The 119747-nt window shown below is 44.0% G+C and overlaps 1 protein-coding gene and 2 gene segments (V, D, J or C); 1 reads left to right on the top strand and 2 right to left on the bottom strand.

The window, feature by feature from the left end:
* Positions 1-1763: 1763 nt before the first annotated feature.
* On the bottom strand, positions 1764-2584 carry LOC105740054. The segment is given in 2 exon segments: positions 1764-2173; positions 2536-2584. Coding segments are annotated over 2 exon segments (459 nt in total).
* Positions 2585-20309: 17725 nt separating this feature from the next.
* GAB4 (GRB2 associated binding protein family member 4) lies at positions 20310-71814 on the bottom strand. 2 transcript variants are annotated; one of them, XM_012508027.2, is made up of 10 exons: positions 71534-71814; positions 45508-45814; positions 41634-41841; positions 28234-28484; positions 26583-26668; positions 24460-24724; positions 23539-23629; positions 23127-23223; positions 22087-22191; positions 20310-21238 (listed from the first exon to the last, which is right to left on the bottom strand). In XM_012508027.2, exons 1-10 carry the CDS (start codon positions 71603-71605, stop codon positions 21095-21097), a joined length of 1626 nt encoding a protein of 541 aa, XP_012363481.1. In that variant the 5' UTR covers positions 71606-71814; the 3' UTR covers positions 20310-21094. The 2 variants fall into 2 exon arrangements, with proteins under 2 accessions (XP_012363481.1, XP_030664259.1); XM_030808399.1 differs by lacking the exons at positions 28234-28484; positions 41634-41841.
* Positions 71815-102098: 30284 nt separating this feature from the next.
* LOC115833680 lies at positions 102099-102712 on the top strand. The segment is given in 2 exon segments: positions 102099-102144; positions 102354-102712. Coding segments are annotated over 2 exon segments (405 nt in total).
* The last annotated feature ends 17035 nt before the right edge of the window (positions 102713-119747 follow it).

The raw sequence follows: 119747 nt of genomic DNA, 5'->3' as shown, positions 1-119747 counted from the left end.
TATATCTAACCATCTTGAATGGGTTGGGACTAAGCTTGTGTCTCATGGCAAAGCAGAAATTCAAGGTCACTAGATGCTGTCAATCACATAAGGGCTGAAGATGATGAAAGCATTGCTTAGTTCTGGGTCATACTACTTACAATTTGTGTGCGTGCGTGTGTGTGTGTGTGTGTGTTTTTAACAGAGTCTCACTCTGTTGACCAGGCTGGAGTGAAGTGGCATGATCTCAGCTCACTGCAACCTCTGCCTCCCGGGTTCAAGTGATTCTCCTCCCTCAGCCTCCCGAGGAGCTGGAATTACAGGCGCATACCACCACGCCTGGCTAATTTTTGTATTTTTAGTAAAGACAGAGTTTCACCTTGTTGACCAGGCTGGTCCTAAACTCCCGACTTCAGCGGATTCACCTGCCTCGGCCTCTCAAAGTGCTGGGATTACAGGCACAAGCCACTGCACCCCGCCACACTTTGTGTTCCTTAACTGCATTCTGCATAATGCCTTTTAAGCTCAATGATGCATTTATCAGTATTTTTAAAAACATATTGTGTCACTTTTTTTCATCTGAGGGTGCCACTGTGATTGATATCTATAAAAACTTTGCCATACAATTTTTCAACCTAACAGAAATGGAACTTTGTAATTTTAATTGCACTTATGATGGAATCTGATATCTTGGAATAAACAATCTTCCCAAGTGTACTTTATACCCTTAGCCTGAGCGGATCTTCTTCTGTTGATTCTGTCATTATTTTGTGTTTATCACACGGTGTTATGCCATGTAGCTCACATGACTCATTATAGGATTCAATATCATTTAGAACACTAAGTTTAATAAAATCTATGAAAAGCATAGATGCTCCGTGCATTTACAACTGAAACATAGAATTCAGATTCATTTTCAGGTAATGATGTAATCACATGAAAAGAATGCATTTCTGTATTCTTTGAAATCTTTTCTTATGAAAACACAGTAATAAATTTCTATTCTAAAGTAGAACTTAGCCTAAATACCTTCAAAACTTTTAGAATTTGGAAGAGAAATAAAAAATCTCACATAATTCTATGTTTCCTTTGTACCTGAAATAAACTCTATATATTTTATCTTTGACTTTATGCAGTTATTTCTAAAGGACAGTTTTGGAATTGTGAAAATTTGCTTTTCACTTGCCAAATAGTAATTAAGACTAATCAATTTTTGACATTAGGATCTCACACCTGCCATGAGTTTACAAAGTCTATTTGAATAATCCAACATCAAACATTTCTACTCAGTGTCCTTAGCCATAGTTCCCTGCACACAGCTTGTGTAGAATGCTTTCTCCTGTAAGACACTGGAGAGGAGGGTTTAGTGGGAGTCAGAGAGCAGAATTAGGGAGACGGGAGACTATGAGTTTCCCAGTATGACTAAGTGCCATCGTGTGTGAAATAAACCCCAAGCTGGTCATTTCCCATGTGTGTTCTACTTGTGTTGTCACTAAACTGCATCCATGGTCTGGTTATTCTGACAGTTGCATGAACTTGACAAATGTGGGCAAGACAGGGAGGGTGAGGATGTGAGCTTTCATTCCCTCTCCCTTCATTATAGCCAGTTGCTCCCAGGGCATGTGGCCCCCATGGATTCTCTTCCTTCTGAGGCCCTCCCCAGGCTGTGGCAGCTGGTGGGGCCTTAACATGTGCGATCTGAGGTGCTGCTGAGGCTCTCATGGAGCAGCGTCCTCAGCAGCAAACGCCGCCTGACGTCTCCAACAGCCTTCTCTTCTGCAGGCTCAGAGACTCTGCTCAGCTGCTCCCCAGACAAGCAGCACATGTGGGCAGCTGGGCCAACCCAGCACGGAGGTTTCTGTTCGAGGATGTAGCACTGTGGGAGGAGCTTGTAGAGCTTGCATGCAGTAATAAACCCCAACATCCTCAGCCTCCACTCTGCTGATTTTCAGCGTGAAATCAGTGCCTGACCCGCTGCCACTGAACCTGTCTGGGACTCCAGAGGCCCGATAGGAAACCGCATAGATCAGGAGCTGTGGAGACTGCCCTGGCTTCTGCAAGTACCAAGCTAAATAGGTGTATCCATCACTATGCAGGAGGCTCTGACTAGACCTGCAGGAGATGGAGGTCGGCTCTCCAGGAGTGACGGGCAGGGAGAGTGGAGTCTGGGTCATCACAATATCCCCACTTGTCCCTGAACAAATAACAGAGTAGTGCAAGTTTATATAGATACATTATGAGTAACTTTCATAATTTCTCTTGTGATACTGATTTACAGTTACATTTTAAAAAGTTTTGATTTACATCATGAAAAGAAGACTTTCTAAAATAGACCCATTATTATTAGCCACAAGGGAACTCTTTATTTTCAAGTTCTTAATCAGTCATCATTCCCTGGAGGTGAATCCTGATTATTCATAAGACAAACATGAATTCCATTCCCTGGAGCATAGACCACGTGACTCTGTCACATTACTGGAATAAACATGGGAAGCTGTGGAGCCCACAGAGCTCACCTCCCACCCAATTCTCCTCCCTTTATCCTTCTGTCCTTACCAGGGAGCCAGAGCATTAGCAGCCCCAGGAGCTGAGCAGGGAACCTCATTGTGAGAAGGTGAACTGAGGAGTCCTGATCAGTCAAGGCAAGGTTGGAACTGAGCTTTTATCTCAGACTCACAATGGAAGGTCCTCCCTAGGGGACAATATGCAAATCACCCGGTGGGTGCAGTGGGGTGGAAAAGGTTGATGGGGCAGGGGGAATGTCTCTTCTGTGAACAATGTGATATAAATCCTCCCTCGGAACAAAACAAAAATAGATTCAGCCAAGTTTGCCCACAATCAAGGGAATAAGGATCTGAAGGTGAAAGTTCGGACCTTTTGTAGGGACACACTGAGTAGGGCATGACTGTGAGAAAGCACCAAAACCCTGACAATGTGGAAATGTGTGTCTAGGATGCATCTCTGGGAGGTGAATGCCATCTGGCTTGAATCCCTCTCAGTCAATCTAGAGAATGAAACAGGCCCATCCCCACAAGCACTGCTGGACTGAGAGCCTGCAAATAAAAAGTGGCCTGGAGCCAGTTCAAGGGCTTTCTGGTATCAGCTGTTTCCAGGATAACTGTTCAAGAATGTTCAGCTCAAATATTAGAATCCACCCTGCCCTGGCACCTGGTGAGTGAACCACACAAGAGCTCTCTGTCCAAGCGCCTCACAGGGAGAATGATGTGAGTCTCTACATTTACAACCAAGAGCCCAGTGTAAGAAAAAGGAAAGAGAGACAAAATTTTGTGCCTCAGGCAGTTAATATAAAATTCCTGGTGACCAGTTGTTCAATCTGGGATCCATCTCATCATAATCATCTCACAGATACAAGGTTAACCGGAGGGCCTTTTTTTTTTTTTTTTTTTTTCAGTAGAGATGGGGTTTCACCATGTTGTCCAGGCTTATCTTGAACTCCTGACCTCAGGAGATCTGCCTGCCTTGGCCTCCTAAAGTGCTGGGATTACAGGTGTGAGCCATTGTGCCTGGCCCAGAGGACTATCCTAAGTGAAGAATCTTCTAGGTTAATGACACAGAACAAATAAGAAATAACTTTGCATGATGTTTTTTCAAGTGGTGATTAGAGAAGCTTTTCCCACGCAGTCTCCCTGGTCATGTGGAATGAGGTCCTGTCAGGGCTTCAAGGTTCTTGTCAACTCTGAGTGAGATGTGAGTCTCCCCGAGCCTGGATGTGGTGCAGCCACAGCCACGAGTCCACAGATCCAAAGGAAACTCTCTATGTATAAAGAGCAAGAACTGCATCCACAGTTGTATCTCTCTGGGTAACCTGTACCTGGAACTGATGTTTTCTTGACTTTATGTAAAAATGCTCACAGCAGGTCTCAGTTCACTCCTGTATATACATCACACTCTCTCTGTCTCTGTCTCTGTCTCTCTCTCTCTCTCTCCCCCCACACATACCCCAGCTTCCTCCTTTTCTCAATGTCATAAATCTCTTCACTTCCTTAAGTGTGTCCAGTGACACCTATAAACAAATAAGTCCCTGAGAAAAGTCTCAATCAATTTAGAAATTTATTTGGTCACAGTTAAAGACATATCAGTGAAACAGCCTCAGGAGGTCTTGAGAACGTATGCCCAAGGTGGTCAGGCTACAGGTTGGTTTTACACGTTTCAGGGAGACATAAGATATCAATCAATATGTGTAAGCTGTACATTGCTTTGATATGGAAAGGCAGGACAGCCCGAAGGAGGGGGGATGTTGGGGACTTCCAGGTCATGGTGGATTCAAAGATTCCATAAGGGGTTGAAAGAGTTTATCTAATGACCTGTAATCAACACAAGGGAGTTTCTGGGTTTAGAAAAAGGGTTTTGGAGCCAAGGTTGCATCATGCAGATGAAGCCTCCAGGTAGCAGGCTTCAGAGAGAATAGACTGTAATTGCTTCTTAGCTGACTTAAAAGGTGCCAAACTCTTAGTTAAATCTCTCTGGGTCAGGAAAGAGACTTAAAAAGGGGTAGGAATCTCTACAGAATGTAGATTTTCCCACAAGAACCAGCTTTGCAGAGGCATTTTCAAGTACATTAAATAACAATATCTTGGAGAAAATACTTTGATTTCTCTTAGGACATGGTATCTGTCACGTTGGTATCTTATTGCCATAAAGAGTTTGCTTTGTCAGTCTCAAGGTGTCTGTCTTCATATTAAAAGCTGGTCAGTTTTGCCTGAATTTTAAAGGGAAGAGGGTAAGTTAAGGCATATGCAATCATCCTTTCTGATCATGGACTGCATTGTATTTCAGGTTGATTTTGGTGTGTCCTTGGCTGAGAGGAGGAGTTCATTCAGTTGGTTTGGGAGCTTAGAGTTTCATTTTTGGTTTACACACCTTTGTCCAGGTAAGAAGGCCCCACACAGGAGGGCTTGCTCAGAACCTGGGTTGCAGGGCTGCTTACAGACCTTCTATGTCTCCTGTTGTCATGCACAAGGAAGGACACAGCCAATGACAACCCTCAGCCATCTGGGGAGAAGCTGTGTCTGCAGAGGACAGTCATGAGCTGTGAGTCTAGAGACCTGTGATTGTCTTCAGGGGACTTGGTCCTTAGCTTTCATGGGAATTGCGCGGGCACTGGCTCAAAGTGGATCCACCAGGATTCTAATCAGAATCTCTCATTCACAGAAGGCAGTGGGTTGTCGCCCACTGCCAACACAGAGGGACTCCGTGGGGCCAGCTGCATGGAGCACTCTGGGAGAGTCACTGGCACTCATGCTAGACAGAGCTTCATGCAACTTCTGGAGCACACGGATTTAGATCTCTACATCATTTTGAAAGACCATTTATCATTCTGAAGGAAATCACTGTAATTAACTAAGGTAACATCTTTAATACGTAGAAAGTAAAAAGTGATTATTTTATTGCCAAGATGATTACAAGAAAAGAAACAAACAAAAATAGCATGAAGGAAAGAGCAACACTAGACTGAGGGCTTTGGGTTAGAGGTTGGGACTCAGTAGTGAATCCCCTGGGCCATCCTCTGTCAAAAGGGAGGGACAATCAGGGAAGGGAAATGTGCAGTAGAGGGAAAATCTTGGTTAGTAAAAGAATCCTAAGAGAAAACAAGAAGCCTCCTTCCTGAGCATCATGTTGGTGTCGGGAAGATGCACATAATCCCCCCATTCCATGTCTTACACTTTTCAGCAATTAGGGCTCAGCATGAATTTAGAAGACACCATTCACTTCACAGCAGATGGGGACACAGTCCAGGCAGCGGTGAGAGGCAAGGCTGGGCTTTCAGTCTCAGAGCACAGAGCAGGTTCCCCACTACTCCGCAGCCTGGTGTCTCCTCCCAGATGTTCCAGATGTTCCACCTCATTCTTGCCTTAAGGGCTCCAAGTTGTTAATGAGACGGTGGCCCTCTTCCTTTCCCAGGATTTATAAGAACTTGGCTCTTTTGTGTATTGTGGGGTTTGTTTGCCATCTAGAGGCAGGTTTTTGGCATAGCAACTTACAGGCTTTTTCTACTTGTAATAGCAAAGATAAATACATAAATAAATTCATTATAAATAATTAATTGACTTAATGCATTGAATCTGTAAAAAAAAAAAAATAAGGTCAGCCTGAGGGTTTACAAAGAGCCTGATGAGGTTAAAAAGACAAATTACTTTTAGTAAAGACACTTGGAGCAATACATGATTCTTTCTTTAATCGATGACGTTTTAGGAGTAATTATCAAACGGTAAATAAAACTTGAAATAAGCTGATAAAATATAACTTTATATGCAAAAAAATACTTCCAAGAAACATACACATACATTTTCAGATTAAAACAAACAAAAAATGTGAGTTTATCATCAGATCCGCTAAATGGAAGATTTCTCAAATGTGTTCTTCAAGCAAAAATACCATTTATCCCTATTTGAAAGTTCAAGATTTTTTATCTTTGGAAGAAAACAGCTTTCCCTTCACTCTGTTCCACTCATGCTTCTGAGGATGGCTGTGGGGGCTGTGACTGTGAGGAAGAAGGAAAGCTGTGCACTAAGGGTGATCGTGCCTCCTGTGCACCTGAGTGACCTCATGGAACAGAGCCAACGACACCACCAAGGCCACCCACCTGCCTCTCCACTGCCATGGCACAGACACAGAAACCTCCTCACATTTAGTCAAGTGCAAGTAGAAGCTTCTTTGTACCAGCCACTTTTGATTCTGCTTGTATCTTCTCTCAGGTTCAGGGAATCGTTTACCTTTCACCATTTTGTTTTGAGAGTGTAGCCCTTTGTTACATCAGCATTATATAAGTTGTTTGTTTGTTTAAGATATCTAACCATCTTGAATGGGTTGGGACTAATCTCATGTCTCACAGCAAAGCAGAAATTCAAGGTCGTTAGAGGCAGAGGGAGCCAAGATGGCCAAATAGGAACAGCTCCCGTCTACAGCTCCCAGCATGAGCAACGCAGAATACGGGTGATTTCTGCATTTCCATCTGAGGTACTGGGTTCATCTCACTAGGGAGTGCCAGACAGTGGGTGCAGGACAGTGGGTACAGTGAAACGTGCACAAGCCAAAGCAGGGCGAGGCATTGCCTCACCCAGGAAGTGCAAGGGGTCAGGGAGTTCCCTTTCCTAGTCAAAGAAAGGGGTGACAGACGGCACCTGGAAAATCAGGTCACTCCCACTCTAATACTGCGCTTTTCTGACGGGCTTAAAAAACAGCACACCAGGAGATTATATTCCGCACCTGGCTCGGAGGGTCCTACACCCACTGAGTCTCGCTGATTGCTAGCACAGCAGCCTGAGATCAAACTGCAAGGCAGCAGCGAGGCTGGAGGAGGGGCGCCCGCCATTGCCCAGGCTTGCTTAGGTAAACAAAGCAGCTGGGAAGCTTGAACTGCGTGGAGCCCACCACAGCTCAAAGAGGCCTGCCTGCCTCTGTAGGCTCCACCTCTGGGGGCAGGGCACAGACAAACAAAAAGACAGCAGTAACCTCTGCAGACTTAAATGTCCCTGTCTGACAGCTTTGAAGAGAGTAGTCGTTATCCCAGCACGCAGCTGGAGATCTGAGAACAGGTAGACTGCCTCCTCGATTGGGTCCCTGACCCCTGAACCCTGAGCAGCCTAACTGGGAGGCACACCCAAGTAGGGGCAGACTGACACCTCACATGACTGGGTACTCCTCTGAGACAAAACTTTCAGAGGAATGACCAGGCAGCAGCATTCGCGGTTCACGAAAATCTGCTGTTCTACAGCCTCCACTGCTGATACCCAGGCAAAGAGGGTCTGGAGTGGACCTCTAGCAAACTCCAACAGACTTGCAGCTGAGGGTCCTGTCTGTTAGAAGGAAAACTAACAGACAGAAAGGATATCCACACCAAAAACCCGTCTGTACATCACCATCATCAAAGACCAAAAGTAGATAAAACCACAAAGATGGGGAAAAAGCAGAGCAGAAAAACTGGAAATTCTAAAAAGCAGAGTGCCTCTCCTCCTGCAAAGGAATGCAGTTCCTTACCAGCAACAGAACAAAGCTGGATGGAGAATGAGTTTGACGGGTTGAGAGAAGAAGTCTTCAGACGATCAAACTACTCTGAGCTACAGGAGGAAATTCAAACCAAAGGCAAAGAAGTTAAAAGTTTGAAAAAAATTTAGATGAATGGATAACTAGAATAACCAATACAGAGAAGTGCTTAAAGGAACTGATGGAGCTCAAAGCCAAGGCTCGAGAACTACATGAAGAATGCAGAAGCCTCAGGAACCGATGCGATCGACTGGAAGAAAGGGTGTCAGATCAGTGATGGAAGATGAAATGAATGAAATGAAGTGAGAAGGGAAGTTTAGAGAAAAAAGAATAAAAAGAAATGAACAAAGCCTCCAAGAAATATGGGACTATGTGAAAAGACCAAACCTACGTCTGATTGGTGTACCTGAAAGTGACGGGGAGAATGGAACCAAGTTGGAAAACACTCTGCAAGATATTATCCAGGAGAACTTCCCCAATCTAGCAAGGCAGGCCAACATTCAGATTCAGAAAATACAGAGAATGCCACAAAGATACTCCTCAAGAAGAGCAACTCCAAGACACATAATTGTCAGATTCACCAAAGTTGAAATGAAGGAAAAAACGTTAAGAGCAGCCAGAGAGAAAGGTCGGGTTACCCACAAAGGGAAGCCCATCAGACTAACAGCGGATCTCTTGGCAGAAACTCTACAAGCCAGAAGAGAGTGGGGGCCAATATTCAACATTCTTAAAGAAAAGAATTTTGAACCCACAATTTCATATCCAGCCAAACTAAACTTCATAAGTGAAGGAGAAATAAAATACTTTACAGACAAGCAAATGCTGAGAGATTTTGTCAGCACCAGGCCTGCCCTAAAAGAGCCCCTGAAGGAAGCACTAAACATGGAAAGGAACAACTGGTACTAGCCACCGCAAAATCATGCCAAAATGTAAAGATCATTGAGGCTAGGAAGAAACTGCATCAACTAACGAGCAAAATAACCAGCTAACATCATAATGACAGGATCAAATTCACACATAACAATATTAACTTTAAATGTAAATGGACTAAATGCTCCAATTAAAAGACACAGACTGGCAAATTGGATAAAGAGTCAAGACCCATCAGTGTGCTGTATTCAGGAAACCCATGTCACGTGCAGAGGCACACATAGGCTCAAAATAAAAGGACGGAGGAAGATCTACCAAGCAAATGGAAAACAAAAAAAGGCAGGGGTTGCAATCCTAGTCTCTGATAAAACAGACTTTAAACCAACAAAGATCAAAAGAGACAAACAAGGCCATTACATAATGGTAAAGGGATCAATTCAACAAGAAGAGCTAACTATCCTAAATATATATGCACCCAACACAGGAGCACACAGATTCATAAAGCAAGTCCTGAGTGACCTACAAAGAGACTTAGACTCCCACACAATAATAATGGGAGAATATAACACCCCACTGTCAACATTAGACAGATCAACGAGACAGAAAGTTAACAAGGATACCCAGGAATTGAACTCACCTCTGCACCAACCGGACCTAATAGACATCTACAGAACTCTCCACCCCAAATCAACAGCATATACATTTTTTTTCAGCACCACACCACACCTATTCCAAAATTGGCCACATAGTTGGAAGTAAAGTTCTCCTCAGCAAATGTAAAAGAACAGAAATTATAACAAACTGTCTCTCAGACCACAGTGCAATCAAACTAGAACTCAGGATTAAGAAACTCACTCAAAAGTGCTCAACTACATGGAAACTGAACAACCTGCTCCTGAATGACTACTGGGTACATAATGAAATGAAGGCAGAAATAAAGATGTTCTTTGAAACCAACGAGAACAAAGACACAACATACCAGAATCTCTGGGACACATTCAAAGCAGTGTGTACAGGGAAATTTACAGCACTAAATGCCCACAAGAGAAAGCAGGAAAGATCCAAAATTGACACCCTAACATCACAATTAAAAGAACTAGAAAAGCAAGAGCAAACACATTCCAAAGCTAGCAGAAGGCAAGAAATAACTAAGATCAGAGCAGAACTGAAGGAAATAGACACAAAAGACCCTTCAAAAAATTAATGAATCCAGGAACTGGTTTTTCGAAAAGATCGACAAAATTGATAGACTGCTAGCAAGACTAATAAAGAAAAGAGAGAAGAATCAAATAGACGCAATAAAAAATGATAAAGGGGATATCACCACCGATCCCCCAGAAATGCGAACTACCATCAGAAAATACTACAAACACCTCTACACAAATAAACTAGAAAATCTGGAAGAAATGGATAAATTCCTGGACACATACACCCTCCCAAGACTAAACCAGGGAGAAGTTGAATCTCTGAATAGACAAATAACAGGCTCTGAAATTGTGGCAATAATCAATAGCTTACCAACCAAAAAGAGTCCAGGACCAGATGGATTCAAAGCCGAATTCTAACAGAGGTACAAGGAGGAACTGGTACCATTCCTTCTGAAACTATTCCAATCAATAGAAAAAGAGGGAATCCTCCCTAAATCATTTTATGAGGCCAGCATCATCCTGATACCAAAGCCAGGCAGAGACACAACCAAAAAAGAGAATTTTAGACCAATATCCTTGATGAATATTGATGCAAAAATCCTCAATAAAATACTGGCAAACCAAATCCAGCAGCACATCAAAAAGTTTATCCACCATGATCAAGTGGGCTTCATCCCTGGGATGCAAGGCTGGTTCAACATACACAAATCAATAAATGTAATCCAGCATATGAACAGAACCAAAGACAAAAACCACGATTATCTCAATAGATGCCGAAAAGGCCTTTGACAAAATTCAACAACGCTTCACGCTAAAAACTCTCAATAAATTAGGTATTGATGGGACGTATCTCAAAATAATAAGAGCTATCTATGACAAACCCACAGCCAATATCATACTCAATGGGCAAAAACTGGAAGCATTCCCTTTGAAAACTGGCACAAGACAGGGACGCCCTCTCTCACCAATCCTATTCAACATACTGTTGGAAGTTCTGTCCAGGGCAATCAGGAAGGAGAAGGAAATAAAGGGCATTCAATTAGGAAAAGAGGAAGTCAAATTGTCCCTGTTTGCAGATGACATGATTGTATATCTAGAAAACCCCATTGTCTCAGCCTCAAATCTCCTTAAGCTGATAAGTAACTTCAGCAAAGTCACCGGACACAAAATCAATGTACAAAACACAAGCATTCTTATACACCAATAACAGACAAACAGAGCCAAATCATGAGTGAACTCCCATTCACAATTGCTTCAAAGAGAACAAAATACCTAGGAATCCAACTTACAAGGGATGGGAAGGACCTCTTCAAGGAGAACTACAAACCACTGCTCAATGAAATAAAAGAGGATACAAACAAATGGAAGAACATTCCACGCTCATGGATAGGAAGAATCAATATCGTGAAAATGACCATACTGCCCAAGGTAATTGATAGATTCAATGCCATCCCCATCCAGCTACCAATGACTTTCTTCACAGAATTGGAAAAAACTACTTTAAAGTTCATATGGAACCAAAAAAGAGCCCGCATCGCCAAGTCAATCCTAAGCCAAAAGAACAAAGCTGGAGGCATCACACTACCTGACTTCAAACTATACTACAAGGCTACAGTAACCAAAACAGCATGGTACTGATATCAAAACAGAGATATAGATCAATGGAACAGAACAGAGCCCTCAGAAATAATGCCACATATCTACAACTATCTGATCTTTGACAAACCTGACAAAAACAAGAAATGAGGAAAGGATTCCCTATTTAATAAACGGTGCTGGGAAAACTGGCTAGCCATATGTAGAAAGCTGAAACTGGATCCCTTCCTTACACCTTATACAAAAATTAATTCAAGATGGATTAAAGACTTAAATGTTAGACCTAAAACCATAAAAACCCTAGAAGAAAATCTAGGCAATACCATTCAGGACATAGGCGTGGGCAAGGACTTCATGTCTAAAACACCAAAAGCAATGGCAACAAAAGCCAATATTGACAAATGGGATCTAATTAAACTAAAGAGCTTCTGCACAGCAAAAGAAACTACCATCAGAGTGAACAGGCAACCTACAGAATGGGAGAACATTTGTGCAACCTACTCATCTGACAAAGGGCTGATATCCAGAATCTACAATGAACTCAAACAAATTTACAAGAAAAAAACAAACAACCCCATCAACAACTGGGCAAAGGATATGAACAGACACTTCTCAAAAGAAGACATTTATGCAGCCAATAAACACATGAAAAAATGCTCATCATCACTGGCCATCAGAGAAATGAAAATCAAAACCACAATGAGATACCATCTCACACCAGTTAGAATGGCCATCATTAAAAAGTCAGGAAACAACAGGTGCTGGAGAGGATGTGGAGAAATAGGAACACTTTTACACTGTTGGTGGGACTGTAAACTAGTTCAACCATTGTGGAAGTCAGTGTGGCGATTCCTCAGGGATCTAGAACTAGAAATACCATTTGACCCAGCCATCCCATTACTGGGTATATACCCAAAGGATTATAAATCATGCTGCTATAAAGACACATGCACACGTATGTTTATTGTGGCACTATTCACAATAGCAAAGAGTTGGAACCAACCCAAATGTCCAACAACGATAGACTGGATTAAGAAAATGTGGCACATATACACCATGGAATACTATGCAGCCATAAAAAATGATGAGTTCATGTCCTTTGTAGGGACATGGATGAAACTGGAAATCATCATTCTCAGTAAACTCTCGCAAGGACAAAAAACCAAACACCGCATGTTCTCACTCATAGGTGGGAATTGAACAATAAGAACACATGGACACAGGAAGGGGAACATCACACTCCGGGGACTGTTGTGTGGTAGGGGGAGGGAGGAGGGATAGCATTAGGAGATATACCTAATGCTAAATGACGAGTTAATGGGTGCAGCACACCAACATGGCACATGTATACATATGTAACAAACCTGCACATTGTGCACATGTACCCTAAAACTTAAAGTATAGTAATAATAATAATAATAAAAGACTAATTGTGAAATATTTGGATGTAAGTTGATTTGGATGTCCCTGATTACATAGCATCAGCATGTAAGATAATACACTACTTTCAATTATGATTTTGTCAAGTTCTCAAAATACAGGATTGACTTTTAACTGAAACTATTTCTGTGTGCTGGCATAATACCATTTGTGCTATTTTCTTATATTTATTCTGTATATTAAAAAGGGATATTAATTAACTAAAAAAAATTAATCGATTAGTTCTCCACTGAAAACTCAAAAAGCCAAAATGGTTTCTGTCTGCCAAATGACTACATCACCTCTCCATCAAGTGTTCACATCCAGGCTGAACCCTGGACATGGAATGAACCCAGGTGCCCATCAATTATGGGTAGAGTAAATAAAACGTGGCACATATACTTTAAGTTTTAGGGTACATGTGCACAATGTGCAGGTTAGTTACATATGTATACATGTGCCATGTTGGTGTGCCATGTTGGCGTGCGGAGCGATAGCATTTGGAGATATACCTAATGTTAGATTCAATGCTTTACAGGTTTGTAAATGCTTCCTCCATTTCTTGCCTTGCATTGCCTTGGAGCAGCTAAGTGGCCCACACTTTGAGAAGTGATATTCTATGCAGTGGGCTGTTTGGAGAAATGCATGACTGATCTTTCCAGGTTGTCTAGTCAGAAGAGAAACAAAGCTGGGATCTGGAAATCAGCTTGTTCCAGGGAATATGCACATGAAGGGGATCTCCTTCCTGTCTGTCATAGGGCCACACCTCTGCCATCAGGAGCCAGTCTACACCACCATGTCCTCTTCTGTCAGCATAATTCTCATACTGATGCCTGCCTTTCTCATTTGAAGGCAGGGGGATAACTTTGGGTGACTCTAGGGCCAGGGTGCTGAGCAGGGGCTGCAGGAGGGAACTGGGGCCAGAGTTGGAGCCAGATGCACTGCTCTGCATAGGTCTGAATGCCCTGTCCCGGGAAAGCGGGGAGAAAGTGTTGTGGGTGGAATAACTCATGGTGGCTCTAGGGCCAGGCCCCTGAACAGGGGCTGCAGCAGTGAACTGGGACAGAGGTGGGGCTTGCTGCTTTGCAGGGGTCTGTATGTTCTTTCCTGGGGAACCATGGAGAAAGGGGTGTGGGGGCTGCTGTGGTTGGGATGATGTTGACATGAACTCTGTGGCAGACCAGAACCCCAGCCTTAGAACCCTGGCATCACAAGACCTTAGGACACACTAATCTTTGGCTCCTGGGGCTATGGGATGTCAGAGCTAGAAGGGACTTCAGGGGTTACCTTGCTAATACTGCTTATTTTCCAAACCAAGGTCATTGCTGTGTTTCTGATCCCAAACACTCTGGGCCAAGTGTTCACCTTCTCTTCCTCCAGGTCCCATGCCTCCAGCCTCACCTGGAACTAGAAATGCCTGTTCTGTCTTCGGCCTGGAGGCCATGGGTGAGGAGAGGCTCCTTCGGGGCCTTTGCTTACCCTGGGCACTCCTGCTTTTTTGTGAAGCTTCAAACACTCTTGGCTTCATTTGAGAGCAACTCACAGCCTTTTATTTCCAGGCTGCAGTGGCTCTTTGCCTTCCTGGATCACAGCCAAGTGTGTGCAGGGGGAGGAGTGGGTGGAAAGGAAGCTCTGGTCAGGCCTCCACAGTGACACCCTCCCTGCCCCAGGACCTACCTGCATCTGACTACAAGAGCCTACTTCATGGAAGAAGCTATTGAGCCCTTGTCCATGCTAGCACAGGTTCATGATGGAGCCTGTGGGGCCACGGCAGGGCTCCCTCGAGCCCCATTCTGTACTGCTGCCCACATCTCTCTCTCCAGTGATTCCACCTACTGCATTAAATCTGGGGCCTTCATGTGCTGTAAGTATCATTCATCTGTGAACTCTGAGCACCCACATTGCCAGGCATCCCTGGGCTGTTGAGGGTACAGAGGTGAATGAAGAAGGTGAACAAGAAGGGGGAGAATGGCCTGGGACCTGGGACCCCCAGGGACCACTACCCTCTCTGTGAAGGCGCTGTGTTGACTTGAACCTGGTCAACTACTTCCTGTTCCCTCAGGCTGACAGCAGAGAACCGCTGCTCCAGTGAGGTGGGTGCTGTCCTGAAGGGTGTTGAACAGGCAGGGGCCTGAGCCAGGGGCCACACTACCTCATCCAGAGGTTGCTGTGCTTCCCCTTCAATGCGGGAACTGCAAGATCCTGGGTGACATCACTGCCCCACTTGCTGGTGCCAGGCCAGGACTGTGGACTAGCACTGAACCAGCACTCTCTGGAGTGTCCCGGGAGAGCCGTCCCAACCACTGCTAAGCCCGCAAGGGTGCTGCCGCCCAGCCCCTATGGGAACTGCCCACACAGGTGGCCTTCTCCTGCTGTCTGTCTGCAATGTCCCCTCCCTTTTACCCAAGGAAGGTCTGTGTGCTCTTTTACCAGCAGTGGTCCGGGGACGGGCCAAGGGCTGAGCCGGGCTCTCCCAGAGTCTGGACCATGTCCACCCTCCACAGGGCTGAATGGAAGCCATTTCCAAGGACAGCACATCCTCACCTGTGGGGGAGCAGACCCCCCAGGATCCTGGATTTGATCTCCTGGGTGGAGATGCATCCAGTCCCAGCCAAGCACTGGTTCAATACATTATTTCCCGTCTAGTCTTTTAAAAAAATCCATCCATCCATTCGTTTGTTCATTGCTCAGTGCTCGGAATATATTGGTGGCCCAAACACTTAACCCCTTACTTCAGAGGAACAGACATTGAATAATCAATTATGCAGTTGTTTAGTAAGTGTGCTGTTCTACGAGTGTGAATGGCCAAGTGTCAGTGGGAGGTTAGTTCTACCTCCTAACTGTGCCTGTGACTCCACCCTTTAGAGTTAATGGTGGTATCAAAATATTTAACAACTGGAACAGCAAAGGCGTTGGCCAGCAGGATGAGTTTCAGCCATGGACAACCAGAGCAGTACCTGAGGGCTGAGCAGGGGCAGTCCAGTGACCTTCTTGTGCCTCGACCCTGCTATAGCCTCTTTTCTATGAAGAGAAAGACCCTGGTTCTCAAACAGTATGAAACCAGCCTCTCTGAAGCCTTGGAAAGCTGTTGCTCTTCCTGTATGCTGTACCCTCGATTTCCTCACTGCATCTGGGCAGCATGATAGGGACCCATGCTCCTCCTTGGTAAGGAGAGGACATACCCGTCCCCATCACTTGAGATACAGCATGGAGTGACAGCCCTGTTTGCTGAAGGACTTGCCTAGTTCTGAGGCTGGGAGGACCTAGAGGATGGAATGGAAGAGGGAGGAAGGGTGCACAGGATGGGGGGTCCCAGTGGAATACTGTGGAGGGGACTCACCTCTCAGGTGCACTTGAAACCCAAATAAATAACTGGAGATGTTTCAAACCCAAGAATTCTGGACTGCCCACAAACACCTGTTGCAGATGCCACGTTCCTCTTTCCTTGCATCTGAGAAGCTGGGGAGGTTGAGAGGGGGTTGTTGCATCTCCAGAGCCAGACTTGGCACGGGTCAGGGCTAGCTGGGAGGCAGCCCCCCGTTTCTCCAGAACTCGAACCCATCTCCTTCCCATGGACACCATCCCATCCAGGAGCTGGAGGGGAGAACATGAGCAGCCACACTGGCAGGGCCCAGGACCAGCTGTCACCACAGGACCATGGTGAACCTACCATGCCTACACCTAGCTCCTTACCACAGGCACCGTCCCATCCTGGAGCTAGAGAAACGCAGGAGCAGCCACACTTGCAGAGCCCAGGATCAGCCCTCACCACAGCTCTCCCACTCCAGAGCCCGCACCTGGCTCCTTTCCTGGGCCCCAGCCCATCCTGGAGTTGAAGCAGAGAAGTGGGGCAGGTACAGGGCCTGGGAGCAGCCCTTACCACAGGGTCCGCAAGCACCATGTCTACAGTGCCATTTGGGAGAACATGGAAGGTAAAAAGGCACCAGGGACCTCAAGGGCTGTCCCACTTGTGCAGTGAGTGGAGCGGTGGAGGGGAATTGTGAGAGGTCAGACCTCAGAGACCTGTTGCCAGCGGCCCAGTGGACACAGACACAGATGAAGCCCTCTCAGAACCCACCTCTAGACTCCCTTCTAAGAAAGACGGATTGGCAGGTGCTAGCACAATGTCCAGTTTACAGATTAGGAAAATAGATACTGTGATAAAGAGAATTTATTTTCTCTCTGAGCCAGGAAAAGTACCTATTTCCTATTTAAGATAAAGTGAACAGACTGGCACAGTGGCCTTCCTGGGTCATTGGAGAAATGATTCTGAAATGGTTTTCTTGTTGACAGTGTGTGTCTGTGCCTGCCCAGGGCAGCCAGGTGCTCAGGCTCACCCCAAGGTGGGACTTGAGTGAGTGTGGGCTCCACACCCAGAGAGACCCAAGCAGGCCACCCTGGGCTGTATTCTTCATGCACTTCACTACTGTCCTGCTCCAGTGCCTCAGTACAAAGGAGCCTGCCAGCAGGAGGCCTGCCCAGCGGCCACAGCAGAAACAGTAGCCACTTGAGCACACTCCTGTCACCCCCAGGTCTGCTCACAGGGTAAATACACATAACAAAAGTTTTAAAAGAAAACGGAATAACTTCAGTGATTAGGCACCAACAGTGATTTGAAAAATGAAATGTCAATTTTAAATGGTACCAAGACAAAAACTTAAGACTGGGCTTCTTGCCCATTTTCTCTTAATGAGAAACCAAACATTCTGTACAAAATGATTCTAAACAGCAAGATACAAGTAGCCAACAAATACACAAGGACACACACCGCCAGACCAAACATGCCAGCCTGACTCTGCAGTGGGCTCTCAGCAGGCAGACGGCCATCGTCCCGGGCCTCAGGGGCCTGGTGTGTCCCAGAATGATGCTCTTAGTGCTCTGCAGGTCAGCCTCCCCTCCCCCACACTTCCCAGATCAAGGCCCAGGCCCAGAACGGAAGTGCTCACTTCCCTGTCCTGCATCTCCCTGGGGGTCACAGTCATGTGGGTGATGCTGTGCCAGGGCCTGGGACCGAGATGACAGCCTCACAGCATGTTGAAGGACCACAAGGCAGACTGCAGCTGAGCCAATGTTCCCATAACCAGAATGGTTGTGCTTCTGCCGTAGGAATGTGGTCTATTTTAATAGTTTGAAATGAAGAATTTGTCCATATCAAGCCAGGAAGGGACTAATTGGCCAAAGCTCTTGTGCTGCTCATCCCTTATGATGCAGAGCCTCCACAGAGAAGTAACAGAGCAAGGAGCTCCCTGAGACCAGCAGAGCCTCAGCCTAGGAAGGGGCCAGAAAACGTCGAATCCAACCACCCACTCCACAGATGGGAAAGCAAGGTCCTGGGGAGATGTCCTTGCCAGTTTCTCATTGTTCCCACCTGACTGCTCTCTAACTTTGCAGGTGGTGGGGGTGGGTGAAGACGGCTCCCCTGGAGAGCCCAGCAGGACAAGCCCCCATGTGAGCTGTATTGGTTGAGGTGTCCCTTTTTGGGGTCTCAGTCCTGGCCAGGCCACCAGGGGAGGTGGACTTTAACCTCAAGATAGGTCCAAGGACCCCTGTATTAAGCTGAGTTGACTTTTCCTTCTGGGATGGTGGGTGGAGGGGTGGATACATGCTAGACATGGCTGGAGTCCAGGCTTGGGAGTAGAGCTCTGCTTCCAACAGGCCAGTGTCCTCTTCTCTTGTCCTTCTTTCCATCTCCACCCCTACTTTCACCCTCAGGGTTTTGGTGGTCACGGGAACCAAGAGCTGGAAGGAACCCCTCTGGAGATGGGACTTGAACACCTCAGTCTCTGAAGCCTCCACCAGGTTCATGCACACCACGCACACTCAGAACATGCAGCACTTTCTTAGCAGCCTGGGATCAACAGGGAAGGTGGCTGGGCTGGGAGCTGAGATCAATACTGGGCCCCACTGTAGTCAGCTGGAGACAGGGGATGGCAGTTAAGAGCTGTGCTGTATGGAACCCCTTGTAGAGGACCCTACAGGGACACAGGGCTGGGCCAGTGAGGAAGCAGCCTGCACGCTCTGCCCAGTGTGGCCACACGGCCATCACCATTCCACCTGTGGGAGCACAAAGGCCTGGCCCCTGCAGTTCTGAGCAGCTGGACCTGCCCTCCAAAGCTCCTGTGGCCCCTCAGCCCAAGGCTTTTCCAGTCTGTCGTTCCTTCTTCCTCCACTGCACCCTGGCCCTGCCCTCCTTCCCTGCAAAAATCTGACCTAACCTCTCAAGCCTAATTCAGGCACCCCTTGTCCTAAAAACCATCTTCTCTGCCTCCAATCCCTGGGTTTTCACTTCCTGTGCACCCCATCAGCATCTTCAGCCCACTGTCTGTGTCCTTGTCATTTCCCTCACTGATGTGACCTTGTCAAGTCTGGGAAAAGGTCTGATAGATTCCCCGTGTCCTCAGTGCCTAAGCCCGGGGCCTTGCCACCTGAGCCTTTAAGCTGCCAGGGGAGAGGGCTCCTGCTGAGAGATGGGTCCCCAGAAGCCAGCCAGGCCCCTGGTCTGGTGAAGTGTGGCGCTCACAGGTGCTGACAGGGTGTGGAGGCCGCCTCCATCAAACCCTGTGGGCAGTCAGTTTTTGGAGGAGGAAAAGTCTATTCACCCCAAGGCAGGATGAAGTGTCTGCTCTGCCCTGTTCATTCTGAAACTCTTGGAAATTTTGGTCAAAAACTTTCAACAAAAAATTCAGATCCCTACCTGAACTTTGGCACAAGAAGCCCTGGGTGAGGCCCTACCTTCTGAACCTGCGATCTGAGAATCTCTCAAGTCACAGGAGGAGGAGACTGTCTTCTCCTGTCCCCATAGCCAAGTTTGAGCCCAATGTGGCACTGGAACGCCAAGAAAGAGGGCGAAGTCAGAGGGAAACACTGGGCCTGGCACAGCCCCAGCCCCACCCCAGGCCGTCCTCCATGCAGGCTCTACCCAGGTCCCAGACGCCCCTCCAGCTGGCCTCCCACACTGCTCCCATGCACAGCGGACCCCCCTTCACCTTCTGCTCCTGTATTCCTTTCACCACTTCTGGCATGCCCCCAGGGCCCCTGGCCACATTTCCCCACTTCTCCCTGGCTGTCTCCCCGGCCTTGCCTCCCATGGGTTCCCTCTGTGCCTTCCCCACTGCTCTGCCCCTTCACAGAAGGTCACGTGCTGCACCACCTGCACTGCAGAGTCCTGGGCCCTGCCTGTCCCAGGACCCCCTCAGCCCTGAGCCATCTCCATCTGCACATGCTCCCTCCCTCCCTCGCTCCCTCCCCCATCCCACCCCTCACCCGGCAGATATTTCCCCCATCAGTCGCTGCTTTGCCCAGCTTGGATCAAGCCTTCTTAGGCAGGCAAGGGCCCCCCAAGGGGCATCAGCAGAGAGCAGCAGAGCCAGCCTGCAGCTCCAGATTTCTGGGGCCCTGACCCTGCTCCTTGTCACCCCAGTCTCTGGAGCTCCAGCTCTGCTTCTTGTGGCTTTCAGCTGTTCATCTTCATGTTTTCCCTTCCTTTTGCCCTTCCCTCTCTGCCTCTCCCACCCGGGAGCAGCTGCCATACTCTGGGCTCATTCTGAAAGTGGGAGCCCCTGCAGGTATCAGCTGCCCTGCTGGGTCTAAGGATCTAATTCCTTTACTTCTCAAGACCACCTTTAACCTTCCTTCTCAACTATTCCAATGTTTGATGGCCTTGCCTCTCCCCTGACCAAAAAATGCCAGGGCTGAAAAGATCCATGTCCACGGGCCTTGGGTCCCAGGATCAGCAAGGTAGCTCATGTTCCAGGATTGAGGGGAACAGCCCAGAGGCTAGAGGGAAGAGGCTGAGGACCATGAGCGAGTGTGAGGGTGGAAATCTGTTGGGAGCCCGGGTCTGAGGGGCAGGAAGAGACTGAGGATGCTTGCTGGCAACTGCTCCTAGCAAGGGGCTAAAGGTGGGGACTGTGGCCAGCCAAAGGCCCAGGTGGGCCCCAAGCAGGCAAAGGATGTATACTGATCCGGCCTCTGCTCTCTGGGTAGGGGATGCAGTCCCTCATATTACAGAGCTTTAGCGTGTGGAGGAGCAGCTCTGAGGCACTGTCCTGGCCCCACTCTGGTTTTGGTGGCCCAAGTCACAGCTTGGCGCCCCTGGGAGGCTCCGAGGACTGCCGCAGGCACATCTGTTCATGCATGGTCTTCTGTAGGGCCTGGGTCTTCTCCAGATCCACCTGGACATAGTCCACCTTCTTGCCGGACGTGACAGAGCCTATGGATGGCTGAGGGACAGAGGGTGGAAGTGGGAGTGGGAGTGTCTGTGAGTTCCTGGTGAGGAAGGGCAGGCCGAGGAGTGGCCTCTCCCAAACTTTCTCAGGGGGAAAGGAACTTCTGCCTCCTGCTCTCAGCAGCCTGGGGGGCCTGGGCTTTAAAGCCTCAGCTCCAGGCTAACCTCTCCTCCTGCTGCATGCCATAGCCCTGGCCAGCACTGCTCATCTCCCGCCTCGCAGGAAGAGCCAGGCCCTTCTCTGGCCCAAGGATTGGCCAAGGCCTTCCCCTCTAAACACTCATCCATGGCAGGAAATTTCCCAGGTGTCAACAAGCACCAGCCTAGGCCTTTCCAGGAGTGCCCTCGGTGAGCCCTATCTCCCCGAGGGGGGCAATGCACAGAGATGGGGCTCTCCACCCTGCTGTCTAGACAGGCTGGCTACATGTGCTTTCTCGGGAGGTTTTCCTGGGCCCAGAAGTTCCTTCTGAGGCCCCCCGCATCAATGGCCGGGCTCTGGAACCCTCCCACACAGTGAGTTCTCCTCACAGAAGAGTATGGCCTGGAGCCAGGTTGCCAGTCCTGGGTCTCTCCTGATTTATTCCACAACCTCTACAGATCAGGTCTCCACACAGTCATCTCGCTCTACAGGGAGTCGGGGCAGGCTGATGAAGGCACCATGCTGAGAGGGAAGGAACAGGAGCCCCGAGATCCAGATCAGAGCACCACTGAGCATAAGAGCCAGGCACCGGGCTGGGAGTGGCGGCCCAGCAGCCCCATGCTGCTGGTGCTGAAGGGCCTGGCCCCACAGTCTCTCCCCCAGGGCCCAAGGGATCTGCCCAACCCCAGCTCCACCCCAGGCACCTTGCTCGGCTGGAAGTCCAGGGCCACATAGTGGATGTTATCAGTGCTCCTCGGCAGGGCTGAACTGCTGGTGCCACCGGAAACAGGAAATGCAGATGCCAGGTTCTGCTGTCACAAGGAGAAAAATCCTGCAAATGAGTTTAGGACACAGACAGACCCAGCACCCAGTGGAACACACCTGTGGGCGTAGCTACGAGCCCACTGGGTCCTACTCTGAGCCATGCACTGGGGCACTCTCTGCTCATTCAAACCCTCTCAGCAGTCCTGTGAGCCAGGTGTTACTACTGTGCCTCTCCTTCACACACTGGACGCTGCACCCAGTCAGTCATCTGAAACTCCCACCCATGGCCCAGAGTGGGCACATCCTATGAAGCAGCTGCCTCCCCCTCCAGCTCCCAGAGATCGGCAGTGCCCATGGCACTGCATGGAGCCTGCTCCCTTGGCAGCTCTCCGGGAGACACGCGGGGTCCCGCAGCCTCCTCTCTAGAAGGCTGCCACCTTGCTGGGACATTCCTGAAGTCTGGCTCTGGTGAGAAAAGAGGCCCCCCTGGGCTCTGGGTTTTTGCTGCTTTGCTGGCTCATCCTTCCGGTATCTATGCAGCAACTATCAAGTGCTGGTCACGATGCCCTCTTCAGTGCCAATCTAAGGGGTATCCTGTGTTCCACCTGCATCTCCACGTCTCTCACAGCCCTCACCAGGGTGAGGCATGTACATGTGTGTCTCCCCATGGCCAAGCAGACACCTCCAACTCTGCCTCTTCCAGGGCAGGGCACCACCTACCTGTATCACCGTCATGAGGGCGAAGTGGGCTGCCTCTGCTCTTCAAGTTCCAGACTTCCTTGAGGGGAGACCATCATCTTCCTAACCCTAATGATTGCCTGATACACCTGTGCTCAAGAAGCACTTGCAACAGGAGACCAAATCACACCTGACTGGGCTGGGGTGAGTCAGCTGAGGTAGCTAAGCTGGGAAGCGGGGACATGAGTGTGGGTCCCAGGGGACTCTGATAGGAGCCTTACAGTGACCCCCAAGGACTCACCAGGAAAATATGCCTCTCTCCACTGTCTTCTGAGTCTGTGTTGGTGATGCTCTGTGTGGAGATGGGGTGTTGGGAGGAGCTGGAGTCAAAGGTGTGGCTGTGGTGGGAAGAAGGCAAGGAGTACATCCTGAGTGGGGCTCAGGGCTGCTGTCAGGGCTCCAGCCTCCAGCTGGGCCCTGACTTCAAGCATCCAGGCCTCACACTGTTACCACATCAAGCACTGATAGGGGCAGGGATCATTATTCCCCCTTTACAGATGAGAAGGCCTTCACGCCTCCTGAGATGGAGACAGGATCAGCTATGTCCACATCAACATCAGCATCCAGTTATCCTGACCACAAGCCAATGACCATCCCACTCACTCCTCCACCGGCCCGGTCCCAAGCTCCTGTTTCCACTGACAGACACTCACCTGGTCCCAGACCAGGGCTCTGTGACAGGCGGCTTGAAGGAGAGCTCATTGATGACCCTGTTGTTTCTCAGGTTGGGCAGTGTTGGGTTTGCTGGAGCAGGAAAAGAACCTTCAGTCATCAGCCAGTGATGACACCACACCCATGTCCACTTTGCTACAAGGCCCAGGTGTGCTTAGAAAGGCCCACCCCGTCCACCCAGTCCACCCAGCTGTGTGCGGGGGACTGAGGCTTGGCAAGGCTCTATCAGCTGGGTCATGCTGAAGGGCCTTAGAGTTCTGTTCTCAGATTCCAGATCATATGCTCCTCCCACTGTATCTATGGCCACTGTATTTTCAGAATCCAAAATGGGGACTCATAGTCTAATAGATTTTTCTGCCTAAATTTGACTTGATATAAAAAACAGACACAATGTTTGAAATGGATTTAGTCCCCATGCCTGTCCCTCCTTGCCTTGGACAGGGCTGTGTAGCCCACCGTGGAAGCAGGTAGACACCATGAGGTGCTGAGGCTCCAGCGCCACTCGCTGGGTCTGGTTCCCTGTGGCCAGACCCACAGGACTGATCCCCACCCAGTTATCCCACTCCTTCCTTGAACCCCGTGCTGGGCCAAGGCCCCAAGGTGAGGTCATGGCAGCCTGGAACCTGAACTCTAGCTCTTCTTCCTGGTCTACACGTAGAGGGCACAGACCAAACTTCACTGGACACCTGCTGTGAGCCAGGGCCACTGTCCCAGACACTCTCCTTCCAAACAAACCCGGGAAGTAGGAGTTACTATCACCATTTCACAGAGAAGAAAACTGAGGCTCAGAGAATTCACATGACTTGCCAAAGTCAGACGTTCCACATTCAGGATCCACCTGACCCCTAAGCGAATGCAGAGTCCCTGGACATTGTCAAGAGACAGAATGGGGAAAAACTTACCTTTCTGGTTAGGCCTGAGGCTGCGGTTGACAGGGGGCAGCTGGACCTCATGTCCCTGGCTGAGGTCTTGGTGCATAGAAAGCTCTGTGAGTGGGGAGCCGAGCAGGTCAAAGCGAACAAGACATGAGCCCACGGGGATGCAGACACCCTGGGAATCATCACCTGCTCGCTCCACAGCCAGCAGGGCAGGGGAGCCTGGGTCCATAGGCACACAGCTGTCCTCAGAAGCAATGCTGTCTGATAGGCCCACAAGCGTTTTTCCTGGCTAGGAAGGGGAAAGTGAAAGAAACACAGCTATCACCAGCAAGAACAAGACAGGAATAAGAATTTCTAGACAAGGCCAAAAAGAGTCATGACTGGGTGTTTTGAAGGAAACTCTTGATCACCTTGGCTGGGGGCTGCTGTCTTCAGCAGCCACCACTGGCCCAGATAGAAGTGCTCCAGCCAGGAACCCCATGCATGGGGCCCCTCTGGGTAGCCTCAGGGGTCAGACTTTGGAGCAGCTTCCATGACACAGTCACATGTAAAAGTGGAAGGGTTTTCAGTTCTTACAGGTCCTGGGAGGTCAAGGAGCACAGGCAAAGAAAGCAAGAGGAGAGAGGGTGGCAACTGGTAGTGCATCTTGTGGAATGGGGTGTGGATCAATTAAGGTCGGAGTAAATGCCTGGATGGTCCATTTAAAGGGAGCAGCAAGAAAGTGGTGAGCCCAGTCTGCTGGCTGGGGGAGGTGAGTCTAGGTTCCTATTTCTGGCCACTGACTGAAGCCGCATGGGTGTGGTGTAGAACTGGAAACTATCAGGGTGACTAAGTCCTCTGCCTCTGGTCTGAGAAAGCTAAACCTCCATTCAATGTGGATGCCAAGGCAGCATACAATTATAAGCCTTCACTACATGGGGAGGGCTACGCTTTGAAGCTATCAGAGTGACCTTGGAAAGACTCTGAAATCAAAGTAGAGGCAAGAAAAAATGAGATGTCTGGGCCCTTCTAGCTCTCAGGATCCCTTGGGATCCGACTACAATTTGTGACAAATCTATGGGATAAAATATCTTTAGTGGCTGGGTCCACTCTGGTTTCTGGATGCTGGACCCAGGCAGAAGGCAGCACAGGCCGTGCACCACGCAGGTGTGGCTCAGCACCCAATGTCCACTTGGGTTTCCGGATACCAGACCCAGGCAGAAGGCAGCACAGGCCGTGCACCATGCAGGTGTGGCCTCAAGACCCACCATCGACCTCAAGTCCTGACTTGGCACTGGCAGGTCAGCATCTCAGGCCCTGATCAAGGCAAGGATCATATCAGATGTCTTAGCCCTGGAAGGTGAGGTATAGGGCGAGGTGCACTTCCCCAGACAAGGAGATTCCTCTCCCCCGATGGCTGTGATTAGCAGACAAGGTATCAGGGAGGTATAGGGAGCCTGGGGCTCACTCGGGCTCCTGGGTGACCACCAAGCTGCAGGCAGAGCTGCCACAGAGTTGTGCAATGCAGCAGACCTAGGTACAGCCTTCCTCCAGCTCCTGCCCCATCTGCCCTCTGCCGTGGTTACCTAATTCCCACCATCTTTGTAAGGAGCCTGATGCCAGGCCTTGTTGCTTATCTGACACCTTGGAGAACTGTGGTTACCTCTTCCAGGTGGCAGCCTGGAATCCATCCACCTCACCTGACTCTGAGTACTACCCTTGCCTTGAGGCTCACACAGAAGCACCCTGCTCCAGAGGGTCTCCTGGATAAGGTTGCTGAATCAGATCACCCACCACCCCAGCAGCCTGTCTCCTCTGTCTACCCATACCAAAGGCTCACAGAGAAGCACTCCTGCTCCAGGGAACCTCATGGGTTAGAGCATCTGCTTAGAGCACCCAGAACCCCAGCATTCTGCACCCTCTGCTACCCACAGGGCTGGTAAGCCTTGTGATCCCATCTACTTAAGTACTCACTTTCTTCCAGACCTGGATACCTGTATCTCACTTATCCAAAAACTGAACCTATGGTTCTGAACTGAGGCAAGAACCTAGGCAGGCTCCTAGGAAGGAGATGCTGTCACCCTTTGGGGGATGTGCTTTTAGTTCCATGGAGTGTAACCTTTACCTCCCTGAGCCAGTCTGGGGACCCCTGGTTAAGCCATACTCACCAGGAAAGAACTGACTCCCTCATGCGCGGACTCAGCAGGCTGGCTGGCATTCCCTCCACCATGCTGGGGGTACTTGCTGGAGGAAGCTATGACAGAAAAAGGAGATCCACATGTATCACAGCTGATCCGTGTGTTGATGCCTCCCACGCCCTCCCCAGTGCTGCTCAGGGTCTCACTGATGCTCCAGAGGACACGACTCTGAACCCCAAATGACAAGGCGTTACCTCTAACGCATCCCTGCTCCCTACCACAACTCCTCCTGGGCTTCCAGTTCCAGCTCCAGTGTCACCCACAGAGTGTCCCTCCTGGACGCCTGCCCTCAGGACACACCTCTCCTTCAACTCCTACAGCACCTACCACCCATCCCTTTCACCCACCTGCCACCTCCGGGAATAGTAAAGAGTGCTTGTACTGACTTCTGCATGTCAGTTTCATTTTATTTTATATATAAATGTGGGCTCTGAACAGCAAACATGTTTTATATATACCTCTATCATTTCAATTTCACAGCACAAGAGCCTTGCTCAAATTGCTGAAACACTGAAAAGACTGCAAAGAACTGTAACCCAGGATCCAGGACCTCAGGGTGAGGCTCATCTTTGCCACTTACGACTTTCAACCCTGAATGAGCCTAAGTACCGTGGGCCTCATATAAAATGGAGAAAACAAGGCTTTGCCCCACCAGACTCTCTCATAACAGGAAGAATAAACAAATGCTTTGCAAGGTATAAGAATGGATGCAAAAGGAAAGGAGTTACTATTGATCAATTTTTTTTTCATTGAGGAGAGGAGGTTATATGCAGATATAAAATACTCTCAGTGGGAAACAAATGACAAAAGAATCTAGGTATTTCAAATACAAGTTTAGACTTCAAACAAAAAGATCCAAGTATAGGCTGGAAAATATTTTGAAGATCTCACTTTGTTTCAACAGTCTGTTAGTCCACACTGGTTTGGCTCTAGTTTTGGACTGATCTCCTAAATTTCTGTTTTAAGTTTTTACTTGGATTTAAACATACATACATTACGATGATTTAGAATTCCAAACCCATAATGTGCTGTACTGTAACTAAGAATGTTCTGTCTCCCTTAGTGGAGGCTGAGTCTGCCACAGTCTTGCCGCTGGGTGTCTATTAACAGCCTCCAGTGCTGGGGAACCCAGCGGTCAAGGTCCAGGCAGGAGATGAACTTGACTATCAGTGACCTGAGTGGCTCCCAAGTCTCCCTTGGCCATGGGAGACCAAGGCCAACTGGTCTAACCACTGAGAACTCGGTGCCACCTCCCCTCTCCCTCTGGGTCTCAGTGAGGGCTCGTACTGACCTGGGCGACATCGGCTGTTGTCTATTGCAGGAAGGGTATTCCGCCTGGGGATGGCAGCGGCAACAGACCACCCACTACTTTCACTGACTGAAGGTCTCTGCTGAGGGCTGCCCCACTGACGTGCTTCTGCCTGACTTGCCTTGGGCAGGGGAAGGGAGGCTATGGGCCCAGGAGTGGCCACTGCCGTGGCACAGAGGTTCTTGTCTAACGTGACTGTCCTAGGAATCTGGTGCACTGAGAGTGGGGTAGCTGGAACACCACTATTGTTCACCAGGTGGCCCCCAAACTCATGGCACAGGGTGCTTCTGGGTACCTTGAAGGGGTACACACCCTCATTATCCGCCTCAGAGCCTGTGAAGCTGCCTCTGGTGTGGCCATGGGAGGCCAGGCTCCAGGGGATTCTGTGGGTGCTGCCTTTGAATTCTGTATTGTGCTGGCTCAGCTTGGAAAGGCTATGGAAGCCATGGATGTGACCGCTGACCCCATCAACACTGTATCCACTGTGCTGGGCAAGATTTTGCACGGCTGTGCTTCTCCTCATGAGGAATGGGGCCCCAGAATCCTGGGAGAAGCTGGCACTCCTAAGAGAGAGAAAGAAAGGAAGGGGCAGGGATGAGAGGAGGCCAGGACTGCCCCAGGGCGGCAGGCGGGGAAGTTCACAGCCCCATGTAGTGAGATGATATGGAGAAAACACAGGAAGAGGAATTGGGCAGACCTGAGGTTTGTCTAGTTTGGGAGTTTACTACCTTGTGGCCTTGAGCATTTTCCCTTTCTGAATTAGTTTCTCCATCTGTAAAATGGTGATTAAAAACTCATTTTGCAGGTTGCTTAGAAATCAGACTCTAGTATATCTAGAGTCTAATTCAATCAAGGCAACACCTTATTCCTCTCCCCCAATGGCTGTGATTAGCAGGGTGGTCAGTTTCACACCCACAAAACAGACAGCAGCAACCCAGGTACACTGGCTACTGGTTCCCTGCTGTGAGCATCACAGAATGTGCATATCTGAATGCCCAGGCTGAGAGACAGTGGGGAGAGCTTTGAAGTGGGTGGCAGGAAGCAGCAAGCAAGTCACCTCACCTCTGAGTCTCAGTGTTCCCCTGTAAAGTAAACCAGCTCATGGGTGTCAATGGGTAAGTTATAAAGTACTATTCAGACATAAGCAACAGATCCATCTTCTACCAGGTTTTATGGTGCTTAGAGAGGCAATTTGCGGGAAAAGTTTCTCTCCCCAGAAACCTAAACATCTATAGAAAAAACGGTTTCCTGTTTGGCAACTCTATTTGGGATAGAAAAAGGTTTGAAGCCAGGCATGGTGGCTCACACCTGTATTCTCAGCACCCTAGGAAGCCCAGACAGGCAGATGGCTTGAGCTCAAGAGTTCGAGACCAGCCTGGACAACATGGTGAAAACCTGTCTCTTCAAAAAAAAAAAAAAAATTAGCCAGGCATTGTAATGTAGTCCCAGTTACTTGGTTGGGAGGCTGAGGTGGGAGGATGGCTTGAGCCCAGGAGGCCAAGGCTGCAGTGAGCTGAGATCATGCTATTGTACTCCAACTTGGGCAACAGAGCCAGACCCCACCTCAGAAAAAGAAAAAAGAAAAAGTTTTGAATTATTAAAATGTAGGTTTTGGGAGATAAGGCAAGTAGTAAAAAGAGAATCAATGAATGAGGAGGGAGCTGTGTCACATTCCAGCGCTGCCACTGATAAGCTCTGCATGCCTTCCTGATCGCCCCAGACATGACCCAGTGTCACAGTGATTTCCAAGGGTCCATCTGGCTCTGCAGCTCTACAGCCTTCAGCTTTATGAGAGTGGTTTTGGAACTGGGTTCTACGTTCTGTGTGGGTGCTCTGGGAAACTGCAGGATGTAGTTCTGAGCAAGTATGGATCTAGGTATTCTTCCTTATCTTTTATATTATTATTCCTCCTAGGATTTAATGTGGGGAAAAAAGTAAGACTGGATCCTTATAGCAGTGGTTCTCAGCCTCTTGACGGCCACAGGCATCTTTGAAAAGCTGAGCAAAAGCTCTTGGGGTGTCTCCCCAGAATGAGGCATGTCTCACACACATGCACATTTGCATGCGGTTTCTAGGGGTCACAGCCCTCTGAGACCAATCCATGGAACTGCCTCACTGGTGTGCTCTCAGCCTATGGGGAGCTGTTCCTTGGGGACGTGGCCCAGAAGCTTAGAAAAATGAAGGGAAACAGGTGTGCAGGCCAGGCTACCTCCTCTGCCAACATGGGCCACCGAGCTTCACAGTCTTCCTCCCTGGGCCTCTGCATTCCTTCCCTCTTTCTATTCCTCTCCACACACAAGACCAAGCCAACAGCATGGGCCTCCATAACTGAACACATGTCTCTAGAGCATGCTGTGCTTCACCAGCAGACAGGAGAGCAGGGGAAGATGCAGGATACTCGTGTTCATATTTGTCTTTGGTGCCTTTCACTTGGTCTTTTGGAGTTTCCAGCTCTCTGGTGGATATGCCACCTGGATTTGCTCCTGTGATGTTTGCTAATGCCCCACTTTCCATCTGGGCCAGGCACAGTGGACACAGATGCCACCTGCCCTGCAGGACAGGCATCACAGCAGTGGAGGTGTCATGAAAGCACACCACCACAATCAGGTGGGATGAGCACACGGCTGCAGACAGATCTGGATGAGCCCTCCCTGGTGGTGGTCGAGAGTGCCACGAAAGCCTTCTGCAAAGCCTTCCATCTGAGTGAGCCTGGAAGGATCTGCAGCAGCTGGCCAGACAAAAGTTGAGACAAGGGAAAAGCTGTTCCACTTGGAAACAGCAAGATGCAGAACACAGCCTGGCAGTTCAAGGGGCTGCAAGCTGCTCAGGCTGAGAGATGACAGTGGAGGGGCCAGGCCAGCACTGAAGGGATCAAGAGCTTCGGTAGGACGTCAAGGTGGGGATGGGGTGGGGGAAAGCACCTCAGGTGTCCTGTGGTAATCTCACGCATATTCAGAATATGCCCATCATCTTCCTCCTGAAATCTACTTCTCCTGACTGTTCTGTCTTGGGATTGGCACCAGCCTCTCAAGCCCAAAACACTGGAGTTACCCACACTCTCACTCACTCACCAGTCAGCCTTAGTGAGCCCACCCTACTCATTTCCTCCTGATCCTTCCTCTGGACCACAAAAGGTCTCATAACAAGTCTTCCTCACATCTTCCCAGGGCCTCTCCAGCTCTCTCCATCCTATTTACCTTCCCAACCTCCCAGCTTAAACATCTCCACCACTGTCACAGTGCCTTTAGGATGAAAACCCCCCAGCTTTATTCCATCCCATCTCTCCAGTCTTTTCTTCCTAGTTACCCTTCCCACCTAGGATCCACTCAAACCAGACGTCACTGTGTCCCCGGCGTGCTCCTCTCAGTGACACTTCTGGGCTTTGTCCTATTGTCAGCTGTCCCTGGATGGCTTCTGAGGTCCCTCTGGCAAGCTCTTACTACATTTATCCTTCAAACTCAGCTCAAAAGGGACATTTTTAAAAGCCTCTCTTAGATCCTCTACCTCCAAGCGTAACCAATCACCTGCGTAACTGTTCTTGGAGCAGCAGCAAATTGCTATCTGAGTCGCACTCCATTGTTACTTATTTCCTCAACCATACTATGGTTTCCCTGAGAAAGGAAACCCTGTCTTATTCATCTTTCTTTCCTCAGCACCAAGTTTAGTGCTTGTCACATAGTAAATAATGAATAAATGTTTGCCAAAGGAACAAGCAAATGAATGAAAAAGTAAATAAAGAAAAGTGGGGGGTGGAGCCAAGATGGCCGAATAGGAACAGCTCTGGTCTACAGCTCCCAGCCTGAGTGACGCAGAAGACGGGTGATTTCTGCATTTCCATCTGAGGTACCGGGTTCATCTCACTAGGGAGTGCCAGACAGTGGGTGCAGGACAGTCAGTGCAGCGCACCGTGAGCGAGCCAAAGCAGGGCGAGGTATTGCCTCACTCGGGAAGCACAAGGGGCCAGGGAGTTCCCTTTCCTAGTCAAAGAAAGGGGTAACAGACAGCACCTGGAAAATCGGGTCAGTCCCACCCTAATACTGCGCTTTTCCAACGGGCCTGGAAAACGACACACTAGGAGATTGTGTCCCGCACCTGGCTCGGAGGGTCCTATGCCCACGGAGTCTCGCTGATTGCTAGCACAGCAGTCTGAGATCAAACTGCAAGGCGGCAGCGAGGCTGGGGGAGGGGCGCCCGCCATTGCCCAGGCTTGCTTAGGTAAACAAAGCAGCCAGGAAGCTCGAACTGGGTGGAGCCCACCACAGCTCGAGGGGGCCTGCCTGCCTCTGTAGGCTCCACCTCTGGGGGCAGGGCACAGACAAACAAAAAGACACCAGGAACCTCTGCAGACTTAAATGCCCCTGTCTGACAGCTTTGAAGAGATTAGTGGTTCTCCCAGCACGCAGCTAGAGATCTCAGAACGGGCAGACTGCCTCCTAAAGTGGGTCCCTGACCCCTGAGCAGCCTAACTGGGAGGCACCCTCCAGTAGGGACAGACTGACACCACACTCGGCCAGGTACTCCTCTGAGACAAAACTTCCAGAGGAACGATCAGACAGCTGAATTTGCGGTCTCAGGAAAATCCACTGTTCTGAAGCCACGGCTGCTGACACCCAGCAAAACAGGGTCTGGAGTGGACCTCTGGCAAACTCCAACAGACCTGCTGCTGAGGGTCCTGTCTGTTAGAAGGAAAACTAACAAACAGAAAGGACACCCACACCAAAAATCCATCTGTACATCACCATCATCAAAAACCAAAAGTAGAAAAACCTACAAAGATTGGGAGAAAACAGAGCAGAAAAACTGGAAACTCTAAAAAGCAGAGCACCTCTCCTCCTCCAAAGGAACGCAGTTCCTCACCAGCAACGGAACAAAGCTGGACGGAGAATGACTTTGACGAGTTGAGGGAAGAAGTCTTCAGATGATCAAACTACTCCGAGCTACGGGAGGAAATTCAAACCAATGGCAAAGAAGTTAAAAACTTTGAAAAAAAAAATAGATGAATGTATAACTAAGATAACCAATGCAGAGAAGGGCTTAAAGGAGCTGATGGAGCTGAAAGCCAAGTTTCGAGAACTACATGAAGATTGCAGAAGCCTCGGTAGCCGATGCAATCAACTGGAAGAAAGGGTATCAGTGATGGCAGATGAAATGAATGAAATGAAGCGAGAAGGGAAGTTCAGAGAAAAAAGAATAAAAAGAAATGAACAAAGCCTCCAAGAAATATGGGACTATGTGAAAAGACCAAACTTATGTCTGATTGGTGTACCTGAAAGTGACGGGGAGAATGGAACCAAGTTGGAAAACACTCTGCAAGGTATTATCCAGGAGAACTTCCCCAATCTAGCGAGGCAGGCCAACATTCAGATTCAGAAAATACAGAGAACACCACAAAGATACTCCTCAAGAAGAGCAACTCCAAGACACATAATTGTCAGATTCACCAAAGTTGAAATGAAGGAAAAAATGTTAAGGGGGGCCAGAGAGAAAGGTCGGGTTACCCACAAAGGGAAGCCCATCAGACTAACAGCTGATCTCTCCACAGAAACTCTACAAGCCAGAAGAGAGTGGGGGCCGATATTCAACATTCTTAAAGAAAAGAATTTTGAACACAGAATTTCATATCCAGCCAAACTAAGCTTTGTAAGTGAAGGAGAAATAAAATACTTTACAGACAAGCAAATGCTGAGTGATTTTGTCACCACCAGGCATGCCCTAAAAGATCTCCTGAAGGAAGCACTAAACATGGAAAGGAACAAGCGGTACCAGCCACCGCAAAAACATGCCAAATTGTAAAGACCATCGAGGCTAGGAAGAAACTGCATCAACTAACAAGCAAAATAACCAACTAACATCATAATGACAGGAGCAAATTCACACATAACAATATTAACTTTAAATGTAAATGGGCTAAATGCTCCAATTAAAAGACACAGACTGGCAAATTGGATAAGGAGTCAGGACCCATCAGTGTGCTGTATTCAGGAAACCCATCTCACATGCAGAGACACACATAGACTCAAAATAAAGGGATGGAGGAAGATATACCAAGCAAATGGAAAACAAAAAAAGGCAGGGGTTGCAGTCCTAGTCTCTGATAAAATACACTTTAAACCAACAAAGATCAAAAGAGACAAAGAAGGCCATTACATAATGGTAAAGGGATCAATTCAACAAGAAGAGCTAACTATCCTAAATATATATGCACCCAACATAGGAGCACCCAGATTCATAAAGCAAGTCCGGAGTGACCTACAAAGGGACTTAAACTCCCACACAATAATAATGGGAGATTTCAACACCCCACTGTCAACATTAGACAGATCAACGAGACAGAAAGTTAACAAGGATATCCAGGAATTGAACTCAGCTCTGCACCAACTGGACCTAATAGACATCTACAGAACTCTCCACCCCAAATCAACAGAATATACATTTTTTTCAGCACCACACCACACCCATTCCAAAATTGACCACATAGTTGGAAGTAAAGCTCTCCTCAGCAAATGTAAAAGAACAGAAATTATAACAAACTGTCTCTCAGACCACAGTGCAATCAAACTAGAACTCAGGATTAAGAAACTCACTCAAAACCACTCAACTACATGGAAACTGAACAACCTGCTCCTGAATGACTACTGGGTACATAATGAAATGAAGGCAGAAATAAAGATGTTCTTTGAAACCAACGAGAACAAAGACACAACATACCAGAATCTCTGGGACACATTCAAAGCAGTGTGTACAGGGAAATTTATAGCACTAAATGCCCACAAGAGAAAGCAGGAAAGATCCAAAATTGACCCCCTAACTTCACAATTAAAAGAACTAGAAAAGCAAGAGCAAACACATTCAAAAGCTAGCAGAAGGCAAGAAATAACTAAAATCAGAGAAGAACTGAGGGAAATAGAGACACAAAAAACCCTTCAAAAAATTAATGAATCCAGGAGCTGGTTTTTTGAAAAGATCAACAAAATTGATAGACCGCTAGCAAGACTAATAAAGAAGAAAAGAGAGAAGAATCAAATAGATGCAATGAAAAATGATAAGAGGGATATCACCACTGATCCCATAGAAATACAATCTACCGTCAGAGAATACTACAAATACCTCTATGCAAATAAACTAGAAAATCTAGAAGAAATGGATAAATTCCTCGACAAATACACCCTCCCAAGACTAAACCAGGAAGAAGTTGAATCTCTGAATAGACCAATAACAGGCTCTGAAATTGTGGCAATAATCAATTGCTTACCAACTAAAAAGAGTCCAGGACCTGATGGATTCACAGCCAAATTCTTTCAGAGGTACAAGGAGGAACTGGTACCATTCTTTCTGAAACTATTCCAATCAATAGAAAAAGAGGGAATCCTCCCTAAATCATTTTATGAGGCCAGCATCATCCTGATACCAAAGCCTGGCAGAGACACAACCAAAACACAGAATTTCAGACCAATATCCTTGATGAACATTGATGCAAAAATCCTCAATAAAATACTGGCAAACCAAATCCAGCAGCACATCAAAAAGCTTATCCACCATGATCAAAGTGGGCTTCATCCCTGGGATGCAAGGCTGGTTCAACATATGCAAATCAATAAGTGTAATCCAGCATATAAACAGAATCAAAGACAAAAACCACATGATTATCTCAATAGATGCAGGAAAGGCCTTTGACAAAATTCCACAACCCTTCATGCTAAAAACTCTCAATAAATTAGGTATTGATGGGACATATCTCAAAATCATAAGAGCTATCTATGACAAACCCACAGCCAATATCATACTCAATGGGCAAAAACTAGAAGCATTCCCTTTGAAAACTGGCACAAGACAGGGATGCCCTCTCTCACCACTCCTATTCAACATAGTGCTGGAAGTTCTGGCCAGGGCAATCAGGCAGAAGAAGGAAATAAAGGGTATTCAATTAGGAAAAGAGGAAGTCAAATTGTCCCTGTTCGCAGATGACATGATTGTATATCTAGAAAATCCCATTGTCTCAGCCCAAAATCTCCTTAAGCTGATAAGCAACTTCAGCAAAGTCTCAGGATACAAAATCAATGTACAAAAATCACAAGCATTCTTGTACACCAATAACAGACAAACAGAGAGCCAAATCATGAGTGAACTCCCATTCACAATTGCTTCAAAGAGAATAAAATACCTAGGAATCCAACTTACAAGGGATGGGAAGGACCTCTTCAAGGAGAACTACAAACCACTGCTCAATAAAATAAAAGAGGATACAAACAATTAGAATAACATTCCATGCTCATGGGTAGGAAGAATCAATATCGTGAAAATGGCCATACTGCCCAAGGTAATTTATAGATTCAATGCCATCCCCATCAAGCTACCAATGACTTTCTTCACAGAATTGGAAAAAACTACTTTAAAGTTCATATGGAACCAAAAAAGAGCCCGCATCGCTAAGTCAATCCTAAGTCAAAAGAACAAAGCTAGAGGTATCATGCTACCTGACTTCAAACTATACTACAAGGCTACAGTAACCAAAACAGCGTGGTACTGGTACCAAAACAGACATATAGACCAATGGAACAGAACAGAGCCCTCAGAAATAATGCCGCATATCTACAACTATCTGATCTTTGACAAACCTGACAAAAACAAGGAATGGGGAAAGGATTCCCTATTTAACAAATGGTGCTGGGAAAACTGGCTAGCCATATATAAAAAGCTGAAACTGGATCCCTTCCTTACACCTTATACAAAAATTAATTCAAGATGGATTAAAGACTTACATGTTAGACCTAAAACCATAAAAACCCTAGAAGAAAACCTAGGCAATACCATTCAGGACATAGGCATGGGCAAGGACTTCATGTCTAAAACACCAAGAGCCATGGCAACAAAAGCCAAAATTGACAAATGGGATCTAATTAAACTAAAGAGCTTCTACACAGCAAAAGAAACTACCATCAGAGTGAACAGGCAACCTACAGAATGGGAGAACATTTGTGCAACCTACTCATCTGACAAAGGGCTAATATCCAGAATCTACAATGAACTCCAACAAATTTACAAGAAAAAAACAACCCCATCAACAAGTGGGTGAAGGACATGAACAGACACTTCTCAAAAGAAAACATTTATGCAGTCTAAAAACACATGAAAAAATGCTCATCATCACTGGCCATCAGAGAAATGCAAATCAAAACCACAATGAGATACCATCTCACACCAGTTAGAATGGCCATCATTAAAAAGTCAGGAAACAACAGGTGCTGGAGAGGATGTGGAGAAATAGGAACATTTTTACACTGTTGGTGGGACTGTAAACTAGTTCAACCATTGTGGAAGTCAGTGTGGCGATTCCTCAGGGTTCTAGGACTAGAAATACCATTTGACCCAGCCATCCTATTACTGGGTATATACCCAAAGGATTATAAATCATGCTGCTATAAAGAAACATGCACACGTATGTTTATTGGGGCACTATTCACAATAGCAAAGACTTGGAACCAACCTAAATGTCCAACAACGATTGACTGGATTAAGAAAATGTGGCACATATACACCATGGAATACTATGCAGCCATAAAAAATGATGAGTTCATGTCCTTTGTAGGAACATGGATGATGCTGGAAACCATCATTCTCAGCAAACTATTGCAAGGACAAAAAACCAAACACCACATGTTCTCACTCATAGGTGGGAATTGAACATTGAGAACACATGGACACAGGAAGGGGAACATCACACACCATGGACTGTTGTGGGGTGGGGGGAGCGGGGAGGGATAGCATTAGGAGATATACCTCATGCTAAATGACGAGTTAATGGGTGCCGCACACCAACATGGCACATGTATACATATGTAACAAACCTGCACATTATGCACATGTACCCTAAAACTTAAAGTATAATAATAATAAAATTTTAAAAAAAGAAGACATCCAAATGGCCAACTGGTAAATGAAAAAATTATCAACATCACTAGTCATTAGGAAAATGCAAACCAAAACCACAATGAGATATCATCTCCCCCAGTTAAAATGGCTATTATCAGAAAGATAATAACAAATGCTGGCATGGGCATGGAGAAATGGGAACGCTCTATATACTCTTCGTAGGAATGTAAATTAGCACAGCCACTATGGAAAACAGTATGGAGGTTCCTCAAAAAACTAAAACTAGAACTACCATATGATCCAGCAATCTCACTGTTGAGTATATAGCCAACATCTGTATTATCTTGAGGTTCACATCTGTGTCTTCCAATTAGAACTTGTTAAATTCTGCTGGTTCTCCGTAAGCTGAGAAAATGTGAATTGCTTCCTGAATGTTGTGCATGTTGTGTTTTGTGTAGACTGTGGGTTGCCATAATTGGGAGAATGTTGATGTTTTGGTTTCTGCAGGAAATCAAGCTGGTTAGGTTGAGACTGCAAGTTCCATCTCTCCTATGTGTGGCAGTTTCAAGCTGTGCTCAGTTCATATAGCTCTGTTACACTCGTTTGGGACTTTCCACACACGTGTAGCTCAAGGTGAGCATAAGACTTGGGTGGTTTCATGCTCAGAATTAGCAGATCCCTTCTCCAGCTCACTCTGCTCTAGAATCCTTTCCAGCTCCATTGGGCTCTTTTCTGGTTCCTCTACCTAGAAAGATGGAGTTTCCAGGAAAGTTTTAACCACTGGCCCCACTGTGCTGCCTTGTGTGGGCGCACCCTGGAGGCAAATCCATGGAAGACAGCAAATTGACCTCTGTGTATTTGCTGCTCCAAGTTTTTCTCCAGTCCACACCCTGCCTCCTTTCATTTACTTCCCAGGGTCTTTGAGTAATTATACTTTGTATGTGTCCAGAGTTTTACACTGTGATCTGGGAATGATATCCTGCAGTGGGTCTGCCACCACAGTAGAGCTGGAACTCCTAAGTCCTTTTCCAGAGTCCCTGTATCTCTCCCAAAATCCATCATCTCTTCACCCATTACATACATTTTTTGCCCATAGATTTAAAAAGTTAACATAACTTATTTCAAAGTCTTTGTAGGCTAGCTCCAAAATCTGGGTCTATTCTGGTCTGTTTCTATGTACTGAGTTCTCTAAACTGTGGGTCAACTTTTACCATTTACTCATACGGCTAGTAATTTTTCATCAGACACTGAATATCTGGGATCTGTTCTAGGAAAAGCCACAGAAATTGAATCTCAGTTCTTTCAAGAGTCAAAACTGTTCCAGAGTTTTGATTGTTTCTCAGTGCCTTCAAACAGTTGTTTTCTAATGTCTCAGTTTCTAACTCTTCAGTAGGTTTAGTATGATGCAAGCTATACCACTGCCATCAGAAACAATATCATCTTTCAGGACTTAAGAAAGCTTCCTTCCTATTCTCCATCTCCCCTTGGAATTTGGCAAACAGTGTCTGAACTTTTCTGTAGAAACTACCCTGAGATATTGCTCATTGTCTTCTCACTCCCTCATCCCCATAAGCGAAAACAAAGAGGACAGCACAGCCTGGCCAAAGGCCCGTGGCAGTGCTGTTCCCAAGCTGTAGACAGTTCTTTCTCCTCAACTGTGCCATCTCACTACAGCACACGACCATCAAACACTGATCATGTACTGATGCAGACGTACCATATGCCCTGCCTTGTGTCCTCAGAGCATTTTAAGACGGAAATCTGTAACACGACCCTCCATAACATCCAGAACATCTTAACACAGAAATCCATTAACATGAGGCAGACAGCCCCAAATGCTAGGAGAGAGAACATAAAAAACTGCTGTGTGATTCAAAGAAACCAACTCCTGCTGATAAGACTAACAGGAATTTCACAGAGGAGGAAGGAATGCAGAAAGTGGACCCTCACTGCTCATGCAGGCAGACACACTTACGTGTCTGTCTCCTTTTGCTTCAGCTGTGTCATGGGAGTGCAGGTGGTGGTGGCTGTTAGTATACCAAGCCTTCTACATAAAGTGTGTCCTGTAGATGAGCTGCACTGGTATCCTCAGTCTGTGTCAGCAAGGCAGGACTGTAGGACCCACCCCAGGTTCACTGATGAAAACAAGCATCTCAGCAAGATCCCCAGGTATTCCACATGCATGTGAAAGTGTGAAGGGCACCAACACGAAGCACTGTGTCTTTTACAAGAACGACGACTGTAAGACCTCAGTTCTCTCTGTCCAGGTATTCATACATGCAGCAGAGGGAAAGGGGCACAGGGAGAACCACAGGTAACATGGACTGGGCATCTGCCACTGTGCACTTCATGTGTGTTCCATCACCTTACACCCATCAGCCTTTGAGTTAGTCGTTTCCATTCTGAAGATAAGGAAGTTGAAGGTCAAAGAGGTTAAATAAGTGGCCTAAGATTCCAAGAAAAGTGGCAGAACCTGAATTTGAAACCGTATCTGGCTGATTCCAAGCCTGTGCCATGCTTTCCATTGCACTATACTGCCTATCCCTGGTCTGGGACTCGGGAGAGGCAGGGACTGGTGTGGTTCTGCCACTAACTGGTTTAGTGATCTTCGTTAATTCGTTCTATCTTTCTAGAACACAGATCTTCACGTATCAGTTGATGAAGGTGGAACTGCTGAAAGTTCACAAACGAAGGAATTGCATTGCTTCAGGAAAATGGGTGATGGAACTAGCCTTCAGATTGAATGCCGGAGCCCCTGCTGTGTTACAGAAAAAGGATTAGAAAACCAGGAGTGCAGCAAAGTGTGGGGCAAAGAGTTCAGGAGAGATGTGAGGACACCGGGGTTCTAGGCCTGCCTCTACCATTTGATAGCTGTGAGCCTCAGGTGAGGCTGTGAGCTTCACCTATAAAATGGAGATAAATGATCTTTCTAACTATCTCTCATATGTTTGACTGGTTCAAGTGAGATTATGTATGAAAATACTCTCACATACGTCATGAAGTCATCTATTAACACAGACATTTATCTGTCTGCCTTCATTTTCACAGCATGATTTAGGTATTTCTAAACTAACAAACCAAGGAATGTGACTGTGATCTGTGTGCCACAGTAGCAACTAAGCACCAGCTCTGGCCAAGCCCATCCCTTCTGCACATTTGCCTGACCTTACACTGGGAATAACAGGTGATAAAACTGGTGCAGGCCCTGCCCCTGTGAGAGAGCCAGTGGTGTCAGAGAAGCAGAAGTCATGGTTCCAGAGCAAGGAGCCCCTTGTGAAACCATCTGTGGTGATGGACATGCTGCCTATCTTTGCTAGTCACTTTGGTGGCTACTGAGCATTTGACTTGTGGCTACTATAACTGAGAAACTGAACTTGAAATTTAATTTAATTTTAATTGGCTTAAATTTAAATAGCCATGACTGCAGCTACTGTGGAGCAGCACAGCTTAGAATTCAACTGAGCTACGGATCTGGTCATCAATCTTAAGGTTTCATAGCTGTCCTCTTAAGGCCAACACATAAACCGACTTTGTTATTTGCAGTTCTGAAACTCTAGCCTCTAATGCTTTTTTCCCCAAAATCAAACAAAATTTTCATGGCATGGTTTTTTCATAATGGTAGGTTTCTTAGGAATCCAATTATCACTTTGTAGCAACACAAATAAAACCAATAAAATGTGAAGGCTACATAAACAAAAAATTAAATTTTGTTATATATGTTTGCTTACCTGGAAAGACACAATATTTTATGTCCTTCTCTTTGAAATTTAAAAAAATCAGGGACTGAATAGGACAAGACCTTGTGGGGGTCACTGCCCCTACTGGCCGTGCTGGCCCCCTACCTTGCATGTTCTGCTCTCTGGCTGGCGTGCTGGTGCGAGCAGAGACACCCCCGAGGTGCAGGGATGGGCCAGGTGGGCGGCACATGGTGAGACACCAGGGGCTCAGATGTGGGTTCTCGTTCTTGGGGGAGGTGCTGATGGGAGTGGCTGGGCTCAGCTGGAGAAGAGCAGGGGCCGTGACTGGCTGAGGAAATGTTTCCCAGGGAGCCTGTGAATGAAACAGGAAGGAAGGGCATCTTTGTCCTAAAGTGGGCTGCTAGAGGCAGAAACACATGAAGACAGTGGCACTAATCCAGCACCAGCACTCTTCCTCTCACATGCCTGCCCCCTCTGTCCTCCCACAGGAGGGCTGGGGCCTCCTGGCTATCCTGGCTGAGGAGCAGATGCTCTGCCTCTTTCCTACCCTGGAGCAGCCTGGAGGCCTCATAGTGCCCTGGGCCCTGACTGCTCCACTCCCAGACGGTGTGGCTCCCCACAGTCCAGGAGTGTGGTCCTGGCCCCCAGGCAAGACAGCCTCTGCAGTGGTGAGTGCCGCCACCTCCCTCCTCCATGGTGGCTCCTCTGTCATGGCCTCCCTCAAAGCTAAGGCTGTCTGGGTGAAGCAAGGCTTGCCAACTGAAGCCGCATTCTTGGAAACCCAGCTTTCCTGCCTGTCCTTCCATGGCATCTCAGACTCTCCTGTGGTGTTGGCAAGGAAGAGAGGTATCATGGACAGGTGGTACTTTGCTGAACCCCAAGCCCAGCACACTGTTCATCTGGCTTGCTCTCCAGGACCCGTCCACACTCCTCAACAGAACCTACAAGGCCTTTCACAGTCCGACCTGTTTCCTGCTTTCCTATACCCACAACCAAGGTATATGGCAGCATCAGCCATCCTGCACACACCGGCCTTTTTCAGGCTTCTTTGCTTTGGCTTATGCTGTTCCTTCTGCCTGGATTTCACTTCTACTCAAACTCACATGTAGACTTTAAGACCCTGCTCAAATATCATATTCTCTCTGAAACTTCCTGGACCGGCTTTCTTCTGGGTGTACAGCACTTGGCCCATGTTCCCGTTATATGCATGATCCTATCATAAGCACTTCCTTGCCCAGTCCATGGGTTTTTGAGAACTGCTACTGATGTTGTTACCTCCACGGCCCAAGCATTTACCCAACAGAAGCCAGGTACATAGATAGTTTTTAGTTTGTGTTTGCAGAATAAATAAAAACATACTTTCAGCAATCAAAAACCCCAACAGCAAAACTTCTTTTTCAAAAGAAATGAAGGTCTACAGGTGTGATTTCAAATGATGTGATCGCTAAGTGGGGTTATGTTTGGGTGGTGTTGATGGTGGCTTTCTAAGGGTTCTTCAAGTCATATCAGAGGGGGCAGAGTTCTCTTTCTGCCCCCTGATATCTGGCCTATTTCTGGCTGTGCCACCTCATGGCCTGAGGCAGGAACCCTAGCTGGCTAATGCTCCTGAGTGTCTGCTCCTCTCCAGCTGTTTCCGATGCTGGGCAAGACAAGTTCTGCCAGTGAGCAACAGAAACATCTGGCAGGGCTCTGGGAAAGATGGCTCCACTTACAGCTATGTGCACTCCAAGATGAGCTCCCATGCAGGTCTCCTGGTGGGTGGGATGTGTGCCAAAAGAATCAATGGCCTTGTAGCTCCAAAAGACCTGCAAGATGAATGCTCTACCAGTGGAGGAGCAAGGGTCTATGCTAGGGGGCCAAGCAACCACGGTACCAAGGATGAACACAGCTGCTGCCCAGGGAGGGTGCAGCGGGAAGCTCTGCTGAGCCTCTGCTCCTGCCATCTTGTTGGATCTGCTTCCTCTGCCTTCAATGGAGCTATTCTTCCGGGTTCTGCTCTAGACCCTCCTCAGCCTCACCCTGACTCCGGATACTGCAGGGTGATCCTGTCCTCCCACAGCCCCCAGGACCGCCTAAGTGATGGCAACTCTAAAATCTGAACCTACAGCTCAGGCCTTTCTGGGGCTCCCTGCCGCAAGGCAGACACCCCAGAAGCAGGTGTCCCCGATGCTCCAAGTGAACCCCTCGCATGCCTGTGTTCCCTCTCGGTAAGGCACATCAGCATGACTGTCCACTCCACTCTCCAAGCCAGAGCTCAGGCATCACTGTGACTCTTCACTCTTTCTCACCAACCATGTCCTGTCCTTACAGCATTGCTCATGGGAAGCTCTTCCACAGTGCCCTGCATCCTTAAGATGACTCACAAAGCACTCTCTCTCTTTCTAAAACCATATTTCTGTTTATTTTTTCAACCAGTTTCTTGCCAGTAATTCCTCGTGTTTCAAATGGAATTCTCGTAAAATACCAACCTCTCTCTCATCACCCCATACATTCAGCTCAAAACTCAGCGAGGGCAGAGATTTCACCTCTTTTGAAATGGTTTTGTTCTCAGAATCAAGCCCAGTGTGTAACACAAGTATGTGTTGATCAAACAAAGGATGTAGCATAGTAAGGAACTACTCCCCTGGTGACAGTCACTGCTCCTCATCACCCTCCCAATAAAGTCCAGGCTCCTCAGTCTGGTAGGAAAGGCCACTTTTCCACAACCCACTAACCCTGTCCTGTCACCCCATGCATCCTTCATGCCCCCAGTTGTATGTGTGGGCTGTGAGGATGAAAGAGTGACCCACCCTCACCTCCACAGCCCCTGTCTAGCATTCGGGCAATAGAGTCCTATCCATGACCCAGAGTCCATTTATATGCAGACCTGGGGGTGTATCAGCACCAAGCCATGGCTATAAAACCGGTCAGCTCTCTCAAATGGGCTATAGCTCCAGAAACATCCTTTCAAAGCAGTTCTGGCAATAAACGTTGCCTGGAGAGTTCTTAAAATTTCTGATTCAGTAAGTCTGGAGTGGGGTGCAGACTGACTTACAAGAATGAATTACTTACTGACATTCTTACAAGAATGTGCAGGTCTAACAAGTTCCCAGGTGATGATGATGCTGATGAGCTAAGAATTGTTTTTACATTTTCAAAGGATTGTAACATTTAAAAAAATAGGAATATAAAATAGAGACTATATGTGGCCTTCAAAATCTAAAATATTTACAGGAAGTATCTGCTGAGCCCTGGACCCTTGCTACTCAAAATGAAGCTTTGCTTTTCAATTTTATCCTCCCAAAAAAAGTGGGAAAGAGTGGAGCTTCCAAAAGACACTAATGCCTGGGTCCGCCACTCAAGAGATTCCTAGGTGACTCACTTGGCACAGGTCCTTGGCATCAACATTTTTAAAATGTCCCTCCTTAATTCTGATGTGCAACCAGGTTCAAGAATGGCCAATTTAGACCATACACCTGCCTCAGAAAAAAAAAAAAAGCCTGCTCCTCAACCTTCCTGGTGAGTAGAGGATGAGCCTGAACAAATGTGAAGGAGCATTTCTGCAACTTAAAACTCATTGTAAAAAGCTGAACTACTCTTTTGTGAAGGTTATTAAGACCCAAGCATAAGTCTGTATTTGCTCCTCTCACCTGTCCCCTCCTAAGTGATTATAAATCAGTAAGAATCACAAAGCACCCCCAAGCAAACCCACCAAGGGTCAAGTGCAACTGTGCCAGGCAGTCTGAAGTAGGTGGGCCAGAACAGCCAGAGATGGGTCAGTAGAGGGTGAAGAAGAGGTCTTCCCTACAGGTGGCTGAGAGGTGACAGGGCAAAGGTGCAGAGAGCTCAGGGAAGGGGGAGAGGTGGAGGACTGAGGATGGTAGTGGTATCGAGGTGTCTGAAGAAACACCAAAAATGCCTTTAGCTTCATCACGAGCCACTTCTTAGCAGTGTTGGCAGCTAGAGCTGCCTGCCTTGCTGGAGATCGGAGGGCCTCATCTCAGCCCCTCCTGAGACAGGGCTGTGTGTGCTCCCATACCTGTGCTTTCCTCAACCTGCCTGAAGCCGCAGATCTGACAGATGCTCTGGACCCACTTGTTCATGTCCTCCCTGGTCTCAGCCACCAGGTAAAAGGTACGCTCACTGGTCTTGATGTCAAACATATAGCCCTTCTGAATCTCCTTCTTGTTGAAGTTCAGAGTCACACCAACATCCAGCTGCTCACAGAGGTTCAGGTTGATGGTGCGCAGGGGCTTCTTGGAGCCATCATTCTTGTAGTATTCCAGAACATCTGGGTCACTCCTAGTCTGGCCCCTCCGCAGGATAAACCAGCGTTTCCTCCAGGCCTAAGGAAGGAGTAAGAAGAGGGGAAACTTTCATTTGTTATTACAAAACTTTTAACAGGTCTGAGACATCACTAAGTTAAGGATGGGACTTGGACACGCACTCAGCCTATGTCTCCCTTTTGGATTTCCCCAGAGTTTCAAAGGTGGAGAGTGACTTTGAATGCATTTTACTGCAGCATCTCACTATGTCAGCAGTCTCATCACTACAAAATAAGATGTGCATTTCCACACTTTAGAGCAGGAGGTTGGGTGAGGACACTTTATAGCAACAATTTCATTAGGCTAGAACACTGACCTCAATGCATAGCACTTTTAGACAAAGTAGAACTCTCAAAGCCACAACACCTTAGTTTACAGATGGGGACCTCCACTAAGCATGGTGAGTTGAAGCAACAATGTCAGAAGCAGAAGTAGTAGCAGTAAACAAGTAGCAGAAAAACATGTTTCCCAACTTTTAGTAAAATGTGCTTTTTACCATATCATGATGCTTTAGAAGATTCACAGAGAAACCCTTCTAAAACTTCTCTGAAGCACAGGACTTCAGGATGCTTCTTTTTTAAGGGACACAATCTTACTCTGTCACTCAGGCTGGAGTGTAGTGGTGGCACAGTCACAGCTCACTGCAGCCTCTAATTCCTGAGCTTAGGTAATCCTCCCACTTCAGCCTCCTAAGTAGCTGGGACTAGAGCACGCATCACCATACCTAGCTAATTCTTTAATACATTTTTTGGAGAGATGGGGTCTCACTATGTTGCCTAGGCTCATCTTGAACTCCTGGCCTCATGTGATCCTCCTGCTTCCACCTCCCAAAGCACTGAGAGACCTTTTTTCTATCTTGTTCACTGCTATATCCCTAGTACTTATAATAGTATTACTGATCAGATAAACTCCTTATACTACTCCATCCCATAGAATTGAATGCATTATTATATTTTCTCTTAGGCTGTCTTCTACCTTCCATCTCTTCAACAAGACTGAGTGATCCATGAGCAGACACCACACACAGGGATAAAAGACTACCCATGGTAGAGAACTGTGGATGAGTCTATGCTTCTCCACTGGATCCAGGTGTGACTTTCCAGTAAGCCATTTACCTCTTTGGAGCTTGTCTTGGCTATTGGAATCACCACCACCACCACCACCTGCCCTAAGTACCTCATAGTTTTATTACACAAACAAACCCAAACAACTTGGCGTACAACCCTGAAGGACTACAGATGCCAAGCATTGGGTTATTATCACAACTCTTTAGAATCCAGGAGACCTACACTCTAGGACTCCTACCACCTTTTCCCACTCACCTTTTATCCCTGTTATTTTCCCCCTTATTAAACTTCCTTTCCATGGCTCTATTATAACCATACCCTTGCTTCTTTCTCCATTCCTCTTATTTATCTGGCAAAACCACAGCCCCTGGCTAAGCCTGATGCTTTGCCTACTCCACCTGTTCCCATTCAGCTGTGAACAGCTGGAGAGAATTACATAACCATGCTGCCTGGTCTCACTTTAACTTCAAGGGGCCCTCATGTGGCCCAATGTCCTACCATATTTACCTAGTTCATGGTTTTCTCCTACTGTTTTGCAACAATTTCTCAACTTCTTTCCCTCTAAACCTCCAACACCCCTATTTCTTTGTTTCTTATTCCATGAGAAAATATAAGCAATGCAAAGAGAATCTGCACCTGATCCGCCTCCACACCCACCAGCCTGCCTGTGCCTACAGCCCTGGACCTTGTCACTGGGGAGCACAGAGAGTTCATCCATTCTAAGGCCAACCTTCTTGCATTTGTGAACACCTTCTTGCTCACAAATGGACATCACTTCAACAGTTCTCCACCTCTACTAGGATCATTTCCATCAAGACACAAATTTCTCCCATCTTAGAAAAAAAAATTAAAAGTTTGGTTTCAGCCCGCATTCTCTTCCAACTCTTTACCTTAAAACTGAAGAGTTTCCTCACTGCTAATCTTTATTTCCTCCTCTCCTGTTTTGTGAAATCACTCTAATCAGGCTGTTCCCCTTCTGCACCACTAAAATGACTCATGGAAGGTCCCAAAGACTTCATTGCTGCTATATCAACTCCTGGGCCTCACTTAATCTCCCAGCATAACCCGTACCCAATAAGCCTTGGATTGAAAAAGATTGAAGATTGAGGCATAGCCAGACAGGATAGAGCTGAGGAACATAAAAATAAGTGCTTATTTACAGTCACCTGAAGTCTTGCAGAGGCTGCTGCCTTCACAATTCTGTGTGTGCGTGGTGCAGGTGTTATGTATATACATGTAGTGTGAGCAAAGCAGGTGTACTGTTACTACTCTAGCTGGTGTTTACTCTCATATATTGTAAGGGTTTTTATGCTACTGCATTATTTCAATTTTGTGTAAATTATGCAGCTGTATTTCCATATATTAAGTTTATATGTCCACCTTAAATTCTGTGATCTTGCTATATTCACCTAATTCTGGCAGGGTTTTTTGAAGTAGATTTCTTAGAAGTTCCTTTATATCCAATCATGTCTTTTGAGAATAAAGACAATTTTACTTCATCTTTTACAATCTGTATGACTTTCATTTCTTTTTAATGCTTGTTACACTGACTAGACCCTTTGGTACAACACTGCATAAAAGTCATACGCACAGACATCCTTGCTTTGTTCATGATCTTAGGGTAAAACGTTCAGTATTTTATGATTGAGAATGTTGTTAGCTGTAGGTTTTTCATAGATACAACTAATTTTCTATGGTTTGTTGAAATTTGGTCAAATACTTTTTTGCATCTATTCAGATGATCAGGTGATTTTTCTTCTTTATTCTCTTAATGTGATGAATTGCACTGGCCTGTTTTTAAATGTTAAGCCAACTTTGCATTCATCCTATAAACGCCTTGGTCATAAAGTGGCAGAGCAAGACTTCAAGCCCAGCAGCCTGGTTTCACGGGCTCTGCTTGTTCTCTCACCAATATTGCTTTACGTGTAGAATTTGGGCTGAGGGTAGAGGAGAGGGAACAGTGATGAGGATGGCTCTGCAAAGATAGTTGGGCGGATAATGGAATACGGTTTCCCAAATCTGTAAGCAGATCCTTGAAAGCTGTGGATTGTTCAGCTCCAGTCTTCATCCTCCCAACACTTTCTTCCAGTGCCTGTAATTTACTGGAAATCCTTCTGAATCCATGTTGTGTATCAATATCATTACACTCCCTAGAAGCGTACTGCTGAAGTAATTCTTTTAGCATTTCTCATATTGTGGGTTGTCTGGTAACATATTGTCTTTGTTGTGTTGTTGTTGTTTTCTATCTGATGCTCTGACAGTGTGTTTCTTTGGCCTTCATATTTTAAAACAGAATTTTCCACTGGACAGAGAATCTAGGAATGATGGCACCACAGACTGTGTCATGGCCTGTGTTCTCCATGTCTTCATTTCCTCACCTAAGAAATGAGGACAATACTGTGCCTATGCTATCAGGCTGTTCTAAGGATATGAAGTGACTCAGATAAAAGCCTTAGTACTGTGCCTCACACCCAGCAAGTATGCAATGAACACTTAAAGAAACACAAATGCGGCCGGGCGCAGTGGCTCACGCTTGTAATCCCAGCACTTTGGGAGGCCGAGGCGGGCGGATCACGAGGTCAGGAGATGGAGACCACGGTGAAACCCCGTCTCTACTAAAAATACAAAAAATTAGACGGGCGTGGTGGCGGGCACCTGTAGTCCCAGCTACTCGGAGAGGCTGAGGCAGGAGAATGGCGTGAACCCGGGAGGTGGAGCTTGCAGTGAGCCGAGATTGCGCCACTGCACTCCAGCCTGGGTGACAGAGCGAGACTCCATCTCAAAAAAAAAAAAAAAGAAACACAAATGCATGCCTACAGTGATCAGATTCTGTTAGGCAGACTATACACAGGATAAAAGCCACAGCTCATGGTTTCCAGGAGCCTGAAATATTTCTTTTAGCATTTCTTATATTGCATGCTTTCTGATAACACCCTTCTTAGCTTTTTAAAAAATGTGACAATGTTTTTATAGTGTCTTCACTTAAAAAGAAAATTGCACTGGGTGTAGAATCTCAGATGACGGTTTTCTTCCTCCAGGGCTGTTGACACGTCAGTGCACTGTCTTCTGGCCTCCACTGTTTCTGATAAAAGCTGGCTGTCATTCTGGTACAGTGTGTATTACCCCTTTGGCTGCTTTTTTTATCTTTAGACAGAGTCTTGCTCTGTTGCCCAGGCGGGAGTGCAGTGGTGCAATCTTGGCTCACTGCAACCTCCACCTCCCAGGCTCAAGCAATTCTCCTGCCTTGTTTTCCTTATCTTTGTCTTTAGCGATTTGATCATGATGAGCTTAGGTACATTCTCCTTTGTGTTTATCCTGCTTGGAATTAGCTGAACTTCTAGGAGCTGTGGACTACTGTTTATGACAAAATTTGGCAAAACTTCAGCTAAAATTTCTTCAAGTATTTTTTCTCTCCTCTCCCTCATCCTCTTTCTGGAACTTCACTTATACATATGTTCAGTTTCATGATACCATCTCACAAAGTACCTATTCATCTTTCAATTCATTTTTTTCAAGCAGGATAAATAGCATGAAATAAGATAACAGAAATATACCGAAGAATGTCAGTAATTACATATCCAAATATGACAGTAATCACAGCAGTTTGGGGGAGACTGCTAGATGACCTGGGCAAGGAAGGTCTCTCCGAAGTAGTGACATTTTATAATAGCAATCACTTCTACAGAGCCTTACTACACACTGAGCACCATTCTAAATGCTAAATATGTGTGTGTATGTACACATATTATGAATTTATTTAATCCTCACAACAACCTAGTCAAATAGATATTACAACTCCAATGAACAGTGTAAGAATTGGGATGCGGAGGGGGTGGAGCCAAGATGTCCACATAAGAACAGCTCCGGACTACAGTTCCCAGCCTGAGCGACACAGAAGACGGGTGATTTCTGCATTTCTGTTTGAGGTACCGATTTCATCTCACTAGGGAGTGCCAAACAGTGGGTGCAGGACAGGTGGTGAAGCGCACTGTGCGCGAGCCAAAGTAGGGCGAGGTATTGCCTCACTCGGGAAGCGCAAGGGGTCAGGGAGTTCCCTTTCCTAGTCAAAGAAAGGGGTAACAGACGGCACCTGGAAAATCGGGTCAGTCCCACCCTAATACTGCGCTTTTCCAACGGGCCTGGAAAACGACACACTAGGAGATTGTGTCCCACACCTGGCTCGGAGGGTCCTATGCCCACAGAGTCTCGCTGATTGCTAGCACAGCAGTCTGAGATCAAACTGCAAGGTGGCAGCGAGGCTGGGGGAGGGGCACCCGCCATTGACCAGGCTTGCTTAGGTAAACAAAGCAGCCAGGAAGCTCGAACTGGGTGGAGCCCACCACAGCTCAAGGAGGCCTGCCTGCCTCTGTAGGCTCCACCTCTGGGGGCAGGGCACAGACAAACAAAAATTCAGCAGGAACTTCTGCAGACTTAAATGTCCCTGTCTGACTGGCAGATTTGAAGAGAGCAGTGGTTCTTCCAGCATGCAGCTGGAGATCTGAGAACGGACAGACTGCCTCCTAAAGTGAGTCCCTCACCCCCGAGCAGCCTAACTGGGAGGTACCCCCCAGTAGGGACAGACTGACACCTCACTCAGCCAGGTACTCCTCTGAAACAAAATTCCAGAGGAACTATCAGACAGCTGAATTTGTGGTCTCACGAAATCCGTTGTTCTGCAGCCACCACTGCTGACACCCAGCCAAACAGGGTCTGGAGTGGACCTCTAGTAAACTCCAACAGACCTGCAGCTGAGGGTCCTGTCTGGTAGAAGGAAAACTAACAAACAGAAAGGACATCCACACCAAAATCCCATCTGTACATCACCATCATCAAAGACCAAAAGTAGATAAAACCACAAAGATGGGGAAAAAACAGAGCAGAAAAACTGGAAACTCTAAAAAGCAGAGCACCTCTCCTCCTCCAAAGGAACGCAGTTCCTCACCAGCAATGGAAAAAAGCTGGACGGAGGATGACTTTGACAAGTTGAGAGAAGGCGGCTTCAGATGATCAAACTACTCCGAGCTATGGGAGGAAATTCAAAACAATAGCAAAGAAGTTAAAAACTTTGAAAAAAAATTAGACAAATGGATAACTAGAATAAACAATGGAGAGAAGGGCTTAAAGGAGCTGATGGAGCTGAAAGCCAAGTATCGAGAACTACGCGAAGATGGCAGAAGCCTCGGTAGCAGATGCGATCAACTGGAAGAAAGGGTATCAGCGATGGAAGATGAAATGAATGAAATGAAGCGAGAAGGGAAGTTTAGAGAAAAAAGAATAACAAGAAATGAACAAAGCCTCCAAGAAATTTGGGACTATGTGAAAAGACCAAACCTACATCTGATTGGTGTACCTGAAAATGAGGGGGAGAATGGAACGAAGTTGGAAAACACTCTGCAAGATATTATCCAGGAGAACTTCCCCAATCTAGCAAGGCAGGCCAACATTCAGATTCAGGAAATACAGAGAACACCACAAAGATACTCCTAGAGAAGAGCAACTCCAAGAAACATAATTGTCAGATTCACCAAGTTGAAATGAAGGAAAAAATGTTAAGGGCAGCCAGAGAGAAAGGTCGGGTTACCCACAAAGGGAAGCCCATCAGACTAACAGCTGATCTCTCTGCAGAAACTCTACAAGCCAGAAGAGAGTGGGGGCCGATATTCAACATTCTTAAAGAAAAGAATTTTGAACACAGAATTTCATATCCAGCCAAACTAAGCTTCATAAGTGAAGGAGAAATAAAATACTTTACAGACAAGCAAACGCTGAGTGATTTTGTCACCACCAGGCCTGCCCTAAAAGAGCCCCTGAAGGAAGCACTAAACATGGAAAGTAACAACCGGTACCAGCCCCTGCAAAAACATGCCAAATTGTAAAGACCATCGAGGCTAGGAAGAAACTGCATCAACTAATGAGCAAACTAACCAACTAACATCATAATGACAGGATCAGATTCACACATAAAAATATTAACTTTAAATGTAAATGGGCTAAATGCTCCAATTAAAAGACACAGACTGGCAAACTGGATAAGGAGTCAGGACCCATCAGTGTGCTGTATTCAGGAAACCCATCTCACGTGCAGAGACACACATAGAATCAAAATAAAGGGATGGAGGAAGATCTGTCAAGCAAATGGAAAACAAAAAAAGGCAGGGGTTGCAAACCTAGTCTCTGATAAAATAGACTTTAAACCAACAAAGATCAAAAGAGACAAAAGGCCATTACATAATGGTAAAGGGATCAATTCAACAAGAAGAGCTAACTATCCTAAATATATATGCACCCAACACAGGAGCACCCAGATTCATAAAGCAAGTCTTGAGTGACCTACAAAGGGACTTAAACTCCCACACAATAATAATGGGAGATTTTAACACCCCACTGTCAACATTAGACAGATCAACGAGACAGAAAGTTAACAAGGATATCCAGGAATTGAACTCAGCTCTGCACCAAGCGGATCTAATAGACATCTACAGAACTCTCCACCCCAAATCAACAGAATATACATTTTTTTGAGCACCACACCACACCTATTCCAAAATTGGCCACATAGTTGGAAGTAAAGCTCTCCTCAGCAAATGTAAAAGAACAGAAATTGTAACAAACTGTCTCTCAGACCACAGTGCAATCAAACTAGAACTCAGGATTAAGAAACTCACTAAAAACTGCTCAACTACATGGAAACTGAACAACCTGCTCCTGAATGACTACTGGGTACATAATGAAATGAAGGCAGAAATAAAGATGTTCTTTGAAACCAATGAGAACAAAGACACAACATACCAGAATCTCTGGGACACGTTCAAAGCAGTGTGTACAGGGAAATTTATAGCACTAAATGCCCACAAGGGAAAGCAGGAAAGATCCAAAATGGACACCCTAACATCACAATTAAAAGAACTAGAAAAGCAAGAGCAAACACATTCAAAAGCTAGCAGAGGACTAGAAATAACTAAAATCAGAGCAGAACTGAAGGAAATAGAGACACAAAAAACCCTTCAAAAAATTAATGAATCCAGGAGCTGGTTTTTTGAAAAGATCAACAAAATTGATAGACTGCTAGCAAGACTAATAAAGAAGAAAAGAGAGAAGAATCAAATAGATGCAATAAAAAATGAAAAAGGGGATATCACCACCGATCCCACAGAAATACAATCTACCATCAGAGAATACTACAAACACCTCTATGCAAATAAACTAGAAAATCTAGAAGAAATGGATAAATTCCTCGACAAATACACCCTCCCAAGACTAAACCAGGAAGAAGTTGAATCTCTGAATAGACCAATAACAGGATCTGAAATTGTGGCAATAATCAATAGCTTACCAACTAAAAAGAGTCCAAGACCTGATGGATTCACAGCCGAATTCTACCAAAGGTACAAGGAGGAACTGGTACCATTCCTTCTGAAACTATTCCAATCGATAGAAAAAGAGGGAATCCTCCCTAACACATTTTATGAAGCCAGCATCGTCCTGATACCAAAGCCTGGCAGAGACATAACCAAAAAAGAGAATTTCAGACCAATATCCTTGATGAACATTGATGCAAAAATCCTCAATAAAATACTGGCAAACCGAATCCAGCAGCACATCAAAAAGCTTATACACCATGATCAAGTGAGCTTCATCCCTGGGATGCAAGGCTGGTTCAACATACGCAAATCAATAAATGTAATCCAGCATATAAACAGAACCAAAGACAAAAACCACATGATTATCTCAATAGATGCAGAAAAGGCCTTTGACAAAATTCAACAACGCTTCATGCTAAAAACTCTCAATAAATTAGGTATTGATGGGACGTATCTCAAAATAATAATATCTATGACAAACCCACAGCCAATATCATACTGAATGGGCAAAAACTGGAAGCATTCCCTTTGAAAACTGGCACAAGACAGGGATGCCCTCTCTCACCACTCCTATTCAACATAGTGCTGGAAGTTCTGGCCAGAGCAATCAGGCAGGAGAAGGAAATAAAGGGTATTCAATTAGGAAAAGAGGAAGTCAAATTGTCCCTGTTTGCAGATGACATGATTCTATATCTAGAAAACCCCATTGTCTCAGCCCAAAATCTCCTTAAGCTGATTAGCAACTTCAGCAAAGTCTCAGGATACAAAATCAATGTACAAAAATTGCAAGCATTCTTGTACACCAATCACAGACAAACAGAGAGCCAAATCATGAGTGAACTCCCATTCACAATTGCTTCAAATAGAATAAAATACCTAGGAATCCAACTTACAAGGGATGTGAAGGATCTCTTCAAGGACCACTACAAAACACTGCTCAATGAAATAAAAGAGGGTACAAACAAATGGAAGAACATTCCATGCTGATGGGTTGGAAGAATCAATATCGTGAAAATGGCCATACTGCCCAAGGTAATTTATAGATTCAATGCCATCTCCATCAAGCTACCAATGACTTTCTACACAGAATTGGAAAAAACTACTTTAAAGTTCATATGGAACCAAAAAAGAGCCCGCATCGCCAAGTCAATCCTAAGCCAAAAGAACAAAGCTGGAGGCATCACGCTACCTGACTTCAAACTATACTACAAGGCTACAGTAACCAAAACAGCATGGTACTGGTACCACAACAGAGACATAGATCAATGGAACAGAACAGAGCCCTCAGAAATAATGCTGCCTATCTACAACTATCTGATCTTTGACAAACCTGACAAAAACAAGAAATGGGGAAAGGATTCCCTATTTAATAAATGGTGCTGGGAAAACTGGCTAGCCATATGTAGAAGGCTGAAACTGGATCCCTTCCTTACACCTTATATAAAAATTAATTCAAGATGGATTATAGACTTACATGTTAGACCTAAAACCATTAAAATCCTACAAGAAAGCCTAGGCAATACCATTCAGGACATAGGCGTGGGCAAGGACTTCATGTCTAAAACACCAAAAGCAATGGCAACAGAAGCCAAAATTGACAAATGGGATCTAATTAAACTAAAGAGCTTCTGCACAGCAAAAGAAACTACCATCAGAGTGAAAAGGCAACCTACAGAATGGGAGAACATTTTTGCAACCTACTCATCTGACAAAGGGCTAATATCCAGAATCTACAATGAACTCAAACATATTTACAAGAAAAAAACAAACAACCCCATCAAAAAGTGGGCAAAGGACATGAACAGACACTTCTCAAAAGAAGACATTTATGCAGCCGAAAAACACATGAAAAAATGCTCATCATCACTGGCCATCAGAGAAATGCAAATCAAAACCACAATGAGATACCATCTCACACCAGTTAGAATGGCCATCATTAAAAAAATCAGGAAACAACAGGTGCTGGAGAGGATGTGGAGAAATAGGAACACTTTTACACTGTTGGTGGGACTGTAAACTAGTTCAACCATTGTGGAAGTCAGTGTGGCAATTCCTCAGGGATCTCGAACTAGAAATACCATTTGACCCAGACATCCCATTACTGGGTATATACCCAAAGGACTATAAATCATGCTGCTATAAAGACACATACACACGTATGTTTATTGCGGCACTATTCACAATAGCAAAAAGTTGGAACCAACCCAAATGTCCAGCAACGATAGACTGGATTAAGAAAATGTGGCACATATACACCATGGAATACTATGCAGCCATAAAAAATGATGAGTTCATGTCCTTTGTAGGGACATGGATGAAACTGGAAAACATCATTCTCAGTAAACTATCACAAGGACAAAAAACCAAACACCACATGTTCTCACTCGTAGGTGGGAATTGAACAATGAGAACACATGGACACAGGAAGGGGAACATCACACTCCGGGGACTGTTGTGGGGTGGGGGGAGGGGCGAGGGACAGCATTAGGAGATATACCTAATGCTAAATGACGAGTTAATGGGTGCAGCAAACCAACATGGCACATGTATACATATGTAACAAACCTGCACATTGTGCACATGTACCCTAAAACCTAAAGTATAATAATAAAAAATAAAAATAAAAAAAATAAAAAAATAAAAGAATTGGGATGCGGAGAAGTAACTTGCTCAAAGTCACAGAGCCAGTGAGTGGTAGAGCCAAAATTTGAAGCCAGAGCACATGCTCTCAATCACCTTACCACACTGCTTGAAAATACCAGCCAATACTAGAAGAATGAGAAGAAGCCAGGCATGTGAAAGTGGTGGAGGAAGCTGCTGTGTCCCAGGAAGAGGGAACTGCAAGTGCAAAGGCCCTAAGTGGGGAAGAACTTGGCTCTTTCCAGTGAGAGATGGGACAGTGTGGCATGGGAAATTTGGAAGGTAGCACATGCCACACCAAGCAGTTTATTTGACGGCTAACTCTACCTCAGGGACCGAGCTCAATGCCTTGTATCAACCTTACATTATACAATTTCTTAATACAACAGTCACCTGTGATACATATTACTTACCCCTCATATTTTGTAGAAAGTGAAGCTTCATTCACTAAGTAAATTTGCCTATGATACACAGCTATTAGGTAGAGCCACGATTCAAACCAGGTGGGACTGACTGCAAAATTCAGGCCACAACCACACATGACATCAGGTCAAGCTAAATACAATCATTTGTCCAAGAATCATCTCCACCTCCCTAGAGAAGCACCTGGCTATGAACAGAAGATGCACCCAGACTTCTAAGAGACTCTTCTGAATAAGGTGACTGTGAGGGAAATGCTTTGTGCTATGGGACTTCAGATCAGGATTACCTTCATTCTGAACTCGGCTTTGTCCCAGAAAGCCGGTTTCTTGTTAATTTCTTCCTTTGTCTAGTAGCTCTTGGTTCTAAAACTGCATCTGTATTTCAGAGTTATGTCAATATTTAACATATTTAATATTTATTTGCTTATATTATTTGTATAATTATTTATATAAATAATTATATATAATTATATGTAATATAATTATATATTTATAATTATATGTAATCATATAATTATATATTTATAAATATATGTGATTATATATAAATATATGTAATTTATATATAATTGTATATAATAAAAAATATATATATACTACATATAATAAAAACATATATAATATATAAATTATAATTTATATATATTTATATATAAATATTTATATTACTTATATTTTAAATATATATAAATATTTATATTTATTATTTATATTTATAGTCATATAAATACATTTAATATTTATTTGTTAATATATTTAATATTTACTGCTGCTAGAGTTGCCTCCTTTCAGGGCCTCAGTTGAGCCCTGGTACCCTGTGTTGACCTGTGGTGTTTGTCTCTACATCAGGCCAGCAGAATATAGTCTAATGGCTAAGGATCCTCATAAAAAGAGACAATGGCCAGCCGAAGGTAAAAACAGAGAAAGAGGTCACTGGGAAGTTTGAACATGGTGCAGAACCCACCACAGCACAGCAAAGCTGCTGTAGCCAGACTGCCTCTCTGGATTCTGCCTCTCTAGGCAGGGTATCTCTGAAAGAAAGGCAGCATCCCCAGTCAGGGGCTTATAGATAAAACTCCCATCTCCCTGGGACAGAGCACCTGGAGGAAGAGGTAGCTGTGGGCGCAGCTTCAGCAGACTTAAACGTTCTGCCTGTGGCTTTGAAGAGCACAGTGTATCTCCCAGCACAGCGCCTGAGCTCTGCTAAGGAACAGACTGCCTCCTCAAGTGGGTCTCTGACCCCTGTCCCTCCTGACTAGGAGACATCTCCCAGCAGGGGTTGACAGATAACTCATACAGGAGAGCTCCAGCTGGCATCTGGCAGGTGCCCCTCTGGGACAAAGCTTCCAGAGGAAGGAGCAGGCATCAATTTTTGCTCTTCTGCAGCCTCCACTGGTGATACCCAGGCAAACAGCGTCTGGAGTGGACCTCCAGCAAACTCCAGCAGACCTGCAGAAGAGGAGCCTGACTGTCAGAAGGAAAACTAACTAACAGAAAGCAATAGCACCAACATCAACAAAAAGGACACCCACGCAAAAACCCCATCCAAAGATCACCAACATCAAAGACCAAAAATAGACAAATTCACAAAGATGAGGAAAAACCGGGGCAAAAAGGCTGAAAATTCCAAAATCCGGAATGCCTCTTCTCCTCCAAAAGATCACAACTCCTTGCCAGCACGGGAACGACATTGGATGGAGAATGAGTTTGACGAACTGACAGAAGTAGGCTTCAGAAGGTGGGTAAAAACAAACTCCTCCGAGCTAAAGGAGCATGTTCTAACCCAATGCGAGGAAGCTAAAAACCTTGATAAATGGTTATAGGAACTGCTAACTAGGATAACCAGTTTAGAGAAGAACATAAATGACTTCATGAAGCTGAAAGAGACAGTACGAGAACTTCGTGAAAAATACACAAGTATCAATAGCCAAATTGATCAAGCAGAAGAAAGGATATCAGAGATTGAAGATTAACTTAATGAAATAAAGCATGAAGACAAGATTAGAGAAAAAAAAAACAAGGAATGAACAAAGCCTCAAAGAAATATGGGACTATGTGAAAAGGTCAAATCTATGTTTGATTGGTATACGTGAAAATGGCGGGGAGAATGGAACCAAATTGGAAAACATTCTTAAGGATATTATCCAGAAGAACTTCCCCAACCTAGCAAGACAAGCCAACATTCAAATGCAAGAAATACAAAGAACACCACCATGATACTCCTTGAGAAGAGCAACCCCAAGACACATAATTGTCAGATTCACAAAGGTTGAAATGAAGGAAAAAAATGGTAAGGGCAGCCAGAGAGAAAGCTCAGGTTACCCACAAAAAGAAGCCCATCAGACTAAGAGCAGATCTCTCTGCAAAAACCCTACAAGCCAGAAGAGAGTGAAGGCCAATATTCAACATTCTTTTTTTTATTGTTATTATACTTTAAGTTCTATGCTACATGCGCAAAACGTGCAGGTTTGTTACACATGTAAACATGTGCCATGTTGGTGTGCTGCATCCGTTAACTCACCATTTACATTATGTATATCTCCTAATGCTATCCCTCCCCCATCCCCCCACCCCACAACAGGCCCCAGTGTGTGATGTTCCCCACCCTGTGTCCAAGTGTTCTCATTGTTCAATTCCCACCTATGAGTGAGAACATATGGTGTTTGGTTTTCTGTCCTTGCAATAGTTTGCTGAGAATGATGGTTTCCAGCTTCATCCATGTCCCTACAAAGGACATGAACTCATCATTTTTTATGGCTGCATAGTATTCCATGGTGTATATGTGCCACATTCAATTTTTTGTTTGTTTTGTTTCGTTTTCTTTTTGTTTTTGTTTTGTTTTTATTATACTTTAGGTTTTAGGGTACATGTGCACAATGTGCAGGTTTGTTACATATGTATCCATGTGCCACGTTGATTTCCTGCACCCATTAACTCGTCATTTAGCATTAGGTATATCTCCTAATGCTGTCCCTCTCCCCTCCCCCAACCCCACAACAGTCCCCGGAGTGTGATGTTCCCCTTCCTGTGTCCATGAGTTCTCATTGTTCAATTCCCACCTATGAGAGAACATGAGGTGTTTGGTTTTTTGTCCTTGCGATAGTTTACTGAGAATGATGTTTTCCAGTTTCATCCATGTCCCTACAAAGGATATGTACTCATCCTTTTTTATGGCTGCATAGTATTCCATGGTGTATATGTGCCACGTTTTCTTAATCCAGTCTATCGTTGTTGGACATTTGGGTTGGTTCCAACTTTTTGCTATTGTGAATAGTGCCGCAATAAACATACGTGTGCATGTGTCTTTATAGCAGCATGATTTATAGTCCTTTGGGTATATACCCAGTAATGGGATGGCTGGGTCAAATGGTATTTCTAGTTCGAGATCCCTGAGGAATCGCCACACTGACTTCCACAATGGTTGAACTAGTTTACAGTCCCACCAACAGTGTAAAAGTGTTCCTATTTCTCCACATCCTCTCCAGCACCTGTTGTTTCCTGACTTTTTAATGATGGCCATTCTAACTGGTGTGAGATGGTATCTCACTGTGGTTTTGATTTTCATTTCTCTGATGGCCAGTGATGATGAGCATTTTTTCATGTGTTTTTCGGCTGCATAAATGTCTTCTTTTGAGAAGTGTCTGTTCATGTCCTTTGCCCACTTTTTGATGGGGTTGTTTGTTTTTTTCTTGTAAATTTGTTTGAGTTCATTGTAGATTCTGGATATTAGCCCTTTGTCAGATGAGTAGGTTGCAAAAATTTTCTCCCATTCTGTAGGTTGCCTTTTCACTCTGATGGTAGTTTCTTTTGCTGTGCAGAAGCTCTTTAGTTTAATTAGACCCCATTTGTCAATTTTGGCTTCTGTTGCCATTGCTTTTGGTGTTTTAGACATGAAGTCCTTGCCCATGCCTATGTCCTGAATGGTATTGCCTAGGCTTTCTTGTAGGATTTTAATGGTTTTAGGTCTAACATGTAAGTCTGTAATCCATCTTGAATTAATTTTTATATAAGGTGTAAGGAAGGGATCCAGTTTCAGCCTTCTACATATGGCTAGCCAGTTTTCCCAGCACCATTTATTAAATAGGGAATCCTTTCCCCATTTCTTGTTTTTGTCAGGTTTGTCAAAGATCAGATAGTTGTAGATATGCGGCATCATTTCTGAGGGCTCTGTTCTGTTCCATTGATCTATGTCTCTGTTGTGGTACCAGTACCATGCTGTTTTGGTTACTGTAGCCTTGTAGTATAGTTTGAAGTCAGGTAGGGTGATGCCTCCAGCTTTGTTCTTTTGGCTTAGGATTGACTTGGCGATGCGGGCTCTTTTTTCGTTCCATATGAACTTTAAAGTAGTTTTTTCCAATTCTGTGAAGAAAGTCATTGATAGCTTGATGGGGATGGCATTGAATCTATAAATTACCTTGGGCAGTATGGCCATTTTCACGATATTGATTCTTCCAACCCATCAGCATGGAATGTTCTTCCATTTGTTTGTATCCTCTTTTATTTCATTAAGCAGTGGTTTGTAGTTCTCCTTGAAGAGGTCCTTTACATCCCTTGTAAGTTGGATTCCTAGGTATTTTATTCTCTTTGAAGCAATTGTGAATGGGAGTTCACTCATGATTTGGCTCTCTGTTTGTCTGTGATTGGTGTACAAGAATGCTTGTGATTTTTGTACATTGATTTTGTATCCTGAGACTTTGCTGAAGTTGCTAATCAGCTTAAGGAGATTTTGGGCTGAGACGATGGGGTTTTCTAGATATACAATCATGTCATCTGCAAACAGGGACAATTTGACTTCCTCTTTTCCTAATTGAATACCCTTTATTTCCTTCTCCTGCCTGATTGCTCTGGCCAGAATTTCCAACACTATGTTGAATAGGAGCGGTGAGAGAGGACATCCCTGTCTTGATGTGCCACATTCTCTTAATCCAGTCTATCATTGCTGGACATTTGGGTTGGTTCCAAGTCTTTGCTATTGTGAATAGTGCCGCAATAAACATACGTATGCATGTGTCTTTATAGCAGCATGATTTATAATCCTTTGGGTATATGCCCAGTAGTGGGATGGCTAGGTCAAATGGTATTTCTAGTTCTAGATCCTTGAGGAATCGCCACGCTGTCTTCCACAATGGTTAAAATAGTTTACACTCCCATCAACAGTGTAAAAGTGTTCCTATTTCTCCACATCCTCTCCAGCACCTGTTATTTCCTGACTTTTTAATGACTGCCATTCTAACTAGTTTGAGATGGTATCTCCTTGTGGTTTTGATTTGCATTTCTCTGATGGCCAGTGATGATGAGCATTTTTTCATGTGTCTGTTGGCTGCATAAATATCTTCTTCTGATAAGTGTCTATTCATGTCCTTTGCCCACTTTTTGATGGGGTTGATTTTTTCTTGTAAATTTGTTTAAGTTCTTTGTAGATTCTGGATATTAGTCCTTTGTCAGATGGGTAGATTGTAAAAATTTTCTGCCATTCTGTAGGCTGCCTGTTCACTCTGATGGTAGTTTCTTTTGCTGTGCAGAAGCTTTTTATTTTAATTAGATCCCATTTGTCAATTTTGGCTTTTGCTGCCATTTCTTTTCATGTTTTTGTCAAGAAGTCCTTGCCCTTGCCCATGTCTATGTCCTGAATGTTATTGCCTAGGTTTTCTTCTAGGGTTTTTATGGTTCTAGGTCTAACATTTAAGTTTTCAATCCATCTTGAATTAATTTTTGTATAAGGTATAAGGAAGGGATCCAGTTTCAGCTTTCTACATATGGCTGGCCCGTTTTCCCAGCACCATTTATTAAATAAGGAATCCTTTCCCCATTTCTTGCTTTTTTCAGGTTTGTCAAAGATCAGATGGCTGTAGATGTGTGGTATTACTTCTGAGGGCTCTGTTCTGTTCCATTGGTCTATATCTCTGTTTTGGTACCAGTACCATGCTGTTTTGGTTATTGTAGCCTTGTAGTATAGTTTGAAGTCAGGTAGCATGATACCTCCGGCTTTGTTCTTTTGGCTTAGGATTGTCTTGGCAATGCAGCTCTTTTTTGGTTCCGTATGAACTTTAAAGTAGTTTTTTCCAATTCTGTGAAGAAAGTCATTGGTATCTTGATGGGGATGGCATTGAATCTATAATGTACCTTGGGCAGTGTGGCCATTTTCACAATATTGATTCTCCCTACCCATGAGCATGGAAAGTTCTTCCATTTGTTTGTGTCCTCTTTTATTTTGTTGAGCAGTGTTTTGTAGTTCTCCTGGAAGAGGTCCTTCACATCCCTTGTAAGTTGGATTCCTAGGTATTTTATTCTCTTTGAAGCAGTTGTGAATGGGAGTTCACTCTTGATTTGGCTCTCTGTTTGTCTGTTATTGGTGTGGAGGAATGCTTGTGATTTTTGCACATTGATTTTGTATCCTGAGACTTTGCTGAAGTTGCTAATCAGCTTAAGGAGATTTTGGGCTGAGATGATGGGGTTTTCTAAATATACAGTCATGTCATCTGCAAACAGGGACAATTTGACTTCCTCTTTTCCTAACTGAACACCGTTTATTTCTTTCTCTTGCCTGATTGTGCTGGCCAGAACTTCCAACACTATGTTGAATAGGAGTGGTGAGAGAGGGCATCCCTGTCTTGTGCCAGTTTTCAAAGGGAATGCTTCCAGTTTTTGCCCATTCAGTATGATATTCGCTGTCGGTTTGTCATAAGTAGCTCTTATTAATTTGAGATGTGTCCCATCAATACCTAGTTCATTAAGAGTTTTTAGCATGAAGGGCTGTTGAATTTTCTCAAACGCCTTTTCTGCATCTATTGAGATAATCACGTGGTTTTTGTCTTTGGTTCTGTTTATATGCTGGATTATGTGTGTTGATTTGCATATGTTGAACCAGCCTTGCATCCCAGGGATGAAGCCAACTTGATCGTGGTGGATAAGTGTTTTCATGTGCTGCTGGGTTCAGTTTGCCAGTATTTTATTGAGAATTTTTGCATCGATGTTCATCAGGGATACTGGTCTAAAATTCTCTTTTTTTGTTGTGTCTCTGTCAGGCTTTGGTCACAGGATGATGTGGGCTTCATAAAACGAATTAGGGAGGATTCCCTCTTTTTCTATTGATTGGAATAGTTTCAGAAGGAATGGTACCAGCTCCTCTTTGTACCTCTGATAGAATTCGGCTGTGAATCCATCTGGTCCTGGACTTTCTTTGTTTGGTAGGCTATTAACTATTGCCTCAATTTCAGAACCTGTTATTGGTCTATTCAGGGATTCAACTTCTTCCTGGTTTAGTCTTGGGAGGGTGCATGTGTCCAAGAATTTATCCACTTCTTCTAGATTTTCTAGTTTATTTGTGTAGAGGTGTTTATAGTATTCTCTGGTGGTAGTTTGCATTTCTGTGGAATCAGTGGTGATATCCTCTTTATCATTTTTTATTGCATCTATTTGATTCTTCTCTCTTTTCTTCTTTATTAGTCTTGCTAGAGGTCTATCAATTCTGTTGACCTTTTCAAAAAACCAGCTCCTGGATTCATTGATTTTTTGAAAGTTTTTTTTTTGTGTCTCTATCTCCTTCAGTTCTGCTCTGATCTTAGTTATTTCTTGCCTTCTGCTAGCTTTGGAATGTGTTTGCTCTTGCTTCTCTAGTTCTTTTCATTGTGATGTTAGGGTGTCAATTTTAGATCTTTCCTGCTTTCTCTTTTGGGCATTTAGTGCTATAAATTTCCATCTAGACACTGCTTTAAATGTGCCCCAGAGCTTCTGATATGTTGTGTCTTTGTTCTCATTGGTTTCAAAGAACATCTTTATTTCTGCCTTCATTTCGTTATGTACCCAGTAGTCATTCAGGAGCAGGTTGTTCAGTTTCCATGTAGTTGAGCAGGTTTGAGTGAGTTTCTTAATCCTGAGTTCTAATTTGATTGCACTGTGGTCTGAGACATGGTTTGTTATCATTTCTGTTCTTCTACATTTGCTGAGGAGTGCTTTACTTCCAACTATGTGGTCAATTTTGGAATAAGTGTGACATGATGCTGAAAAGAATGTATATTCTGTTGATTTGGTGTGGAGAGTTCTGTAGATGTCTATTAGGTCTGCTTGGTGTAGAGCTGAGTTCAATTCCTGGATATCTTTGTTAATTTTCTGTCTCGTTGATCTGTCTAATGTTGACAGTGGGGTGTTAAAGTCTCCCATTATTATTTTGTGGGAGTCTAAGTCTCTTTCTAGGTCTCTAAGTATTGGCTTTATGAATCTGGGTGCTCCTGTATTGGGTGCATATATATTTAGGATAGTTAGCTCTTCTTGTTGAATTGTTCCCTTTACCATTATGTAATGGCCTTGTCTCTTTTGATCTTTGTTGGTTTAAAGTCTGTTTTATCAGAGACTAGGATTGCAACCTCTGCTTTTTTTTGTTTTCTATTTGCTTCATAGATCTTCCTCCATCCCTTTATTTTGAGCCTATGTGTGTCGCTGCACATGAGATAGGTCTCCTGAAAACAGCACACTGATGGGTCTTGACTCTTTATCCAATTTGCCAGTCTGTGTCTTTTAATTGGAGCATTTAGCCCAACTACATTTAAGGTTAATATTGCTATGTGTTAATTTGATCCTGTCATTATGATGTTAGCTGGTTATTTTGCTCGTTAGTTAATGCAGTTTCTTCCTAGCATCAATGGTCTTTACAATTTGGGATGTTTTTGCAGTGGCCATGCGGTTGTCCTTTCCATGTTTAGTGCTTCCTTCAGGAGCTCTTTTAGGGCAGGCCTGGTGGTGACAAAATCGCTCAGCATTTGTTTGTCTGTAAAGGATTTTATGTCTCCTTCACTTGTGAAGCTTAGTTTGGCTGGATATGAAATTCTGGGTTGAAAATTCTTTTCTTTAAGAATGTTGAATATTGGCCCCCACTCTCTTCTGGCTTGTAGAGTTTCTGCGGAGAGATCAGCTGTTAGTCTGATGGGCTTCCCTTTGTGGGTAACCCAACCTTTCTCTCTGGCTGACCTCAACATTTTTTCCTTCATTTTAACTTTGGTGAATCTGAAAATTATGTGTCTTGGAGTTGCTCTTCTCGAAGCGTATCTTTGCGGCATTCTCTGTATTTCCTGAATTTGAATGTTGGCCTGCCTTGCTAGGTTGGGGAAGTTTTCCTGGATAATATCCTGCAGAGTGTTTTCCAACTTGGTTCCATTCTCCCCATCACTTTCAGGTACACCAATCAGACGTAGATTTGGTCTTTTCACATAGTCCCATATTTCTTGGATGCTTTGTTTGTTTCTTTTTACTCTTTTTTCTCTAAACTTCTCTTCTCACTTCATTTCATTCATTTGATCTTCAATCACTGATACCCTTTCTTCCACTTGATCAAATCGGCTACTGAAGCTTGTGCATGTGTCATGTAGTTCTCATGCCATGATTTTCAGCTCCATCAGGTCATTTAAGGACTTCTCTATACTGTTTATTCTAGTTAGCCATTTGCCTAATCTTTTTTCATGGTTTTTGGCTTCTTTGCAATGGGTTCAAATATCCTCCTTTAGCTCGGAGAAGTTCATTATTACCGATCGTCTGAAGCCTTCTTCTGTCAACTCATCAGTCATTCTCCGTCCAGCTTTGCTCCATTGCTGTACAGGAGCTGCTTTCCTTTGCAGGCGAAGAGGCACTCTGATTTTCAGAATTTTCAGCTTTTCCCTGCCCCTAGAGGTGGAGTCTACAGAGGCAGGCAGGCCTCCTTGAACTGAGGTGGGCTCTACCCAGTTCGAGCTTCCAGGCCACTTTGTTTACCTACTCAAGCCTCAGCAATGGTGGTTTCCCCTCCCCCAGCCTGGCTGCCGCCTTACAGTTTGATCTCAGACTGCTGTGCTAGCAGTGAGCGAGGCTCCATGGGCATGGGACCCTCCAAGCCAGGCACAGGATATAATCTCCTGGTGTGCCGTTTGCTAAGGCCATTGGAAAAGTGCAGTATTAGGGTGGGAGTGTCCCGATTTCCCAGGTACCATCTGTCATGGCTTCCCTTTGCCAGGAAAGGGAATTCCCTGACCCCTTGCAATTCCTGGGTGAGGCAATGCCCCACCCTGCTCCGTGGGCTGCACCCACTGTCTGACAAGCCCCTGTGAGATGAACCCGGTGCCTCAGTTGGAAATGCAGAAATCACCCATCTTCTGCATTGCTCATGCTAGGAGCTGCGGACTGGAGCTGTTCCTATTTGGCCATCTTGGAACTTCCGTTTTCAACATTCTTAAAGAAAAGAATTTTCAACCTAGAATTTCATATCCAGCCAAACAAAGGTGCATAAGTGAAGGAGAAATAAAATCCTTTACAGACCAGCAAATGCTAAGGGATTCTGTCACCACCAGGCCTGCCTTACAAGAGCTCCAGAGGAAGCACTAAATATGCAAAGGAAAAACTGGTACCAGCAACTGCAAAAACATACCAAAATGTAAAGACCACCAACATGATGAAGATACTGCACCAACAGGCAAAATAATCAGCTAGCATCATAATGACAGGATCAAATTCACACATAACAATATTAACCTTATGTTCTCACTCATAGGTGGGAATTGAACAATGAGAACACATGGTCACAGGAAGGGGAACATCACACAACAGGGCCTGTTGTTGGGCAGGGGAGGCGGGAGGGATAGCATTAGGAGATATACTTAATGTTAAATGACGAGTTAATGGGTGCAGCACACCAACATGGCACACGTATACATATGTAACAGACCTGCACGTTGTACACATGTACCCTAAAACTTAAAGTATAATAAAAAAATTAACCTTAAATGTAAATGGGCTAAATGCCCAATTAAAAGACACAGACTGGTAAATTGGATAGTCAAGATGCATCAGCATGCTGTATTCAGGAGGCCCATCTGATGTGCAAAGACACACATAGGCTCAAAATAAAGGGATGGAACAATATTTACCAAGCAAATGGAAACCAAAAGAAAGCAGGGTTTGCAATCCTAGTCTCTGATAAAACACACTTTAAACCAACAAACATCAAAAAAGAAAAAGATGGGCATTAAATAATGGTAAAGGGATCAATGCCACAAGAAGAGCTAACTACCCTAAATATATATGCACCCAAGACAGGGGCACCCAGATTCATAAAGCAAGTTCTTAGACACCTAGAAAGAGACTTAGACTCCCACACAATGATAGTGGGAGACTTTAACACCCCACTCTCAATATTAGGCAGATCAACAATACAGAAATGAAACAAGGATATTCAGAACTTGAACTCAGCTCTGGACCAAGTGGACCTAATAGACATCTACAGAGCTCCCCACCCCAAATCAACAGAATATACATTCTTCTGAGCACCACATAGCACTCACTTATTCTAAAATTGGCTACATAATTGGAAGTAAAACACTCCTCAGCAAATGTAAATGAATGGAAATCATAACAGTCTCTTAGATCCCAGAGCAATCAAATTAGAACTCAGGATTAAGAAACTCACTCAAAAATGCACAACTACATGGAAACTGAAAAACCTGCTCCTGAGTGATTACTGGGTAAATAACAAAATCAAGGCAGAAATAAAGATTTTTTTAAAACCAATCAAAACAAAGACACAATGTACCACAATCTCTGGGACACAGCTAAAGCAATGTTTAGAAGGAAATGTATAGCACTAAATGCCCACAAGAGAAAGCGAGAAAGACCTAAAATAGACACCCTAACATCAAAATTAAAAGAACTAGAGAAGCAAGAGCAAATAAATTCAAAAGCTAGCAGAAGACAAACTAAGATCAGAGCAGAGCTAAAGGAGATAGAGATACAAAAAAACCCTTCAAAAAATCACTAAGTTTAGGAGCTGTTTTTTAAAAAATTAGATAGACCGCTAGCCAGACTAATAAAGAATCAAATAGACACAACAAAGAAGAATCAAATAGACACAACGAAAAATGATAGAGGGGTATCACCACTGATCCCACAGAAGTGCAAACTACCATCAGAGAATACTATAAACACCTCTATGCAAATAAACTAGGAAATTCATAAGAAATGGATAAATTCCTGGACACATACATCTTCCCAAGACTAAACCAGGAAGAGGTCAAATCTCTGAATAGACCAATAATAAATTCTGAAATTGAGGCAGTAATTAACAGCCTATCAACAACAACAAAAAAAGCCCAGGACCAGACCGATTCACAGCCAATTTCTACCAGAGGTACAAAAACGAGCTGGTACCATTCCTTCTGAAACTATTCCAAACAATGCAAAAAGAGGGACTCCTCCCTAACTCATTTTATGAGGACAGCATCATCCTGATACAAAACCCTGGCAGAGATACAACAAAAAAAGAAAATTTTGGGCCAATATCCCTAATGAACATCAATGCGAAAACCCTCAATAAAATACTTGCAAACCAAACCCAGGCACATCAAAAAGCTTATCGACCACAATCAAGTCAGCTTCATTCCTGGGATGCAAGGCTGGTTCAATATATGCAAATCAACAAACGTAATCCATCACATAAAAAGAACCAATGACAAAAACCACATGATTATCTCAATAGAAGCAGAACAGGCCTTTGATAAAATTCAACACCACTTCATGCTAAAAACTCTCAATTAACTAAGTACTGATGGAACATACCTCAAAATAGTAAGTTATTTATGACAAACCCACAGCTAATATTATACCGAATGGGCAAAAACTAGAAGGATTCCCTTTGAAAACTGGCAAAAGACAAGGATGCCCTCTCTCACCACTACTATTCAACATAGTATTGGAAGTTCGGGCCAGGACAATCAGGCAAGAGAAAGAAATAAAGGGTATTCAAACAGGAAGAGAGGAAGTTAAATTGTCTCTGTTTGTAGATGACATGATTCTATATTTAGAAAACCCCATCGTCTCCGCCCCAAAACTCCTTAAGCTGATAAGCAACTTCAGTAAAGTCTCAGGATACAAAATCCATGTGCAAAAATCACAAGCATTCCTATACACCAAAAATAGACAAATAGAGAGCCAAATCATGAGTGAACTCCCATTCACAATTGCTACCAAGAGAATAAAATACCTAGGAATACAACCTACAAGAGATGTGAAGGACTTCTTCAAGGAGAACTACAAACCACTGCTCAAGGAAATAAGAGAGGACACAAACAAATGGAAAAACATTCCATAATCATGGATAGGAAGAATCAGTATTGTGAAAACAGCAATACTGCCCAAAGTAATTTACAGATTCAATGCTATTCCAATCAAGCTACCATTGACTTTCTTTACAGAATTAGAAAAATCCACTTTAAATTTCATGTGTAACCAAAACACAGCCCGTATAGCCAAGACAATTCTAAGCAAAAATAACAAAGCTGGAGGCATCATGCTACCCAACTTCAAACTGTACTACAAGGTTATAGTAACCAAAATAACATGGTACTGGTACCAAGACAAATATATAGACCAATGGAACAGAACAGAGGACTCAGAAATAACACCACACATCTACAACCATCTGATCGTTGACAAACCTGACAAAAACTAGCAATGGGGAAAGGATTCCCTATTTAATAAATGGTGTTGGGAAAACTGGCTAGCCATGTGCAGAAAAATGAAAGTGGACCCCTTCCTTACATCTTATACAAAAATTAACTCAGTTCTGAAGGAGGTCGGGGTCAAGATGGATTAAAGACTTAAACGTAAGACCTAAGACCATAGAAACCTTAGAAGAAAACCTAGGCAATATCATTCAGGACATAGGCATGGGCAAAGACTTCATAACTAAAACACCAAAAGCAATGGCAACAAAAGCCGGGAAGCGGGTGCGAGGCGCCCGCGTTTTCTTGGGGCCCGGGAAGGAAGGGGAGAGGGTGTGAGGTGCCTGCCTTCTCGGGGCTTGGGAGGGAGGGTGAGCAGGTTTAAGGCGCCTGCCTTCCTTGGGGCCTGGGAGGGAAGAAGAGAGGGTGTGAGGTGCCCGCCATTCTCAGGGCCTGGGAGGGAAGGGGAGCGGGTGTGAGGTTCCTGCCCTTTGCGAGGCTGTGGAGCCTGCTGTGTCTCCTTTCCCGCCCACTCTCCGACCTGCAGGCCCACAGCGCTCAGGGTAATAGGGTCCCCAGCCCCGGAATCAACTCCCTGGGTCTCGGAATGCAACCCACACAAACCTGGACCCTGTCTCTCGCTGGCAGGGAGTCGCCTTCGCATGCAGACATGGAAAAGTCGCCTCCACCCGCAGCTCCTCCCGTGGACATAGGTCGCCTCCCCCACGCCCCTCCCGGAGCCCCCCAGACCCTCCGTGGCGCTCCTGGTCCCGCCCCCACTGCCCGTACTCACAAAGAGCCTCAGCTTCTCCTCGGGGGGCGACTTTCTCAGCCAGCCGCTGTAAAGCACGTGGCCACTGCTCATGCTTCCGCCAGCGGGGCCACTTCCGGACCACGAAGACAAAGGCGCAAATGCCGGGTCAGGTGGGCACAGCTCCCGGGAGGGTGAGGGGGACGGCAGGGAAATGGGGGCCACAGCTCACAGTGAAGGTGGGGGAGACAAGGCCAGAGGGCGTTGCTGGAAGTGGGGTGTGAGGGACAGCTTGCGATTCCCTGGGACTGCGGGGTAGAAAGTGCAGTTATAGGGGAGGTCGGGGTCAGAGGTGAAGCTCATGGGGAGGGCGGGACCCGGGCGCGGGGGCTCACGGGCGAGGGCGGGGTTCAGGTTCCAGCTGGGCTTTGAGTTCCGGTTCAGGCTTCCACCTGTGGTTCCGGTTCCAGTTTGAAGTGGAGTTTAAGATTAAAGTTTAGATGAGGCCTCTGGTTCAGGATTTGCGTTGGGGATTGGGGTGGGGATTTGCACCCTGGGTCAGCCTGGGTGCATCTAATCGGGACCACCGGGGCGGGGGACATGGGCTGGGTGGCTCCTTGGGAGAGGGGGGACAGGGAGCGCAGCTGGTGGGGAGGACAAGGCCATATGTGTTCTGCCCCTATTACTCAAGCCCCACTGGCTTTTTCTGGCTCCTCAAACATGTCAAGCACTCCCTGCCTCGGGGCCTTTGCAGTGTCTGTTGCCTTCAGGTGGAATGCTCTTCCCACAGATCTCTCTATGACTCTCTCTCTCACTTGCTCTGCTCTAATGTCTCTTTTTCAGTGAGGCCTTTCCTGATCACCCTACAGAAAAGCACCCAGCAATATTCTCTATTCCTTTTCCTTGCCTTGTCTTGGTAGCACTTGCTCCTTGCTGACATATAGAAAGAATATGTGTTTATGCAATGGTGAATGTGATGACCACAGATTTTTCCCCAGCCCTGTTCTAGGCAGAGACCGGGAAGTGGGTCATTCCTGTCCTCTATTCCAATTCTCTCCTTCCATAATAGCTTATTTTTCTTTTTTAATGTTCTAATGTTAAGCAATTTCAGTTGATTTTTTCATAAGCTGGAAGGTCCATGAAATCTGTTTCTATGGCCATTATTTTCTCAAACATTGCAGTGTCTTTTTTCAGTGTTTTCCCATATATAATGATATTCCTAGGAATGTCTCCTTGGCCTTCCTATCTAAATTCACCCAATGTGGTGTTCTTCATATTTCAAGTGAATTCAATACTGCCTTCATAATTGTTGGCACATTTAAACTTTTATTGTCCCTGGTAGGTAGGTGCTCATCTTGTTGGTTAAATGAATGATTTCGGCAGTTTCACTTTTTAAATTATTTTTATTTTGAGACAGGGTCTCAGTCTGTTGCCCGGGCTGGAGTGCAGTGACGTGATCTCAGCTCACTGCAGCCTCGACATCCCAGGCTCAGGCAATCTTCCCACCTCAGCCTCCCAAGTAGTTGGGATTACAGACATGTGCCACAGCACTCCACTAATTTTTTTCTATTTCTGTAGAGACAGGATCTTGTTATGTTGTCCAGGCTAGTCTGTAACTCATACACTCAAGTAATCAGCCCATCTGGGTCTCCCAACGTGCTGGGATTACAGGCATCAGCCACAATGCCCAGCCTAAAATGTCTTTTTGACAGAGTGATTTTGAAGATTAAGCAGGCTAATGGGCCAAGCACGTAGTACAACATTTGAAGCCCAAAGGCAGGGAGTGTGAGCCCCAGGTGGCGGTGGCAAGGACAAAAGGAGAAGCAGGAGGCAATGGGGAAGAAACACATGAGACTGGAACTCAGGGCTCTTCAGGGAGAGAAGCTTCCAGGCCCTGGAGAAGGGGCGAGACTCATGCGAGTCCCCTGGACGTTCAAAAGGAAGGGCCAGTTTTCCCTGACACAGTGAGCTCCGTGGCCTCCTCTCCTCCTTTTCACCTCAGGAAGGAGGGAAAGAGGGGAAGAGAAGGTCCTGCAGAGGAGGCAGGATGGCCGGTCGAGGGGGGCCTTGGGCGCTTTTTCCCAAGGGCTGCCTCCTGCAGCTGCCCCAGGGGCTTCCTTGAACAAGGACTCCCTGCTCTCCTGCTGAGAGCCAGAGTGGGTCCTCTGTCCCTCACCATGAAGTTCAATGAGTATTGGAGAGTCCGCATGAGGCGAAGGGGCTTCAGCCCAACCGCTGGTCCCTGCTGCACTCACTCTTCAAGAAGGACCACCAGCTGCCTGATGGTGAGCATGGAGCAGGTCTGAGTGGGCCAGACTAGGGCCCAGAAACACACCAAAATTGAAACACAAAGAAATACAAAACATGAACAGACCAATAACAAATAATGAGATCAAAGCTGTAATAAAATGTCTCCCAATAAAGAAAAGCCCAATATTCTATGGCTTCACTACTGAATTCTAACAAACATTTAAAGAACTAACACCAATCCGGCTGAAACTATTCCACAAAATAGAGATGGGGAATACTTCCAAACTCATTCTATAACACCAGAATTACCTTTATACCAAAATCAAAGACACTTTAAAAAAAGAAAACTACAATATCTCCAATTAATATTGATGCAAAAATCCTCAACAAAATGCTAGCAAACCTTTAAGCCATACATTAAAAATATCATTCTTCATGATCATGTGTGATTTATCGCAAGGATGCAAGAATGGTTGCAAATCAATCCATATGATACATCACATCAACAAAATGAAGGAAAAGATTATATAGTCATTTAAATTAAGGCATTTAAAAAACGCATTTGATAAAATTCAACATCCCATCATGATTAAAAACCCTCAAAAACCTGAGTAGAGAAAGAACATTATTAACATAATAAAAGCCATATATGACATACCCACAGCTAGCATCATACTGACAGGGGAAACACTGAAATCCCCTTCTCTAAGATCTGCAACGTGACCAGGATGCCCACTTTCACTACCGTTATTCTCCATAGTACTGGAAGTCCTAGCAAGAGCAATCAGACGAGAGAGAAATAAAGGGCATCTAAAGGGAAGAAGACAAATTATCCTTGTTTGCAGATGATGTAATCTTATATTTGTAAAAAACCTGAAGACTCCACAAAAACTACTAGAACTGATAAATTCAGTAGAGTTTCGGGATACAAATCAATATATAAAAATCCGTAGCATTTCTTTTTTTTTTTTTTTTTTTTTGAGACCGAGCAAGACTCTGTCACCCAGGCTGGAGTGCAGTGGCACAATCTTGGCTCACTGCAAGCTCCACCTCCTGGGTTCACACCATTCTCCTGCCTCAGCCTCCCGAGGAGCTGGGGCTACAGGTGCCCACCATCACGCCTGGCTAGTTTTTTTTGTATTTTTAGTAGAGACGGGGTTTCACCGTGTTAGCCAGTATGATCTCGATCTCCTGACCTCATGATCTGCCCGCCTTGGCTTCCCAAAGTGCTGGGATTACAGGCATGAGCCACCGTGTCCGGCAGGAATCAGTAGCATTTCTATATGCCAAGAGTGAACAATCTGAAAAAGAATTTAAAAAGAAATACCATTTATAATAGCCACAAATAGAACTAAATACATAGAAATCAACCAAAGAAGTAAAGGATTTCTACAACAAAAACTATAACACAATCATAAAATAAATTGAAGACACAAAAATTGAAAGATATTCCATGTTCATGGATTGAAAGTGTTAGTATGTTAAAATGTCTATATTACCAAAAACAATTCATAGATTAAATGCAGGAGTCACATTAACTGACTTCAAATTATATTACAAAGCTATAGTAACTATAGCAGCCTGGTACTGGCATAAAAATAGACACATAAACCAATGGAATTGAACAGATAACCCAGAAAAAAATTTTATACATTTTCACTGAACTCATTTTCAACAAAGCTGCCAAGAACTTAAATTAGGGAAAAGACAATCTCTTCAACAAATCGTACTTGGAAAACTGGATATCTACATGCAAAAGAATGAAACTATAACCCCAACTCTTGCCATATACAAAAGTCAAATCAAAATGGATTAAATACTTAAATCTAAGACCTCAAATTAAAAAACTACTACAAGAAACCACTGGGGAAAGTCTCTCCAAGTCTTGGCAAAAATGTCTTGAGTAATACCCCACAAGCACAGGCAACCAAAGCAAATATGGACAAATGAAGTTACATCAAGTTAAAAATCTTCTGCATGTCAAAGGAAATGATCAATAAAGTGAGGAGACAACCCACAGAATAGGAGAACATATTTGCAAACTATTCACCTGACAAAGGATTAATAACTAGAACAGATAAGCAGCTCAAATTACTGTATAGGAAAAAAATCTAGTAATCTGATTTTTAAAATGAGCAAAATATTTCAATAAACATTTCTTAAAAGAAGACATATGAATTGCAAGCAGGTATATGATCAGAGACATGCAGATCAAAACTACAATGAGATATCATCTTATCCCAGTTAAAATGAACTTTGTCCAAAAGTCAGGCAACAGCAAATGCTAGTGAGAATGTGGAGAAATGGGAAGCCTGGTACACTGTTGGTGGAAATGTAAATTAGTACAACCACTATGGAAAACAGCTTGGAGATTCCTCACAAAACTAAACTAGAGCTTCCGTATAATCCAGCAATTTCACTGCTAAGTATATACTCACAAGAAAGGAACTCAGTATATTGAAGAGATGTCTATATTCCCATGTTTGCTGCAGCATTGTTGAAAATAGCCAAGATTTGGAAGCAACGTAAGTGTCAATCAACAGATGAATGGATAAAGAAAATGTAGTATGTATACACAGTGGAGCTAGAAAAAAAGAATGAGATTCTGTCATTTGTAACAACATGGATGAGGGTCATTATGTTAAATGAAACAAGCCAGGCACAGAAAGACAAACTTTACATGTTCTCACTTATTTATGGGCGCTAAGGATCCCATTGAGTTGAACTCAACGGAGATAGAGAGTAGAAGGATGGTTACCAGAGGCTGAGAAGCATAGTCGGGGGGGGCAGTTTGGTAGGGGCATGGAGGGAAGTGAGGATGGCTAATGGGTACAAAAAATAGTTGAAAAGAATGAATAAGAAGTAGAGGTACTATATGATTGCACAACAGGGTATTTGTGCTGATAGCACAACAGTAGTATTTGTACTGATAGCACAGTTTGTACTGATAGCTCAACAGTAGTACTTGATACCACAACACTGCAATTGTCAATAATTGACAATTATTATAATCAATAATAATTTAGTCGTACCTTTTAAAATAACTGAAATCATATAATTCAATTTTTGGAATACAAAGAATAAATGCTTGAGGAGATGGATACCCCATTTACCATGCTGTGATTGTTACTCTTTGCATGCCTGTATCAAAGTATCTTATGTACCCCATTTATACACACAACTACTGTATACCCATAAAAAATAAAAATAAATGTGATATAATAATCAGGTATGGTTTTGCTGGGGTATATATTACATTGTTGTATTTTGCCCAGTCTATAGGATTAGGGGGAATAGCTGTGGTAAATTCCCACAGAGGCAGTTGCAAAACTCCCTACACTTCTCTCTCCCATTTGCACTTTAGTTTGTTAAAATCTGCTAAAGCTGTTTCTAATTCACTACGTTGTAGCATTCTTTGGCTTTGTTTTGGAGGACTAGTAAATCAATTAGCTGATATTGGTTTGAAAACCCTGAATCATAGGTCTTAAGCCAATTATTTGGAATTCCTTGGCAAACCTAAGGTGTCTTGAGTCAGGTCAGGAAATCCAAACATCAGAGCATTTAATTCTGACTTGGTGTAAGGTGTATATCTTATGTTTCAACCCACTCTTCCTGTGGGTTTTGTTTTAAAAGAAATGACTACTATTTTGTCTTCTCCTGTAGCTATTTCTGGACCCTTTGTGGTTTAAGAAGGAATACGGGGAGGAGAAAGAGAAAAAAAATGAAATCATCCAGGCAAGGAAGTTTAGAAAGCAGAGGTTTAGGAGAAGAAAAAGAAGAGACAGTTTCTGGCAGCTTCCTGATTTTAGAAGCTGATTTTGCTACTTTTCTTTAATTCTCAGGTAGTTTCAAATATTTTGTTGTTACCTTTCTGGAAAGAAGTTTATCATTTCTACTTTTGGATGTTTTTAGGTGCCAGCTAAAATACAACCCTCATTTATTTTCCTTGATGCAGAAACCTAACTTCTCTAATTTAGCATACGAGAAGACCAATTTGGGAATATTTGAAGTTCTTCACTTTGGGAACCTTAGACGTTGGTCATCCTTAGTAAAATCCTCCCTTTACACAAATGTTTGCAAGAAGAGGTGCTATAATTATCACACATAAAACCAGCTGGGGTACCCAAAGGGGGACACTCTCCTTGCCTGTCCTCGTTTTTAGAGATTTTTTTCTCATTTTTCTTTAAAAGGAGTAGTTGAACTGTGGCTTGTCATTTGGTTAGAGGATCAGAGTGTGCCAATTGTGGGTGAGACTCCATGGTGTTTATCACTGAGTCATTTCTGTCCTCTTGTATCTCCCAGTTTCTCTGTCTTGACATTTATCACCTCCAGGGAAATGCAAATCAAAACAATACCAGACATTACCTTACCTTAACTAGAATGGCCATAATCGAAATGACAAAAGAGAACAACTGTTGGCAAGGATGTGGAATAAAGGGAACTCTTATAAACTGTTGATTTGAATACAAGTTAATACAGCCACTATGAAAAACCAGTATGGAAGTTTCTCAACCTAAAAATGGAACTACTGTATGTTCCAGCAATTCCACAACTGGGCATATAGCCAAAAGAAATAAAATCAGTATGTTAAAGAGATAGCTACACTCCCGTGTTTATTGCAGCACTATTGACAATGGCCAAGATATGGAATCAATCACAGTGCCCATCAAAGAATAAATGGATAAGACAACATGGTATGTAAACACAATGAAATGCTATTTGGCCACAAATCAGTGAGTTTTATAACTTCATCTGATCCTTTGTTACACATCAATATGTTTTTCTTTCAGATTGAAGAATTATTTTCAGCATTTCCTGTAAAACCCATCTGGTATTGAAAAATTCTCTCAGCTTTTGTCCGTCTGGGAAAGTATTTATCTTTTGTATGTGAAGATTAGCTTTGATGGGTATAGTATTCTGTCTTTTTTTTTTTGAGACAGGATCTCTCTCTATCGCCCAGGCAGGAGTGCAGTTGTGGTATCATAGCTGACTACAGCCTTGGACTCTTGGGCTCAAATGTTACTCTTACCTCAGCCTCCTGAGTAGCTGGAACATGCAACCATGTCCAGCTAATATTTTTATTTATTTATTGTTGAGATGGGGGACTCACTATGTTGCCCAGGCTGGTCTTGATTTCTGGGCTTCAGCAATCCTGTCTGAGCCTTCCAAAGTGCTGGAATTACAAGCATGAGCAACTGCAACTGGCTGATGCCGATATTGTATTATTGTCTGAATTTTTTTCCCTCAGCACTTTGAATATTTTATCATATTGTCTCCTGACCTGCAGACTTTCTACGAGAAATCCAGTGAAAGCTGTATTGGAGCTCTATAAAATATGTTATAATAAGAGCTATCTATGACAAACCCACAGCCAATATCATACTCAATGGACAAAAACTGGAAGCATTCCTTTTGAAAACTGGCACAAGACAGGGATGCCCTCTCACCACTCCTATTCAACATAATGTTGGAGGTTCTGGCCAGGGCAATCAGGCAGGAGAAATCAATAAACGACATTCAATTAGGAAAAGAGGAAGTCAAATTGTCCCTGTTTGCAGATGACATGATTGTATATCTAGAAAACCCCATCATCTCAGCCCAAAATCTCCTTAAGCTGATAAGCAACTTCAGCAAAGGCTCAGGATACAAAATCAATGTGCAAAAATCACAAGCATTCTTATACACCAATAACAGACAAACAGAGAGCCAAATCATGAGTGAACTCCCATTCACAATTGCTTCAAAGAGAATAAAATACCTAGGGATCCAATTTACAAGGGATGTGAAGGACCTCTTCAAGGAGAAGTACAAACCACTGCTCAATGAAATAAAAGAGGATACAAACAAATGGAAGAACATTCCATGCTCATGGGTAGGAAGAATCAATATCGTGAAAATGGCCATACTGCCCAAGGTAATTTATAGATTCAATGCCATCCCCATCAAGCTATCAATGACTTTCTTCACAGAATTGGAAAAAACTACTTTAAAGTTCATATGGAACCAAAAAAGAGCCTGCATCGCCAAGTCAATCCTAAGCCAAAAGAACAAAGCTGGAGGCATCACGCCACCTGACTTCAAACTATACTACAAGGCTGCAGTAATGAAAACAGCATGGTACTGGTACCAAAACAGGGATATAGACCTATTGAACAGAGCCCTCAGAAATGATGCCGCATATCTACAACTATCTGATCTTTGACAAACCTGACAAAAACAAGCAATGGGTAAAGGATTCCCTATTTAACTAATGGTGCTGGGAAAACTGGCTAGCCATATATAGAAAGCCGAAACTGGATCCTTTTCTTACACCTTATACAAAAATTAATTCAAGATGGATTAAAGACTTACATGTTAGACCTAAAACCATAAAAACCCTAGGAGAAAACCTAGGCAATACCATTCAGGACATAGGCGTAGGCAAGGACTTCATGTCTAAAACACCAAAAGCAATGGCAACAAAAGCCACAATTGACCAATGGGATTAATTAAACTAAAGAGCTTCTGCACAGCAAAAGAAACCACCATCAGAGTGAATAGGCAACCTACAGAATGGGAGAAAATTTTTGCAACCTACTCATCTGACAAAGGACTAATATCCAGCATCTACAATGAACTCAAACAAATTTACAAGGAAAAAACAAACAACCCCATCAAAAAGTGGGCGAAGGATATGAACAGCCGCTTCTCAAAAGAAGACATTTATGCAGCCAAAAAACACATGAAAAAATGCTCATCATCACTGGCCATCAGAGAAATGCAAATCAAAACCACAATGAGATACCATCTCACACCAGTTAGAATGGCCATCATTAAAAGGTCAGGAAACAACAGGTGCTGGAGAGGATGTGGAGAAATAGGAACACTTTTACACTGTTGGTGGGACTGTAAACTAGTTCAACCATTGTGGAAGTCAGTGTGGCGATTCCTCAGGGATCTAGAACTAGAAATACCATTTGACCCAGCCATCCCATTACTGGGTATATACCCAAAGGTTTATAAATCATGTTGCTATAAAGACACATGCACACGTATGTTTATTGCGGCACTATTCACAATAGCAAAGACTTGGAACCAACCCAAATATCCAGCAATGATAGACTGGATTAAGAAAATGTGGCACATATACACCATGGAATACTATGCAGGCATAAAAAATGACGAGTTCATGTCCTTTGTAGGGCCATGGATGAAGCTGAAAACCATCATTCTGAGCAAACTATCACAAGGACAAAAAACCAAACACCACATGTTCTCACTCATAGGTGGGAATTGAACAATGAGAACACATGGACACAGGAAGGGGAACATCACACACCAGGGCCTGCTCTGGGGTGGGGGGAGCGGGAAGGGATAGCATTAGGAGATACACCTAATGCTAAATGACGAGTTCATGGGTGCAGCAAACCAACATGGCACATGTATACATATGTAACAAACCTGCACATTGTGCACATGTACCCTAAAACTTAAAGTATAATAATAATAATAATATTTTTTAAAAAGGAATTTCTTTGTTAGTTTTCATCACAATGATCTGTCTAAAGCTGTCAGTGGGATGTTCAAATCCCCCACTATTTTTAAAAAAATTATACTTTAAATTTTAGGGTGCATGTGCACAACCTGCAGGTTAGTTACATATGTGTACATGTGCCATGTTGGTGTGTTGCACCCAGTAACTCGCCCCCACTATTATTGTGTGACTAAGTCTTTTTGCAGGTTTAGAAGTATTTGTTTTATGAATCAGAGTGCCCTAATTTTAGATGCCTATATATTTAGCATTTTTAAGTCTTCTTGTTGAACTAAATGCTTTGTCATTATGTAATGCCTTTTTTTTTTTTTTTTTTTTTTTTTTTTTTTACTGTTGTTGGCTTAAAGTCTGTTTTATATGACATAGCAATAGCAACCTCTGGTCTTTTTGTTTTTCATTTGCATGAGAGATCTTTCTCCAACCCTTTCCTTTCATCCCATGGATGGCATTACATATTAGATAGGTCTCTTGAAGACAGTATATGGTTGAGTCTTTCAACTTACCACTCTGTCCCTCTTAAGTGGGGTGTTTGGACCATTTACATTCAAGGTTAATATCGATATGTGAGATTTGTATCTTGTCATTGTTTTGTTAGCTGGTTGTTTTGTAGATTCAACTTTGTAGTTGCTTTACAGGGTCTTTGGGCTATGTATTTAAATGTGTTTTATGTTAGCAGGTTTTATTTTTCATTTCCCTAAAGAACCTCTTATAAGGCTAGTGTAATCGTAACAAGTTCTCTTAGCATTTGCTTGCCGGGAAAGGATTTTATTTCTTCTTTGCTTATGAAGATTAGTTTGGCAGGATATGAAATAATTGGTTGGAATTTATTTTCTTTAAGGATGCTGAAAATAGGATCCTAAGATTTTAAGGATTGTAAGGTTTCTGCTGATAGGTCTACTGTTAGCCTAATAGAGTTCCCTTTGTAAGTGACCTGACCCTTTCCTCTAACTCCTGTTAAGGCTTTTACTTTCATGTTGACCTTGGAGAATCTGATAACTGTGTCTTGGTGATCGTTGTCCTGTATAGTACTTCACAAAGGTACTCTAAATTTCTTGAATTGGCATGTCGGCCACTCTAATGTGATTGAGGATATTTTTATGTGGATTATATTCCCAAAAATTTTTCCAATTTTTTTTTTTTTAGATGGAGTCTCGCTGTGTCCCCCAGGCTGGAGTTCAATGGCACAACCTTGGCTCACTGCAACCTCCACCTCCCAAGTTCAAGCAATTATGCCGTCTCAGCCTCCCGAGTAGTTGGGACTACAGGCTTGCACCACCACACCTGGCTAATTACGTATTTTTAGTAGAGACTGGGTTTCTACCTGTTGGTCAGGCTGGTCTCGAACTCCCAAGCTCAGGTGATCAGCCTGCCTCAGCCTCCCAAAGTGCTGGGATTACAGGCATGAGCCACCACGCCCAGCCTGTTTTAACTCTTTGATTATCTGAATGTTCCAATTTCCCCCAACCACCAGTGAATTATTTCTGCTAATTTTTTTTTTTTTGAAAAGAGAATAATGGAAACCCCACCCTGTTCCAGTGGGAGAGTACAGGGATTCCCTGGAAAGACTCTGGCTTGGAGCCCTCAGACCAGAGTTTAGGTCCAGGGGTCCATTTGGTGACTCAGGATAAACCCTGGACCCCACCTCAAGGGATCTTGGATCCCCTGGTGGGGGTCTCAGAAGCGGGAGGCTGCTGGGCCACGTCAGGGACAAGACTTTCTCTGGCACCCCCATGCAAGGTTCCTCAATAGAATGAAATCATGTTGTCTGTTCTGCAGTAGGCATGCCATCCCCAGCCCCTGAGACCCCCAGGGGACATCCCCGCTCTGCTAACTGTGTGAACACACTCCACCTCCCAGCCTCTGCCACGTCACAGATGACTGAGGCTTCAGATGAGTGACCTCCCCAGAGTCACATGGGCCTGTGCTTGGGTCCCAGCCTCTTCTATGACCCTTGAGGTGGCTCTCAGCATAGGAGGCTGATTTCTAGGCCTCTATGTGCTGTTCTGTGAATGGGACAGGTAACAGACCTCTATGGCAGGCATGAAATGCCAAGCGCCCACCACGAGGCCTGGCAACAAACTCTTAGGAAATTCAGGTCATTCTCTGGGAGTGGCCACAGATGCTTCTCAGAACCCCGACCCCTGGCACTGCTCTAGCCCATGCAGTCTGGGCAGGACCCTTCATCATCCAGGTGTCCCAGGCCCACAAGTATCTGACACCTCAGGTGGCACTTGTGGCCCACTGTGTGACCCCAAGTATACCTCCATGTTCTCTGGGCTGAGTCTCTGAGCCGCCACAGCTCTGCAGAGCCCAGGCTGTGGGCTCCAGCCCCTCAGCTCCAGCTTGACTTACTAAATGTAATCTCCAGGGCTAATTTTAATCCTGGGCAGGAATTGGACACATTCCCATGGCTAGGATGGGTCCCTGGAGGCTGGAGGTGACACCATCCCACAGGACCCAGTGCCAAGATAATCCCCCAAATGACCCCTATGCCTGTGGTCTCCTGAGAGCAGGGACTGAGGCTGAGCTTGGGCCTGAGTCTCTTGAGCATAGAAGGCTCAACTAAGCCCCCTCTCAATTTGTCTCAATTTTAGTTATAGTGACACTATGGCTAGTGCAGGGGTCACGTGACAGGGGAACCCCGAGAGGCAGGAAGTTGGGGGCCTTTCTGGACTGAGATCCTAGAGCTGAGACAGGAAGTGAATTCCATGCAGAAGAAACAGCAGGTACAAGCATCCCAAGGGGGAGAGAAACAGCAGTGAGGTTGGAGTGGGTGGGGAGGGCGAGAGGCCACAGAGGCTGGGCCACACTGGGCCTTCTGAGCTGCAGGAGGCTCTGGGTTTTAGTCTAAGAGCAAAGACAAGATATGAGAGGGTTTTGAGGAGAGAAGGGATGGGGCTGATTTATCATTTTAACATGCAGCTCATGGCTACCATGGAAAGCGGGACTATCAGGGCTGGGGTGGAGATGGCAGGAGGCTGGAGATGAGGTCAAGGCTGTGTCCATCTGAGCAGAGCCTGGGGTGGTACCCTCTCTGTGCTGGTCTGTACCTCACACTGTAAGTCACTGGGTCCCATGGCTTATTTGGCCCTCCAGAACCTCAGGAGGTCCCCCACCAACTCTGGTGCGAGGTGACAGGCGCAGATGAGTTGATGCGGGGCTTAACTCTCCTGACGCCCCATGACACGGAACTCTCCTGATCCCATCACCAAAGAACCAAACTGTCCCCCACTCTGCCCCTGAGAGATCAAGCTCTAATCATGGCCTCCCTTGCTCACACATTCTCCATGGTTCCACATTGGCCTTGTGAGAAAATTTCTGCATCCAGCCTGACATTCAAACACCTTGCCCTAATCAGCTCCTGCCTACTTCTCTCTATCTTTGACAAATATTTCTGTCTAGAAGGTCCTTTTTTCCCTTCTTCACTTAGCCAACTCCTATTCACACTTCAGATCTCAGCTCAGGTCAGATGAGGTGGTTCATGCCTGTAATTCCAGCACTCTGAGAGGCCAAGACAGGAGGATTACTTGAACCCAAGAGTTTGAGACCAGCCTGAACAACATGATGTAACCCCATCTCTACAAAAAATACAAAAATTAGCTGTGTGTGGTGGCATGTGCCTGTAGTCCCACCCTGAAGTAGAAGGATCAATTGAGCACAGAAGGTCAAGACTGCAGTGAGCAGCGATTGTGCCACTGCACTTCAGGCTGAGCTACAGAGAAAAAAAATCTCAGCTCAAAAACAAGCATTCCTCCAAGAAGCCCTCCCTGCTGTTCCTCTGGAATCCCACAGTCCCCATCCTTCCCCTGTAGTTCTGACCCCATGGGGCTGGCAGTAGATACATCCAACTTTGTCTCCCCTAGACTAGACAGCCCTCTAGATCAGGCCTAGGAGTGGACAGTAAAATTTAGAGAGTGCAACAGGTAAAGAGAGATGTGGCTGACTCCCTCCTCTTTAGCTTCCCTTGAAAGCTTCCTCTCAGACTGCCCCAGCTGATATCCTGCCCAGAAACACACATGCTTGCAAATCCAGCCACTCACCATTGACCTGTCTTGGACTCAAGTGTGAAGAGCCAGCCAAGGAATGCAGACCTGGAAGCCTAGGCTGTGCGTGTGTATTTGTAGTCATGTGAAAATCCTACCCAAGCTCCAGACAGACCCTGGCGGCCCATTCTGCAGGTGTTGGTGAGGTTGGTATTTCTGGGGAGGTGTCAGCAAAAGTTGAATGTGCCAGGCCTGAGGCAAAAGCCAAGGTTTAGGGAGACTTCTACACACACACCTGCCCCTTTGCCTTGTCCGGCCAGAAAGCAGAGAGCTGTGGCATCTGCCCAGCACAGAGGCAGATGGGTGGATCCACTCACCCGAGGATAGTGCAGGGAAGACAGGACAGGAGAAATCCGAGAGGGCTTCTAAGGGGAGGAGGCATGCAGTTTGGCTTAGATGCAGAGGCTAGACAGGGGCCTGAGCAGATGAGTAGGGGACTGGGCATTTGAAGCCAAGAGTCTTGCACCTCCCTACCCCTTTCTTTGCACCCTCATACTTGAGCATTTATTAGTAACTTGTGCTAACCACTGAGCTAAGCTGACCTCCAAATAATTAGAAAGCTTAAGTAAACCAACATCTGTAGATGAGAAAGGTGACTGAGGACCTACTGTCACAAAGGCAAGGTAACTTGAGGCTGCAATGAGCTATGAGCAACTGCGTTCCAGCCTGGGAAACAGAATGTAAAAAAATAGTAATAACAGAAAGTATACATCAATCTCAATTTTTTTAAAAAAAGGCAGATGGTTTTACAGTTGTTTTATCAAAACTCAAAGAACAGGAAAGCCCAAATGATTTCAACAAAGTCAGACCTTTTAAACAGATGATAGCTGCCCAAGTCATTTTTATGAAACTTCTTTATATCAAAACCTAAGTCTAAAAAGAGAAAAGTGTTGACCTTGATACGGGCTGTGTTAGGCAGAGATTTCAAGGAAGTCCTCTCTGAAGAGGTGACATTTGATCTGAGACCTGAAGCACCAGAAAGAGGCAGCCAAGCCAGGAGGAGGCAGGAATGGGAAGGTCTAGGGAAAGACTGGTCCTGGCAGGGGGAACCGCAGCAGCAAAGGCCCAGCGGTGATCAGGAGCTTGGCATTTGGAAAAATAAAGAGTGTGCGTGACTGTACAGCGTGAGCAAGTGGGCAGAGGAGGAGATTGCGATAGCGTGTGCACTGGTCAGGCCACCTAGGTCCTGGAGCCCACAATGAGAAGCATGGGCTTGACTCTGAGGGCAAAGGAGAGCCATGGAGAGTTTGGGTAAAGGGGAAAGTTGGCATTTAATTTTATAGCTTTTTGAAGTTTGTTTTGTTTTCTTAGAAACAGGGTCTCAGTCTGTTACCCAAACTGGAGTGCAGCTCAAAATATTTTCCAATTTACCTTGTGATTTTTTTTTGATCCAATTATTTAGAGGGGGGTTGTTAAATTTTCACATATTTTCAGATGTCCAATATTTCTTACTGTTGTTAGTTTCTAATTCTGTTTCAGTCAGATAACTTGTTTTCCGTCTCTCCTGTCTTCTGATCCTGTTTTTCCATTGACTACCATTTTTAAAATAAACTTATTTCAGTGTGGCATTTACAATCCTATTTTAATTTTTTGCTCTATCTCTGACGTGGTTGTTCCAGGGATTATAATGTGCTTTTCAATTTTTCCAACGAATGAAGAACGAAGTGATCGACTTCTTGCCTCTGCCGGGGCTCTGGAGCGCTGCCCTGAGGAGGTGGATGGAGGGTGCCAGACGTGACATCGAGAGCTCTGCAACCAGAGCCTGGGGCAACCTCCCGCTCCACCTCCCCGGAGCCTCGCAGCCAGTACCCCCAGCGGCCCTTGCGCCCCGGCCAGGCGGGACCTCAGCGTTGTGGCGGCCGCAGACCTTACCTGGGCAGGCCCCGGGCTGCATGCGGACCGCCGGGCACCCAGGACCCTAGAGGCAACCAGCGGGCTAGATCCGCACCGCGGCCCTGGGGAATGGATGATGTACAGGCGACGAAGCTACACTCGTCTTTCATTTTGGAGGGGGGCAAAAAAGAAAAAACGGAAATGAAAGATTGAAAATGTGTGGGCTCTCCGTCCTTTCCTTTGCTCCTGCGCGCTCTCTGGGGTGGGGGGGGGGCTCAGCGAGCTTCAAGAGGTGGCCGAGATTCCCCCACCTCGCCCCCAGATCCCCGGGAGAGGTCAGCACGGCCCCTCCCGTGGGTGTCACAGAGACTGATGCGGGTCCCTCTCCCCGGGAAGGAGTGGGTCTGGGTCCAGTCCGCAGGGCCCCCTCGCGGGTGCTGACGCAGAATGGAGTTGAGGTGGGGGCAGCGCTGGACCCCAGGGGCCCTGCCTGCCTCCTGGGGAGCCCGGTGACCCAGGCAGCCCTGCTGAGGCCGCAGGAGTCTGGGCCCTAGCGACGCCCCCGGGCTCCCACAGGACGAATGTAGACGGTGAGGCCAAGGAGGCCCTGCTGCCCTCGGGACTGTCCCTCCAGCCCCCAGCTTTCCGTGGTTATTGGGCCCCCTCTACAGAGGGGCAGGGGAGCCCACCCTGGATCCTGAGGCGCCGAGCTTGAGGGACCCCAGAGCTCCAGCCAGGCCGCTTTCTTTGCGGATGGTGAAGCTGAGGTCCCGAGGAGGGCAGGGGTAGGTGCCGGGCGCTCCCCAGGCAAAGGGAGCCGATTTAGGGGCTGGGGTCACAGGAGGCGCTTCTGCGACCTCTAGGGCCCTAGAGCCCGGGAGGATGAGAGACTGGGGGCCTTTCGTCCACCCCTGGGGCTGGGCACACACTCAGCCTGTGCAACCCGAAGCTGCTTCTGGCCAGTCCCAGCCGCGGCCCCTTTAAGAGGGGGTGGAGCTTCAGCCTGGCGCCAGGGACGCTGCCAGCGTGCAGGCCCCGACGGAAGCCGAGACTGCACTTCGTGCGAGGCCCGGGCAGCATCCGCGGCGTGGTCACAGCGAGTGTCGGAGAAGCTGTGGTGGCTTCCGTATGTTGGTGGAGGAGGCGGCAGGTCTCGGCGGTAAGTGGCGGGGGATGAACCCCACCGGGAACCCTCTGAGTCTCCCTACTCCTTCCCGGCCGCTTTCGGGCCCTGAGTTCTAAGTGGGCATCTGGGCCCGAGTCGTCAGCGTTGAGGCAGTTGTGGGATCCTGGCGGCGGCAGCGTCCGCACCCCCGCGGGGAAGGCTGTGCCCCTGTCCGACCCGCGTCCAGCCTATAGGAGCGCCCTGGCCCAGAGCCGGCGGTGAAGCCTGGACCTGGGTCCCTCCTAGCCCCACGGGCCTCCAAGCTGGGGTCTAGGGTTATTTTTTATGCCTCAGGACCTTTAGAAAGAGACCTCGCTAGAGCAAGGGACATCTGTAGTTTCAGTTCTTTGAGGAGTTTCCAGCTATTTAGCTGTTTTCCATGGTGTGTACCCTAATTTTCATTTCCACCTACAGTGTATGAGTTCCCCTTTCCCCAAAACCAAACCCCCATTTCAATTTTTTTGTTTTTGTTTCTGTTTTTTTGAGACAGAGTATCGCTCTGTCTTCAAGGCTGGAGTGCAGTGGCGCCATCTCGGCTCACTGCAACCTCCGCCTCCCGGTTTCAAGCAATTCTCCTGTCTCAGCTTCCTGGGTAGCTGGGACTGCAGGCGCCCGCCATCACGCCTGGCTAATTTTTGTATTTTTATTTTTAGTAGAGACGGGGTTTCACGATATTTGTCAGGCTGGTCTGAAACTCGTGACCTCAGGTGATCCGCCGGCCTCGGCCTCCCAAAGTGCTGGGATTACAGGTGTGAGCCACGGCTCAGCCCCTCCTATTTTTAAAAATTTTTTCGAGGAATATTCAATAAGTGTGAGATTATCTGCATATGGTTTTGAATTGCAGTATTGTAATGAATAGTTAATTTTGAGGACCTTATCTCTTATCTGTTGTTCGATTTTATATCTGTGCAGAATTGTCTGTTCAGGTTCTTTGCGAAATACTAGATTGGATTCTCTTTCTACTCTGTAGTGTTTTTTGTGTACACGTTAGTTGACAACTCGTGAATTACATGATTGCCTGAAATTTTTGCCTAATCTATAGGATGCTTTTTTATTTGGAAAGTAGCTTTCTTTGCTATGCAGAAACTTTTCACGTTGATGTAGTCCCCTATGTTTTGTTTTGTTTTTTGCGTTTTATGCATGTCATTGTGGTCACCCATATTAGAAAATATGCATCAGTAACAAAGCATTTAATTGTCAATGAGGTTTTTCTTCCAGGGCGTTTGTTTCTTTTCCTCTTTGCAAAGGTTAGCAGAGATTCAAGTGACCCAAAATATATGCTCAACCTGTGTTTTACATAAAAACATTTTGTGGTTTATGGTATTTTGTTTTGGCCTTCAGTTTGCGGGGGGGGGGGGTGTTGATTTTCATACATCGTGTAAAATAAGAGTCCTGTTTCTCGCTTCTGCATCCGGATATCATTTTTCTCAAAGGTATTCACTGATCAGACTCCGCCTTCCACGTTGTGGTGTTCTTTATCAAAGTCAGTTGACTATGTCCGTATTTGTGTTGTTTTTGTCCTCCCTGTTTTTGTCCACAGTTCTAGGTATTTCTTCTTATGCAAGTACCATATATCTGCTGCATAACTACAACTTGGCAGTTTAATTTGATATCAAGGATTGTGGGTTCTCACTTTGATTGTATTTCTCAGGATTCTTTTAGATATTCATTGCTTTCGTGATTCCCTGTGATTTTTAGCACTATGTATTTATTTCTGTTAATTTTTTTTTTACAACATAAAGGGCCATAATTAGGGGTACATTTTTATACATATAGATTGGGTAATGATCAAATCAGGGTACTTAGGATCTCTATTCCCTCATACAGGTATTATTTTTGTGTAGAGAGAACATTCAAAATTCTCCTTGCTCTTTAGAAAAATATAATACTGTTAACTCCAGTCACCAGGCTGAGGAGAACACTCAGATTTATTCCTTTAATGTTAAGATAACTTTGTTTCCATAACCAATCCTTCCCCATTCCCTTTCTATCTCCCAGACTCTGGTAACCAATATTGTGCCTCCTACTTCTTTAAGATAAACATCGTAAGATTTCACGAGTGGTATCATACAGTGTTTGTCTTTCTAGGCCTAGCTCATTACATTTAACATAATGGTTTCCAGGTTCATCTGGGTTGCTCTAAATGACACTGTTTGATTATTTTGATAGCCGAAGAATATTCCCCAGTGTATGTATGTGAGAGTTTCTTGATCCCTTTATCTGTGGTGAACAGGTAGGTTGAATGTATAGCCAGTAGTGGGACTGCTAGATGGTATGGTATTTCTTTTTTTTCTATTGTTTGCAGGACCCCCAACTGTTTTTTATGGTGTTAATACTAATTTACATTTCCACAAACAGTTGCCCTTTCTGGAAATTCATACCAGGAATTTTCATTTTAAATATTTTAATCTTTTTGTAATGTTCATTCTAGTTGGAGTGAGATAAGATCTGAGTGTGGTTTTGATCTACATTTTTCTCATGAGTAGTCATGTTAACCACGTTTTTATAAACGTTGAATTAGTTTTCTGTCTTCTTTGCACAAATATCTACTCAGGTTATTTGCCCAGTTTTGGTCTGGTTATTTCTCTGTTGTTTTGTTTTTTTGCCAGCTGTTAGTGTTACTGGCTTGTGCCTTTTCAAAAGTAACCCGTTATCCACTGTATGTTTGCCCAAACTTTTCTTATAAGTTTTAGTATGCTTTTTCATTTTGTTCATTGTTTCTTTCCTTTCTTGGGCACAAGTTCTTCAGTTTGATGTGGTCCCATATGTGTATAATTTCTTGATTACTGTGCTGTTGGTTACTAATCAAGAAAAAACAAAATCACTGCCAAAGCAGTCCATTGTCAATGATTTTTCCCTTGTATTTTTGTTACTTTTTGCAAACTGTGAGCATACATCCAAGTTTCCCCAAATATACACACTCGAGGTTGTGTTTATAAGAGCTTTATGGTTGCAAGTTTTGTGAATAATCTTTAATCCTTTTGAGTTAATTATTGTGTATTTAGTACCACAAGAGTCCTGTATTATTCTTTTGCATATGGATATCTAGTTTTGGAAACCTTCCCCATTGTGTCATTTTGGTGGTGGTTTGAAAAATGTGTTCACTCTGTGTAAATTTGTATTTATTACTGAGCGCCCTCATTTTGCTCACTGGTCTGTGTTTCTCTGTGTATGCCAGAAACATATGGGTTGGTTAACTAGGGATTTTCGTTTAATTAGAGCTCAGGGAATGTGATGCATCCCGTATGGTTTGTATTTCTCAGGATTGCTTTAGAAATTCAGGGTGTTTCACATTTCCACATAAATTTTGGCATTGTTTCTTTGTATTTCTTAAAACACTATTCGCCATATACTAAGTGTATATAATTAGAGGGTACAAGGAAGATTTCGATACACGTATATGTTAAGTAATGATAAAATCAGGTTATTTAGCATCTCTTCACCTCATAGTTACTATTTTTGAGTGGTAACAACATTCACAATCTTTCCTTCTAGCTACTTTGAAATATATGATACATTTATATTAAGGCTAGTCACACTGCTGTAGAATAGAAGACCAGAATTGATTACTGTCATCTGAGAGTAACTGTACCCATTACTGATTCCTTCCCAGACCCCCTCCACCTCCCCAGCAGCCTCTGGTAATCCCTATTGAACTTTCTACTTCTAGGAGATAAAGCTTTTTTCAGTCTGCATGTCTGAGATCACGTGGCATGGGACTTTCTCTACCAGGCTCATTCGTTGGACCTGATGTTCTCCGGGTTTCTTCGTCTGGCTGCAGATGGCAGGATTTCCCAAAGCTTTATGGCTGAAACATATTCCGTGGTGTATCTGTATGGCAGTTTCTTCATCCCTACAGCTGTGTACGGACAGGTAGGTTGCTTCTGTACCTTGGCCACAGTTAGGAGTGCTTTAGTACCCATGGGAAGGCAGGTAGCTCTCTTCAACCTAGGGATTTCAAGTGCTTTAATTGTAGAACCAGTGGTGGGGCTTCTAGCTGACATGGTAGTTGTACTGTGAATTTTTTCAGGAACCTCTAGCTGTTTTTCGTAGTGTGCATACTAATTTACATCCCCACCAATAGAATTTAAGAGGTTTCCCTTCTGTAAGTCTACACTGGCTGTCACCTTTAAAAATTTGTGTTTTGTTTGTTTTGGTAGTATTCATTCTGAGTGGAATGAGATGGACTCTTAGTGTGGTTTTTGTGGACATTTTTGTGAGGATTGGTGATGTCGAAAAAGTTATTTGAGAAATCCCCACATCGCTTTCCATGGTGTCTGAACTAGTTTGCATTTCCACCAACAGCAGACCAGCATCCCTCTCCTCTGCCTTGCTGGTGTTCATTCTTGTGGACTGTGTCATAATTGTCATTCTGACCAATGTGAAATACTATCTCATGGGCCTTTTGCTTTGCATTTCTCTGATGATTACTGAGGTAGAGAAATGTTGTCCTGTCCGTTGGTTCCTGTAAACCTTCTTTGGAGATGTGTGTTTTCATGCCCCTTGCCCTTTCTTCATTGAGTTTTTGTTTTGCTGATTTATTTGCTTAACATTTTTGAGGTAGATCCTGGATATTAGACTTCATGAGATGCATACGTGGGGACATTTTCTCCCATTGTGTAGGCTTTCTGTTTACTCTGTTGGTAATTTCTTCTGCTCTTCAGCAGCTCTTTTGTATATTAGGCCCCACTTGTCAATAATTGTTTTAGTTGCACTTGCTTTTGGGGACTTAGGCAAATCCATGCTGTGCCAAATCCTCTGTCAGGAAGTGTATTTCCTAGGTTCCCTTGCAGGCTTTTCATAGTTTGAGGTCTTGCATTTACAGCTTTCATTCATCTTGAGTTAATTTCTGTACATGGTGAGACACAGGGGCCCACTGGTTTTCTTCTGCAACTGGCTAGCCATTTTATCCCAGCACCATCTATTGAGAGGAGGGAGTTCTTTCTCCAAAGCTTGTTTGTGTGGTTTTTGTTGAAGATCAGATGGTGTTAGAGGTGCAGGTTTATGTCTGGGTCCTCTAATATGTTCCACTGCTCTGTGTGGAACGAGGTCCCTAGCTTTTCAACAAAAATTAAAATCAGGAAGTTTGACACAACTGATGTAGTTTGGATTTCTCAGGATTGCTTTGGAAATTCAGGGTGTTTTATGGTCCACATGAATTTTAGCATTGCGTATTTACGTATTTTTTAAAAGGTTGACCACAGAGTAAAGGTATACAATGGGGTGAGTTAGAGTGGGGCATAATGGTTAATGCAGACACAGAGGAATGATAAAACAGGATATTTAGAGTCTCTGTTATCACAGTTGTCAATTTCTTTGTGGTGAAAACACTTGGAATCTTGCGTTTACAGGAGTTTCTATTATCACAAACAGTTGTTAATTTCTTTGTGGTGTAAACATCTGGAATCTTCTTTTCCAGATTTTGTGAAAAAGGTATGATGTTGTGTTAACCTCTGGTCACTGTGCTGTGGAACAGAGAGGAACAATTCATTCCTCTCATCTAAGTGTAATTTTGTACCTATTTCTGATCCCTTCCTGTGCCCCCTCTTCCCTCCAACCTCTGGTAACCACTATTGTGCTCTCTAGATCTATGCAATAAAGCCTTTTATTTTGGATTATACATGAGTGAGATGTGGCAATGTTTTTCTTTCTCTGCCTGATTTAGGTCATTTACCATGATGTCCTCCAGGTTCAACAGTATGGCTCCAAATGATGAGATTTCATTCTGTTTTTCTGGCTGAATACTATTCTATTTGTGTACTTCCACCACAGTTACTTTATTCCTTCATCTGTGGATGGGCAGGTAAGTTTATTCTTTATCTTGGCATTTGTAAATAGTGCTGCAGTTCGCATAGGATAGCAGATATCTCTTGCATGGACTGATTTCTGTTGCACCAAAAGTATACTTAGTAGTAGAATTGTTAGATGAAGTGGTAGTTATAGGTTTAATTTTTGGAGGAATCTCCCACTGGTTTTTGTAGTTTCTATACTAATTAACATTCTTACCAAACGAGTTCCTCTCTGGAAATTTACACCAGCATTTGTGTTATCGCTTTGATAACATCCGTTTGAATTATAATGAGATGACATGTATATTGTTTTGATTTACATCTTTCTCATGGTTTGTGATGTTATCCAAGTTTTTAAAACTTGTTTTCAATGTTGTCTTCTTTGCAGAAATGTCTATTCAGGTTCTTTTGCCCCATTTTGTTTGGTTATTAGTTTCTCTTTTGTGTTTTTGCTAGTAAGTAGTGTTCGTTGCTTAGACGTTTTGAAGACAACCTTTTATCAGATGTATGTTTGCCAAAACGTTTCTTGTAAACTTCAGAATGATATTTTATTTTTTTCATGGATTTTTTTTAATCTGCTTGAGCACAAACTCTAGAGGGTGATGAGTCCCATGTGTGTCTGTTTTCTTCCTTCCCTGTGATGTAGGTGACTGATGAAGAAAAACAAAATCATGACCAAACTAGTCCATCACCCATGAGTTTTCCCCTGTATTTTTGTTTTGTTTTGACACACTGTAAACACAGATGCATGCTGATCTAAATATACCCACACCGTATGTCTTCTCATTGGAGGAGTTACATGCTTTCAAGTTTTGTTTATGAGTCTCTAATTCACTTTGAGTTGACTGTTGTGCTTTTTACACAATAGGGGTCCTATTTTATTATTTTACATAGGGATATCCAATTTTCAAAACATTTTTTTTAATTTTATTATTATTATACTTTAAATTTTAGGGTACATGTGCACAACGTGCAGGTTTGTTACATATGTATACATGTGCCATGCTGGTGTGCTGCATCCATTAACTCATCATTTAGCATTAGGTATATCTCCTAATGCTATCCCTCCCCCCTCCCCACACCCCACAGCAGTCCCCAGTGTGTGATGTTCCCCTTCCTGTGTCCATGTGTTCTCATTATTCAGTTCCCACCTATGAGTGAGAACATGTGGTGTTTGGTTTTTTGTCCTTGTGATAGTTTGCTGAGAATGATGGTTTCCAGCTTCATCCATGGCCCTACAAAGGACATGAATTCATCATTTTTTATGGCTGCATAGTATTCCATGGTGTATATGTGACACATTTTCTTAATCCAGTCTATCGTTGTTGGACATTTGGGTTGGTTCCAACTCTTTGCTATTGTGAATAGTGCCACAATAAACATACGTGTGCAAGTGTCTTTATAGCAGCATGATTTATAATCCTTTGGGTATATACCCAGTAATGGGATGGCTGGGTCAAATGGTATTTCTAGTTCTAGATCCTTGAGGAATCGCCACACTGACTTCCACAATGGTTGAACTAGTTTACAGTCCCACCAACAGTGTAAAAGTGTTCCTATTTCTCCACATCCTCTCCAGCACCTGTTGTTTCCTGACTTTTTAATGATGGCCATTCTAACTGGTGTGAGATGGTATCTCATTGTGGTTTTGATTTGCATTTCTCTGATGGCCAGTGATGATGAGCATTTTTTCATGTGTTTTTTGGCTGCATAAATGTCTTCTTTTGAGAAGTGTCTGTTCATATCCTTCGCCCACTTTTTGATGGGGTTATTTGCTTTTTTCTTGTAAATTTGTTTGAGTTCATTGTAGATTCTGGATATTAGCCCTTTGTCAGATGAGTAGGTTGCAAAAATGTTCTCCCATTCTGTAGTTTGCCTGTTCACTCTGATGGTAGTTTCTTTTGCTGTGCAGAAGCTCTTTAGTTTAATTAATCCCATTGGTCAATTGTGGCTTTTGTTGCCATTGCTTTTGGTGTTTTAGACATGAAGTCCTTGCCCATGCCTATGTCCTGAATGGTATTGCCTAGGTTTTCTTCTAGGGTTTTTATGGTTTTAGGTCTAACATGTAAGTCTTTAATCCATCTTTAATTAATTTTAGTATAAGGTGTGAGGAAGGGATCCAGTTTCAGCTTTCTGCATATGGCTAGCCAGTTTTCCCAGCACCATTTATTAAATAGGGAATCCTTTCCCCATTTCTTGTTTTTGTCAGGTTTGTCAATATCCAGAATCTACAATGTAATGAAACAAATTTACAAGAAAAAACAACCCCATCAAAAAGTGGGTGAAGGATATGAACAGACACTTCTCAAAAGAAGACATTTATGCGGCCTCTCTCTGGCTCTGAAGATAAAGATGACAGATTATATTTAGTGAGCACTTAATACATGCCAAATAATTTAACTCTTACAAAATGTAATAATCTAAGAGCTCTTCTACTCTTTATAGATGAGGAAAGAGGAGCAGAAGGAAGTTAAGTAACCTGTACACATCACACAGCTACTAAGGGGTGGAGCCAGAATGGCATTTCAGCAATGTGGCTGAAGAACATACATGCATTTGTTTATTAGAAAGTGTTTATTGAGCACCTTCTATATGCAAGGCCTTGTACAATAAAATGGGGATAACACTACTAATATATGAATAATAAATTGTCATTAATTATCAAATGCCCATTGGGTTACAGGCACAGGGTTGTATATATAATAATAGTAAAAATAATGATGAAAGTACTGATGACAGGGATAATAATGTAAACTACCTGGTTGTTTTATATGTATTATCTCATGGAAGCTTTAAAGAAACCAAATGAGGAATGGAATCTTTATTGTTCCCATTTCACAGAGAAGGAAACTGAGGTTAAGGAGAGGTCAAGTAACTTTTCAAGGCATGGAGTGGACATTGGAAGTACAGGCATTTGCACCTGGTCCTCTTCTTTTCCAGAACTACTGTAGGGTCCAAGGTCACCTTGTTTTTCCACTCATTCAATAAATACTGACTTTTTATGCTATGTAATAGATTGACACTCATCATGAGCCTCTGCCCTCGTTCTGCAGGTGGTGAAGGCATTGATTGTCCTGACCCCACAGTTTCTGTCCCATGACAAGGACCAGCTGACCAAGGAGCTGCAGCAGCATGTAAAGTCAATGACAGCCCCATATAAGTACCTGAGGAAGCTAAGTGAGGGCAAATGGAAGGGGTCAGTTCCCAGTACTTCTGCCCCATGTCTCCTAGGGTGGCTGTGCAGGGGGAAGCTTGGACACTCAGAGTAGTGGCTTTTTTTTCTGCATAAGAAGCAATTTGACTTAGGGATGGGGTGTTCTCTTAAAAATGTCTAATGTTGACAGTGGGGTGTTTGGTACCAGTACCATGCTGTTTTGGTTACTGTAGCCTTGTAGTATAGTTTGAAGTCAGGTAGCATGATGCCTCCAGCTTTGTTCTTTTGGCTTAGGATTGACTTGGCAATGTGGGCTGTTTTTTGGTTCCATATGAACTTTAAAGTAGTTTTTTCCAATGCTGTGAAGAAAGTCATTGGTAGCTTGATGGGGATGGCATTGAATCTATAAATTACCTTGGGCAGTATGGCCATTTTCACGATATCAATTCTTCCTACCCATGAGCATGGAATGATCTTCCATTTGTTTGTATCCTCTTTTATTTCATTGAGCAGTGGTTTGTAGTTCTCCTTGAAGAGGTCCTTCCCATCCCTTGTAAGTTATGAAATGTAATGATGAAATTGAAATGAAATTGAAATGAGATGAGATGATATGAAATGATGAAATGAGATGAGATGAAATGATGAAATGATGAGATGAAATAAGATGAAATGATGAGATGAAATGTTAAGTTGAAATGATGAGATGAAATGACGAAATGAGATGAGATGAAATGAAATGATGAGATGAGATGAGATAATGAGTTGAAATGATGAGATGAAAAGAGATGGAAAATGATGAGATGAAAAATGATGAGATGAAAAACGAGATGAAATGAAATTAAATAATGAAATTATGAAATGATGAAATTGAAATGAGAAGAGATGAAATGATGAGATGAAATGAAATGATGAGATGAGATGAAATTTTGAGATGAAATAATGAGATGAAATGATGAGATGAAATGTTGAGTTGAAATGATGAGATGAAATGATGAAATTGAAATGAGATGAGATGAAATGAAATGATGAAATGATGAGATGAGATAATGAGTTGAAATGATGAGATGAAATGAGATGAAAAATGGTGAGATAAAAAATGAGATGAGATGAAATGATGAGATGAAATCAAATGAATGAAATGAGATGAAATAATGAAATGAAATTTTGAAATGTAATGATGAAACTGAAATGACATGAGATGAGATGAAATGATGAGATGAAATGAGATGAAATAAAATGATGAGATGAAATGATGAGATGAAAAATGATGAGATGAAAAATGATGAGATGAAAAATGATGAGAAGAAATGATGAGATGAAAATAATGAAATGAGACGAAATGATGAAATGAAGAAATGAAATAATGAAATGGAAATGATGAGATGAGGTGAGATCAAATGATGAGATGAAATGATTAGACAAAATGATGAGATGAGATGAAATGATGAGATGAAATGAGATGAAATGATGAGATGAAATGAGATGAAATGATGAGATGAAATAATGAGATGAGATGAGATGATGAGATGAGATGAAATTAAATTAAATGAAATTAGTTGAAATGAAATGAAATAATGAAATTGAAATGAGATGAGATGAAATGGTGAGATGAAATGATGAGATGAAATGAGATGAAATGAAATGAGATGAAATGAAATAATAAAATAATGAAATTGAAATGAGATGAGATGGTATGATGAAATGAGATGAGATGAGTTGAAATGATGAGACGAAATGATGACATGAAATGAGATGAAAAATGAGATGAAATGATGAGATGAAATGAAATGAAATAATGAGATTAAATGAAATGAAATAATGAAATGAAATTGAAATGAGATGAGATGAAATGATGAGATAAAATGAGATGAAATGATGAGAAGAAATAAGATGAACTGATGAGATGAGATGATGAGACGAAAAATGAGATGAAATGATGAGATGAATTGAAATGAGATGAAATGAAATGAAATAATGAAATGAGATAAAATGAAAAGAAATAATGAAATGAAATTATATTGAAATGAAATTGAAAGATGAGATGAAATACCATTTGACCCAGCCATCCCATTACTGGGTATATACCCAAAGGACTATAAATCATGCTGCTATAAAGACACATGCACACGTATGTTTATTGCGGCACTATTCACAATAGCGAAGAGTTGGAACCAACCCAAATGTCCAACAACGATAGACTGGATTAAGAAAATGTGGCACATATACACCATGGAATACTATGCAGCCATAAAAAGTGATGAGTTCGTGTCCTTTGTAGGGACATGGATGAAACTGGAAAACATCATTCTCAGTAAACTATCGCAAGGACAAAAGTTAATATTTGTTAAGTGCACGATTTCTCTTCAAACTGTGGGTATCAAGTTCAAATTCTTTACTTCAGAATTACTTATGTTTTAGCATATATCTATGTCCTTTCAGTGTTGCTGTCATATTCATTAAAATTCATTTTAGAAGGCATCTCTCTTTATTGTGTCACAAAGAGATTGTTAAATCCTCTCAGCAAAAATATCCAAGAAAGACACATTAAGCATAAAGCTAAAAAATATCAAATCGGTTTCAGTGCTCTGAAAATTGGCAAAGTATAAAACATTTAATAACGTATATTTTTCATAACATGAAAGAACATGTTTTGAGTAAGGAAGGAAATTATATCTGTAGCCTTTTGCCTGGGATTGCTCCCTTCCACCTCCGCTCAGTCAGCATGAATTGCAGATCTGGGGTTTTAATGAGGATATCAGCAGAAACTAGCAGCTTGCTGTCGAAGAGAGTGGACTTGAGTTGAGGTGGAGGGTCAAGCAAGATCCCTCAGTGTTTCCAGCTAAATGTGATGAATTCTGCAGGAAATGAACACAGCAACCTAGTTCAAACTGAGGGCTCTAGCTGGGGAAAGTGATACACCAGCTGAAAGTTACTAGTGAATTCCTGGAAGTGATAGAATGATAGAATTGCTAAAATAGTATCTGCACAGATTTCTGGTGACTTAAAAGCTGCTGTTATGAATAACAAGGATCAAAGGTGATGCAGTGAAAAGTAAAACACAAGGAGATAAGAACTGGCTACATTTTGTATACACTTTTGAGAACACACACAGATGAATAGCTTTATGAGTTTCACACATTTGGGCAAAACATTTGCCCGGTTCATTGCTATAGTCTTCTTTTCCAGGACCTTAGCCAGCCAGCTATTCAGAAATCTATATGTATACTTGACTCCAGACACTTCTCTATCTACACTAATTTGATGAACATGTGCTCTGCTCAGATGTAAGATAACTCAAGGTAATATTTGACAGCCGTGCATGACTGTTGCCATAGTGTGGACACAGTCCACACTTACTTGCACAAATATACGATGCCAAGCCATTCAAGAGGAAGCCCAGCTTGTTCTCATTTTTGCTTTGATTTTCTTTGTTTTTGTTTGTTTGTTTTCTTTTTTTTTTCTTTTTCTTTTTCTTTCTTTGTATTCTCTCTCTGGCATTAGCTGATCGGGAAAACCCATGATATCATACAGAGAGCTGATGCAGAGGTGTTGAGAGAGAAAAGTGATACAAGGAATTGGAACATCTGTCTACGGAAATGAAGCATGCCTTCTGAATCTGTTGATTCAGTCACTAAACTACCATCTGCATCCTAATATTGAATGGTGTTGAGCCTCACCGGACCTTAAAATTGGTGAGAGTGACATTCTCAGTTTATGAGGGGCAGCTTAGTCACTTAATTATTTAGTCAAACACTCAATTACTCATGGACATGCCTACATGAACCCTGTGATATTTTGAGAGCTGCATTTTGAGCAGTGAGTTGTTTGTGTTTTGTTTGTTTATTTGGGGGGCATTTCAGGATCTTGCTCAAGAACTGTAGAGATTTTTTCTGTGACTCTTTTTTGGAGCTTGCATGGAGGTTTACAGAGTTTCCTCATCTAATATAGATTATCTAGCACCAGGCAATGTGCTGGATCTCATGGCTGAAGTGACAGAGGCATTCGGATTAAAACTCAAACTTACTACAGAATCTTTTCTTTCTCAGAGTTTATTCACAAAAGACAGCCTTCCAAGTTAGCTGATAAATGGGATGGCATAGTAAGTCCAAGTGCAAAATGCATTGTCAGCACTCTAGGATGGCTTAACCAGTACTATGCTTCATTGCTAGCGGTTGGAAGTACAAGGTGCAATTATTTTTCCTTGCTTTGAAGGGGATGAGCCAGCATGACTCATACCTCTTTTATAAACACTTGACATCTTCTGTAATGTGACAAGCCCTGGATGTTTTGGGGCGTGCATCCCACCCTCTAGAGCACATGTGTTTTCACAAGAAATTCAGAGTTCTTACAATGTCCAGCTCATCACGTCTAATTACCATGATGTCATCAATATACTGTTGTATGGGGTGATGCTTTGTGGAAGGTTCACAAAGCTTTTTCAGCCTACATTGTGACAGAGAGCAGGAGAATTAACATAGCCCTTGGCCGAGACTGAGGATGTGAGCTGCTGTTCACCCCAGACGACTGCAGACCCTCCCAGAGATGGCGATGGACTCTGCCTTCACTCTGCAGCTGGGCCCTGGGTCGGGTCAAGCCCTGCCAGAGCCTCAGCAGAGCTCATCCGCAGGGGCCAGCAGAGGGCGCTTCACACACTCAAGGAAGGGGCCGGGAGGGCGCTCTCCTGGCAACAGTGATTTCTGTTTATTTAAACCAACAGGACATCCCCATAATTTGCATGTATCATTCCTCTTATATGTGGAGAGGCCCTGCCTCTCGGTATCTTAAAAGAGGTTCTTTCTCTGGGATGTCGCATGAGCAAAACTGACAAGTCAAGGCAGGAAGATGTCGCCATCACAATTCCTTGGGTTTCTGCTGCTCTGGGTTCCAGGTGAGAATATTTCCACAAACCTCAGTGGAGACATTATTTCAATCTGTAATTTCTTTCATTGGGGACTCTGCAATAGGTGATTTTTGGCTTGATTTTAAAATCCTAATTTTAAAAATGTAATGCATATTCTTTCTTCACGTCTAGGAAGATTAGAGGTGATTTTCATACACAGATATTTATGTTTGCTGATGTTTGCTGTATATTTTCAGCCTCCAGGGGTGAAATTGTGCTGACTCAGTCTCCAGCCTTTCTGTCTGTGACTCCAAAGGAGAAAGTCACCATCACCTGCCGGGCCAGTCAGAGCATTGGTAGTAGCTTACACTGGTACCAGCAGAAACCAGATCAGTCTCCAAAGCTCCTCGTCAAGTATGCTTCCCAGTCCATCTCAGGGGTCCCCTCGAGGTTCAGTGGCAGTGGATCTGGGACAGATTTCACCCTCACCATCAATAGCCTGGAAGCTGAAGATGTTGCAACGTATCACTGTCAGCAGAGTAGTAGTTTACCTCACACTGTGTTACAACCCAGAACAAAAACTAGTTCAGCCTGGCTGAGCAGAGAAACTGGGTGATACCCTAGAATACTTCTGATTATTGCAGGTGCTTCAGGGGCAATGAGTTAACCAATACAATGAAGTCTGGCTCACCCAGCAGAGAGGAAACCGGAGTCACTGCTGCATACTTTCATCTTTTAAAAAACAAATTATTTTATTTATTTCAATAGTTTTTGGGGGTATAGGTGGTTTTTAGTTACATGGATAAGTTCTTTAGTGGTGATGTCTGAGATTTTGGTGGATCTGTTACCTGAGTAGTGTATACTGTGCCCAATATGTTGTCTTCTAGCCTTCACCTCCCCTTCTATCCTTCCTCCCCAGTCCCCAAAGTCGATGATATCATTCTTACGCCTTTGCATCCTCATAGCTTAGCTCCCACTTGTAGATGAGAACATATAGGTTTTCCATTCATGAGTTACTTCATTTAGATAATAGCCTCCAGCTTCATCCATGTTGCTGCAAACGTCATTATTTTGTTTTGCTCTGTTTTGTGGCTGAGTAGTATTTCGTGGTGTGTATACACCACATTTTCTTTATCCACTCGTTGCCTGATTGGCACTTATGTTGGTTCCATATTTTTGCAATGGAGAAATGTGCTGGAATAAACATGCATGTGCATGTTTCTTTTTCATATAATAACTTTTTTTTCTTTGGGTAGATAAGAAAAATAAGTACTGGAATTGCTGGACTGAATGGTATTTCTACTTTTAGTTCTTTAACGAATCTCCGTACTGTTTTTCATAGTGGTTGTACTAGTTTACATTCCCACCAGCTGTGTAAAAGTGTTCCATTTTCACCACATCCATGCCAATATCTATTATTTTTTGACATTTTAATTATGGCCATTCTTGCATGAGTAAGGTGGTATTTCAAGGCTATGGTTACCAAAACAGCATGGTTCTAGTATAAAAATAGGCACATAGATCAATGGAACAGAATAGAGAACACAGAAATAAACCCAAATGCTTATAACCAACTGATCTTCAACAAAGCATTCAATAACATACAGTGGGGAAAGGACAGCCTATGCAATAATTGGTACTGAAAAAACTGGCAAGTCACAGGTAGAAGAATAAAACTGGATCTTCATATCTCACCTTATACAAAAATCAGCTCAAGATGAATCAAAGGCTTACATCTAAGAACTGAAACCATATAAATTCTAGAAGATAACATTGGGAAAACTCCTCTAGACCTTGGCTTAGTGAAAGAATTCATGACTAAGACCCCAAAAGGAAATGCAACAAAAACAAAAAATAAATAAATGGAAACTAACTAAGCTGAAAAGCTTCTACACAGCAAACAGACAACCCACAAAGTGGGAGAAAATATTCACAAACTGTGCATCTGATGAAGGACTAACCAGAATCTATGAGGAACTCAACAAATCAGTAAGAAAAAAACAAATAATCCCACCAAAAAGTGGGCAAAGAATATGAACAGACAATTTTCAAAAGAAGATATACAAACAGCCAACAAATACATAGAAAAATGCTTCACATCACTAATTATCAGGAAAATGCTAATTGAAACCACAATGACATATTTTCATCTTTACCCATATTTACTTTCAAACTACATGGACAGTTGTTGAAGGTCGCCTCTCCCTTTTCTTTCCATAAACTATCTTTTACAAGTTAGTAAAAACTTTAGATTTCTCTTCAGGGCTACAGTTTCTCATTTATGGCAAAAGAGTTTAAAAGGGGAAAGATTAAGAAACAAACAGATGATGGCCTAGAGCTGTAGTGACAGAAGATCCCATGGATTGAGGTTTCAGTTCTTGTGGGTTCACGGGTGTGACAAATTAATTCTATTTCCAAAGCAGCCCCCTGAAGCATGATGTTTATTAAGTCACATTAACATTAAGGTTCACTTTCACCAATGCAGCATTCAACTGAGAATTCAGGAAATGCTGAATATTTGGGTTTCAATTTCTGAAAACTGGTCCACGGAAAATGTAACTATAGACATTTCTCCAGGGCTTTTGAAAAGAAGACTTTTCCAAAAAGAACATTTACCTGGAATAAAAAACCAGAAGGATCCAGAGCCCTTTGTTGCCAGTCTAGGGAGTAGGACAAGATTCCAGGCCCAAGGAAGTTGAAATAAAGAATCCTTGATTCCCTAAAAAGAAAAACTTCACCAAAAGTTGAGTATACCAAGGCACTAACACGTAAGAGAAAATAGTTTGGGAGCTCAGATGAGGTGGAAAAACTCAATGGGCATTTTTTTTTATATCTTGCCCTGACATATGAAATACAGGGGGGTAACCCTCCACCCTGAGAGTAAATATTCTTTTCTGTGTATCAGAAGTATTGTTTATGTCCTCTTTCATCCACCTCCAAAATCCAAACTGCAGTTTGAATTTTCTTTTTTAAAAACAAAAATTCACCATTCTTGATTATAGGACCAGTATCCTGCTCCTAGAATTTTTTAATACCAAGAGCCACTCATTTTATGTGTTTTACTTTGTTTCCTGTGCACATTAAGCCACTCATTCAAAAATAATTTTGGGCATACAATGTAGTCATTGAGAAAACAGACATATCAGATTTGGTGATATTTTTGTGAGTGACTTTCACCATATTTGGTCACAAAAGTTATAGAGGTTTTCAATAAATTTTTTATCACAAAGATTTTACACCAAAGTGTAATAATATACTACAAGAAATTATATTTCTACATTATGGTATCAGGCAGACAGTCACTAATTCTTTCATAGGGTAGTTTCAAGTTGCAGACCCTCATGTAGAGAAACTCAAATTGTGTGCCATGATTGGTTAAACCCAAATGGCAAGAAAAGCTAAGGAAGAGGTAACATTTTGTAAGATACTTTTGTTTGAATGTCTGTGAGCTGTTGGTATGTGTTTAGAAACATGCTGTTTCCAACTCGTATTCCACTCATGCTATGAATATTCCCAAAGCTTCCCCATCTGGACTTTCCTCTTGTATCAAAGCCCATGGGAAAAGGAATTACTCATGGTCATGTCTGGTCCTGATATTGGATGCTTGCCTGAGGTCACTCATCAGACCCTCCCCCACCTTCCAGGGACAGACACCCTGACCCTTTCCATCAAGCCCCTCCCACTGTGAGGGCCTTTCTTCTGCCTACTGTACATCTTACATGCAAACCGAGTTTATCTAATTTCAAGATGATGCTTGTTACTCCTATAAATGTGTTTTTTTCATGTCCAGTGGATCTTTTTCAACTATAAAAGTAGTTAATTGTCTTTAGCCGAGGGGAAGCCATGATATTTTCTTCAATAAAAAATAAACATATTTTTGCATTTAATGGATTTTAACATAATATCAGAGTTTTCAGGAACAATTAAAAGCCATCATGTGATGGTTAGGAGCATGTGAGTAAATAAGACAATTTTTGATCCCAAGTACCGATATTCAGTAGGGAAATGAGCCATTCAGAGAACAATGCCTACACAGTGAAAGTGAAAAGAATCATTTCAGTAGCTGATAAATTGTATAAAATTCAGGCAGTGGCATGTGGTATCTGGAGGTTGAGGCCATTTACTTGTGCAGACCAGGGAAGGTCTCGGGGTCATACTGGAGATGTATCTGAATGGTGGGGAGGCAGCCAAGTGACCATAGGAACAGCAAAGACCATGGGGTCATCACGGAAAGGGCAGGGACTGGGAGATTTCAGATAAACCATTGTGCATTGAAAAAGCCAACCAGTACCATAATAATAAGATGTCTTCTGTGATTTTATTCCTTTCAGGAGAAAATTTATACTAATACCTTTCATCAAACACCTTGACCTGGATCACACCCATAACATGGAATGTTCCCTGGCTCAGAAGCTGGAACTTCAGTTTTGCATCCTTGTTGTAAGTCTGCAGGCTCCACAAAGCCCCTCTCTGCCACTCAAGCCCTTATCAGTGGGTTGGTTGCTGCCTCTAGGGTGGGATCACCTGAGGCAGAGGAAGCACTGGACCCGGGGCTCTGGCCCTTGGGTCCTGGCTTCAGCTACGGGAGCTCCATGTGACAGAGTTCTTATGTCCCGTGCTGAGATACAGACCATTGCTCAGTGAGCCCAGCATTCACCTCCCTCTTGATCAGCCTACACGAGTCTCTGGGAGGCCTGTAGAGTGAGACATCATTAACACTGGGGAAGATTTGTGTTTTGTTTCCACCTCAGATTCCAGTGGCAACATTGTGGGCCCCAGATTCCAGCTTCTCCCTCAGTATCTCTGAGAGAGAGAGAGAGTTGCCATCACCAGCATAGAAGCAGATGAATCCAGGGAAGGTTCCAAAGATCCACCCATGTGTTTTGTCTACATTGGCCATGGGCCACCCCAGCTTGGCACGGTGGTCCTGGGGCAGACACTTCCTTAACTTTCAGCAGCTTGGGTACCCTGATGACATTGCTGATTATTATTGTCTAAAACTGTGTCCTCTCACATGGTAAACACTACCAGTGCCCAGCCACAAATAATGTGAATTAGAATTAATTAAAAATTAAAAACATGTTTTCTCAGTTACACTAGCTGCATTTCAAGTGTTCAGTAGCCACATATGACTAATGACTGCCCTATTGTACAGCATACATATAGACATTTTTATTGTCTTAGAAAACTATTTTGCTTAAAACTGCCCTAAATGTTGACAAGTGTTCCCTCACTGTGTTATAGCTCAGAGCATAAATCTCAGCAGCTGTTAGTCTGGAAAACTGGGAGTCCTCAGAAGCTCTCCAGCTGGTGCAACCACTGTGGTCCTCAGATCTGCTCTGGAAGAGTTTCCAGAATAACGGGAATGAGGCTGGGCTGACAGATCCAGAAAAGAGGTCCTTGGATTTCCTCCCCAGCCCCTGCCATTATGCCCGGCGGGGTCTCTCACACCCCTTTCTCTCTCTTCCAAAACTACATTTTCAGCATTTCACATGGATTTCAGAACCTAATTCCTAATCGTTTTGTGAGCAACATCTTTTCTGGATATCCTTGGTCCTCAACTTTGGGACTGATTTATCAAGGAGAGGTATCATTCTGTGTTCCTTATAGGATCTGGCCTACTGATGGATGTAATAGGATCTGCTTCATCATTACCCATGAAAAGACTCACCGTCAAAACTGACTGGGACTCAGCATCTAAAATACTATAAGATGCTATGTCACAAATCAGCCATTAGATGGCAGACAAACCCCACAGTAAACACCAGAAATAAGCCTGCTCTTAGAAATACTAGGAAAATCAATAGGGATATTTTAGGGCTAAAATGAGGTCTCATTTATGACCTAGATTACATGGGAGGAGCTGCCAGTGCACTGAGTTGTGGGAAATTCCCTCTGTGCTCTGTGCTCCGAGACTGGAAGTCCAGCCTCGTTCTCCCCACCGCCCTGGCTGTATCCCCAAACCCTACCTGATATGCACTGAATCCAGGCAGAGGGGAGGCTGCCAATGGTCCCTGGAGTGGTTTCTTCCTGTTACCACACAGCCACTGGGCCATGTGTGCTACTCTATCTCTCAAAGGCCACCAGGGGAGGACCAGCCCACCCTGAGATCTGGGGACAAAAGTCCCTCCAGTTGGGGTCTAGACCCACTGCCCATCTCCCCAGCACCTGCTGCTCTGTGATTCCCCAGACCCCCGTCAGGACAGTCAGTGTCCTTAGCAATGGGCAGGGAGGTACTGCTCAGCCCAGGATGGATGTAGATTGGGTCCTGACCTTCCTGACCCTCAGGCTCTGTAGTGAGGAAGGGGCCATGGGGTGGTGCAACCATTGCTGGTTTTAAATGTTTGTGCTCAATTTATCAAAGTTTAAAAATCATATCTTACACCAACTATTAAAGTTATATCTATTAACATATAAATGTGCATATCATACTTATTCCTAATATAGATGCACAGTATATCCAAATATATAAATACAACTTATATCTAAAATATTATATGTATATTTAATATGGAAGGGTTACATTAAAAATATATACCAATGCACGTAATTTTAAGTTTGTTTATTTAGCATGTGCTCTTTTTCTTTCTAACCAGAACAGAGCCTGGCTGAGTAAAGACTCTGGGGAACATTTGCTGTTCCTCCCTTTTTGGCTTCAGCAGGGTCCCAGCCACTCAGAACCAGTGAGGACAGAGCTGAGAGCAGCTGGCTCCAGGAGCCCAGGCCCAGCCCTAAGGGTCATGTATCTGAGACTTTCACACTGGCAGTGGACTCTATGCTTGGTGCAGCGCCCATGGGAGTGTGAGCAGTTTCCTTCCCTGAAACCCTGCCAGGGAGCTCTGTGGGCAGGACCTTTGGTTCCTCCAAGGTCCTCAGCCCCATGGCTCAAGAGAGCAGCTACTTCCTCCACAGCCCAGGGCCAGAGCCCGGCAGTCTCAAGTAGTGCCAGCTTCACCTTAGTCCTGGGTTGAGGACCCTATTCCAAATCTCTCCTCATTTATTCCCATAACTGAAAGCCTGTCCTGGTCTTAAATGCACAGGCCACATTTACACAATTCTTAAAGCTAAAGATATCGTATGAGAAATGAGAAATTTCATTTCATTTTCATCCTCAGAGCCTGGCTTTTTCCAACTGTATCAGATCAAAGTGTTCATACATTCTCCTCCCCATACAACTTAACTTAGAAGCACAGCAACATTAAAAATGTGACAAAGCTCTTGGCAGCTATGCAGCAGTCATCCCCTTCTTCCTTTGGTGCATAGGGTACCAAGTGTGTCCTGCCATACATGGTGAGGGTGGTGAGTTTCTCCCAGCCCAGGATGGGAGCAGGGATTAAGGGCACACGTGATCAGCTCCAAAATGATAATGTCAGAGGAGTGGGCAGGGATCACGGGAAAATTGTTATACCTCAGAAAAGGACAGAAAGTGAAGAACTTTGCTTTGCATTTCTTCCTGTAACAGTTAAGAGAGGGTATGATGCTTAGAGCTGCTGCAATCCTCTTGAGACCACGGGGCATTTACAACAAGAGTGAAAAGCCAATGATGATGCAGGTGCAAAGCAAAAATGTAGTGACAATCTGGGGCCTTTCAGCTGTCACCAAGCTGTTGTACCAACCGCAAGTTCTCCAACCTTCAGACTTCTTGCATTACTATTATTTATTTGACTTGTTTCTAAAATTATTCCAACTTATCTATAAAAGACACTTAAGAGAAAGATCCTGGCTGGGCCACAGACTGTGCTTCAGAAGAAAACATATTATCAGAAGTGTGTGTGCTTGTAGGAGTCTAAGGCATGAAGGGCAGGAAACATGGTAAGTGATGTTCTCCCCAAGCACCTTCGTCCTGCTATGCCCGTGGTGAGAGAAACCCAAACAATGCCAAAGAGTTCATCAATTCCGCTCTTTTATTATCTCCATTTCTCCTTTTATATCCTAAGCATGAAACATCCCTTTGTTCTCCTTAATTCCTCCCTTTTCCAAGGTCATAAATTGTTGTCAAGAAAGATACAGGAACCATTTGAAAAGATAAAACCTGGTGGTACTGTGCATCTCCTCAACACCAACATGGTTCTGCAAGTTCACTCCCTTCTCAGTGGTTTTCTTAGGGGAAGTTGCTGGCTGCCTCAGCCAGGTCTCTCTCAGAGGTTGCATTTGGAGGGTTTACTAAGCAAAGATTCCAGGTAGTTAGTGCTGGATTCCCAGGAGAGTAGCAGGGTGGTGGGTCCGTATTCCCAGCATGCAAGAGGCCAGAGTGAGACCTGGGGGAAGGCTGTGGGTGTGGGAAGAATGGACTTAGAACTCAGACCTGTAGCCACGGCCTTTGGAACCCAATAGTGTACACTAAACAGATGGAGCTCAGGGGAAATCTGGTTTAAAGGTGTTATAGTCATTTGTCATCTTGTTTATGTCTCTAGTGCTACACAGGAATGGATTGCTGGAAGTTTTTTATTGTGCACATGAAATATAATGCACAGGAAACCCCATTGCCTATAGTGAGTCACATGTTAGTTGTAGAATAACTATTAAAGAATTTGATTTGAAAATGACACATGGTTAATAATATCTTCTACAGCCTCTTTTTCTAAGATACTCAAGGGTGCATTTAAAGGAAACTGGGTATATAAAATGTGCATATAATGTGTGTGTGTGTGTTTATGGGCACACACACCCAAACTCTTTAGGGTGCATCATTTGGTTAAACTCTCACAATACCCCATGACTTCCAAAGAGCTCCATTTCACATATGAGATAACCAGTTATGAGAGCTCATGACTGGTTTGCCCAAAGTCACATGGTCAGCAAATGCCCAAAGTCACATGGTCAGACCTGGGATTGAAGCCCAGGTCTGTCTGGCTTTAGTATGTATGTTCCTTCTACATGGCCACTTTCACTCCATGGTTGAGCCCAAAGCCTGTAAATAGGAAGAAGGGATCATAAAAACTGTGGAATCCACAGCTTCCTGCTGCCTCTGTCTCACGCCAGGCTGGCCCTAAATTAGCCCCTTCTGTGGTTTTCTCTTCAAAATATAACCCTCTCAAAGTCTTTAAAAATTGCAAATGACTTTGCTTTATATTTTGGAGCAGGAACACATCTTGCTTTCCCCTGACACTGTTCACATCTCCTCTTTCCCTTCCAGTCTCTTTAAGTCTTTCCTTCTCAGGTTCCAATCTCTCTAAGTCTTTCCTTCTCAGGTTGTGTTCTAACTTTCCTGCCAAACATGAAAACAAACACACAAACAAACAAACCCTCCTCTTTCTATCAGGTGCCATGAGACCTGATCTCTGAACTAATCAAAGGGTTTACTCTAGACCTTTTCTACCTACGAAGAATCCCGGTGCAAGTTCTCATAGAAAATGGAAAATGATTTACATCTCTTGTCAAAACTGGCACCAGATTATAACAAGATGGAATGTTTGGGAGAACAAAGGACACCACACACTCAGAGAGGTAAAAGACATTTTTCCCCTTGCATTAGTTTCCAATTGCTAGTGGTTAAATTGCCACAATATTTCTGGCTTCTGACAAATTTATTATCTTATGGCTCTGGAGATGAGAAGTCTAACTGAGCTAATCTCAAGGAGACATGGGGCTCTATTCCTTCTAGAGGCTCTAGAAGAGAGAATCTGATTCTTTCCTTTCTAATCTTCAAGATGCCTAGGCTGGGCGCGGTGTCTCACGCCTGTAACCCCAGCACTTTAGGAGGCCGAGGCGGGTGGATCACGAGGTCAGGAGATCGAGACTATCCTGGCTAACGCGGTGAAACCCCGTCTCTACTAAAAATATAAAAAATTAGCCAGGCGTTGTGGCGGGCGCCTGTAGTCCCAGCTACTTGGGAGGCTGAGGCAGGAGACTGGCGTGAACCCAGGAGGCGGAGCTTGCAGTGAGCCCAGATTGCACCACTGCACGCCAGCCTGGGTGACAGAGCAAGACTCCGTCTCAAAAAAATAAAAAATAAAAAAAAGATGCCTCAACATTCCTAGCTCCATGACCCGTTCTTCCATCACTCCAGTATCCCTCTCCATTGTCCCAGCTCCTATCTAACTGTGACCCTCCTCCCTCCCTATTATAAGGACCTTTGTGATTATATTGATCTCATCTGGATGATCTAGGAGGTTCTCCCAAACTCAAAATCCTTAATCCTTAAGTAAGTTGCATCCACTAAGTTTTGGGATTTTTTTTTTTTTTGCTAAGTAAGTTAGAATTCATAGGTTCTAGGTACTAGGACATGGATGGGATGTGGGCATTCTTCATTTCACCCACAATTAATATCTTCCCCACAATTGTCCTTCTCTAAGGTAGAATTAAAAATCACAAGGCATATCTATGAAGCAAAAGAGCTAGAAAAAAATCTTAGATTCAGGGCCCTCAAATCCTTGGGTTTTAAATGCTGGGGGACACTTATTCCACTGCCTCTAATGTGGACTTCACAATGCGTAGCTAGTTTTAGAGGCTCCTTTAATTTACTAACCCAGAAAAAATTCATTGCATAAAGACAATCTAAAATAGATTGGTAAAGGGAAATTTCTTCCTGACCATTCCTGTATTAGGGTTCTCTAGAGGTAAAGGACTAATATGATAGATGTACAAATGAAAGGGAGTTTATTAAGGAATATTGACTCACACAGTCACAAGGTGAAGTCCCACAATTGGCTGTCTGCAAGCTGAGGAGGAAGGAAACCAGTTCAAGTCCCAAAACCTCAAAAGTAGGGAAGCCGACAGTGCAGCCTTTAGTTTGTGGCTGAAGGCTGACAATCCCCTGGCAAACCACCAGCGTAAGTCCAAGGGTCCAAAAGTTGAAGAACTTGGAGTCTGATGTTTGAGGGCAGGAAGCATCCAGCATGGGAGAAAGATGAAAGTCAGAAGACTTAGCCAGCCTAGTCCTTCCACATTCCTCTGCCTGCTTTTCTGCTTTTATCCTAGCTGCACTGGCAGCTGATTAGATGGTGCCCACACAGATTGAGGGTGGGTCTGCCTCTCCCAACCCACTGACTCAAATGTTAATCTCCTTTGGCAACACCTTCACAGACACACCCAGGAACAATACTTTGCCTCTTTCAATCCAATCAACTTGACACTCAATATTAACCATCTCCAGTGAAGACTGATGAACAGCCAATAAACACAGCAAAAGATGCCCAACATCACTAATTCTTAGGGCAATGAAAACAAAATCCAACTTCTACCTATTAGGATGGTTTCCCTCAACAGAAAATGAAAACTGTTCACGAGAATTTGGAGAAATTGGAAATCTTGTGGACACTGTGGTGGGGATGTAAAATGGTCACCTAGTATAAGAAACTACATGGCAATTCCTCAATAAATTAAAAATAGAAATACCATATAATTCAGCAATTCCATAGTTGGACATATATCCAAATAACTGACAACATTAACTTGAAGAAATATTTATATACCCACATTCAGAGAATTATTGTTCATAATAGCCAAAAGGTGGAATCAACTCAAATGTTCATACAGGGAAGGGTGGATAAACAAAATGTGGCATATAAATAAATATACAATGGAATGTTATTCAACTTTCCAAAGGAAGGAAATTCTGACACAAGCTCCCACATAGATGAACAGTGAAGGCATTATGCTCAGCAAAATCAGCAAGCCACAGGACTAACGAGGTGTTATTCCACTACAGTATTTGCAGCACAGTCTCCAGCTGGCCTTGGACCAACCCAGTCTCCTCCCCTTTCTTACTCTTAGTTTTCAAGAATCACTGTAGAATGTCCTGGGAATGTAACATCCTGATACAGGGCAGTATTGGCCACCACAGCACAGGCTCTGTTCCAGTCCCCTTGTACCAAGTTCTGGCTGCATGTTCTCACGGCCCAATAACTAGAAGCAGACAAACTAGGAAAGAAGGGAATTTATTGCTGTAACTGGATACAGGAAGAAGGTCAGAGATAGTGCCACCAGACCAACTCAAAGTGTTATAATCTTTTCTTTTTCTTTCTTTCTTTCTTTCTTTCTTTCTTTCTTTCTTTCTTTCTTTCTTTCTCTTTCTTTTTTCTTTCTTTCCTTCTTTGTTTCATGGAGTCTCACTCTGTTGCCCAGGCTGGAGTGCAGTGGCATGATCTCAGCTCACTGCAACCTCTGCCTCCCAGGTTCCAGCGAGTCTCCTACCTCAGTCTCCTGAGTAGCTGGAACTACAGGCACCCCCCACCACACCTGGCGAATTTTTGTAGTTTTAGTAGAGGCGGGGTTTCAGCATGTTGGCCAGGCTGAAAGTGTTACAATTTTCTTAGTGCTTATATAGGTTGGCGTTATGTGCCTACGTGCAGTATAACATTCACCTAAGTCTATAGGCAACTAATTTTGTTTCAACTAGGTCAGAGGCCAAAGAAATGCTAAGTCCGATTAAGCTGTGAGGGCCCCAGTACCTTCAGGGCCTGTCTCCTAAATTCTAATTAGTGAGGACTGTGGTACCGGAGAGACTATTTCTATCTTATCTCATTTACAGCTTGGACCAGAGAGCTGCCTTAGACTTTCCAGTGAATCTATTCAAACAGCTGCCTCTGTTACCTTGACTCATCTCATTTTATTGACTCAAGACAGGCCCTGGCACTAGGAATGTAAGGCTGTCTCCATTATTTTGACTTGCTCCAGGTTAGGGAGAAGGCTATTCAAGCCTCCCACTGACCTATGTTTTACTTCTAGCTTTGATGCCTGGGAACCAATTTCCCTAGGTTTAATTATTTGCTCAGTGTTAAGGCAGCGCTGTGGAAATTTGTTGGTGTGACTGGAGTGCTATGCAGGCTTGTCTGTGTGACTGTCGTGCAGACCTGTCTGTGCGATTGACAGGGAGTATTGGCCTGCCACACCCTCTTCAAACAGGATTTCCTTCAACACTTTAGCTCAGCGTGATATGTGACTCCAAGATATAAAACCCAGGGTGGGTCCAATCCAGAGTACCTCAGCTGCAGTATATGTGAAGCACAGTCTAGACCCCATCAGCCCCAGGCAGCTTTCCTGAGCCTTGGGGGAACAGACCTACAATAAATTCTTGGCTTTTGCTATCCCTTGCTGCCTATCTTTAAATAGTAAATTGCTTCACATAACTAGTTGTGTGAGGGTGTTTTATCCCCCTGGACTCAAATAAGTTGGTAATCACTGCACAGTTAACCTGCTTAACAAAATTGCCCCATTGAGAAGATTCTAGTATGACAGAACCATGGCTTATTGGTGAAGTGGGAAGAATGATGCCTCCCATTACTTGGCCCAGGAGAGGGCCATTAGACTGGAAGGTGCAAGGCCTGGACATGCATCTGGGTGCTTTATGGGGAGTGACGGAGGATCAGTGGGTTATAGATCACTGTCTCCATAAGCTTAGATGAACTGGCTGCCTGAATTAAGGCAGGGAGAAAGAAGTGTAGAAACGAGAATGAGGCACAAAATCCTCTGGTTGGTAGACACTTATATGATTGCCCATTCCTGGAGCCAGAGAGCCAGGGAAATTAGTACTCAAATGGACCCTAAGATCCCTGAGAGGGAACCAACATATGCTATTTGGGCTTTCACACAAAGGTTGACTCACTCTCTAAATAAGAGATACAGAAAAAGTTCAGGGAAGTCTTATGAAGATTGTTTGGTGTATTTGTTTGATAAAACAATATTTGCAGATCCAAATTTCTTGATCTAAATGGCACAGTTAGGGATACAGCCAACACCTTTGGGTGCTCACCAGAAACCAGTGGCTCTAGACCATGTAAAAATAAAAGGAGGAAATAAGGAAATACTTTTCTGGGTTTTTGGGTGCCAGAGCCCATAGGTCTCCACTGGGGAAAATTTAACCAATGACATTGAGAGGTTCAGGGACAAATGCGGTGGCCATGGTGCTTCTCTGCTTGTGGATGGTGCCCTGCGGGCCATGTTGGGGCTGGTGACTGTAGTTCACACCTCAGAGTGCAGTACAGGCATTGATTTTGCGCCACAGAACATCACTGCTGCATAAAAGGTATGTTCCCTCACAGCTAAGAATTCAAGCCTTAACAAAAGGGAATATCCACTGAAGCCTACCACTAAGCTATGCATGACTCCGTGGGTTATTTGAGAAAAACAGTACTGCCTACTAAGTGAAGAATAAGACATTACCTGTTTTTTTCAAGACTTGCTACAAACAGATTAAAGTGTTACATAGTCCCCTGTCACCACGGAGCAACTCAGTTTGGCGGGGCAAAAAGACTTTAGGGGAACAGAGACTAACAACGGACTATTTCACGTTGAATGCTAAGGCCACTTGGACAGGAAACCAAGGAAGGATTGCAGATATAGTTAAACATTTCTGGTACTAGCAGCAACCATTAATAAAAAGGACAACAGCTGGTAGGCTTCTTTGGGTATTGGAAACAGCATAAACCTCTCTGGGGTGGGCTTTTAGTCCCCTTAGTCAAAATCAAAATCACAAACAAAGCCACCAACCTTGAACAGAGCCCTTTGCAACAGCAGCCTTGGAAAAAGTTCAACAAGACATGGTCCAAACACTTCTTTTAGACCTTTAGAGCCTGTTAGCCTGATGGAAGTTCAGGTGTCCACAATCTCTATGTATGCTGACTGGAGTATGTGGCAACAGAAAATTGTCACTGAGTGAGCCAGCCTCTCAGATACTGAACACATAAACCAGCTGAAGCAGCTGCTATTGCTTGCCATTGGAAACTGATAGGGACCGGACATCTTGGGGCTGAGCACCATGCGTGGCACTGCTGGGTGAACTGCTCCTTTTCACCTGGGTGCTTAAAATCCAACCAGTAGAACTGGACAGGCTCAATAGGGCTGCATTATCAAATGGAAATGGTATCTTCAGAATCAGGCCCAGCCAGCAACCCGTGGGATCCGAAGGCTCCATGAACAAATGGCGAGCTTGCTAGAAGAGACTAAATGACCCATGGGGGATGGTTTGGCTCTGCTTTTGGCTACCTGAAGTCCAAGATTCAGAGACATGCTATGGCATGGTTCACTTAGGGCTCTGCAAAACATGCAGACTGGGGGTGGCTACCATCTAGCCAGTGGATGACCATTTTCTTTACTGAGACTGATAATGGTCATTTCATCCAATGGTCCAAACTACATGCAATGGTATGGCCATGAAGGCCTTTCTGCCATCTCTTGCTACATTTTTACCAACTCATGGGCCATTGCCAACAGTCTAGCTATCTGGTCAGGAAAATAGCAACTGAGTGACTGGACTATTAAAGCATCCCCTCTGTGGAGAAAGGGACTATGGCAACAGCTTGCCACCTGTAAGAGACAAATATGTCACTCAACTGGATGCTGGGACTACCATGGCCACCCTTGAGATGAACTTATGTCATGTTTTTGGATGCCCACTGAGACTTCACTCTGACCAAGGAAAGTTCTTTACTGCCCAAGTGACATGTCAATGGACACACTCTCATGGGACATGATGGACTTTCCATACACCTTGTCATCCAAAGGCCAATGGATCTATTTAATGTTAGAACAGCTGACTCACACAGCAACTGAAGAGTGTACATCAGGACAACCTGCTAATAGAGTGGTACCCCATCTGAGTACAGCAATTAGACATTAAACACTGCACTGCAGAGCAAGGGAAACATGGCATGGAGGTGCAGGTTGAAAAACACTGAGCTGAGTGAGGAAGAAGTTGGACAAGGCCAGTTGCCTGATTGAGCTGCCACTGTGAAATCCCAAACTCAGTGTTTCCAATCACTTTTTTCCTTTTATAGTGATGTTCTTGGGGGTGTTGCCATTTAGGCCACCATAATAACCCAGACAGGCCTCCTAACTCTAATGTGGATGGAGTGATTCCCCTGGGTGCCTTCTATGGATTCCACAGGATCAAGAAATATCAGGGTGTTAGGGTCCCTCTTCTAGTACGGGGGTCATCTGATTCCTCCATTAGGGTGGATGACGTTATCAGACATGTCAAGTGTCTACAGTACATGACCTCCCTTCTAGAACTGGATAACCGAGGCTGAAAGGACTGGGTCAAGCCACAAGGGCAATGGGTGCCCAAAGAGGTAGTAGTCTCAGAACAGGGACAGACAGATTGAGTCCCTCCACTAACTCAGCCCAACCCCTGTGGATGAGTAGAGGATGCCTGAGATCCTGGGATGGATGGGAGGTGGGACACTGATCTGTCAATCTGCTTTTTCTGCAAGGATCAGGCAGCAGAGACCCAGAAGCTTCATGCCTTTTTAAGGCTCTTCCAAGCCACCACAGATAATTTGATAAAACACTGTATCTGCATCCCAGACCTCACCCTGTCACTGACTGAAGTGGTTCTTTCATCCTACTAAGGGTAAACTATACCAGCTATATAGGATAAAAAGACTTCCAGAAATTCATGTTACTGATGGTAGAACAACAATGCAAATATACTTAATGCCACTGACCTGTACATTCAGTAATGGCTAAGATGGCCAATTATATGTTTTCTGTATTTTACCATATTTAAAAATTTTTAACATCTACATTATTGTTACCTCATAAGAAATTGTACTATTTTCTAACTGTCTGGGAAAATGTAAATAAATAATCAATCACTTTGGGATGCCATTTTTCATACCATGTTTTAACAAACAATTGTTTTCTAGTATTTACTTTTAAAGCTGAAATTAGAATTCTTTTTTTCTGAGTCCTAAGTCAAATGGTATTTTGCTCCAAGTACATTGCCTTATGAAGTAGGATAATAATAAATATTGAGAATGATTATTACTACTATTAAAACTCCATTTACATCTCCTATTACCATCCTAAATATTACATCTTAGTTACAGTGTTTGAAAAGTGGCTTGGACAGTATTGATTCTGTCCTCAAACTCCTGAAACACAACAATGACAGAGAAATAGCAAGAAAATGCTAAGAAAAACATAGTTTTTATGATCATTAGCTGTTCTGGTCACTGCTTTCGGTGAATTAAGTAATTTTTTTAAAAGTAGTCAAAATGTTGGAACTCGCATACATTCTTAGTGGAAATGTAAAATGGTGCAACCACTTTGGAAAACAGTTTGGCAGAGTCTTAAATACTTATTTAGTCAACCATCCTCTTCCAATGAATACAGAATTTTCTGTTCTTTACTGGCACAACTTACATAAGTAGTGAGTACAAGTCTTGAGGTCCAACTGCGGATGTGCTCTCCACCACTCGGTGTATGTAAAGAAGATAAATAATATTAAAAAAGGACAGGTAGCTGTAAATTTTAAAAACACATTTGACAAGGAATGCATAGTTCCTTCTCTCCAAAATAATCTGGCGATTCTTCCAGGAGTGAGCCCGGTATGATGCCTCTCTCCTTATGATGATAGAAGAGAGGCACCTCATGAAATGGGTGAAACCTCTGCTCCCTGCGCCTACAATCATAACTCGGTTCCCTTCGTCCCTTGCTCTAGTCCTTGATTCCATATCTCAGTCCCACCTAGTCTGTGACTCAAACAACATTTGTCAGGAAAGATTTGGGACAGACCTCTTGAGACTTCCCTAGAGGTGTCAGAGATTCCTTGGCCATCATCTGTTCATATCTAGAGGGAGTTGTGGGTATGAAGAAGAGCAGAGCTTATAAATCTTCCAGCTGCTTTTACTCCCGCTGTACTCCACAAAAACTGTAACAATCACAACAACAACAACCATAACAACATCCACAACATCACAGGACAAGCC

The sequence above is a fragment of the Nomascus leucogenys genome, unplaced genomic scaffold (assembly GCF_006542625.1).
Source record: "Nomascus leucogenys isolate Asia unplaced genomic scaffold, Asia_NLE_v1 Super-Scaffold_551, whole genome shotgun sequence".
Taxonomy (NCBI): domain Eukaryota; kingdom Metazoa; phylum Chordata; class Mammalia; order Primates; family Hylobatidae; genus Nomascus; species Nomascus leucogenys.
This window is presented reverse-complemented; position numbering and strand designations above follow the sequence as displayed.

What these genes read in the sequence shown, in the direction of transcription:
- GAB4 (XM_012508027.2), bottom strand. Translation starts at nt 71,605, where the DNA reads ATGAGCAGTGGCCACGTGCTTTACAGCGGCTGGCTGAGAAAGTCGCCC. An exon ending in AGGAGAAGCTGAGGCTCTTT is followed by an intron (nt 45,815 to 71,533) that starts GTGAGTACGGGC and finishes CTCCTTCCTTAG; the next exon opens with GCCTGGAGGAAACGCTGGTT. An exon ending in GAGCCCTGGTCTGGGACCAG is followed by an intron (nt 23,224 to 23,538) that starts GTGAGTGTCTGT and finishes TTCCCACCACAG; the next exon opens with CCACACCTTTGACTCCAGCT.